The sequence below is a fragment of the Balaenoptera musculus genome, chromosome 7 (assembly GCF_009873245.2).
Source record: "Balaenoptera musculus isolate JJ_BM4_2016_0621 chromosome 7, mBalMus1.pri.v3, whole genome shotgun sequence".
In the NCBI taxonomy this organism is placed as follows: domain Eukaryota; kingdom Metazoa; phylum Chordata; class Mammalia; order Artiodactyla; family Balaenopteridae; genus Balaenoptera; species Balaenoptera musculus.
This window is the reverse complement of record NC_045791.1, coordinates 91,482,603-91,626,781: the sequence shown is the minus strand read 5'-3', so window position 1 is coordinate 91,626,781 and position 144,179 is coordinate 91,482,603.

The following is a 144,179-nucleotide window of genomic DNA, read 5'->3' as shown; positions in this document are numbered from 1 at the left end:
ACTCAACATAGGAGCACCACAATACATAAGGAAAATGGTAACAGCCATAAAAGGGGAAATCGACAGTAACACAATAAGAGAAGGGGACTTTAACACCCTATTTTCACCAATGAACAGATCATCCAAAATGAAAATAAATAAGGTAACACAAGATTTAAATGATACATTAAACAAGGTGGACTTAATTGATATTTATAGGACATTCCATTAATTGATATTTATAGGACATTTCATCCAAAAACAACAGAATACACTTTCTTCTCAAGTGCTCATGGAACATTCTCCAGGAGATCATATCTTGGGTCACAAATCAAGCCTTGGTAAATTTAAGAAAATTGAAATCGTATCAAGCATCTTTTCCTACCACAACACTATGAGACTACATATCAGTTACAGGAAAAAAATCTGTAAAAAATACAAACACATGGATGCTAAAGAGTACACTACTAAATAACCAAGAGATCACTGAAGAAATCAAAGAGGAAATCAAAAAATACCTAGAAAAAAAAATGACAATGAAAACAAAATGAACCAAAACCTATGGGATGCAGCAAAAGCAGTTCTAAGAGGGAAGTTTATAGCAATACAATCCTACCTTAAGAAACAAGAAACATCTCAAAAAAACAACCTAACATTACACCTAAAGCAATTAGAGAAAGAAAAACAAAACAAAAAAACCCCCAAAGTTAACAGAAGAAAAGAAATCATAAATATCAGATCAGAAATAAACGAAAAAGAAATGAAGAAAACTATAGCAAAGATCAATAAAACTAAAAGCTGGTTCTTTGAGAAGATAAACAAAATCAATAAGCCATTAGCCAGACTCATCAAGAAAAAAAGAGAGAAGACTCAAACGAATAGAATTAGAAATGCAAAAGGAAAAGTAACAACTGACACTACAGAAATACAAAGGATCATGAGAGATACTACAAGCAACTATATGCCAATAAAATGGACAACCTGGAAGAATTGGACAAATCCTTAGAAAAACATAATCTTCCGAGACTGAACCAGGAAGAAATAGAAAATATAAACAGGCCAATCACAAGCACTGAAATTGAAACTGTGATTAAAAATTTCCAACAAAAAAAAAGCCCAGGACCAGCTGGCTTCACAGGCAAATTCTATCAAACATTTACAGAAGAGCTAACACCTTTCCTTCTCAAACTCTTCTAAAATATAGCAGAGGGAGAAACAATCCCAAACTCATTCTATGAGGCCACCATCACCCTGATACCCAAACCAGAAAAAGATGTCACAGAAAAAGAAAACTACAGGCCAATGTCACGGATGAACATCGATGCAAAAATCCTCAACAAAATACTAGCAAACAGAATCCAACAACACATTCAAAGGATCATACACCATGATTAAGTGGGGTTTATCCCAGGAATGCAAGGATTGTTCAATATACGCAAAACAATCAATGTGATAAACCATATTAACAAATTGAAGGAGAAAAACCATATGATCATCTCAATAGATGCAGAAAGAGCTTTCGACAACATTCAACACCCATTTATGATAAAAAACCCTCCTGAAAGTAGGCATAGAGGGGACTTACCTCAACATAATAAAGGCCATATATGACAAACCAACAGCCAACGTCATTCTCAGTGGTGAAAAACTGAAACCATTTCCTCTAAGATCAGGAACAAGACAAGGTTGTCCACTCTCACCACTATTATTCAATATAGTTTTGGAAGTTTAGCCACAGCAATCAGAGAAGAAAAAGAAACAAAAGGAAACTAAATTGAAAAAGAAGAAGTAAAGCTGTCACTGTCTGCAGATGATATGATACTATACATAGAGAATCCTAAAGATGCTACCAGAAAACTACAAGAGTTAATCAATGAATTTGGCAAAGTAGCAGGATACAAAATTAATGCACAGAAATCTCTGGCATTCCTATACACTGATGGTGAAAAATCTGAAAGAGATATTAAGGAAACACTCCATTTACCATTACAACAAAAAGAATAAAATACCTAGGAATAAACCTACCTAAGGAGACAAAAGACCTGTATGCAGAAAACAAGAAGACACTGATGAAAGAAATTAAGGATGACACCAACAGATGGAGAGGTATACCATGTTCTTGTATGGGAAGAATCAACATTGTGAAAATGACTATACTACCCAAAGCAATCTACAGATTCAGTGCAATCCCTATCAAACTGCCAATGGTTTTTTTCACAGAACTAGAACAAAAAAATTCACAATTTATATGAAAACACAAAAGACCCCGAGTAGCCAAAGCAATCTTGAGAAAGAAAAACGGAGTTGGAGGAATCAGGATCCCGGACTTCAGACTATTTTGCAAAGCTACAGTAATCAAGACAGTATGGTACTGGCACAAAAACAGAAATATAGATCATGGTTTAGGATAGAATGCCCAGAGATAAACCCACGCACATATGGGCACCTAATTTACGACAAAGGAGCCAATAACATACCATGAAGGAAAGACAGCCTCTCCAATAAGTGGTGCTGGGAAAACTGGACAGGTACACGTAAAAGAATGAAATTAGAACACTCCTTAACACCATACACAATAATAAACTCAAATTGGATTAAAGACCTAAATGTAAGGCCAGACACTACAAAACTCTTAGAGGAAAATATAGGCAGAGCACTCTATGACATAAATCACGGCAAGATCCTTTTTGACCCACCTCCTAGAGAAATGGAAAAAAAACCAAAAATAAACAAATGGGAGCTAATGAAACTTTAAAGCTTTTGCACAGCAAAGGAGACCATAAACAAGATGAAAAGACAACCCTCCAAACGGGAGAAAGTATTTGCAAATGAAGCAACTGACAAAGGATTAATCTCCAAAATATACAAGCAGCTCATGCAGCTCAATATCAAAAAAACAAACAACCCAATCCAAAAATGGTCAGAAGACCTAAATAGATATTTCTCCAAAGAAGATATACAGATTGTCAAGAAACACATGAAAGGATGCTCAACATCACTAATCGTTAGAGAAATGCAAATCAAAACTACAATGAGGTATCACCTCACACCGGTCAGGAAGGCCATCATCAAAAAACCTGCAAGCAATAAATCCTGGAGAGGGTGTGGAGAAAAGGGAACCATCTTGCACTGTTGGTGGGAATGTAAATTGATACAGCCACTATGGAGAACAATATGGAGGTTCTTTTAAAAACTAAAAATAGAACTACCATACGATCCAGCAATCCCACTACTAGGCATATACCCTGAGAAAACCATAATTCAAAAAGAGTCTTGTACCACAATATTCATTTCAGCTCTATTTACAATAGCCAGGACATGGAAGCAACCTAAGTGTCCATTGACAGAAGAATGGATAAAGAAGATGTGGCACATATATACAAGGGAAAGTTACTCAGTCATAAAAGAAACAAAATCGAGTTATTTGCAGTGTGGTGGATGGACCTAGAGTCTGTCGTACAGAGTGAAGTTAGTCAGAAAGAGAAAAACAAATACCGTATGCTAACACATATATATGGAATCTTAAAAAAAAAAAAAAGGTTCTGAAGAACTTAGGGGCAGGATAGGAAAAAATACGCAGACGCAGAAAATGGATTTCAGGACATGGGGAGGGGGAAGGGTAATCTGGGACGAAGTGAGAGACTGGCATGGACATATATAAACTACCAAATATAAAATAGATAGCTAGTGGGAAGCAGCCGCATAGCACAGGGAGATCAGCTAGGTGCTCTGTGACCACCTAGAGGGGTGGGATAGGGAGGGTGGGAGGGAGACACAAGAGGGAGGGGATATGGGGATATATGTATACATATAGCTGATTCACTTTGTTATAAAGCAGAAACTAACACACCATTGTAAAACAATTTTACACCAATAAAGATGTTACAAAAAAAGGAAAGGTTACAAACCAATAATAAAATAATACTGAATTTTATATTTAAAAAAAATAGAAAAAGACCCAGAAAAACAAACCCAAAACAATTAAGAAAATTGTAATAAGATGATACATATCAATATTAACTGTGAATGTAAATGGATTAAATGCCCCAACCAAAAGACACAGACTGGCTGAATGGACACAAAAACAAGACCCATATATATGCTGTCTACAAGAGACCCACTTCAGATCTAGGGACACATACAGACTGAAAGCGAAGGGATAGAAAAAGATATTCCATGCTAATGGAAATCAAAAGAAAGCTGGAGTACCGATATTCTTATCAGATAAAATAGACGTTAAGATAAAGACTGTTACAAGAGATAAGGAGGGACACTACATAATGGTCAAAGGATCAATCCAAGAAGAAGATATAACAATTATAAATGTTTATGCACCCAACATAGGAGCACCTCAATACATAAGGCAAATGCTAACAACCATGAAAGAAGAAATCGACAGTAACACAATAATTGTAAGGGACTTTAACATCCCACTTACAGCTATGGACAGATCAGCCAAACAGAAAATAAATAAGAGAATACAAGCTTTAAATGACACAATAGACCTGATAGATCTAATTGATGTTTATAGAACATTCCACCTAAAAGTGGCAGAATACACTTTCTTCTCAAGTGCACATGGAACATTCTCCAGCATAGATCACATCTTGGATCACAAATGAAGCCTTGGAAAATTTAAGAAAATTGAAATCGTGTCAAGCATCTTTTCTGACCACAGTGCTATGAGATTGGACATCAATTACAGGAAAAAACTGTAAAAAACACAAATACATGGAGGCTAAAGAGTGCTCTACTAAATAACCAACAGATCACTGAAGAAATCAAAGAGGAAATCAAAAAATACCTAGAGACAAATGACAATGAAAACACGATGACCCAAAACCTATGAGACACAGCAAAAGAAGTTCTAAGAGGGAAGTTTATAGCAATACAATCTCACCTCAAGAAACAAGAAAAATCTCAAATAAACAATCTAACCCTAAACTTAAAACAACTAGAGAAAAAACAAAGAAAACCCAAAGTCAGTAGAAGGAAAGAAATCATAAAGATCAGAGCAGAAATAAATGAAATAGAAATGAAGAAAACAATAGCAAAGATCAATAAAAGTAAAAGCTGGTTCTTTGAGAAGATAAACAAAATTGATAAACCACTAGCCAGACTCATCAAGAAAAAAGGGAGAGGACGAAAATGAATAAAATTAGAAATGAAAAAGGAGAAATCTCAACTGACACTGCAGAAATACAAAGGATTATAAGAGACTACTACAAACAACTATATGCCAATAAAATGGACAACAACGAAGAAATGGACAAGTTCTAGGAAAGGTACAATTTTCCAAGACTGAACTAGGAAGAATTAGAAAATACAAACAGACCTATCACAAGTAATGAAATTGCAACCATAATTTAAAATCTTCCAACAAAGAAAAGTCCAGGACCAGATGGCTTCACAGGTGAATTCTATCAAATATTTAGAGAAGAGCTAACACCGATCCTTCTCAAGCTCTTCCAAAAAATTTCAGAGGGAGAAACACTCCCAAATTCATTCTATGAAGCCACCATCACCCTGATACCAAAACCAGAAAGATATATCACAAAGAAAAAGAAAATTATAGACCAATATCACTGATGAAATAGATGCAAAAATCCTCAACAAAATACTAGCAAACAGAATCCAACAGCGTATTAAAAGGACCATACAACATGATCAAGTGGGATTTATCCCAGGGATGCAAGGATTCTTCAATATACGCAAATCAATCAATGTGATACACCACATTAACAAGTTAAGGAAGAAAAACCATATGATCATCTCAATAGATGCAGAAAAAGCTTTTGACAAAATTCAACACCCATTTATGATAAAAACTCTCCAGAGAATGGGCATTGAGGGAACCTACCTCAACATAATAAATGCCATATATGACAAACCCCCAGCAAGCATCATACCCAATGGTGAAAAACTGAAAACATTTCCAATAAGATCAGGAACAAGACAAGGATGTCCACTCTTGCCACTCTTATTCAACATAGTTTTGGAAATCCTAGCCATAGCAATCAGAGACGAAAAAGAAATAAAAGGAATACAAATTGGAAAAGAAGGAGTAAAACTGTCACTGCTTGCTGATGACATGATACTATACATAGAAAATCCTAAGGATGCCACCAGAAAACTACTAGAACTAATCAATGAATTTGGTAAGGTTGCAGGATACAAAACTAATGCACAGAAATCTCTGGCATTCCTATACACCAACAACAAAAGATCAGAAAGAGAAATTAAGGAAACACTCCATTTACCATTGCAACAAAAAGAATAAAATACCTAGGAATAAACCTGCCTCAGGAGGTGAAAGACTTGTACTCAGAAAACTATAAAACACTGATGAAAGAAATCAAAGATGACATAAACAGATGGAGAAATATACCATGTACTTGGATTAGAAGAATCAGCATTGTGAAAATGACTATACTACCCAAAGCAATCTATAGATTCAATGCAATCCCTATCAAACTACCAATGGCATTCTTCACAGAATTAGAACAAAAATTTTACAATTCGTACGGAAACACAGAAGACCCCAAATAGCCAAAGCAATCTTGAGAAAGAAAAACGGAGTTGGAGGAATCAGGCTCCCTGACTTCAAACTATACCACAAAGCTACAGTAATCAAGACAGTATGGTACTGGCACAAAAACAGAAATATAGATCAATGGTACAGGATAGAATGCCCAGAGATATCCCCACGCCCATATGGGCACCTAAATTACGACAAAGGAGGCAATAACATACAACGAAGAAAAGACATCCTCTCCAATAAGTGGTGCTAGGGAAACTGGATAGCTACATGTAAAAGAATGAAATTAGAACACTACCTAACAAACACCATACACAAAAATAAACTCCAAATGGATTAAAGACTTAAATGTAAGACTAGACACTATAAAATTCATAGAGGAAAACATAGGAAAAACACTGTTCGACATAAACTACAGCAAGACCTTTTTTGATCCACATCCTAGAGTAATGGAAATAAAAACAAAAATAAACAAATGGGACTTAATTAAACTTAAAAGCTTTTGCACAGCAAAGGAAACCATAAACTAGACAAAAAGACAACCCGCAGAATGGGAGAAAATATTTGCAAATGAAACAACAGACAAAGGATTAATCTCCAAAATATAAACATCTCATGGAGCTCAATATCAATAAAACAAACAATCCAGTTAAAAAATGGGTGGAAGACCTAAATAGACATTTCACCAAGGAAGACATACAGATGGCCAAGAGACACATGAAAAGATGCTCAACATCAGTAATTATTAGAGAAATGCAAATCAAAACTACAATGAGGTATCACCTCACGCCGGTCAGAATGGCCATTATCAAAAAATCTACAAACAATAAATGCTGGAGAGGGTGTGGTGAAAAGGGAACCCTCCGCACTGTTGGTGGGAATATAAATTGATACAACCACCATGGAAAACAGTATGGAGTTTCCTTAAGAAACTAAAAATAGAACTACCATATGACCCAGCAATCCCACTACTGGGCATATACCCTGAGAAAACCATAATTCCAAAAGAGGCATGTACCACAATGTTCAGTGCAGCTCTATTTACAATAGCCAGGACATGGAAGCAACCTAAGCATCCATCGACAAATGAATGGATAAAGAAGATGTGGCACATATATACAATGGAATATTACTCAGCCATAAAAGGAAACGAAACTGAGTTATTTGTAGTGAGGTGGATGGACCTAGAGTCTGTCATACAGAGTGAAGTAAGTCATAAAGAAAAACGAATACTGTATGATAACACATATATATGGAATCTAAAAAAAAAAAAAAAATGGTACTGATGAACCTAGTTGCAGGGCAGGAATAAAGAGGTAGACATAGAAAACGGACTTGAGGACATGGGGCGGGAGGTTGAAGCTGGGGCGAAGTGAGAGTAGCATCGACATATATACACTCCCAAATGTAAAATAGCTAGTGGGAAGCAGCAGCATAGCACAGGGAGATCTGCTCAGTGCTTTGCAATGACCTAGAGGGGTGAGATAGGGAGGACGGGAGGGAGGCTAAAGAGGGAGGGGATATGGGGACATATGGCTGATTCGCTTTGTTGTGCAACAGAAACTAACACAGTATTGTGAAGCAATTATACTCTAATAAAGATCTATTTAAAAAAAAAAAAAAGCTTTAGGCTCTTAGAGCCTGTGGATTAATGCCGAAGAATGAAACTGAAGCATATTTTATGGGGCTGAGATAGAGGAGATATGGAGAATGTAGAGGTCAAGGATATAGCAGTTGGTGACTTACAACCTAGAGACAAAAGATCTAAGTCTGTTCAAGGGAGATTTTAGAGATATTTAAAGAGAATGGGGAATTCCCCCTGCCCCCCACCGCATTACTGAAGGAATGCATATTTATTGTAGAAAGCCTGGAAACTCTAGAAAGGCAAAAATTAGAATAAAAATTGCTTCTAATCCCACAACTCAAAGACATCCACTATTAATGTGTTGATATTTATCTTATATCTTTTAAAATATGTAAATACCTCATTTTTCCTTCATAAGAATGGTATGGTTTTTATTAAATGTGCTTTTTGAACTTGCTTTTTTTATTTAACAGTATATCCTGAACATCTGGAAAGAGATTTCTGGGAAAGAGGGATTTAAGATCAGCTGAATGGAAGGGACTAGAAAGAAGGAAGCCAGTTAACAAACAGCAAAACAAAGACGTTTTAGAGACCAGTGGGAATATGAATGCCAGGGGTGGATCTTATTTTTTCAAAGCATTTAATGAGTCAAGTTCTAGAGGCCAGTAAAATAATTGAGAAGCAAAAACCTGATTCCCAGCTCCTTCCTTTATAATCTAGGGACCCTTGACAAATTCTTAAACATGTCTGAGCCTTAAATTAAAGAAAATTAAGTGAGCATTTTATTATGAGTCAGAGTCTAGGTGCTTTCACATACACACTCTTATTATCCTAGCCATAACCTTGCTGGGAAGGAATTGTTAACTGCATTTTACAGGTGAATAGTTGGAAGCTCAGTAAGTCTAATTTTCCCAACACATGGCAGAGCTGAGACTGAAACTTGGGTCCAGTTCTATTTCCACCGAATCCCCGTGCTTCTCTCATCCATCATGTATAAAAAGGTGCTAAGACTACATGTCCTTCTTACCTCATTGTGTGTTATGAGGATATATGACCTCCTGCATATGAAACTTTGTAAACTGTTAAACACAGCAGGTAAATTTTGTTTCTTATCATCTCTAACAACTCTAGTTTCAACCCTCCACTTCAATGTGTTCTCTGATCTCTAGTAATCAACCCTTATAACATATCAGCTTGTGTGGTCCCAGAGAAGTATATTCAGGCTACCTGAGCTGGAGCTTTACCTGGCACAGTGGTGTGCAGTGACCCTTTTATTTCTCCTGTTTTCCTCAACAGCTCTATATTGTGACTCAGTAATACTTTGTGTCAGCCTGTATCCTGATGGCAGACCCAAAATTTCAGCAAGTTACAACATCAGAGTCTGCTGCAATGTGGACAAAAATAAACCACATTCCACACCATATCCAGATGCTTTAAAGAAATCTAAAATGACTTTTTAAAGATCGCGTTAGATAAATAAAACTTGAGCTAGCAAAAGAAGCCCTTTCCAGATGTCCAGCCAGGAAACCCCAGGTGCAAGTGAATCAGCAGACGTGTCGTCTCATCTGAGACGGTGCAGGATCTGTGTGTCCACACACAGCCAGACTGTGGCTAAGCTCACAGCCTTGCCTTCCTTCAGATGTGGCCAGGCTCGACCACATGAGACTCAGTGAGAAACACTGCTTCTCATTGAGTCACGAGCCCGTCCTGGAGCTTGGCTGGGCTTTGCTTGGGGAACTTGCCCAGGATCCATGGTCCAGACCTGTAGCTGAGGCCAATGTGGCAGAGCAGGTGGTCTCCTGGAGGTGATGGGGTGGCAGGAAGAAGTAAGTCACTTTTCAAAAGTTCCAGTCAATGCAGGGAGCTTTGAGAGAAGTTTAAAATTCAGCAGACTGACCTAAGAACAGATACAAATGTGAGGGAGATTTATTAAAGGCTCTTCATCTCTCTTCCCACTTGATCCCATTCATCAGGTAGAGGAGTGACTTAGCAGGTGACTAAGCTGGCTGTTCAAGCTGGCTGATTTATATTTTATCCTCATGAAAGTTCTCTTTAAAGTTTGATGTGCACTTGGCACTTGCAATCTGATAAACCTGTCTGTTAACTCAGGTCAGCCTGTCTTTTGGTAAATACTTAGCAAGCTTTCCAGGGTCAGATGCTTTGGGGGGCATTGGGCACAGAGTGAATCAGAGACACTGACTCTGAGATATTGTATTAGTTTTCTGTTGCTACATAACAAATTACCACTAACTTAGTGGCCAAACCAGTACCCATTTGTTATCTCACAATTCTGTAGATCAGAAGTCTAGGTGGGGCTCAGCTGGGTCCTCCACTCAGAGTCTCATGAGGCCACAGTCAAGGCATTGGCAAAGACTGCTGTCTCACTGGAGGCTTTGAATCCTCTCCCAAGTTGGCAGCAATCAATTCCTTGCAGCGTGAAACTCATGTCAGCTTGGTTTTTCAAGGCCAGTAAGTGAGTGTCTCTGACTTCAGGGTCCACATTGGCCTTCTTCTAAAGGGCTAGCCCACCCAGGATACCATTCCTTTGATTAACTTAAAGTCAACTGATTAGGGACCTTAATTATATCTGCAAAATCTCCTCACCTTTGCCATATAATGGTGCATAATCACCGGTGTGCTATACCACCGTATTCACACATCTTACCCACACTCAAGGGAAGGAGATTATACAAGGCTTGTACACCTGGAAGTGGAAATCCTGGGGTCATCTTAGACCTCTGCCTACAACAGATATTAAACAAGTAATTGCAGGAAAAATTAAACAATTAGAAGCCATGCAAAACTCTATGAAAGAGAATTATAGGCTCTCACGAGAGTATATAAGAGGAAGGCTCAGCCTCCTCTAAAAGGTTTGAGGAGACTTCCTGAGACCTGCTAGACAGGCTGGCATCAGCAAAGGTACGATAGAAATGGATTGGGAAGGGAGGGGAGCAGAGCTGGAATGAGAGGACATAAATTAGGTTAATTAATGTGCCCTGAAATGAAGCAAAGTGAAATCACTCACTGGCCCTCCCTATTATTCCCAGAAAGTGAAGTTGAGAATTTTCCATGTGCAAGGAAGCTGGCAACAGATCCAGAGTTCTCCTTTGTCCACTACCTTTACTGGAGAACTCAGGGGTATCTGTCTGTGGCAGGGTCTCGGTTTTTCCTGCAACAGGGATATGAGGAGCAACAAAAAAAATCAAGGTCAATTCTAGGAGTAGGTAGCTTGGGTAAGTCTCATACATATTTTGCAAGCTGGCAAATATATCTGTAAGCCTGAAATTGTGGGTGGTTCCATTACTTACAATACCGAATTTAAAAATGAAAGCATTATCTTTTGTCTGTCTTTGAGCACTAAGATTGCCCTCTCTCTGGTCAGAGTAGATGGAGAAAGAAATTTAAAAATATATATTCAAGCTGGAAATTGGAATGTTCCTGTCAGCACTTAGAGGAAACTAGCAGATGGGAAGCCTCATGCCCACCCCTTAAGAAACATGTGCTGATTTCAGCAAAGAGTTGTGAAATCCCACAGGGTCTCTAATGTACCTTCCCCCCTCTCATCCCATCAGCCAAATTCAACTCGGTTGCCAAAATAGGGGGAAAAAGATGAAATAACTAAAATTGACCCCAAACACATGAGTACCTAAAATATATGCCATATTTAAAAATGGAGAGGGTTTTCATTTGATTAAATTATAGGTCTCTTTCCACCAAATTCCCTTCTGTAAGTTTTAGTAAAATGTCTTCTACTGCAAAGATTCTGGAAAGATGATTCAGAATACAAACGTTTGAAAGCTGAAGTACAAAAATTACATTCATTGACTAATTTTACCAGCAACTTCAACAGAATACAAGCACACCATAGAGACAGTAAACTCCTCTTCCCCTTGAACAGGGACTATAGTTTAAGCTATTTGGAATCTTGATAGCTATGTCACTATCTGGTAGAATGTGTTAAATATGTGCCGGGTGACCTCCATATAAAGTAAGGCTTCTGTGTTGGGAGAATGATAAAATAGTCCTGGACCACATTTCTTCACAAACCCAGATGGTCCCATGTTTTCTCCTTGTGTTTCACAATGTTACTTTTCCCTTTTGCTTAGTGACCCAGAACTTTATTTTTCATCTTATCTTCTTCATTGACCTGTGACACGGTCGATGTAAGCAGAATGGAGAAGGGTCATTGGGAACAGCTGGGAACAGGTCTTCTGAGAGCCAGCAGGCGGCCGCCCCTGCTCCCTACGATTAATTCATCAACACAGTGCTATGAGTCACCCCACATTCCCTGAGACCTTGATGACCATGTTAGGTAGACGGAGAGGAGTGACTCTGAGAGTCAATTCGAATATAGGAGGTGGTTCTGCCGTCTACTAGCCGTTCAACTATTATTTTGTACACAGTTTTCAGCAGGCACTGTCTCCTGTTGATGTTTCAGGCACTATATTGTTCTTTGCCCTGCAAATGGATCCCCTTTACTAAGGTTTTGTTTCCCTGACTCACCTGGTCATAAAAATTCATGGGGGTTGTTCTCAGGATTCCACCCTGGAGATTCTGATTTAGAGATTAGGTCCAGGAATCTGTATTCTTAGCAGACACCCTTGAGAGATTCTTATCATCAGTCAAATATGAGAAATATTCTACTAAGATATGTTCAACTTAGCAAATTTCCATCTTTCACTTCCTCAATCAGATTTTACAGAGGAGCTTTTAAGAGGAAAATATTTCCAAGAAGGGCAATTTATGGCCCAATGGATACATTTAGAAGTTGGAAGTGTCAGCTGCTTGTTTTGTCTGATGGGCATGTCTGAATCACATATCTGTTAACTTCTAATATAATCAGCTTCCAAGTTGTGGGATCAGCTTCTCAATCAATCTCTGTTCATTTGTTCATTCATTTGGCAAGCATTTATTGAGTACCTGCTATGTGCCAGGCATTGATCTTGGCGTTAAGGATACAGTGGTAAAAAGACAGACCTGGTCCCTGTCCATAAGAAGCTCATATTCTGAGTAAGGACTGAATTTTAATTATTTCTCAACTCAAAGTCCCCATATATTACCAATAAAATTATCATAAGTCCTTTTCAGATAACACCCTGCAAAGCGTAATGTAGAATCATAAAAGTATACAAGTCACATTTCCTAGATATTAACTGAATGTCTACCATGTATCAGACTCTGTTGTAGGTGCTTAGGGTACATCAGTGAATACAACAAAGATCCCTGCCCTCCTGGGGCTGACATCCTATGAGGAGGATGAGACACTGGTTAATTTATTCTAGCAAATTATACAATGCATTATAAGGGTATTTTCATGAAATGAAATTTTACCCATATTACTATGAAAGAAAAAAAACAAGCAAGAAAACAGAGATTGGGTATGTGAGAAGGTAGTCACAGTAAGCTTCATTGTTAGGGTAAAGTTTAACAAAGTCTTGAAGAAGGTGAAGAATTCTGCAGAGTCTGGGAGAAGAGCTGTTAGGCAGAGCAAACAGCTAGAACAAAGACCCTATGTGGGGGAGGGGCCTGACAGGGGTGGGAGGACATCAGTTAGGGTCTTATAGGCCATTTGGAGCGTAATGGGGAGACAATGCAGGTTTTGAGTAGAAGGTGACATTATGTGACATGTTTTAATAGAGTCACTCTGGCTACTGTGTTGAGAACAGAATATAAGGCAAATATGGAAAAAACCGAATAACCATTCTGGAGAGCATCTGGCAATATCTAGATCTAGTAACGCTGAAGATGTGCCTTCCCTGGAACCCAGCAATTCTAAGCACTAGGAGAGAAACCCTCTTAATGTACACAAGGAGAGACCTGCAGGCATGTTCACTGTGACATTGTTGGCAGTGACAAAAAATCAAAATAGCCCATCAGCAGAAGAGTGAATGGATAAATTATAGTGTCCTCTTACAACGGAACACTATCCAGCAATTAAAATGAATGAACTAGCATTGTATTATCAAGGTGGATCCATTCCTCAAACATAAAATGGAACAATAAAAATCTAGTTGCAGAAGGATAGTTACAGAATGATGTCGGGTTTTAAAGACCACAATAGTATTTATGGCTATGTACATATTTAGTGAAAAAATTTCAAGTATCAAATGAAGAATATCCATTTCATGAAAATAATTATATTTTTCAGGAAGGGAGGGAAAAGGGTTTGGGGAAGGGTATAGAAAAAATTCCAACTGAAACCACAATTGTGTTAGTGTTTCTCTCTCTTTTATTAAAAAGATTCTAACTTTCCAAAATATTAAATTTCCTATATTTTTCATTAAATGAAATCAATAAAAATAAATAAAATAAATAACAGAGAAGAGAGATTTAATCCATTTGGCAATTGATTTCTATCTCCACCTCCAAAGCAGCATGCATAATATTTATATAGTCCATGTGGTTCTGTTTTGCCAGTATTTCCAATCAAAACTGTAAATTCTTCCTAAGTATTCTTTTAAAAATCTTTCTGCCTGGAAAATTTGTACTATTTTTCTCAGTATTTAACAATCTTTATCATGGTGGCAGTGCATGCCAGCCATCTGAGTTAAAAACAATGCTTGCGGGCTTCCCTGGTGGCACAGTGGTTGAGAATCTGCCTGCCAATGCAGGGGACACGGGTTCGAGCCCTGGTCTGGGAAGATCCCACATGCCGCAGAGCAACTGGGCCCATGAGCCACAACTACTGAGCCTGCGCGTCTGGAGCCTGTTCTCCGCAACAAGAGAGGCCGCGATAGTGAGAGGCCCGCGCACCGCGATGAAGAGTGGCCCCTGCTCGCCGCAACTAGAGAAAGCCCTCACACAGAAACGAAGACCCAACACAGCAAAAATAAATAAATAAATAAATTTATAAAGTTCCTACCAAAATTCTTACCATAGGAACTGTGGACTTCAAATTGCAATCCATTTGCACAGAATGTAACAGCTAAAAAAAAAAAAAATGCTTGATGCTATTCACAATATCCAAGACATGGAAACAACCTAAATGTCCATCAACAGCTGAATGGAAAAGAAGATGTGGTGCATATATACAATGGAATATTACTCAGCCACAAAAAAGAACGAAACAATGCCATTTGCAGCAACATGGATGCAACTAGAGATTATCATACTAAGTGAAGTAAGTTGGAAAAAGAAAGACAAATACCATATGATATCACTTATACGTGAAATCTAAAATATGGCACAAATGAATGTATCTATGAAACAGAAACAGACTCAGGGACATAGAGAACAGACTTGTGGTTACCAAGGGGGAGGGGGTTGGGAGAGGGATGGAACAGGAGGTTGGGATTAGCAGATGTAAACTATTACATATAGAATGGATAAACAACAGGTCCTACTGTATAGCATAGGGGACTATATTCAGTACCCAGTGATAAACCATAGTGGAAAAGAATATGAAAAAGAATGTACATATATATGTGTGTGTGTAACTGAGTCACTTTGCTGTACAGTAGAAATTAACACTGCATTGTAAATCAACTATACTTTCATAAAAATAAAAACAAAAACAAAAAATAAAAAGCAATGCTTGCTGGCGTTGTGACTGCTGCAGAAAGTGCCCCTAGCCAGGCTCCCTGGGTTTATAAACTTGTGTTCACTGGTGGAAATGGACAGTTAGTGGCCCCAGTCCTGCCAGCTCAGGTGGCTTTCTTTCTCTACTGTTTGCAAAAGCAGGATGGGGTGGTTTCGGAAGCTTAAGTATTATTTGGAGATCTGTAATGATATTAGCAGAGGGGCAACCTGAGCCAATTGTATTTTAGCAAGTGACAGGTATGTTTCTATAATATATTGATAATTACTTTTCTTCCTCTCTGTCTCCCTTTTCTACTGCCTTTGTATAAGAGGTTTCTTTTAAAACAAGAGTTTTCAGATTGGAATGTGTTATGGCAAAGAGCCCAGAAGAGGTGGATTTAGTGCACTGAAGCACTGTTTTCAATTATCAAGAATCCACGAAACCACAGTCTTAGGTTTTAGATGGGCCAATTTAAAAGTTTGCCTTCCCAATGTAAATGTATAAAACATAAGCTGTTCAGCAGTATCAGAGTCTTTCTCAGTGACGTGCGTCCCATTTCTCTAGCAGAGTACCTGCTGCACACAGGCTTATCACAAAAACAGATTATAGGGTCTTCATTAATATGTCTGCAAACTGACTAGACACTAGAATATGCAATTCATTTTTCTCTGAGCTACTACCCACCATACATACTCAATTTAATATATTTCATTATGCTAATTTTAAAAAGAAGATGGATTTTTCTCCTTATGAGTTCCATCACATTTTCTAAACACAAAGAAAATCTGTTATTGTTACCAATGCTTTATTAGATTGTTATATAAGAATTACCATTTTAATATAGAAAGTTTCTGACCTGAAGTCACATGACACAGAGAGAAAAAAATGGCACAAACAATGGAAAAGAGAGACAGACAGACAGAGAAAGCAGAAACAACAAAACTTATGGGTTGCAGAGCGCTGACAGAGCAACAATGTGTGTGTCTTATTTTGGGGCCCCACCCATGTTGGAAACTCAAGAAGATGAACTTTGGCATCAATGGAACATGCTTGTGCAAAATTTGACCTAAATCTTTACTTGCAACAATATCCAGTGTTGGCCTGTATAGTTTTATATTCTCTCTATCTCTCTCTCTTTCTCTCCCCTCCCAAGGGGAGGTTTATTTCAGAGAAGCCTACTGGTAAGCTCCATGGAGGTCCCCATATTCTTCCATGGTTTCTCATGCAGTTTGGTGGAAAGAATGAGTAGTTTGAGCTACAGTTCACTGAAATCATGACGTATATCTGAGAGCATCGGTTTCCTCACATGCCATGAGGATGATGATAATAGTTATGCCCTTGACCTCAGAGTGTTACCTGGGGAAGTCAGTGGAAAATACAGTGAAATTTTCTGTAAAAGCTGTTGTGATATTTTCATTCTCAGTTATAGTACTACTATTAATAATAAATTAATGACTTAAACCTAATTTATTTCACTTAGTGTGCTCTGTCCAATATGGTAGCCACCAGCCAACGTAGCTATTAAAATCAGAATAAATTAAAACTAATATAAAACACTCAGTTCCTCAGTCTCACTAGTTTCATTTCCAATGTTAGTAGCTACCATCTTGGACAGCATAGATATTAGAACATTTCCATCATTGCAGAAAGTTCTATGAACAGCGCTGGTGTCAAGTTTTAAGAAATAGACTTTTAATTTGCTTGAACATAGTACTATATACAAATACCTTTCCTTACTAGGAGCCTGACCTATGCATTAAAGGAGATTACAATTCTTTTTACTAAGTTTGAAACCTAGCTGTGTTGCATCTCAGAGTAATTAAGAGCTCAAGAAATTAGTTTTCTTAAGGTGAGTTTTCTATAGCTTATCGCAACAAACTCTAAACTAATAAGAAAATGTTCTGTACACCGCAAAAAATTATTCTCTAGCTTTTTTCAATAGAAACTCATCTAAATGTGATTTGCTGTGACTTGGAATTTAAGACTTGAGATGACTGAGCTACTTTGGGTTGCATCATCTTCATGGATCGTCAAATGAAGCTTACACTGAAATAACTCAGGATAGATCAGTTCAATTCCCTTGTTAAAAAATGAAATGCCTGCTGTTTCCAAGTAACTTACCAGATAACATAACAGATAGATCACATGAGGCATGAATTTGGCATTTCTCACCCACTGCCTAGGCCAGCTTGGATGACTGTTCAGATGGAGAAGTTTAAATAGCAGAGAAGGCGTATCAGAGCATTTAAGGAGAACTGACATGAACCCTGCCCTCGCGTCATGCATATTAGCACAATATGCAGAGTCACTTTCCTCGTCTCATGCTTACATACTGTTTAATACTGCCTTATTATCTTTTTATATTGTAAATACATGAGGCCTCAGTCACTTGTGAATACCATTTCAGGTTATAAATTAGTTTCTTTGGTAACAACATACATCTTTTGCACTTCCTACTTACATGTAAAGAAAATATTCATAAGTACTGACGTAAGATTTCCAATCGTTATGCTTTGGCACTATAACAGAAAACTAAATTCTACTACGAGAGAGACTCAGAGAAAGTCCTTATCCATTTGCTGATCTTCACAAGAGAGGTCCCAGCCCGCTGAGTCTATGATCTGGGAGTGCAAAGTGAGGGCTGGGCAGGGTACTCGGTTCAGAAAAGGAGTTTTTATGTTTCCGAAGTGAAATACAAAAGGGATTTGATGCTGACTTGTGATGGCATGCCCCTTCTAGCAAGTGGCCAGGATGCCCAAGAAATTAATCAGGTTGCTAAAGAGACAGTTGAACCAAAAAGGATATGGCAGAGAAACACTGGTAGGGTGATGATACTATAGAAGACTTGGTCTATGTGACAAGGAAAAGCAAACTCAGGGAATGGTGTGAGGAAATCAATGCAACCCACGATGATCTTCTTACTTGTCACCTTTTGCTAAAGAACAGAGTATGGGAAAGATGACAAAGCAGGGGAAGCTGGTAACATTTAATGAGAACTTGAGATTATGTTTTCCCAACTGGAAAGATGAAGCAGCACTGAGACAGAAATTCAAGGTTGGCAAATCTTGAGACCAAAGAAGAGAAGGAGGAAGAAGTCACTTCTGTAAACAAGCTGGTACCAAGGATGGGTTCCATCTCTGATGGGTTCCTCTCTGATGAGGAAAGGACAGAGGTTTAAATTAGGGATGATTTTAGCTTTCCTTCCCTTTCCTTTCCTTGCCTTGCCTTGCATTGCCTTGCCTTGCCTTTCCAAGCGTTTAGATATCCTGGGTGCCATGAGTCTTGGAGAAGCAATGACGTATAAGTCATTAGAAAGGTTAACAACAAAAACTCCACCATTTGGTTGGTAGAATGGCAGTTTTCACTACTAATCAGTAAGTGCTCATTGAGTCAAAGAGGTAAGGGAAGGCGAGTGTAGTGAGAGACAAAGATTCATATTTCTTGCAGTTCTACTCATCAGCGAAGGCCTAAAAAGATACTCTCAGTTCTGTGTAAATAGTTAATGATTCATTTGGTTTCCAGGTGGACCAGATTTAAAGAAAGTAGAGAAACTGAGGTGTTCAAAGAAATTCATTGCTCACTGTGTGTCCGCAGGTGGACACCAGACCTCCTAAGTGGTCATCTTAGTATTTTTCTTTTGAAGGAATGGTTTAGTAGAGATGACTTTTCCTAGTTAATAAGACATAATGACCCAGAAAGAAAATTATCATGAAGGCAAAATTAAAACCACTATATTCGTCATGAAGAATAAAGCTAAATATTTAATAACATGCTACCTCAACAAATATTCTGATAATCTGAGTATTCACTAAAGCAAACTGGGTACATTCACGTATATTTGTAAAAATCTTAGAGCACTCATGGTGATGGGATCTCAGGTTTGTAAAATATACCTTGGGAGAAGGAGTTTGTAAGCTGTTTCTTTTAGTAACAAAATATGAACTATTTCAAACACTGGGGAAAGTTCAGGGACTAATACAATGAACACCAAAGTACCCATCACTCAGATTATCTTTTTTTAATCAAAATATGGCAGATACAGTTGAAACCCCTTTTATCACCCTTCCTATCCCCATTCTTCTTCCTTCCTCCCAGAGACAGTGCTATTCAGAAGCTGAATATCTTTCCTCTCCTGTGTTTGCACTTTCACTACATATATAGTTATTTGTATCTATAAACAATATAAAGTTTTGTTCTGTGTGCTTTTGAACTTTATACAGAAGATATGGTGCCAGGAGCACTTTTCTATATGCAGCTTTTTATACTCATAATTTTAAAAAGATTTTACTTCCTATCTATCTATCTATCTATCATCTATCTATCTATCTATCATCTATCTATCTATCTATCTATCTATCTATCTAGCCTATCATCTATCTACCTATCTAGTCTATCTATCTATCTATCTATCTATCTATCTATCTATCTATCTATCTATCTATCTATCTACCTATATATCTATCTTTCTATCTATCTAGTCTATCTATCATCTATCTATCTATATCTGTCTATCATCTATCTATCTATCTAGTCTGTCTATCATCTATCTATCTATCTATCTATCACTTTCTCTCTCTCTCTTAACTCTCTATCATATGTCATCTATCCCTTGCTTGTCTCATAATTCTGGAGGTCAGAAATCTGGAATCTAGGTGTCAGCAAGGCCATGCTCTCTCTGAAGACACAAAGGGAGAATACTTCTTTGTTCTTCAAGCATCTAGTGCTTGCTGGCAATCCTGGGCATTCTTTGGTATGTAGATGGAATCACTCTATTCACATGCTTCTTCCTGTATGTCTTCACATCATCTTTCCTCTGTGTGTGTCTGTCTCTGTGTTCAAATATCCTCATTTTAAATAGAGAAATTGAGACACAGATGTAAAGAACAAACGTGTGGACACCAATGGGGGAAAGCGGCGGGGGTGGGGTGGGGGCGGTGGTGGTGGTGGTGGGATGAATTGGGAGATTGGGATTGATATGTATACACTAATATGTATAAAATGGATAACTAATAAGAACCTGCTGTATAAAATAATAAATTAAATAAAATTTTAAAAAAAGGATACTAGTCATAATATTAGGATCCACCCTAATAATCTCATTTTAACTTGATTATCTCTACAAAGACCCTATTTCCAAATAAGGTTACATTCTGAGTACTGGGGGTGAAGCCTTCAACATAATCTTTTTGGGGGGGGAAATAATTCAACCCATAGCAAATAGTTACTGCTTTATTCTTATTTTCTACTCCCTCTTGATTCAATTTAATAATTTATACTCTTCTAGAAATTGGTTCTTTTCACCAAAATTTCATATTATTGGCATAATATTGTAATTTTTTAAATCTCTAATTTAAATATTAGAATTTATATATTCTTTCTTTTGTTTTCCTTGTTTGATCTTGCCAGAAATGTATTTAGTCAATTTGTTTTCTCCAAGAATCACCTTTAGGTATTCTTGATTTCCTTTAGTATTTCTTTCAATTAAGAAAAAAAAACTAAAAGCAGCTTTATTGTGGTATAACTGGCATATGATAAACTGCACACATTTAAAATGCACAGTTTGATAAGTTCTGACCTCTATCATCTATCTATCTATCTATCTATCCATCTATCTATCATCAATCATCTGTCTATCTAATGTGTGCTTTGAAACCATCATCGCAATTGAGATAGCAAATCTATTCCCAAAGTTACCTAATTCTTCTTTGTAATCCTTCCCTCGTGCCCCACCCTAACCCACCATCCCAGGCAGCCACTGATTTGCTTTCATATGCGGATATTCTATAAATGGAATCTTACAATATGTACTCTGTTTTTGCCTAGCATATTTCCATCAGCATAGTTGTTTTGAGGCTCATCATTCTCTTTATGTATCAATAATTCTTTTTATTGTGGAATCGTAGTCCGTTGCCCAGATATACCACAATTTGTTTATTCATTTTGTTGATGGACGTTAGGGTTGTTTCTCATGTTTGTCTGTTACAAATACTTCTGGTAAGAATATTTGTGTATAAGTCTTTTTTTTTAACAGTCTTTATTTTTTAAAGGGGTTTTAGATTCAGAGCAAAATTGAACAACAAGTACAGACAGAGTTGCCATATACTTCTGCAGCTCACAGGCACAGCCTCCCCGGCAGTTAACATCCACCCCAGAGTGGTACATTTGTTACAATTGATGAACCTACATTGACGCATTATCACTCTACATCCACAGCTTATGAGGGTTAACTCTTGGTGCTGTACATTCTATGAGTTTTGACAAATGTATAATAACATATACCCACCATTATAGTATCACACAGAATAGTTTCACTGCCCTAAAAGTCCTCTGTGCCCCACCTATTCATCGCTCCCTCCCCAATGACTGGCAACCACTGATCTTTCTACTATCTCCATAGTTTTGCCTTTTCCAAGATGTCTGTCATATGGCTGGAATCTTACAGTATGTAGCCTATTTAGATTGGCTTCTTTCACTTAGCAATATGCATTTAAGGTTCCTTCATGTCTCTTCATGGCTTGATAGCTCATTTCTTTTTAGTACTGAATAATATTCCATTGTCTGGATATACCAGAGTTTATTTATCCATTTACTTACTGAAGGTCATCTCGGTTGCTTCCAAGTTTTGGCAATTATAAATAAGGCTGCTATAAACATTCTTGTGCAGGTTTCTGTGTAGACATAAGTTTCCAATTCATTTGGGTTTTCATAAATACCAAGGAGCACAATCGCTGGATTGTATAGTGTGGTTAGTTTTGTAAGAAACCACCCAACTCTCTTTCAAGGTGACTGTACATTTTGCCTTCCCATCAGCAATGAATGAGAGTTCCTGTTGTTCCACATCATCAGTGTTTCAGATTTTGGCCTCTCTAATAAGTGTATAGTGATTACAAGTCTTTTGTGGACATATCCTCTTATTTCTCTTAGATAAATACGTAGGATTGGATGCCAGGATCATATGCTAAATGCATTTTTAAATTTTTAAGAAACTGTCGAACTGTTTTCTAAAGTGGTTACATCATTTATACCCCCACCCTTGCTAACACTTGGTATGGCCAGCCTTTTTAATTTTAGCTCTCCTAATGGGCATGTAGCAATACTTCGTCGTGGTTTTAATGTGTATTTCCCTAATGACCCTGATGCTGAACATCTCGTCATGTGGTTATTTGTCATCCGTATATTAAATCTGGTGAAGTATCTGTTAAAATTTGGTGAAATGCTGCCCTGCTGGAATTTTGAATGGAATTGTGTTGAATCTACACATCAATTTGGAGAGAACCGATATCTTAAATAAATGACCCTTTTAACCTATGGTCATGGTCTCCATTCATTTAGGTCTTCTTTAATTTCTCTCAGCAATGTGTTTTAGTTTTCAGTGTATAGTTCTGCACGTCTTTTTTTGGGTTATCCTAAGTATTTAAAAAAAATTTTTGATGCTAATATAAATAAGATTGTTTTAAAATTTCAGTTTCTGATTTGTTCATTGCTGACATACGGAAATGCAATTTATTCTTTTTAATATATATATATTTTGCTTTTCTCTCTCCTGCTGGATTGTCAACAAATTCTTTTCTTAATTTTTCTTTTTTAATCTGCTGGTTTGGAAGCTATGGTGTATATTTCAAGGTTTATATGAGTTGCTACTCTTTTATTTTTAACATCTATAATTTTGGGCTTTATTGTTGCTATCCAGAAGCCTGCTGTCTGCCAGTCAGATTGGTTTTCCTTTGTAGATAATCTCTCTTTTTCTTCCTGACAGTTTTTAAGATTTTTTTATTCTTAATACTTTTTTTTTTGGCTGCGTTGGGTCTTCGTTGCTGCACGCGAGCTTTCTCTTGTTGTGGCGAGCTGGGGCTACTCTTTGTTGCGGTGCGTGGGCTTCTCATTGCAGTGGCTTCTCTTGTTGCGGAGCATAGGCTCTAAGCACGCGGGCTTCAGTAGTTGCCTCACACGGGCTCAGTAGTTGTGGCTCGCGAGCTCTAGAGTGCAGGCTCAGTAGCTGTGGCGCACGGGCTTAGTTGCTCCACGGCATGTGGGATCTTCCCCGACCAGGGCTCGAACCCATGTCCCCTGCATTGGCAGGTGGATTCTTAACCACTGTGCCACCAGGGAAGTCCTCTTAATACCTTTAAGTGTAACTTTTCTGTCTAGATATAGATTCAATATTACTCATCCTGCTTGGTGTATAACACGCATTTTGGATCTGAGGACTTATAATTAAATTTTGGTGTATTCTCATCTCATCTCTTCTAGTAGGGCTCTCTGCTATTTCCTATACTCACTTCCTATAGCGCTTCTGTTAGAAATATGATGGAGCCACTCAATCTATATTCCCTGTCTTTAACTTTTATTTCATAATTCTGATCTGCTTGTTCGTTTATGCTTCATTCCTGGTGAACTCCTCAGGACAGCCTTCCAACCCACAAACTGTGCACTGATGTATAAACCTATTTGTCTTATATATGTAATTGTTTTAAATCTTAATAACTATGTTTTTCATTTTCAAGATTTCTAATTGGTTCTTTTTCTCATCCACCTATTGCAGTCTTATTTCTGCCTGTTTTGCTTCATTATTTCTTATTATTTTTGAATTTTTCCCATATTTTACCACTTTGAAGAATCTAAGCACACTCATTTTCAGATCTTTTTCTCTTTTCTCCACGATTTTAATATTTTAATCTTTTCTGTATTGAACTAATCTGTCAATAGTTGATTTTGTTGGCTGTCTTTCTCAGCATTTTATTTCTTTGTGTATTTGAGCACTTTGGTTTACAAGCTTTTCTCATATTACAAGTTCTTTCTCGCCTCATTCCACCCCTACTATCCTCTTCCTGTTTAGGAGTTTTGTACCTGTTTTCACATGGTCTTCTAGGACCTTTTAGTCCAGAACCAGTTTAGGGGATACTGAAGATTCAGTCACCAACCCAGAGGCATGCCTTGCCTATTTGTTAGGCTATATTAGTGTGTGTGCAAAAGTAAATATCAAAGCATAATCTTAACTTGCCATATTGACTGAAATTGTGTTTTTGTGTGCATAATAAGTGGCCACGTTGAAGAAAATTCTTTTGGAGAGGTCATGGTGTTATTATTTTCAAAATCAAGTCAATATTCGAATTTCTAAAATGGATGCTTTCTAGAATTCTATGAAAGTAATTATATTTGGCTCATGGACTATCTCCAGATATTTCATATTTTCATTTACCACTGCAAGAACAAGATTTTCAATTTCAGTCTTGGTAATTTTGTTTTAAAAACCAGGGACTGGTGACCTTATTTATTTCAAGGCAATACTCAAAGTTATGGTATCCAGTGATGAACAGGGTAGCCTAGTGAGAAGATTAGTTACAAGTACATCAAAAGTCCACCAGAAGTCTATATGTATATGTATATATATATATATGTATGTATATGTATATGTATATGTATATATATATGTATAACTTACCTTAACACACTAACACACTTTGCTATACACCTGAAGCTAACACAACATTGTAAATCAACTATACTCCAATTAAAAAAAAAAAAAAGTCCACCAGAAGTCTATTTTTTGTGAGGATTTTAACTGGAGAATGGGACTGGGCAGGGAAAGAGGTATTGAATATTGATTTTCCCAATTATCCTAGAATTAAAGCCAATATCTGACAGACATACCAACAGAAATCTGAAATGGCAGCTCTATGCAGGGAGAATAACATGTAGTGGTATTTGGACATATGATGGTAGAATTCTCTGCAAGGGAGCTGGGGGTGGGGTGGGGGGCAGGCCTGTTTTCATTCAATTGCTTCCTTAGAAAAGCAGATTGCCTGGAATCCAGTATGTACTGTGTCCCTGATTGGAGAGTCCAGGGCATTTTTCATTGATTCCACAGCTGGAAAACTCCCAAGAATGGGCTTAGGGCCACTGAAATGAACAATTATATTTAAAGTTTGACTGACCTTGCTCAGTGATAATTCCCTCTAGAAAAGAAAAGTAGATACTGCTTGCTAAACCATCCCAAACTAGCTCCAAAAAGATACAGAAATTTGATTTTTGAACATTTTCATCTGTATTTAAGCCTCTTGGGTGATACAATTGGAAAACAACATTTCTTCACAGTGAAAATGTGTTTGGCAGCCCCTCTATATACAAAGTTCAAATTTAGGGCAAAGAAAAAGAAACCCTCATTATGTAATCAGGTCAAATTATTGGTTACTGGGAAGAGTTCCTGGTTTACACTTCATCTATTATATGAAGTAGATATTAGATCTTTTATTCTGCCTGTGCCATTTTAATCACAGCAGTTCTTTATTCTAAATATTTTAACCTTGGAAGACATTTCCCCAGGGCTTCTTATTTATTTAGATATTGTTATGTAAGACACACAATAGCATCGGTGAAGGCTGGATTGATCCCTTCTTATCTTTCACAGGAGGATTGAACAATACATAAAGGAACTGGTGCTATAAATATAAAGAGGTAGTTTTCTAAATTCCTGGGTAAAGAGGGGCAGGGGTGAGAGGTGAAGACCTAGGGCAGAGATCCCTCCAAATTGCAGTTTAAGTGATGGAGAAATGAATGTGGAGATTCTGTTCTTCCTCTCTCTTCTCTTTCTTTCTCCATTTAACTCAACCTTGGTCAATTGCAAAACACACACTTTTAGTCTTTCCACTTAAAGTGAAAGGCAGAGACTGACATCGTGTTTGCTGGGTATGACCTGCATACGGTTTTGAAAACTTTTGAATCATATAATGAAAAAATCAGGAATTTCATCTAAAAATCCTGATTTTCAATTTCTCATGAAAAATTAGAGAATCTGGCTACCCTAGGTCTATAGTTCATCAAGTCAATAACTGGCAAGTTCTAGGCAGTGGCCAAAGTTCTCCACTTAACCACAGTTCCAACCTTGTTTGCCTCCCTCTTCATATTAAAAGTCAGGTTCTTTTAGGCATTTGGGATTGTACTTTATGGTGTAAAGCTATGATTTCTTGCATTCTTATTTGTTCATCTCCAACAAATATTTATTGAGAATCATTGTTCCAAGACTTGAAGTTACTGCACTGAGCAAACAGATTTGGTCCATGCCATCACTGTGCTTATATTCTAGTGAGGAGAGATAGATAATCACAAATAGAATATATGATGTTGGGGAAAAGCGTTATAAAGATAAATAAAGCATGGTGCCTCAGACATTACTATATCCACTTGGACACAGGATGATACTTTTTGCCCACTTGCACTTTAGTTGGTTTGTCCAATGAACTTTGAGTGGAAGTGATCTATGTCACCTCTGGGTGGAAGCATTTATTTACTGGCCTTGACTCTCCTCTTCACTTTCACCTCTCTGTGGCTAGTGTGTTGGTTCAAATTGATAAGGACTTGTGGGGGAGGACTGCCTGGGAAGGTTGCCCAGACTGGCAGTAGGTTTTTCTTAAGTGATAACATTTTCTTTTAAGCCACTGATGTTTGCGGGGTTGGTTGTTATGATGCCATAACATAGATTACCCTGACTGGAATCATAATGAGGAGTCAAGGAGTGATAGGTGCAGAGTGCTGAAATCGCAGATAGTGTGGTCTAGGGGTCCTTTCTGAAGAGGCAACCTTTGATCGAAGTGAGTGGTCTTGCTATTAAATAGGTCAAGGAAGACCCTTCCAGGTGGATGAAGCAGTTTAGAGCTGTGTGTGTGTGTGTGTGTGTGTGTGTGTGTGTGTGTGTGTGTGTGTGTGTTTTAACATCTTTATTGGAGTATAATTGCTTTACAATGGTGTGTTAGTTTCTGCTTTATAACAAAGTGAATCAGTTATACATATACATATGTTCCCATATCTCTTCCCTCTTGCATCTCCCTCCCTCCCACCCTCCCTATCCCACCCCTCTAGGTTGTCACAAAGCACCAAGCTGATCTCCCTGTGCTATGCGGTTGCTTCCCACTAGCTATCTACTTTACGTTTGGTAGTGTATATATGTCCATGCCACTCTCTCACTTTGTCACATCTTACCCTTCCCCCTCCCCATATCCTCAAGTCCGTTCTCTAGTAGGTCTAGAGGAAAACATAGGCAGAACACTCTATGACATAAATCACAGCAAGATCCTTTTTGACCCAGCTCCTAGAGAAATGGAAATAAAAACAAAAATAAACAAATGGGACCTAATGAAACTTAAAAGCTTTTGCACAGCAAAGGAAACCATAAACAAGACCAAAAGACAACCCTCAGAATGGGAGAAAATATTTGCAAATGAAGCAACTGACAAAGGATTAATCTCCAAAATTTACAAGCAGCTCATGTGTGTGTTCTTATAATGTGGACTTGAACACTCAATGGGTTTCACGTTTTACTGCTCTCCTCCAAGGTTCTAATAAAACGAACATATTAAAAGTTAGTGGGATAGTGAATAATTAGTATTTCTGGCATTTTGTTCCCCACCTAGAATTTTGAGATCATGGTTACCTACTTTCCATCTGATTTCAGCCCATGGTCACAGACTGCAGACTCCATCAGCACATTCAGGTTGATTCTCAGCAATAGAGCCAGACTGCTTTCATCAATGTATTCAGAACTGAGCTTATTCCCAAAGGAACAAAAGGCAGAATAACATGCTATATTCTATTTTGTTTCCACTGGCCTGTTATGATTCTGTTTTAGAGAAACATGTAAAGCAAATCAGCTTAAAGATAAAGACAATAGAATGTGTTTTTCAGCCATGTCTTGGCTATATGCAATTACTTTTTCTCTCAATGTGTTGTACCGATGTTTAAATTATACCATGAATAGGTACCCTTTATTTCCTTACCCATCAGTGCCACCCAGTTATTCAGTATATAATAATCTAAATTCTGATTTTTTTCTTATTTTAACACACAAAGGTACATATTTTGGGGGTTCTGCTCTGTACACTTTAACTCACTGTGGTAAACTCAATGTTTTTGCATAGTTTGGCCACAAAATTAAGTATGAACTACAGATAATGATTAAGATGAAGTGGGTAAATCCTCGTTAGCCTTCTCTAAATTTTCCTTTTATTTACTATTCTCTTCATTCCTGAAAACACCCAAATCTAGTCACTTCTTTATTCTACATTTGTTAGTGTCTTATTTGCATTCTTGGAGCCCAGGAACTGTGTCTTCTTCCAACTCTCTCCCCTAGCAATCATGTACCTGAACACAGGAAATGTTTGGCAAACATCAGCTGAATGAATGTAGAATTCCTTCACTGATTAGATTTGGAGTTTGATACTTTAAATGTGTTCATTGATTCTGTCTTGCTTTATACTCCATGGATATTTGGGGATTTTCATTTTAGAAAACCAGGTGGAAAATTGCAGGCAAAGAGACAAATCTCTAAGTTACTCTAAGCATTGGGTCTCTATTAATGTAAAGAATTCAACACTTCAGGTCACTGAGTTTTTACTACACACCTTGAACCACATGATATATCAAGATTTATAGGGCAATGCTCTCACCTCTGAGAATTCCTGGTCTCATTAGGGAAGCAGTATTTACACCAGTGGAGTAAGCTGAGAATGCTGAAATGTAGAGTATTAAGTGTGTGATATTGGCAAGAAGAAGTTCTATGAAAGACGAGGTGAGGATTTTGGTGTTGGCTTCCTGCAAGAGTAAATGAGGATGGAGATAGGCTTTGCAGGATGGAAGGGATTTTGGTAAACAGGGAGGAGGGCAGAGACATTCCACTGGTCAGAAACAATCTACATAGTGAAGAGTTTACTCTCAGGGTAAGGAAATAACCCAGTCATTCCACTCTCAACTTTCATTTAACTCTTGCAGAATTATATAGATTTAAGTCTTAAACTGGACCAGAATAGGGGAGAAAGTGTAGGTCCTTTTGACTTGTAGTTATTTGTTTCCTATGAGTGGTCAAGAGAGTGAAAATAGGATGAAAACATCCCTGAATAAATAGAAAATGGAGTAAGGCAGCCAAGTCATTAAAATAACATGAGTATGTGAAGTAGATGGAGAAAATGTGGATTTCCACACGTTTATCAGTAATGCTGCACCAAAGAGGAGAAAGTAAGGACATCAGAGGATGAGGAAGGGAAGCAGCCCTGTCTAGTAGTTTTTCCATATGTAAAAGGATACCACTATTTCATTGTTTCATATTTGGGTTTTACCCTGGAATGTTAAACATGATTTTATGAAACAGAATATACTCAAATGAATAGTGTAGGTTAGCACTAATTTTTTAAGTATTATTACAGAATAAAATAAAGAGGGAACTTTTTCTCACCCCTTTGTCACATGGTCTAGAGAGTCACTTAAGTATGTAAGAGCTTTTTTAAAAAAGGGGGAAAAAAGCAAGTGCTCTGGATCAGGCTTAGATTCCAGTAACTACACCATTATTTGAATTAGGTCAATCGGCCTGTTTTTCTTCTAACTTCTTACAGAAGTCAGTAATACTAAGGAGTCTGAAGTTTTCAAAAGTGAGAGGATATAAAAGGGGGAGAAAACAATTGAGAGGGGAGGGTGGGCAGGGCATCAGAGCAGGACATTGGGCAGTCAGAGGGCAGTAAGATGGCACTGGTCACCTTTGGTAATATATAGGTACCAAATGTGGGAAAGTATTGCAGAATGGGGCATGGGAGAGACAAATATCTATCTACTTCACAATTTGGTTTAGAGTAGGACTGATTCCAGGACACTTAGAAGGATTAATGAATGAGAACTTGACTATGAGGTAGGCAAAAGGCAGACCATTCCAGTGATATCTGTCACAGCTAAGTGCATAAATGGTCCCTCATTAGGATAACTGCTAGGGGAGGGGTAAAGGGAGAAGGGGATAGGTAACCAAAACAAGGTTGGCTTCTTGGTTTTTGTTATTAATCTTATTTTTCTAGATTCACAGTGCTGGATTAGAGCATCAAAAAATGGAAGTATGTAGAGAAGGAAGGGCAAGTGGAAATGTGGGCAGGAGCTAAAGAGTAGTCAGAAACCTGCATGCCAGTCTACAGAGCAAAGCAAGTATACCTCTGGCCGGAAGCTCAGGGTCTGCTGGCTTTTGGCCTTGGATATTTTCTAAGAGAGGGGAGGTTGGACCAAAAGACCTCTTGACAAATTATCCTACAACTTCCCCACTCTGCCATGGTTTCACATTTGTTTCTCTTGCTCAGAGCTTGGATATATTAAAACGTTTACAATAAATCATGTAGCATATAGTGAAAACAAGTCAATAGAGACCACACATTTTTTAGGACTGGCATTTCGGAAATTTTTATAATAGGAGAATTTTGAATTGCTTGTCAACCGTCTCCACCTGTATGATCTCACCTACACCTCAGACTTGGTGAGGTTATAAGTAATTTTGTTATTTTCTTCCCATGGTAGTTCTTCACACAAGGTTCTTTGCTTCTCTAATGATACCGACAATTTCTTTAACACTGAACTTCCAAAAATAGAAGTGCTATTTAACATCACTATTATCTTCCCTGTACCACTTCCAATCAATTTCCAAGTCCTATTGGTTCTTCCTTGATACATCTATCATGCTGCGCCTTCTCATCCGTGCTGTGTCCTGCTGCTGGATGGATTCTTCTAAAGGCACAGTTTAAATTATGTCAATTCTCTGTCCACTCCCCTGTTCAAAACTTGCAACGCTCACCATTGACTATGAGTCCATTTACACTCCCTCATTACCTTTACACCCTGTTGTTGACATATATTTTACTTCTACAAATATTACAAACCTCAAAATATATTGTCATTTTTCTTTAAACATTTAATTGACTTTTGATGAATTTAATCTTAAAAAGAAAAATATTCTTTCATATATACCTATATGTTTACCTATTTTCTGTGTCTTCATTCCTTTCTGTAGATCCAAGTTTCTACCTAGTATCATCCTCCTTCAATCTGAATATTTTCCTTTAGCATTTCTTATAGTATTGGTTTGCTTGTGAAAAATGGTCTCAGTTTTTGTTCATCTGATAATAAAATGTCTTTATTTAACTTGAATTTCTGAGAGATATTTCACTGATAATAGACTTTAAAAGTAACTTTACACTGTCTTCTGGTCTCTGTTGTTTTCTGATGAAAAGTCAGCTAATATTCTTATCTTTGTCCCGTTGTATGTCATGTCTTCCTCTCTCTCTCTCTCCCTCACTCCTTTTAAGATTTTTTCTTTAACTTTATTGTTCTTAGTTGTATATCCTGCTATAGTGAGCTTCCTGGATCTATGGGTTGCTGTTTTAGATCAAATTTGGAAAAATTTTGTCCCATATTTCTTCATATTGTTTTGCTCTATTTCTGTCTGTCCCCCAACTTTACTTCTTTCTTGTACACCAAATACATAATTATAGACCACTTGATACTAACCCACAGGTTGCTGAAGCTTTGCTCATTATTGCAATTTTTCCTCTCTGTACTTCAGTTTGAATGATTTTATTGACTTGTTTCAATTTCAGTGACTCTGCTTCTGTTGTGTCCACTCTACTGTCAATCACATCTGACACATTTTTTTTTATTCAAGATTTTTTTCAGTTCTAGGCTTTTCATTTTGACCTTTTTGATGGTTTTCACATCTCCAGAAATTCCCATCTTTTCACCCATTATAATCATTTTTTTCATGTAGGTAGGTCCCTTTGTATATTTTTCACAGTTAATTTCAAATCCTTGTCATCTAATTTTTTTTTAAACATTTTTTTTTTAAGGAATTCCTTTTATTTTTATTTTTATTTATTTATTTATTTATGGCTGTGTTGGATCTTAGTTTCTGTGCGAGGGCTTCCTCTAGCTGTGGCAAGTGGGGGCCACTCTTCATCGCAGTGCGCGGGCCTCTCACTATCGCGGCCTCTCTTGTTGCGGAGCACAGGCTCCAGATGCGCAGGCTCAGTAGTTGTGGCTCACGGGCCTAGTTGCTCCGCAGCATGTGGGATCTTCCCAGACCAGGGCTCGAACCCGTGTCCCCTGCATTGGCAGGCAGATTCTCAACCACTACGCCACCAGGGAAGCCCCTTGTCATCTAATTTTAAAATCTGCATCATCTATGAGTCTGTTAATTTTGTAATTTTTCTCTTGACTCTATATCACATTTTCTTGTTTATTTACATGACTAGTAATTTTTTTATTGTATACTGAACAGTATGGTTTAAATATTGTAGAGATACGAATTCTGTCATCTTTTTTCTGGAAAGTGTTGAGTTTTATCCCAGCCAGGAATTAAATTACTGGCATATCATCTTGAACAGGTTTGCTCCTCAGTCCTAGGGTGAATTCCTCCATCCTAGGAACACAGTCTTTACTCCTAAGCCATGGCTCTTTTGGGGTTTATTGAAAGCTTAACATTTTTACTAAGCCCCTCGAATTTCAAACTGCCTCTCTTGCATTGGGTAGCTGCTAAAATATGTTCTTAGCTCTTTTAGCATTCTAGGTGTTTGTTTGTTTGTTTTCCTTTTGAGTTCCTTGGAGTCTCACCTCTCACATGCATAGTTCAGCAGTCAACCAAGGATTAAAAGAAGTTTATATGCAGACTTTGGGGTTCCCTCTCTATGACTCCCTTCTCTGAGATTTCACTCCTCAATTTCCAGCCATTCTGTCAATCCCAGACTCTCTTATCTTCTGACTCCTATAATAAGAGTATGGCTTTACTTCCAGTTCAGTGGGGTAGGGGACTGCCTCCAGTGGGAAAGCCATGGGTGGATCTTACCCAGTGTCAATTCTTTTTTTTTCAAGGATCATATCTCCTCCAGTTTCTGCCTACTTTTGATTACTCTCCAGTGTCTTCAGTTGTTTTTAATTTTTTGGTCACAGTTTATAATTGTTTTCTTTGGGAGTGTCAGTCCAATATAAGATACTCTGCAATTACATGAAGCCAGAATTTCTCTATTGATCATGAAAGAATTCTAAACCCCATATCTGGCTTTTAAGATCCTTTATGAATAGTCTCCAACTGTCTTAGCTAGCTCATGCTGCCATAACAAATATACCATAAACTGTGAGGTTTAAATGACAAATATTTATTTCTCACAGTTCTGGAGCCTAGAAGTCCAAGATCAGTGTGCCAGCATGGTCGGGTTCTGCTGAGACCCTGCTTCCTGATTTGTAGGCAGCTGTTTTCTCACACTGGGGGTGGAGGGGGTGGAGAAGCAAGCTCTCTCCTGTCTCTCATTATAAGGGCACTAATTCCATCATGAGGGCTCTACCCTTATGACCTTATTACCTCCCAAAGACCCCATTGTCAAATACCATCACATTGGAGAGCACAGTTTCAATACGTGCATTTTGGGGAAACACAAACATCCAGTTTATAGCATCAACCTCCCTTTTTACTTCATTTTTCACTTCTCCCCTTTATTCATGCTCAATTCCTGTCAATTTGGTATAATGTTCTTTAAACTTTGTATCTGTACCTCTTGTCCCCTCACTCCTATCTTAACATGTCCAAAGTCTATTATTAGAATTCTTATGAGCTAATAACACCCTTCTTCCTCCTCTGTGATGGACTCAGGAGTCAGGCAGAGATTAAATGGTCACCTTTATTATTGATAAAGTACTGGAAGAAAGAGGCTTTAAGGATCTCTCACTGCATGTCAGAAGATAGACCACAACACAGGGGTCATGCAGACAGGTTCCAACTAAAGAGAAACCAGATGGAGCTAAGCAGAGAATGTTCAGTTTCTGCTCTCAAACTCACTACTTAACCCTCTGTGGGAGGAGTAATGAGTGGGAAGAGAGGCCAAGGATGTTACTGCAGCTGAAGTTCCTCTACATGAGGAAATGTAGAAAGGAGAATAAATATCTTCCTCACCCTTTCACCTTCCAAGTATTAAGCAGGACCAATTCTCAGTCACTTTTTTTGCCCATCCTTCCCTATGCCCTTCTACATAGAAGAAGGCATAGAGGATCTCTCCTTGCTGTGAATGCTACTTTCACCTTATCTGAACTTTTCTTTATAGCATTTATTCTATCCTGTAAGTGTAATAATTGATCTATTTCACTGTGACCTCTCCTCTTTCCTAGAATCTCCTTAAAATTATTATTTATTATTTATTTATTATTATTCATGCTTTCATATTCTTCAATTATTAACACAGTAACTGACAAATGGTAAAGCCCTGAATAAGTATTGATATAATGAAAAAATAAGTCAATGAAATGATCCATGAAAAAAAAAGGTAGGTAGCAAAGAGGGATCTAATAATTTAAAGCAGAATAAGCCAAGCCATCATGGGAATGAAGAATATATTTCTATTTAAAGTAGCTAATTGCTTGTCACTAGAGGAGGAAGTAATGACATCACCAGCGCACTGATATTATCATGACCACCATCTTCTACTCTCCAGTGTGAGAGGCTGTTAGCAGGTGTGCTTGGAATGGAACTCAAGGGACATCTATCAGCATCTTCTGACAGCCTCATACCAGCCTCTCTAGAGGTTTTAAACATCTTAAATTACATAAGAAATTAGAATGAGGGAAATGAATGGATTAAAATGAGGAGCTGGAATTCCCCTTGAAGGTTAATTTAAGACTCTTTCTTGACTATGTTTTATCAAACTCTTAGTTCAGATATAATCATTCCTCTTCACCTTTATCCTTAGGTACTATCAAAGAACATACTGGGAAGAAAGTATTGAATCGAAAAGTAATTTTTACATTTCCTTCCTGACAGAATTGTTCCATACTGTGTGCCTTTTAAGAAATTTAAAATATTAGATATAATTCTTTTTTTTGGTACTTAAGTCAGGGAAATAGTCTGGTCCAAATGAAGGCTTACAATTTTCTTTTTTCTTATTGTATTATAAAATTATATGTACAGATGAGCAAAATAAGAAAATACTACTCTCTAATTTTATCACCAGCAATAACTAATGTTAATGTTTTGATATATATAACCTTTCATCTTTTTTCTATGCATACATATGTCTATATCTATCATCTATCTATCTATCTGTCTGTCTATCATTTATCTGCCTACCTATCTATCTATCATCCATCTATCTACAAATTTAGGAAAATTATACCATACACTCTTTGCTTAATTTATAATAGTTTTATAAATTATAAATAATAGTTGGTAGATGCACAGAAAATTTGTGAAGACAGTGCAGAGTTCCCATATAGCCCACACCCAACTTCCCCTATTGTTAATATCTTACATTAGCATTGTACTAATGTCACATCTATGAACCAATATCAATTCATTGTTATCATCAATGCCAATATTGATACACTATTACTAACTGAAATCTATGCTTTATTCAGATTTCTTTAGTTTTTACCTAATAGTCTTCTTCTGGTGATCCCATCCAGGATATCACATTACATGTAGTTGTCATGTCTCCTTAGACTCCTCAGACTAGAACATTTTTTCAGACTTCCCCTTTTTTGGTGACCTTGACAATTTTGAGGAGTACTGCTCAGGTGTTTTGTAGAGTGTCTTTCACTTGGATTTGTCTGATGATTTTCCTCATGATAATATTAGGGTCATGGATTTGTGGGAAGGGAACCACAGAAGCAAAGTGCCATTCTTATCACATCATATCAAGGATACATACTATCAACATGATTTTGCACTGCTGATGCGGTCATCTAGCTGAGGTCATGTTTTTCAGTTTTCTTCATAGTAAATTTACTCTTTTTCTGTCCTTCTGCCCTTCCTTCCATACTGTACCCTTTGGAAGGAAGTCACTATGTGGAGTCCACACTAAAGGGGTAGGGAGTTATATGTCACTCCTTGGAGGGGGGAGGACCTACCTAAATTATTATTTAAAAAAAAAAAATAAATTATTTATTTATTTATTTTTGGCTGCGTTGGGTCTTTGTTGCTGCACGCGGGCTTTCTCTATTTGTGGCGAGCAGAGGCTACTCTTCGTTGTGGTGCACGGGCTTCTCATTGCAGTGGTTTCTCTTGTTGTGGTGCATGGGTTCTAGGCGTGCGGGCTTCAGTAGTTGTGACTTGTGGGCTCTAGAGCACAGGCTCATTAGTTGTGGCACACGGGCTTAGCTGCTCCGCGGCATGTGGGATCTTCCCAGACCAGGGCTCGAACCCATGTCCCCTGCACTGGCAGGCAGATTCTTAACCACTGTACCACCAGGGAACCCTACATAAATTATTAGAAATTCTTCTGCATGGACAATCTCTTCTCTGTTATTTATTTATTTAATCATTTATTTATATGAGTATGGGCTCATGTATGTTTGTTTTATACTTTGGATTTTAATCCAATATTATGTTATTTACTTTGTTGCTCAAATTGTTCCAGCCTTGACCACTGGAAACTCTTCATATGACCCTTTGACACACCCCCATTATTGTGGGTTTTCTTGAGCACTCCCTTACTTTGTGGCCCTACAAGATGCTCTAGAATCATCTTGTATTTACCCTGCTCTAGACCTGGAATCAGTCATTACTCCAAGGAGCCCTGGTTCCTTTTTACTGGAGAATGGTATTCGAAACAAGATATGGGCACTAAGTGTGCTCACTGCTACTTGGATACTGTTGCTTGTAGGTTTTCTTAACTGACAGAGCAAGGAAATATATATATATATGTATATTAACTGGTATATACACACATATTGTAATTATTTATTCCCATATATTTATCTGCATCTATATTAAATAAAACATGAGTTCATACTGATGTCTTCAGCCCTAATCCCATACCACATGGCTCATTCCAAACTTCTTTTGCTTGCCTGTAAACTCCCTCTCCAAGAGTGAGAATCCTGATTTCTGCCATTTGTTATCCATTTACTTAATTGTTCAATTCTAGTATACATATAGAGTGGTTTCAGAACTGTTAACGCCTGCCCTCATGGGACACAACTTTACCAACTATGATTCAGTGCTTATACACATTTCTTTTTGCCTTTCATTTTAGTTGTCACTCATTTCCAAAGTTATTTAGGTCAGCACTTTTATCCCCATCCCCTTCAGTTAGGTCATTTCACACATTTGTAATATAGATAGATTCCTTTGTCATAGTCTGCAATCCATTCTGGGATTCCCTGATCTTGTAAATAATTTTTTAATTTGCATATGTTGCTTCACTCTTTTCACTGTAAAGTTCTATAGGTTTTGACAAATGCATAGTGATGTATCCCATCGCAGTATCATACAGGATAGTTTCAAAAAAACTCCCTGTGCTTCATTTATTCAATACTCCCCTCGTCCAAACCTCTGGCAACCACTGATCTGTTTGATGTCTCTATAGTTTTGTTTTTTCCATAGCATCGTATAAATAGAGACACACAATATGCAGACTTTTCAGACAGGCTTATTTCACTTATCATGTTTAAGATTTATCCATGTTTTTTCATGGCTTGATAGCTCATTCTTTTTATCACTAAATAGTATTCCATTGTATGGATGTTGCACAGTTTATTTATCCATTCACCTATCGAAAGATATATTGATGACTTCCAGTTTTGGAAAATTACGAATAAAGCTGTAATAAATATTTGCATGTGGGGTTTGTGTGAACACATATTTTCAAGTCAAGGGAGTAAACACCTAGGAACCTGACTGTTGGATCATATGTAAGACTATGTTTGGCTTTGAGAGAAATTGATGCAATGTCTTTCAAAGTGCACCATTTTGTATTCCCACCAGCAACGAATGAGAGTTCCTCCTGCTCAGCATCCTTGCCAGCAATTATTGGTACTGTTAGGTTTTTGGATTTAAGCTATTCTAACAAATATGTAGGGGCATCTTGTTGTTTTAATTTGCATCTCCCTAATGGCAAATAATGTTGAGCATCCTTTCATATGCTTATTTCCATCTGTATCTCTTCTTTTGGGTTGTAACTATTCAGATCTTTGCTCATTTTAAAATTTTTTTTTTATAATTTTACTGTAATAACAGCACAAGATCTACTCTCTCAACAAAATTTTAAGTGCACCATACTGTATGGTTGACTATAGGTACAAAGATATACAGCAGACCCCTAGAACTTACTCATTTGCTTAACTGAAACTTTATGCCCATTGATTAGTAACTCCCCATTTCCCCCTGGAAACTCCCCCACCAGCCCCTGGAAACCACGAATCCACTCTTTGATTTTATGAATTTTACTAGTTTTGATACTTCATATAAGTAGAATCAGGCAGTGTTTGTCTTTCTGTGACTTTCACCTATGTCCTCAAGGTTCATCCATGTTATTGGATATTGCACAGTTTCCTTCTTTTTTAAGCCTGAATAGTATTCCTTTGAATGAATGTATCACATTGTCTTTATCTATTTATTTGTCAATGGACTTTCAGATTGTTTCCACATCTTGGCTACTGTCAATAGTGCTGTAATGAATATGGTAGTGCTAATATCTCTTGGAGCCCCTGACTTCAATTCTTTTGGAAAAATACCCAGAAGTAGGATTGCTGGATCACATGGTAGTTGTATTTTCAGTTTTTCAGGAACCTCCATACCGTTTTCCATAGCAGCTACACCATTTTGCATTCCCGCCAACAGTGTGCAAGGGTTCCAATTTCTCCATTGCCTCACCAATGCTTGTTGTCTTTAATCGGATTGTTTCCTTATTGTTTAGTTTTATGAGTTTTTGGTATGTTTTGCATACAGGTCCTTTATCCAATGTATGATTTGCAAATATTTTGTCCTTTTACCCTCTTAACAGTGTCTTTTGTAGTATATACTCCTTTAATCTGCCTTTTTTTTCATTCAACAATACATCATTAACTTTTTGCTATATTATTCTTTCATAACATCGCTTTTTAAAAGTTACAAATTATTCCATTATAATAAATGTACCATACAATGTATTATTGTTGGACAAATATTTAGATGGCTTCCAGCTTTTCATTCCTATACCACCAAAGAAACACTGATGGATATTCTTGTAACTAAATATTCTCTAAATATTTACCTAGAATAAATTGCTTTAAGTTAAAATTGTATATCTAAAGGTACCAAGACTTTTAAAAAACGTTAAAGACTTTTGCTGTGACAAATCCTCTTTTTTCTTGATCTTCCATGCTTATGCAGCATTTCATTCCCTCTTTAGGTCAGGGTCAGAGGTAGGACACAGTGCATTTTGATGTATCACGTTCGATAATTAGTAAAATACATAGATCTGAAATGTCAGAAGTATTCAGCCTCAGATGAGAGCTTCATCCTAGACTTTACTAGAGTGATACCCTCTCTTTTGTTTCAGTTTGCATTCAAAACCTTAATTAAGGCCTCATGTCCTCTAGGAAACCTGCCTATTTATTCTCCTGTGTCAGTGATGGCTCAAGGTGAAGGTGTTCAGTGACGGTGCATGCAATCTGGATGGTGTATGTTTCTCCAGTTACTTAGATTGTAGAGTGATTCAGGGTCCCTTGGGGGACCAGTCGTGGCCCCTTTGTCTCAACATTGCTTTCCATCCTTTCTCAAGCTGGGTTAATGTCCCTTCACTGTGTTCCCATGACATTCAATCTTAGCATGTAGTTTTTTTTTAATGTTTCTGCCTCTCTCTGAGATTTTGAATGTCTTCAACTGAACTACTTAAAAATCTTATTTTTTGTATTTTAAAGATATAGCCAATAGAAACAGATGTTTTGGGAGATATTATAACATCCCCAAGAGCTGTGACAAAGCAAGCTTGTGCAGCCCTCTCTGGGAGTGAAAGAATCACTGAGGTTTCTTCTTTGTTTGTGCACATCAAATGTTGCCTATAAACTCCTACTCCGCAGCAGCGTGGACCCAGACTTTTGAGTAGCAGGGAGAGGAAGCTGCAGCAGGAACTGGGCTCACTGGCCCAGCTCTTATTTTAGCTTTTTAGGTTTGGTTTTGTGCTGCCAGACGCTGCTGCTAACCTCTGGCCAACAGTAGTTTTGACAAATACGGAGACTGTTAGTCAAAGGAGCTCTGTCTCCCTGAGAATGTGTAGCGACACTCTGAACTCAGAGCCGTGTCAGTTGAAACAGATCTTGTGCTTTAACAAGTACGTTGGATCTTTGGGAGAATAAACTAGTCATGGCTTTACAGGCCTTTTAGGGAAAGCTACTGCTGCGTTGCGTGCTCTTGGCACTTGGGAATGCACAGCGGTGCTGGATGCCAAGAATATCAACAGCCGGAACAATATGTTCAGCGTTTAGGAACTACAGCTGGATCTAGCAAATGTCTGACTCCGTGGCCAAAGATATTTCCTCTGCACATTTTACCCTCTTAAGTAATGCAGAACCGGAGGCCCTAACACATGGCTCCAGCCCCACACAATTTTGGAAATAGGTTAATTGAGAGGCATTTCTATTGTGTTTCTCTTGTGTCTTTCACTAAAGATATTTGAAGGTAGAGGCTCATGTCTAAACTGCTCTGTAGATCCTGACACTCTGCATGTAATGCCATGAACTCAGAGACCTTGCTGGTGAGACAGAGAAAATGCTGTGACCAGACAAGCAGGTGTTATCAACTTGAGGATTAAAACTGACCTAACCTTTGGATTCGGAGAAATCGCTTCCCTTGCTCCTCCCCTACCCACTTGTTTTCTTTAAATATACATGGCCACAGAAACACGTTTCCAAAGTTTGGAATTAGCTGTTTTATCTAGGACTTTTTTGGACATCATTCTAATATTAAGGATAAGAATATACAATGGTTATTTGTAATTTTTAAATGTGGGTGAAAGGGAATTTTCTAGGCCAAGTATTGTTGCAACTCTTAAAAGTTGTCACTTACCATGTTTTCACTTTCTTTTTCCCTCATGCATCCTGTCTGAGGCCTTCAGAACTCCTATATCAAGAGAACATAGAAGAAGTGGGCCAGAACGAGTGAAAATGATGTTCCAACAAAGGCACAGCTCCCATCTTCTCCTCCATCTTTCAGCTCCTGTTACTGGGGGAGAGGAAGGAAGTAACCCAAAGTGGATTTAATTTTCACTGTCTATAAAGCACCTGCTCCTTCCCCGGCACTTTGCATGCATCATCTTACTTAACTCCATGACAATTTAGCAAAGCAGATATTATTGTTCCCATTTTACAGATAGGAAAACAAAAGGGCTAAGAGAGTAAGTAACTTGTTCAAAGTCAGTCACAGAGTTACGGCCAGTATTTGAGCCCAGTGCTGTCTGGTTGTGTAGAGCCCATGAGGTTGTTCCTTACCTATATTGTGCTAAGTCTTTTTGGCTGCAATCAGGTAAGCAGAGAACCTTGGTTATGGCTGCAGGCCATAATCACAGGCACGCATTATGGAGAAAACAACTTTCTGAGAGCTGAATTTGCAAAAACCTTTAAAGACATGGCAACCACAGCCTGGAAGACAAGGCCCAGGTAGGACCCAAGAAATTTCAAAGAAAGCAGTGAAGAATCGGTAGGAGTCCCCTACCTAGCAACTACTGGTGGGGCAGAACTTCCTCACTCCTCCCCCTTCAATAAATAAGCATACTTGAACTTCATACAACCTTTCTCTGTGGCAGCTGCTGCAAACCAATAAGCTTTGAGGATCTGTGCTTCCCACCGGACAGGAAAGAGTCTTTGAGGATGACTAGGAAGGTAAGGAAGAGAGGAAAGGAAGAGGAATCTGTGTGCAAGGACATTCATACCATATTTAAACAAAGGAGAGTTCAAAGGAAACACACCCAACATGGAAAAGGGAGATGAGAAATGACTAATACTTTTTTAAAGTATCAACCTAAAATTTTACATAGACAGGGCTGAATATCTTGTTTTAAAAATTACCATCTCTTTCCTATTAGCAACCCCACAATAATCACTCTCATTGGAAAGAAACTGTATGATTCAAGGGGGTGGCAGAAGGAAGCAGAGAAAATGGTGGAAGCACAGAGGAACAGGGGAACACAAAGTGATGCATCATCCCTTCTCAACTGCAAATATAATTACCTTCAGGATGACAAGATGGCCAGACTGATTCAGTAGACTCTTAGGATTTTGTCTCACCGCTCTCAGTCCTAAGTCTGTTTTCTGGGTTTGTATATATTTGTGGGGAAATGAAGTACCAGTTAAATCTCTGTTACTCTCATCCTGTAGCGAAAACTGTGGGTGTGGCAAAGACTTTTATTTGCCACAAATTTTATTCCTGGTTGGTGTCCTTCCTCCAAGGCCTCTTTTCCACTAAGTACCGCTAATATATGCAGACCACTGCATTGCATCACCCACTAATTCACTAACCACCATTTACGGGACACCTCTAATGCATCAGATGTTGGGGATATAAAAACAAACAACACAGTCCATGGCCTCAAGGAGCTCATGTTTAGTAGAGAAGAGAGACAACTAAACAAATAATCACTGTATGAAAGTTCCATAGTCAAAGGCTGTACAAGGTATGATGAGCACATCTGGCACAAATAAATGTCTCCAAGGGAGAGAACATTTCTTACGTTTTCTGTTAGAAAGGAAATTTCCCGTGTTAAAAAAAAAAATGTTGGTGTCATTCAAATTATTAACCCCAAATTAATCAGTCCCTAGTTGTTGGTGTCCTGTAGCTAGAAAAGCTTTAATTCTCCAGTCAGTACTGATGTTAGGGGGACCACTGACTGAAACCGCCCACCCTGGCCAGGCACAATAGTGACTACTTGCATGAGTTATCTTAAACAGGAGGTCCTGGTAAGGAACGCAGAACTAACAAGCTACCGCCAACCGGAAGAATTCGGGAAAGGTCAAAAGGAGAGAAGACGCCAGTCTATATGTCCTACCAACCTCCCAGAATCCTCCTTGCTGGAATCCATCTTGGCTGAGCGGCTCACCACTAGGAAGGACCCTGAGTCAGAATGATTGGCCAGAGACAACCCGGAAACTAACCCCATCACCATAAAACCAGAGGCTGTGAGCCACGTGGCAGAGCCGTCCTCCTGGGTTCCGTAACCCTGCTGCTCTCTGCCCGGGCACCCTTCCCAATAAGGTCTCTTGCTTTGTCAGCATGTGTGTCTCCTCGGACAGTTCTTTTCTGAGTGTTAGACAAGAGCCCACTCTCGGGCCCTGGAAAGCGTCCTCCTTCCTGCAACACTGAGATCTACTAACACATAGCCAAGCCTGATATAATACAACCCTAGGGGGAAATATCACATTTCTCTGGGTATGCAATTGAGAAAACTCCATACTTAGCATCTATGACATTTTCATTGCATAATAACTTGAGGAAATTACATCAGGCGCATATTTAGAAGGTATCCCATGGTAACCATGAGAAGTTGCTGTGGTCTCACATAGCTAAACATAAACATTAATCCTGGCTTATCAGATGCCTGGAAGAAGCAGGGAAAGCAAAAGTTATCATGTCTCCTTTGCATTATCAAATTAAACACCCCTCTGGGTTTTCATGAGCCGTTGGGGAACAATAAAATTTTTGTCCCACACTCGGTCCCATGGTTGTGATGGATGTTCTCCATGTCTGATTTTTTCTGAGCTTTTACGGAATGTATCTTGCTCATGGTTAGGGGAGTATGGTTCAGTGGAGACCACACTGAACAAGCAATTAAAGAGCTCTCTCTGCTTTTCTACCTCTCTGTCTTTGGCTTTCTGACTCCCTAATAAACACTGTAATCTCTGATTCAGTTTCTTCATTATTCAAGTGGATTCTTCCTGCCCAGGCTTCCTAAAGATTTGGTGACCGTTCATTGAGTAACAGGACATTTGAACTTGCTGAGAGAAAGCTCTGATATGGCTTCGTGCAGCCTCCTCAAGACCACAGCAGTTATCTGTTTCCATCCACTGATGGGCTGGGTTGGGTTTATTTACAAGAGAAGGAGGGAAAGGTTGGCTTGGAGGCACAGTCTCAGAGGAGAGAGGAAGTAGAGGACGGGGAGGAGGGCAGAACAGCTGCTCTCTTCTGGGCATCGTATACTGAGTCGGTACCTTGGCAGTTAAGGTGTCTGGGGACCAAAAGCGGATGAACCTCTTTAATTAGATACTTGGGAATTGTGGTGGGGTGGAAGTTAGAATCACAGGCAGAACTTGGAGCGGCAGAACTTGAGCAATACCTCAGAGAACCTTCCCAGCACCTTGAGGACTGGCTTACTTGGGCGCAGCCTTGGCAGCATTGGTGATTTCCAGGTGGATTCTTGGAGAGGCAGCTGTGAGGAGCCTTTGTGGTCTGTGCACATGTGGGATTGGAACACGGTGGGGACTCGGTGGCCGCAAGTGCAATTGATGTGTCAGTTTGTGAGCGCACATGGGAGCCTTTTGGGGAATTTTGAGGAATAACTAGGGTCCCTTTGAAGAGCTCTTTATTCTATTCCTTCTGCATTGGAAATTATGTCTATTCTCCCAATTTTAAATATTGGGTCAACAAAATTTTAAACATTATATTGGCTGAAGAAAATGTGTCTTCAGGCAAAATTTGGTCTGTAAACCACCAGTTCATTTCCTCTCTATAACTCATTTAAAATTGTCCTAGAATTTCCAATTTTTTTGATAGCCTAAGTATTTACATGAGTCCTGGATGCAAAATTATCTGTCAGATCATGCGGCAGGGACTGCTAGCTGACACCCAATATCTAGTCTTCCTTTCTTCCTTTGTATCAAAACCAGTATTTTATACATGGTGGCAATGACCCAAGCTAAGACTGTTTTCTTATTGCCAAGGGTAGACAAGTGGCAATGAATTGGCCAATGAGATACAAGGAAAGGGTCCTGAGGGACTACTGAGAAGGCATCTTAAGAGGTTGCTGACTTAGCTGGGAGGACTCTCTTATTCCTCTTCTCTTTCAGTTCCTGAGCTTTGACTGCAGACAAGATGACTGAAACTTGGGCAGCCATCTTGCCTCATTAAGTAACCTTCAGGACAGAAGCCATGGAGCAGGATGGTGGAACAGAAAGAGAGAAGGTGTCTATTTTTTATGACTGCAGACTCTCTCCCTATCTTGAAACTTCTATTACTTAAGAGAGAAAGTTATCTTGTTAAACTGTTTTCCTAAGATTTTTGCTGTGTGAAGCCAACCTAATTCCTGCAAACCATACAGCGTGTCTTTTGTATACACAGTCAGATTTAAACTTAGCAGCAGAGAACAGGGACGTCTATGTGGGGAGAATGACATGAGTGAGGGTGTGAACGTGGCCACAGGAGAGGTCAGGCCATGTTTGTGAAACAGTAAGCAAACTTTCTTGACTTGAGGGGAGTTTTTGAGTTGCAAAGGAGTGGGAGGTACAGCCGGCAAAATTCCCAGGCCATCTCTAACAGAAAGACACGATCTTCTCTTATTTGTGCTAGACTGTGTTGTTTTAGGGACATCCAGCATGTCTTTTCTCAGCTTTTGCCTCCTCAGATTGAAAAGCTGTGGTCTTTTCCTGATTTGCTTTCACAAGTCATCTCCCATCCCACCCCCATTCCTGAAGGCGCCCTTGCCCAGAAGGGCACCTGGATCTTGGCACTCGGAGCAACCCACGGTACTCCCAGGGTTGGAATAAGAATAAGTCTGCTTTGACTCACAGACATAGAGAACAAACTAGTGGTTACCAGTGGGGAGGTGCAGAGGGGCAATATAGGGATACGGGAGTGAGAGGTACAAACTATTGGGTGTAAGATAGGCTCAAGGATGTATTACACAACACGAGGAATATAGCCAGTAATTTGGTAATATCTTTAAATGGAAAGTAACCTTTAAAAATTGTATAAAAAAATTTTTTTAATTTTAAAAAAGAGATACATACATACATATTGTGTTGGCCAAAAAGTGCCTTTGGTTTTTAAGTAAAAATAAAGGACACATTTTTCATTTTCGCCAAGAACTTTATTGAACAACGTATTCACCCTTTTGTTCCACTACCTTCTGCCATTTTTCAGACAACTTCATAATTCCATCTTCCCAAAACTTTTTATCTTTTTGAGCAAAGAACTGTTCCAGGTGCCTTTTACAGTCTTCCAGGGAATTGATATTTTTTCCATTAAGAGAATTTTGTAAAGACCGAAATAAATGGAAATCCGAAGGTGCAATGTCTGGTGAATATGGCGGATGAATCAGAATTTCCCAGCCAAGCTGTAACAGTTTTTGCCTGGTCATCAAAGAAACATGCGGTCTTGTGTTATCCTGATGGAAGATTATGTGTTTTCTGTTGACTAATTCTGGACACTTTTCGTTGAGTGCAGCTTTCAGTTGGTCTATTTGGGAGCAGTAGTTGTTGGAATTAATTGTTTGGTTTTCTGGAAGAAGCTCATAATAGAGGACTCCCTTCCAATCCCACCATATACACAACATCACCTCCTTTGGATAAAGACCGGCCTTTGGTGTGGTTGGTGGTGGTTCATTTCCCTTGCCCCACCATCTCCTCCATTCCACATTGTTGTACAGTATCCACTTTTCATCGCCCGTCACAATTTGTTTTAAAAACAGGACAATTTGTTTCAGTAGAGAATCTCATGTGGAAATATGGTCAACAAGGTTTTTTTCTCTTAACTTATGTGGAACCCAAACATCAAAGCAATTCACATAACCAAGCTGGTGCAAATGATTTTCAACGCTTGATTTGGATATTTTGAGTATGTCGGCTATCTCCCGCGTGGTATAACGTTGATGGTTCTCAATCAATATCTCGATTTGATCGCTATCAACTTCAACTGGTCTACCCGACTGTGGAGCCTCAACCAGCGAGAAATCTCCAGCACGGAACTTCGCAAACCACTTTTGACAAGTTCGATCAGTCACAGCACCTTCTCCATACACTGCACAAATCTTTTTTTGCGTTTCAGTTGCATTTTTACCTTTCTTGAAATAATAAAGCATAATATGCCGAAAATGTTGCTTTTTTTCTTCCATCTTCAATATTAAAATGGCTACACAAAAATTCACCAATTTTGATGTCTTTTTTAAATGCACGCCGATATGACAGCTGTCACGTACAATCTAACAAAATTGTTTTGAATGAAGTTAAAGACAACTAAGTGCTACTAGAGCCATCTTATAGAAAAAAACAAATGAAACTTTTGGCCAACCCAATACATACATAAGCCTGCTTCTCTTAGGTTTTCAGTAGCCTTCCTGACAACACCCTGCATTGTTTGAGCTTTTTGGTGACAGCATAAGGTAACTCCTGAGACTCATAACAGAGAAGATCACTATGTCACAGAAGAAATGGAGCTATAGACAATGCACTCAGCTCGTGGCCCCCCGTACAGACTGGGTCATGAGCATCCCTGAAAGTTCTGGACTTCTTTTGACCATGAGCTCTCAGTCCCATTGCACAACATGTTAGGCTCCATCCCCATAAAGGGGTTGCAGGCCCTGAGTGGGTCTGAGGCCTGGCCAGGACAAGTCTGCTTGCACACGACTTGAAATTCCTCAAGGAATCCCCTTCATTGTTGACAGAAAAAACTGGTTCTTTTTCTCCTATTTCTCCCTTTCCGGTGCTGCGTTAGGAACAGGCCAAAATTGAGTGGGGCTTCATTAATATTCACAGCTGCTTTTACAAACCAAGAATTGGAAAATGTGTCCAGGTGAACTACCTTTTATTAGCCGTGTGGAGGTGCAGGCAAAAGTGAGCGCCATGGCTTGTCTTCGCAGCCGGACTCAGCGCATCTTTTCACGGCTCCTGGCGCCAGCCAGCCGCAGAGGGTAGGATGGCAGGGCTTTAATGGGACACGCCTACAGGGCACTTCAGTCTTGCAGCTAACTGAAGTCATTCCAGGCTCCACGTGACAGGTCCTTGAGACTCATTCATCGGAAACCACTAGCAGTTCTCATTCCTCTGCTGATTGCCTCCTCTTTTTTTAACGTGTTGATTGAGTTTCAGGATGCATAACCTAAAAAATCCAAACCCATAAAAATACTGATATTGCAAACAATTACATATAGAACAGATAAACAACAAGGTCCTACTGTATAGCACATGGAACTATATTCAATATCCTGGGATAAACCTTAATGGAAAAGAATATAGAAAAGAATGCATATATGTGTATAACTGAGTCACTTTGCTGTGCAGCAGAAATTAACACAGGATTGTAAATCAACTAAACTTCAATAAAAAAATAAATTATAAAAAATAAATAAATGTCAAATGAGAAAAACAATGCTGATAAAAATGCCCAGTTCCATGGCTTGCACACATTTTAGGCTTTCTGAGCCAACAAGATAATAGGCAGGAAAACAAAAAGAAAGAACAAAATCTCACCATCACCTTTCAGGGCGTGGATATGTGAGGAAAACGTGGACTGCTAAAAGTCAGATCATGGTCTATCGGTTACAGATGTATAAATCACTCCAGGGTGGTACTGAGACAGACCCAGAGTTACCTAGAAAACACACAAAAAAGTTCTGGCCCAAGTCCAAACACTAGAGGGACCAAATAAAAGGGTTCCCAGGGAAGAGGAGGCAGTAATCAAAGCTCTGACAGCACCCAGCCCTGATGACAAATGACTGTAGAGAATTCCCATTAAGGATATCTGAAACCACAGTTCTTATCTTTCCCCGCCTTCCCCTTTTGTCAGCTGGGGACCTGCAGCCTAGCTCTTCCCTCCAATCTGATCCTAGAGGCAAGCTGCCTTCACTTATGTCAGATCTGGTCACAATGCAGGGATTAGGTTCCTGCCCCCAGCTGATGAAAAAAACAGCAGCTTCAAAGGTGCCTGTCTCACTATGTTCTCTCAAAAAGATCCACACCCAGCATAAATAATTTCAAATTCACCCTACTGATGAGAGCACCTGAAAAAACGGAATGATTAAAAAAAAGAGCCCAATATCAAGTTTAAATAAAGGAGACCATTAGTAGCCCAGAAGAATGCCTCACAAGATTTTGAGGAAAGATTGACTTAAAGAAAATAGGTGAATATTTTTTCATTAATTCATAGCCATAATAATCTTATCCTTAGAGAGCTTTTTTTTTCACAGCCATGCAATGACTGATTTTTCAAACACTAATTTCCTGTTACTAGCTCTGTTTCTTGTGAGATTTATTAAAGGGAAGAAGAATATAATCTTCTACTTTTTATATGGTTGCCAGATAAAGTACCTAAACATCAAAATGAAAAATTTGTTTAGATTTATTACATAGACACAGACACCTATGTTTTAAAATGTAATAGTTGAAGAAGGAGACATCTATTCATTATTCATGGCAATATACATTAGACGTTCATCAAAAGGATTTTAAGGGGCTTCCCTGGTGGTGCAGTGGTTGAGAATCTGCCTGCTAATGCAGGGGACACGGGTTCGAGCCCTGGTCTGGGAAGATCCCACATGCCGCGGAGCAACTAGGCCCGTGAGCCACAACTACTGAGACTGCGCGTCTGGGGTTTGTGCTCTGCAACAAGAGAGGCCGCGATAGTGAGAGGCCCGCGCACCGCGATGAAGAGTGGCCCCCGCTTGCCGCAACTAGAGAAAGCCCTCGCACAGAAACGAAGACCCAACACAGCCAAAAATAAATAAATTAATTAATTTTTTTTAAAAAAAGGATTTTAAGAAATAACTATAGGAGTAAAGGAACATACGAGAACACAAGATTTAAAGGTGTTTTTCAAAAGGCATGGCAGAAGTAAAGTGTCTATACTAAATGGAGGCATAATATAATGTTATATATTTTAAAAAGGGAAAGTTATAAAATATCTAAATCCCTGCTCCGAATCACTGAAATGATAACCCACAGCAACGCTTTCCCACTCAATGGGAAATAAAAACAGAGATTCTTTAAAATGCTTTTGAGGATGAATATTGCACCATTCGATGGGTCAGTTTATGATGTAAAAACAAACAACCTCAAAGTCTTAGGTCTTAGTGACTTAAAACAAAGTTCCTTTTTTTTTTTTTTTTTGCTCATTCTATATGTCCATCAAGGATCCACAGGGCTACTTTGTTCATTGGGGGTCTGCTTAGAACCCAGACTGATGCCAATTACGGGCTAGGAGGAGAGAACTGGGGGGTTATGTATTGGGTCATAATCTTCTTAGAAGCCAGAAGTGACACAGACCAGTTCCATTCACATTTCCTTGGCCAGTGCATGTCACCTGCCAAGCCTAACCCCAGAGCAGGTAAGATAGAGCCGTCCAACAAGGGCTGCAGTGGAGAAAGATAAATTTTTCCTGGAATTGACAATATTGATATCTGATTCTAATGATGATCACACATTTGCATTCATCCTTCTTTACCTGTTTTTATTTTCTCCTAAAATACACTTTCAGGTGTTGGCTTGTTTACAGATGCTGACTGGAATGCATCTCTAAACAAGTGTATTTTCTTTCTTCGGAAACTCATGAATCTTCCTCTTGGTGGAAATCTCCTGAACTAATAACACAGGGAATTTACAACAGATTTCAAGGCACAATGCCTAAAGGCAGATGCAAATTTTAAATTCCCAGGTCATTGTTTGTCCTGGGAGTCAAGCCTCTCCAAAAGTTAAATAATCTCTGTCTTTCTCTCCCTTCTTCTCTTTTCAATGGAAAAGAGTTTTTCATATTGTAAGTATTATGGTGAAAAGGGCTTTTGTAGAAAATAAAGTGCCTGACCTTTCTTTCCTTTAATCATATTTATCATATTTATCTCCCAGAGCTTGTTCCATTGCCCACGTTTTACTGACAAAAACAGAATTCTATCCGAACTTTTGGAAGCGTTCTCCAAAATTTTCGGCAAGTCATTTCTGCCATATCTTCAAGATCAGTCATATGCTACTGTAATAGAGCCAGACTTTGGTGCCAACAGGCAGAAGAAAGGGTCTATAAAAATTTCAAACCAGAAAATGATTGGAATTAATATTTTCTTGTCAAAATGAAATAGAAAATGAAGACTACACTCCTCTTTTTATTCAGAAGATGCATGAGGTTTAGAAGGACACATCAAGGAATGGAACTCACAAAATCTGCTAGTTTCTAATCTTCCTAACACAAAATGTGAGAATAAAAGGGAAATTTAGACTTTTTATCAGGACAATTCAGAAATGTAGTTGAGGCATGATATAATGTCACAATATAACATTTATATCAACAAACTTTTAAAAAATAGTTTGTATTGGAAAAGTGATACAAGTTTATTGTGGAAAGCAATTAGGAAAATAATGAGATATAAAGAAGAAAAAAAAAACAGCTGTAATGCTAGACTCGACAAATAATAACTGCAAACAATAATTGCAAAAATAATTGGTGTTAACCTTCTAACATTTTTCCCGTGTCTGCGGTTTTTACACAATTGAAAATATATTATAGAGGGTATAACTATTAGTCCACAAATTCAGACATACTTAAAATACTCACTTTCTTCATTTTTCTAAGGCTCAAATTAACTTCTATATCAAGTCCTGCTCTGCCTGGGAAGCAAAATTTCAGCTTGATCCACTCGAGCACACCTCCTCTTTCTGGGGGTGTATCTAAGTTGACAGGGGTTGAGGGTGACGCTGCATCGGGTATGCGAGAGGGCAAGTGATCATCAAGTAACCATCTACGTATGTCTCTGCTAAGACATTTCTTGTCCCTGTTAGCTTTCTTCCTCTTCAGTTTCTATGCTTCTGCCTAGGAAACACCATCCCAAGACCCACCAAATTCTAGCTCTTATCAACTCCCAATTTCTTCTCTTTTAAGTCCAGTGGTACCTTTTTTTTCAGGTCCAGGAATATGCTGGTCATTTACCTATTGCCTCTCAGCTCCATATTCACCGTGTTTACACCCTGCTCTGAGATGCTGGGACTGGGATTCTGGAAACTGTATTTCCCAGACTCCTTTGGCAGCAGCCCTTCTGCTCATCCTGCCAGTTGGCAGCAGCAGAGGAGAAGGCAGGGGGCAGGAAAGGAGAAGTGGCTTCATCCCTGTGCACGGCCGGTCCTGTCAATGCTGCCCAGGACAGGGGTTGTGTCCCACCAGCGGCAGTTGGCTCAGGCCTCAGCCCCAGCCTCTGTCAGCACTTCCAGAACCTGCCCCTCGGGCCCCTCATGATAGCCAACAGTAGCTGGGCGGTGCCCCATCCTCCCAGGTCTGAGTCCCTCCTCAGGGAGGCCCTCCCCTAAAGCAGCCCAGTGGTCCCCGTTCCATATTGTTATTGCCTCCAGAGCCTTACCTCAGAGGCTCCCTCTTGGCCTCTTAGCCCTTTGGCACTTGGAGAGCCAACTTCCGAAATTAAACCCACTCTGTTGAAATGCCGGTGAGATTTAGGTGTTCCTCACAGGACGCTGACTGATATCTGGGGGAAGGATTCCTTTTTCACATAATCTTGATGTTTTTCCCTCAGAGGGAATCCCTCTTTAAGTGATGTTTGTGTCCCAAACATGTGGCAGGAGCTCCTTAAAGGATTCAACCAGTTGAAAACATAAAAGCTAGAGATTTTTAGACTGTTTCTATTTCCCACCCAGTCTTGCTTTTCCCTGGCCTTATGAATACAGAACTGGGCTATGTGCTTGAATAGTGAAGGGGGGACAGAGCAATGGAAAAAAAAAAAAAAAAAGAGAGAGAAAATCATTACTACAGCAAAAACGTTATTAAATTCTGGAGTAGTTTCTTATGTACCTACATTGTCCAATGCTGATCTTATATTGTGAATGTATGTTATGTTCATATTTCTGTAAATAGAGAGCTTGCAGTAAGTATTCTTTTATGTCCTGGTTTGCAAACGTTAGAATTAAAAATCTTCATTGACATGGCTTCAAATTAGACTTTAGAAACTTCTGAAAAATGTTTAATATATTTAATACACGTAGAGCTGAAAAAGGCTACAGCTAGCTCACTTTTCTGAGGGTATATAACTCTGTTGAAAATATTTTTAAATTCAAGTTACAATATTTTCTTGTCCTAAATTAGTAAGTAGTTGAACATTTTTTCCCCCATTAAAGTTGATTTAAATACACAGGCTTATGTAGGTTGTATGGGATTTAGTTCCATGGCTTCTTGAACCAAAAGAAACTCAAGATGGGTGATCTGTGTTAACTGTATGCAACTATATGTGTATTTATGAGGCTGAAATGCAAGTCTAAAAATTGTATGTGCCCTTTAAAAGATAAAATCTTCAGAGAGAAGTAGGCTCCTGACTCCATAAATAGTGCACCAATAGCTTGTACATCATCTAATAACAATAATAAATATTCCTCAGTCAAAGACAACTACAAGTTTGCACTTGATTCTGACCATTATTCCAGACTGAATAACTGCTGGATGCAACAAAGCCACAAAAACGATGTAGACCAATATGCAAAGGCAATTTGCACTCAATTTGCATAGCCTATTTAACCCTCCAAAAGGCTGAAGACACAGACAGGATTTTAAGCACTGCAAGGCTGAAGTACAGAAAATAAAGATTAGTTTGATGAGGGAGAAAGGTTAGAATATAGTTGATTTAGAAATGTTATAATTGGTCTCAAACATGGCACCAGAATGAATAAAGAGTATATCTGCAAAAATTTTAATGGTTATATGTGGAGCAAATGTAACCATAAATGAAGGTAATTCGAGAATTCTATGAACATGCATACAAATTTAAATCAGTTTAAAAGAGGAAAATTAATTCCATTCCCCTCAAAGTATGGAATAATTTCTTGAATGATGATATGCTGGAATGATGGCTTAATTATGCAAGAATTCTGCTGAGTTCATTGGAAGTCCCCTTGAGGAAGTCAGTTTGAGAACTGGGGAATTCCAAGATTGGTCAGAGGGGATCTTCCATTACTGTTGGAGGTGGCTTCAGTTTGGGGTGACTAATGACAAGAAGGATTTCTGCATTTGCTGAGAACCATTTGAAAAGAAGTTTTGGAAGTGCAATAAGGTTGGTGCTTATGGGGTGAGAACCAGGATAGAGTGGATTTCATGTAATTGGAAGGCCTGGAAGAGAGCTGATTCCCAAATGATGCTTAGACAAGACCAACCCTAGCCCCTTAGCTGGTTTGAAATTGCTCTGGGCTCCAGAGGTAGAAGTAAAAATCTTCATTGGCCCACCCTACCTGTGTTCAGAAGTTTGGGGCAATCTTATCAAACAGTTGCAGTCTTAAACAGAATTACAAGACTACCTTTGGAACCAGAACCCAGACTTTCTTGAGCTAATGTAAGTTAAAATATATCCTTGGCATTAGAGTGAGATAAAAATAGTTTAAAAAATTTTTTTCTTTTTATTAACTTATGCAACGAAGTGTGTAGATCCTAAGTGCATGGCTCAGTGAATTTGTACATATGCAGAAGCCCATGAAACTAATATCGAGATCAAGATAGGGAAAATTTTCTGTTCCTCTGGACTTCCTCTTGTGCCTCTTCCCAGTTAGTGCTCCCAAAGGTAACCACTCTTCTGACCTTCATTACTATCAATAACTTTTACTTGTTTTTGAACAGAAAGAGTATTTAACATAATTGTTAGTAGTTACTCATCTTCCAGAGATATTAGAGACAGTATATTTGTTTTTTCCTTCATTTGTTTATTCATTTGTTCAAAACACTATCTAGTACCAACTTAGTCTACAAGGCATTGAGAATACAATATTGAACAAGAAAAAATCAGTGGCTGTCCTTAGGAAAAATTATAGCGTATGGGTGAATACACACACATTAGCAGGCAATTATGTCACTGCGTGGTAAATGCTACAAAATGAGGACGTGCCAGATGCCAAGAAGAAAGGGAGAGGCATGTGGACTTGGGGATTGGAGCTGTCTCCTGGAACAAGTGACATCTATACTGAGACTGCTGGATGAGTAAGGGCTAACCAGACAGCGATGAGGAAATACAGAAGTAGAGGGAACAGCGGGGACAAATGCTCAGAGTTAAAAAAGAGCTTTAGATATTTGGGGACCTGAAAGAATAAAAACAAAACATTCCTGATGACTAGACAAGTGAACTGGGGTCAGATCCTACGGGACTTTGCAGATTGTGTTTCAGAGTTTGGACTTGGCTCCAAGGGCAATGGGAAGCCATGAAAGCTTTTTCAGCAAAGGACTGACATCATCAGACTGGTATGTGTTTTAAAGTAGTACATAAGAGAAAATAACAGTATGGAAGGAAAAAGTGTTTGAAAAACAACTTTGCTTTGATACTTTTGTATGAGATAAAAAAACCTGAGGTGACACCCCCCTCACCAGGCACAAATTTCATGATATTTTATTATTTGAGCACAAGTGGCAAGAAAGTGTACAACAAAATATACCGGAGGAAATATGTCTATAGAACACAAAGTAGCATTTGGATGAGGCACTACTTGATTCCATCTTAGTAGAAAGCCGTCAGTAATGGAGCAAGTTAAATAATGTGCCCAACGTTCACAGCTGCAGATGCAGGATTCACTGCAATGGCCCTGGTAAGGCTCCTCCACCGTAGCTGGAATTCTCTATTTTACCTTTTGAACTTTATCTAAATCTTTTTTTGATGTTTACATGTCTGTGATGATCATTATCAGCTTGAAAAATCCAGGAGAAAAGTCTCAAAACCACCTTTACTGACCTCTACTTTCTAAGCCCCCTTCTTTGAACACCATTTTTAGATTAATGTTCTGCATAATTCTTTCTGCCTGCCCTGTTCACTTGGAGCTTGAATTATCCAAATGGATGTCCAAGCTGATTAGATTAACCAGATAATCACCAAAGTCCCATTCTGCCCTGTCATGTAGACACAGTTTAAGTGGTTAAATGCTCTGCTCTCTTGGCTGTGATAAAATGAAATGCAATGCCTTCATCAATATCACTTTTATTTCCCTCTGCCTTACTTTAATGGAATCCATTATTGAGCCTTTTGACTTTTTGCCTCGTACTAAAATCACATAATATTTCTCTAGAGTAGTATTGTTATTCACCTTTTTGTCATGGTTGAAATATGTGTACAATACTGACATGTCTATAAACCAACTTTATTTATTACCATGCTGACAAATTGTGAAACAGTTGATAGGTAGATATCAGTAGAAAAATCCTTGCTATGGGAACAAATTCCAGTATGATTTCATCCTAGTAACTAGTAACGTATATGCCTCTCTCCATAACTGGACCATAAACCCTTGGAGGGCAAGTGTTATAGGTTGAATTGCATCACCCAACCCAAATTCATATTCATATTGAAGTCCTAACCCCTCAGAATGTGACCTTATTTGAAAATACAGTCATTGCAGATGTAACTAGTTAAGATGAGGTCATTCTGGGTTAGGGTGGGCCTTTAATCCGATATGACAGGTGTTCTTAAAAAAAAGGGAGAAATTTGAATATAGACATGCATTCAGCAAGGATGCCATGTGTAGACTGGAGTTATGCTACCACAAGCCAATGAACTACCAGAAGCTGGGAGAGAAACCTGGAAGAGATTGTTTCCCTTAGCATCTTCAGAGGGAGCATGGGCCTACAGAAACCTTGCTTTCAGACTTCTGGCCCCCAGAACTGTGAGACAATAAATTCCTGTTGTTCTAAGCTACCATCCAGTTTGTGACACTTTGTTATGGCAGCCCTTAGCAACTAATACAGCGAGGATTATGGTTCCCTCATGTTTGTGTGCCCCACAGGGACTCATGAATGTTGGCTGAGCTAAAGTTGCAATCATAGACCCCAGTGGACCTGAAGCTTGAGCCAGGTAGGGCAATGAGATGCCTGGAAATGGGACCTAGCAAAATTTCTTCCTAGTCTTGAGATATGCCCTTGGGAATGTGCTGGGGTTGACACCAGGTACTTGCACCTGATGAAAAGACAAGCATGTGGTCAGAGCATCTACTGATTCCACAGTCCACCTCCACTCTGAAAGAGGACGACAAAGAAGTGTCTTGATGGACCAGATGGGATGCTTATTTGATGGGGCTGAAGCATCTATACCAGTTTCATAAGGACACTCAAGCTTGGGAAGTTTACCCCCCTCAGTTCTTGTAGACAAGTGTGTGGAATCAGATGTACATTTTACCTTCATTAAAGGAATCTGTAGCCTTTGCCTGAGTGGACCTTTCACTCAATCATATCCCCGGTCCATTGTGACTCATGAGAAAAATTTAATGAAGCCTGTCCCAAATGAGCCTCTACTTAGGAGAAGCCTACTAGCCTGGGATGGAAAGATACTGGTGGGGATGGAGGGGGGGAGTAGATAGGACTAGTTTTCACCTTTTTGTTTTATGAAGTCTTTTTTCCACTAAATATAACACAGTGGGCTTTAACTTGCTTTGTCTCAGCTGCACACCCCAAGGAAGAGGTCATTGCCCTGTCTACTCCTACACAGAGTAAATAAATAATAATCCATCTCATTATTTTAAATTTCTAAATTTAGTAGTTTGTTGGTTGAGATATATACACACATGCACACACACACACACACACACACACACACACATCTATATATACAGTCATGCATGAAGTGCATGAATCTTAAATGTGTAGCTTGATGGATACACTCATGTCCCTGCCCAGATCACCAAGATCCGGAATACTACCAGCACTCCCAGAAAATTCCTTTGTGTTCTTCCCCAGGCCTTTACATGTGCGATTTTTAATTAACCTCTAATTATTTTTTCCTAACCCTGCTGACAAAGAATGCCTTCTGAACATTTAAGAATCTATGGCAGGGACTGCCCTGGCAGTCCAGTGATTAAGACTCCGCGCTTCCACTGCAGCGGGTGCGGATTCAATCCCTGGGCGGGGAACTAAGATCCTACATGTGGTGGGGTGCTGCCAAAAAAAAATAAAAATCTATTGCAGTTCACAGAAATCCCGCCCAGAGCTTGTTGTGTTGCCTCTGTGTTGTCCGCATAGTGCAGTTTGCAAACTGGCTGCCTGTGGCCGAAATCTGCTCTTCAAACTTGGTTTGTGTGGACTGCAAAATGTCTTTTAAGAATTGAACCATATTTAAAATTAAGGTATTTCACATGAAAATCCAAATCTGAACAGGGGGAGAGGAGTGTCTCTTTAAAAAATGAGAAATTGTGTATCCCCTCTTGGAAGAAATCACCTGGAGCTGGGTAGTGGCTGCCCTCTTGACACCAGCAGAGGAAAGGGGAGCCGCCTGTCCCCAGACTTATATAAGCTCAGCGTGTCCCCAGACTTATATAAGCTCAGCGTGTGCGCTCCCGCCAGCTGACCTCACGCATGCGCATCACCTGCATGGTTCTTGGAGCAGCTACAACTAGACAAGATGGTAAATGCAAGTTAGACTTTTAAAAGGGGACCCTTCAACCACCCAGAGGGAAAAATTAGCTTCTGTACTACCAAAATATTTTTAAAGGAAAACGGAATTGGCTTTTAAATTAATACACTGTTTCTTATAACCCCTCACAGTGATTTGATTTCTGAAAATGGCTACTGTTTGTCTTACGCCATTCCAACTCGTTTTACACAGACGTACACAGAGGCTGGTGTCTAACATCTGGATCTGGCTAATGTTTAAGTTTTAATATAAACATTATACGGGAAGGCACTCATTTGTGGCGTGCCCATAGCTTCGATTTTGTTGTTGTATTTTTTCTGCATAACTAGTTCCATTAGATCTCAAACTAAACAGCGAATCGACTCATCTTTGTGATTATGTTCCAAAGGAGAACTCGAATCACCTTGTTAGACTATGCTTGGTGTTAAACACTATCTGCATGTATATCTGAAAATTCTCTGTAAATGGCATTTGAAAGTAGGACATAACTATTGTCTTTCATGAACACCTAGGTATTTATGAAACAAACTTATCATAACAGTTCCTCATTCAAATACAGTATAAAAGGGAAAACTACATGGAGCATAGGTTTTAAATGAAGAGTGTCTTGGCTTTGCTTTTCTTCTGAACCATTTTTTCTCCTTTTACGTTTTGCACCAGCTCATAACAATTCTGTTCCAATCTATAAGATTTGTAATGCCACCACTTCCCATTTGTTCTACAACATAAACAACCACATGTCAATGCTGCTTTCTCATCAAGGGCTGGTGAGCAGAATTTATTTCTGGTATCTCAAATTGTTGTCAAGCAACTTCAGAGTCAACAGATTCAGTTAACCTGTAAAGTCAATTAACAGACATGGAAAACATAGAGACGATGGGGGGAATACAAAGGTTAATCATATTAAATGCCTTTCAGAATTTATTTAACTCTATTTGAAATTGTGCTTTCACACACAGACATGCAGACACATAGGTACACATGTACACATACCACAGTGGTTTTATTTTTAAGTTCATATGAAATGCTCTGTGTTCTTTTTAATATATCCTGAAAAATCTTTGCTAAGTTAGTTTATAAACACAACCACTGTTATTCAAACTCTTGAGTTACTACACCTTAACATGACATTTTTTGGAAAATAAAATCTTTAAGAGTAGTTTTTTGTATTTATTTTTAAAGATCTTTTTGATGTGGACCATTTTTAAAGTCCTTATTGAATTTGTTACAATACTGCTTCTATTTTATGTTTTGGTTTTTTGGCTGCAAGGCATGTGGGATCTTAGCTCCCCAACCAGGGATCGAACCCACACCCCCTGCACTGGAAGGCAAAGTCTTAACTACTGGCCCCCCAGGGAAGTCCCTTTAAGAGTAGTTTTAAATATGATTCTGAACCTATTCATCCTCTAGGTTTAGGGAGAGACAAGGTCATCAGTGGGACTCATGCAAGGCCAATAGCCATAGACCCTAAATGTAGACTCACTCAACTTTGGCACTGCCAAACCAATGGGTCCTTCCTCTGAATGATGCCAGAAGTCTCAAACACATCTATCAGATATCGCCTTTTCATTCCACCCTAGTATGAATTTCACAGTAAGAACATCCTGGTACCTCTCCAGCCTCCTTCTCCCCTGCACCTCTTTAGAGCAACACTTCTCCGATGTTTCCCAAATTAGTTGCTTCCAACTTTTCTCTTCCTCTTGTACCTAATTCTATTAAGCTTCCATCCTGGCCTACTGCAATGAAAGGGTTCTCAAATTCTATGATGCAAAATCTAATAACCAGTGCTTGGTACCATTCCCATGTCCTTGGGTCCATCTCTCTGCTTCTTTGCCTAAGGACTTTCTCCAGCTCCTTGGGCCTCAAAGAGCCAAGGACTCAACACCCTCAGAAGCATTCCTCAACTAATGAAGACAGGAATTGAGAGATAAATATTACAGATTCCCATTTCTTGGTAGGACAATTCTGAAATGTGTCCCTCAGAGGATCCCCTGTGGAATTGAACTCCACCTTATAAACACTCCCTTTGTTCCTTTAATTGGTTTTTCTCCTTTCTTTGTTTCACTTTCCCCACCTCCTTGCCTGTGCTTTCTGGGCTCTGACCTCCCAGGTAAATTGTATTCATTCCAGTCCTTGTCTTAGGGTTGCTTTCAGGAGAACTCAAACTAAAATCTCTTTTTTTTTTTAGTCAATGTTTACTCCTTTGGCTACTGGGGATTCTTAGTCCCAGTTCTATAAATATCAACATACTTTGACAACCCCTGAAAGTATACACCCAGCCAGGTCCTCTCTCATGAATCTGGGACTGCTATTTCCAGCCTCCAATCAGATGTCTTTACTTGGATATCCAGTAAGAAGCTCGAACTTAACCTCAAATATGTTCTTCCTCTCAATATGCTCATCTTTTATCTTTCCAACCTCTGTAAATAGCACCCCCACCTTTCAAGTTGCTCAGGTTAAACTTGGGAGTCATCCTCATTGTTATGCTTTTCTCTCACATCACATATCCAGTCTCACAAGGCACCTCTACCTTCACAGTATATCCAGAAATGAACTGTTTTGTTCAGTTTTGTTTTTACCTATTTCATCACTACTGCCCTGGTCCCACCTCCATCGTTCTTCACCTGCATTATCAGAATAGCCTCGTAGCTGGTCTTCAGCTTCCATACTTGGTCCCTTACAATCTATTCATAACCCAGCAGTCAGGATGATCCTGTTGAAACTAAGTCATACTATGTCCCTCCTCCACCGAAATCCCTCAGAAGCTTCCCATCACACGCTTAGAATGGCCTACCTTCTGTGACCACTGAGCTCATCCTCTACCCCCTTCCTTCACTCTGCTTCAACAACATTGACCCTTTATTACACCTTGAACACGACAAGCACACTCACCTCTCATATACAATGAGGGTATTATTTCATGAAAACTTAGTTTTAGCCATGATGTATGTGCTTGTGTATATTGGGGTCTATATAATATCGATTTCTTACTTTGGGCCATAGTTTCAAAAAAATTTAGAAAAATACTTGCTTAGAATTTCACCTGAATCAGATAGCCCTTCCTGATGAAGGATTGAAAACTCCGTGAATTTATGTTTCAATATTCTCTGCAGTAGTCTATCTAATATTTGTAATCTTGTTGCATACCTAAAACAGAACCCCAAAAACATAATCTAAGTGTTTCAACTCCTGAGACTTGAGGTTCTAATTAACTAGGCTGTTCAGATTACTGGGCACAGCACATTTCCCTTGGGGTCTTTATTCATTGGGTAAAAGGACTTTACACAGGATTTCCCCCAAACCATGTAACAATTTAATTTAACATCTTTCATCACTAAGAAAGTAGGCATATACTAACATCAGGGTATGGACATTTGAAGAACTAGTAGCACATATTAATTGAAGACACATAGGAGGGAATAACTTTCTTAATTAGAGAAAACATACAAAAACTCAAGTACTATTTAAAACTTTCCATTTTGACCAGCATCCTGAAATAAGGAAATTTATTTTATTTTCTCTGTGTAACTTTATTTAATGCCCTCTCAGAAGTTATTTGTGATTTTTATGATGGTATCCTTAGAGATGGCATAATAAATACTGCACAGAAAACTCCCATCAAAAAAAATGGAAAGTAATGTAAGGATGTGAACAATGTTAGAAAGAAGGCCAAGCCTAGATATTAGATGTGGGTTGGGTATCACGAGAAAAAAAAAAAAAAAAAGCTGCAAGAGATCAGATGAGCAGAGGTGGGAAGATGAAGTAGGAAGGAGGTGATTAAATATTCTGAAGGATGATTTTTGTACCATCTTGGAGTTCAGTTGGTATAAATAAATGTGAGAGCCTTCAGTGATTATTATTATCATCATTACTATACTCATCTAGGAAATTATAGCTTATTTGGCACTTTATTCTTCATATTAATGATGTGAAGTTTCATGACAACCCACTAAGAAAATAAAAATGAAAATAATAAATCAGCCTGTGGTACTTAGAAGCTTAATGAAATCCAAACACTTCCCAACAGAAGAGGACTCAGTGACGCAGAATTGGCAGTTGTTTGTTGTTAGATCATTAGTTTTCACGGCCTTTTTTTCCGATTTTAAGAGGGAAACCCTCCTTTCTCCAATAATCAGCTTGGATTCATTTAAAGACACCTGGACTGAAGTCATCAATTGGAAAAATAGAGTAGAAGCATCCTTCAATAGCTTAGCTAACATTTTCCAATGGGTTTTAAATTACAGTCATTTTTTTTACTTTAAAATACAGACAAGGCTCATTGAAATGGATTTCTTTTGCTCTAAGAAGAAAGTGAAAAGAAAAGCCCGCGTATTTCGAACTTGTGTAAGGAATGCATGACCAGATTTGTAATGACAACTTTGCCGTGCTCTAAGTGGGGTGAAGAAAATGTTATCTTTGAGTAAATGCTCAAGTTTTTACTGGTATCTAGGGAATGAAAGCTTTCAAAATTGCTGCTGATGCTTCTAAAGCTAGGAATATCTTTAGTGGGAGACATCATGTCTGTTTAAGGGGGATTTTCCTCTAGAAGTTGGCCCTTCAGGGGGTCAGCAAAGACTTGGACTCCACACAGACAGTGGCCCTGGCATACTTTGCTTTTACAGCCCAAGTAAAGCTACTTTAACATTTGAACTAGATGCATCTTGTGCCAACTGTGCCCCTGAAGATTATTTTTTTTAAAGATTTACTTTATCGAGAAGGTAGACTATGTTATAAATTATTTAATTTGTTCAACAACTCTGCAAATGCTAATTTATTCATGCAACACCTTTTGCTGAACCCTATCAGGCACTTTACTGGACCCTCAGAATATGGTGGTGAGCAAGACAGGTCCCTCAATGAATCTATATTTCAGTAAAGTAGCTGAGCAAGTTACAACTAAACCAAATAAATGAAACACTTGTAAATGATGACAAGTGGTATGAGACAGAAAATCATAGAGAAGGTCAGGGAAGGCCTCTATGAAGAGGTAAAATTGAAGCTGATCCAAAACAAGAAGTCCTTGACTTAATGGGAAGTTTGTGCAAAGGTCCTGAGGTGGAAAATGAGCTCAGTATATTTAAAGAGCTTAAAGAAGACGAGTGGAGTTGAAGTAGAAACAGCAAGGAGAGAAGTGTTCAAAGATAAGTTATTGTTTTTATTTTAGGTAAATGGGCTGGCATTTGTTGATAGATAAGAGAATGGAAATTCAGAGAAAGTAAGCAATACCTTCAATATTGAACAACTAGTAAGACCCCCAGTCTCCCAAACCAGCTCTGTCCAATTCCAACATTCTTTCTACAAAGCTACACCTAGTTACCTGCTGAACGCTCACCAGTTTTTTAGATTGTATGTACTAGTTTGGGATCACTTAAAACTGAAACTCACTCAGATGTGCTCCCTGTCAGCAAAGTGAAAGCTTCCTAATGGCCACTTTGCAGCAGTGCCAATGCATCCTATCGAGGGAGGTGCCTGGAAAGGCTCTCCACCATAAGGAGCAGGATGCAAGTTTTCTGTGCCTCCAGTGAGACTGGAGAGCTTATGCAATGAAATTTTACACTTCACAGTCCCAACTCGTCGAGTTTGTGATGTGATAATTTGGGGAAATTAAAAGACATTCAAGGGAAGGTCTTCAATAATTATTGAGTGCCACTATTTTTCTGCTTATTAAATGAATTATGTGTGTGCGTATGAATATGTGACTATGCCCATAAATACATACACTCACAAAACCACACAATATTATTTTTGCTTTGAATCACAAGTGCATACACTACCTTTAAAATGATAAATTCAATCATAAAAATGTTTAAAAAATAAGAGATTAATTCCAATTTACTTTTTAAAAAATTATCAGACTTATTTCTATGCTGAAGATAGGCAAATACCTACAGAGTCCAATATTATGCTCAACACTTTATACATGTTAATTTTATTGAATCTTTTCAATATTCCGATGCTGTGACATTTAGAATGTCTATTTTACAGGTGAAAATACTAAGATTCTGTGAGGTTAAGTAACCTGTTCTATATCACAGAGCTAGGAATCACCAGTGCTGGGCTGAGAATTCAAGTCTCTTTGCACCTCACCAAGAATTTTCAAAAATTTTTCTTTTTTAAGAGAAACCATTAAACTGATGATGCATATTTACACTCCCATATTTCAAAGCATTATCTCCTTTCTGGTTCATGCCTTAGGGATTACGGAAATACTTATTTCTGTAGAGGTTGCTTTCAGATTGAAAGAGGAAATCATTTGGGCCTTTTATCTAAACTTCTACTTATTTTTGTGATTAATTGCCTAGAACAAGCCAACTTTCCTCCTTTCATCCACTGAAAGATGTAGAAATGTCTCTTACTCAATGCTTTGTTTGTGATAGTAGAAGGAGGGAGACGGGTGACAAATGGCCATTCCCCTTTCAACCAAATCATTTGAAGGGCATGTGCCAATATTGGTTCCTCCAATACAACACAGTTCATTATATTTTCATGATGACAGCACTGGAAAATAGGTAGATTTTCTGCTTTCCCGCTGTTAATCTGTAACTAGTATTTTGTGTAGCATGTTTAAGAGAGAAGGGTTTAGGGTACATGAAAGAAAGGAAAACATTAGAAGAGTTATTTTAAAATTTATTGATACATGCTGCCTGACCTCTCAAATTTTAAAAAATAATAACAAAAAAGCCACACTCTTACTGAATTGCTAGGGTGTGTGTGTGTGTGTGTGTGTGTGTGTGTGTGTGTGTGTGTCTGTAGACTACCATTTGTACTCGATTATTCTAGAATCACAGATTTCATTATTTAAAATGGAAATAAGCCTAGGAACCAGAAAGAATGGATGTATTCTTCTTTATACTCTGTTCACAATCAGGATATACATGAGACAGGTCATATCAGAATATGAATGTTTTGATGTAAGCATTACTACTAGATACGGCATTGTTGGTCTAGATCAATTGAGTCATAATTCAAAAGTAGATGTTCTACCGTGGCATTTTGCTCTCATCCAGTAACACATTTCAAGAAGAAGCAGGTATTTGGCTCACACAATTTCTACCATCAGCCTCTTGGGCCCCATATTCCCAAGTATAGGCTTGATTTGTTCCTTTGAAGGGGGAGCAGAGGTGGAGAACTTAACACCATGACTCAGTGTTTGTAGACTGACCACCGGGCTTCCAAGAAGTGGTCACCAGAAGGCACCTTATAAATGGAAGAAAAAAAAAAGGACAAAGTTTCACTAAATGTGAACCTAATCCAGGCTGCTCAATTTTTTATGAAATGGAATGTGCTTTCTTCAATGAACGTAATGCAAAACTAAGACCAGATGTTCAACTGATTTTAAAAAATGGGTTGGGGGAAGATGAATAAGCTTTGATATCATTGTGGACAGAAGCCATATATGTACGGGCTGTGGCTGAATGAGAAAAGGGATGCCCATCTCTATATCCTAGGGCAGAGCAGAATGTAATGCTATCATTGTGTCCCTTGAGTTATTTCGAAGAAGAAAATCTATGTTTAGAGTCAAGTGCCTACAGCTTTATGGCAATAATGGATGGCGAGAATCATAGACATTACTATTTGAAAGGGATCTTACCTTATCATTTTCCCCCATCTCTTTCAGAGTATCCCCAATAGGTGAACTTCCGATTTTTGCTTTAGAGGACACAGAGATTGTATTCATCCCTCACAAGCAGACCTTTCTTTGGCCATACGGTTGCAGTTGTTAGAAAGTTCTTTGTTAGTCTGAGTAAAAATATAATATAGCCATTGTGCCCAGTACTGATGTCCAGAAACAGAAAGTTTTAAAAATTTCGTATTCCTCTATGAAACATGTAGCTGCTTTAATGTTTGAATATACCTATCATATCTTCTTTAATCTTTTCTTCTCCAGGCTAGACCATTTCATTTTTTTTCAAATGTTCCCCATCTGACATGCTTCCATATCTCTCACAGGCCCTTTTGCTGTTCTGCAAATGCTCTCTAGTTTGTTAGTATTATTCTGATGTTTTCACACTAAGAATTGAGCCTTGAATTCCAGTTAAGTCAAAGTATACAAGGAGCAGGGCTGCTCAGGGTGGCATTTTCCCTTCACGTCCTATTAGGGACATAAAGCTAGATTTAACCACACTAAATCTGGACCCTTTGTCTAAAGTTGTAGGGTCTTCAACTATTCCAAGTTTTAGATCACTGAGGCTACTGGCACGGACACATGACAGAGGGGATGCCCAAGGTCTCATTCCAGGACTCGTAAAGGACCACCAAGCAACTACCCTAGGATTAGGATAATGGTGGTATTAGAAAGAGGTAGAAAGAACACTCTGGTTACTTTCAGAATCTTATTTAGAGTACAAATTTAAGGCTCATAGTAACTTCTAATTACAGCCTTTTATTTTATCTTTTTTTCAACTTTATATGGGTTAAAATATTTGTCCCTAATCTGTACACGTACATATATAGAAAGAGTAAGCAAATGAAATATATAGAGAGGGACTACTATTTGCCAAAACTTTTAGACATGTAATTTTTTTAAATAAATTAATAAATTTATTTATTTATTTTTGGCTGAATTTATTTATTTATTTTGGGTCTTCATTGCTGCATGCAGGCTTTCTCTAGTTGCGGCGAGTGGGAGCTACTCTTCGTTGCGGTGCATGGGCTTCTCACTGCGGTGGCTTCTCTTGTTGCAGACCATGGGCTCCAGGCGCACAGGCTTCAGTAGTTGTGGCACGCGGGCTCAGTAGTTGTGGTTCGTGGGCTCCAGAGCGCAGGCTCAGTAGTTGTGGCGCATGGGCTTAGTTGTTCCGCGGCATGTGGGATCTTCCCGGACCAGGGATCGAACCCATGTCCCCTGCATTGGCAGGCAGATTCTTAACCACTGCACCACCAGGGAAATCCTAGACATATAATTATTGAACAAAAAGAAAACGTTGAACAAAGTGTCTTCAGAAACTGTATAACCCATCTATCCATCTATCTGCATAAGTATATGTGTACATAAATGTGCATATGTGTGTATAGTGTACATGTATGTGTCTGTTTATGTGTGTGTGTATTGTGTGTCTACAGAAATGTGTGTGTGTGTGTATCTTGTTTCTTATTAGGAGCACTTAGACCTTAGTGTACCTTGCCCAGAAATAATAGTCAAAAACCTATGAGCTACATAAGCTTCTTGGCAAGTTATTACACGGTATCAAGTGGATTCCAGGGCCTGCATAAAGGTCTACTTGAACATATGGTGGGACTAATGCAGAGTACGATGGGACTATCAATCCCCAAATCTAGGAACTATAATTCTATTAACTAAAGCCTTCAGGCAAGTCTCTAATACCCAATACTTATGTAATTAGTTTTTGAAACTAAGTGTTCCTATTTATCTCAGGTTGCCTTCTTTTTGTTCATTTTAATCTAGTTTTCTGACCTATGAAGAGTATTTTGAATTTTGATTCTATTACATGTAGTATTAACTAACTCTCTTTTAAGCTTTGAGTTCTCTGAAAGCTTAGTAAACATGTTTCCCCTTCAAATCATCAGTAAAATGTTAAACAGAACAAAGTCAAGAGCAATATCCGGGGCACTTCATTAGAGCTTTGTCTCTCGCTGACCTGGACACACAGCTCCTCACTTGTGGTATGTGGATTCAAATTAACCTAAGGATATTTGGAGAACTGACAATCAAGTTGAATTTCTATTAGTCACCTAAGTGTAGACCTAGAGCTTCTTAAGTCTTCCACCTAGTTAAATCAAGATTGGCTCAATGTTAAATTGATTTCCAGCAAGAGTGCCAAGGTAATTCAATGGGGAAGGAATAGTCTTTTCAACAAATAGTGCTGAGACAACTAGATATTTATACACAAAAGAATGAAGTTGGACCACACTCACACCATATAAAAAAAATTAATACAAAATGAATCAGAGACCTAAATGTAAGAGCTAAATCTATAAAACTGTTAGAAGAAAACATAGGCATAAATCTTCATGACCTTGGATTAGGTAATGGATTCTTAGAAGTGACACAAAAGCATAAGCAAAAAAGAAAATATTTTTTATAAATTGGACTTCATTAAAATTAAAAACATTTGTTCTGCAAAGGACACCATCAAGGAAGAGGTAAAACAAGCTACAGCATGGAAGAAAATTTTTACAAATCATATTGCAAAAAGGAATGAAGTACTGATACATGGTACTACTTAGGTGAACTTTGAAAATGTTATCCTAAGTGAAAGAAGCCAGTCACAAAAGACGATGTATTGTATTATTCCATTTCTATGAAACGTCTAGTATAGCCAAATTACAGAGACAGAAGTAGATTAGTGGTTACCTTGGCCCATGGGGTGGGGAGAATGGGAAATGACTATTAATGAATACAGGGTGTCTTTTCTGTGATAAAAATATTCTAAAATTGATGGTGCTGATGGTTGTACAACTCTGTGAATATATTAAAAAACACTGAATTGCACACTTTAAATAGGTGAATTGTATGGTATGTAAATTGTATCTCAATATATAATATACAATTACTCTCTTAGAGTCTGGGGCAGTGTTTTGTCAATGATGAAAAACAGAGGAAAGATTGAACAACTTAACCGTGTAGCCCCTAACTGTCCCAATTTTCAAAGAAGAAATAAAAAGAGTTTGATTCTAGAAGCCACTGGTCAGCATCCTTTTTATAACTTCCAGAGCAGAGAGTTTACAAACATTTAGGAAAGGACGTGGTGAGCATTAGACCTAATGTAAGTCCATGCTATATCAACGCCATTTCCCTTTTGACAGTTTTGGTAGGTTGGGGGAGTTCTGTAGACCTAACGCACCCTGATTTCAACTAAGAGGATTCTGGTATACTAAAAGTATTTTAAAGATGAAATGTTTCTGCTTGAAGAATATCTCATTCTAGATAATACTTACTTGAATACAGATCCTGCTTCATCAGAAGAAATTTTTTATGGCTTCCCTAGTTAACTGGAATATGTGTGGCCTGCAAAAAGCTGGTGTGAGACTTGGATTGTTGTAGGTGTTAAGACTTGAATCTCTAACAGATGTTACATTTAGCTTCTGGAGCCATTTAGTAGGTGACTTCAGTAGTAATGAACAGCATTAAAACAGAACATAAATTTGCCTATAATGAGGCCATATAATGCTGACTGTTACCAAAACTGAAGTCCCAGGAATCAGCTTGAAGAGGAAGAGTGTCAGAGGAACAGTTTTTGTCTGGACGTGTGTGTTGCTCTCTCTCTCTCTCTCTCTCTCTGTCTCTATAGCTGATACTGCTGTATAATTAAGTATGAACAAAGAGAGCAAAAAACAACCCAGATATAGACAATTACAGCTCCCAGCCACCGGGAATAGTGAGTCTAGAGTGAGCTGCTGGCTGACAAGAGCCATATATGCTCATCTTTTCCCAACTCTGTGCTCAGTGGAGTCATTTGAGTAGCCTGAAATCATTCATGGTGGGGGGGTTTACACCAGGAAAATTGGCAAATGCTACAAACCTGGACTTTACTTCCCCTGGAGAGCCAGTTGTTAAGCATTTACCAGCACACCCCTGGCGAGTCTCTCAGTGCTGGGCAGCTAAAGCAGCACAGTGCAAGAGGACATATCTCTGAATGTCGACAGCAAGCAAGTCTTGACACAAAGACGCCAAGATGGGAGCTGTAATAATACACACTATGTGAAGCAACACCCAGGTCCACAGTGAAGAACAACACTGACTTAGAGTCAAAGTTAAAAGAAAATGTGCTAGTACTTTAAATTGAACAATAACAACATCCAATTTACACACAGGTATATATATATATTTTTTTCTTAATATCTTTATTGGAGTATAATTGCTTTACAATGCTGTATTAGTTTCTGCTGTATAACAATCAGCTATATGTATACATATATCCTCATATCCCCTCCCTCTAGCGTCTCCCTCCCACCCTCCCTATCCCACCCCTCTAGGTGGTCACAAAGCACTGAGCTGATCTCCCTGTGCTATGCGGCTGCTTCCCACTAGCTATCTATTTTACATTTGGTAGTGTATATATGCCAATGCTACTCTCTCACTTCATTCCAGCTTACCCTTCCCCCTCCCCACATCCTCAAGTCCATTCTCTATGCCTGCATCTTTATTCCTGTCCTGCCCCTAGGTTTGTCAGAACCATTTTTTTTTTTTAGATTTCATATATATGTGTTAGCATACAGTATTTGTTTTTCTCTTTCTGACTTACTTCACTCTGTATGACAGACTCTCGGTCCATCCACCTCACTACAAATAACTCAATTTTGTGGGAATGTAAATTGATACAGCCACTATGGAGAACAGTATGGAGGTTCCTTAAAAAACTAAAAATAGAACTACCATACAACCCAGCAATCCCACTACTGGGCATATACCCTGAGAAAACCATAATTCAAGAAGAGTCATGCACCTCAATGTTCACTGCAGCTCTATTTACAATAGTCAGGGCATGGAAGCAACCTAAGTGTCCATCGACAGATTAATGGATAAAGAAGATGTGGCACACATATACAGTGGAATACTACTCAGCCATAAAAAGGTATATATTTTGATAGACTGGTCTGCTTCTTGGTATACAATTACAGTAACCATTCCTTGATCCCTTAGGAACAACTGTACATAGTCATAAAATTCACGAATTCATTTGCCTGTATTTTCCTTTGTCTCTGACTCACAACAGCAGGCATCAAGGATGATATCTAGCGAACAAGAGAACTGTCCTTATAAACCATGAGTGAATAAGTGAAACAACTTCAGATTAATAGGAATGGTTAGAAAAGAAATGTAAAGTAAGTATATTCAAAATAGACTCTTGGGAAGACTGAAAATGGAATTAGGTGGGTATATGCCTATGCCTATGTACACTGTGGCCAAAATTCCAGTGGAAAAACCAACATCAGAAAAATTGGATTTTGTTCCCCCCAAATGCAGTGTCAGAAACAGCATGATCTGCTCTCTGTGGAACAGCATCCAGAGGCCTCTCTCATGGGAAGGCAACATCTGTTTGAAGAAGTCCTTTGAAGAAAAACCATATAAACCTGTGGGAACGGCATGGTACATACACTCCCTTGTTTAAGGAGTCGCCAGGAGAAGTAGGGAATCAAGCCCCCAAGACAGAGGCCATTCAGTTACCTTGGCTGAGGCAGCAGTGCTAATTCCAGCCTCTCTGATGTTTAACACATCAAGAGAATGGAGGGAAACAAGATTATAACTGGCATCGACCTTGCCAGTTTCCTGGCATTCTATCAAAGCTTGCTTGGGTCTACCTTTGCATATAAAAAAGTTAAATTTGGGGGGAAAATCTGGGAGGAAGGATTTGGAAGTTCAGTTGCATCTTCCATGCCAAAACCTGTCCTCATAATTAGTCAACAAGAAAATTTATCAGATCCAATAATCCATCAAATCATCCAGAGCAGGGCTTCTCAATCTAGGCTCCTTGGATAGAATTCAGAGAGTCTGTGAACTTGGACTTTAAAAAAAGACATCTTTATTTTTACTAACCTCAAATTGAAATTTATGATTTCCTTCAATTATGAAGGTAAGCAACAAGCCACAGTGACTGTTACTATGATTCATTAGTAATAGAAATCACAGATACTTTTCTATCACAGTGCAGTAGTTGTAGATATCTTTACAAGCCACTTACTCTCATCACCATTTTGAAATTACGAAAGTTGTTAAACTTGCCACTCCGTCTTGTTATTTAAGAATTAATAAAGAAACACATATATTGCTACATCAAAAATTTGGTGTTTTAGTGGGTTTTTTTCTTTTTTGGTGTTTTAATGTGTTGAAAGCTGTACTTCAGTGTGATTGGTTTCTTTTGTGATTCTGTGTAACTCTAGGTCTTTTATTTTAAGTGTTTCAAAACATTATCCAGAGAAAGAGTCCACAGGCTCCATCAGAAGGTCAAAGGTGTCAGTGGCACAGAAGAGGTTAAGAACCAGTGGAGGCATGGGCTTCCCTGGTGGCAGAGTGGTTAAGAATCCACCTGCCAATGCAGGGGACATGGTTCGAGCCCTGGTCCAGGAAGATCCCACATGCCGCGGAGCAAGTAAGCCCGTGTGCCACAACTACTGAGCCTGTGCTCTAGAGCCTGCGAGCCACAACTACTGAGCCCGTGTGTTGCAACTACTGAAGCCCGCGTGCCTAGAGCCCATGCTCCGCAACAAGAGAAGCCACTGCAATGAGAAGCCCGCGCACCACAACTAAGAGTAGCCCCCGCTCACCGCAACTAGAGAAAGCCCACATGCAGCAACAAAGACCCAAAACAGCCAAAAAATAAATAAATTAAATAAATAAATTTTTAAAAAAAGAACCAATAGAGGCAGAGGTAGAGTCACAGGGGCAATAAGTCTTTCCTGAAGGCCAGCCTTCCTATGTGTCAGAAGGAAAAAAATGGAGGGTCCGACCACCCCCATATTCAGTTATAATCTCATTTAAAGTTTGAAGACAAAGGTGATTTATACAATACTTCCACCCTTAAGGGGAAGAAAACGAGAAATAAGTAAAAACATTAAGAACCTAAATTCCCAAGGAAGTGAGGGGGAGGAAGAATCCGAAGACCACTAAAAGTGTGAAACCTTTCCTTTGAGGTCAGATCGGATAATCCTGGGTCATGGAGTGCATGTCTGAGATGGAAGCAAAGACAAAGAATCCTTTGAGGACCAAAGCGGTGAGTAGGAAGCCGGGACAACCCTGTGGCCTATCGACTCTGCCATTACCGAAACTTCTTGTGTGATCCTGGGCAAGTGACATGACTCTTGGCGATTCAGCTTTTCCTTTTCTTGGCCCCGCTTTCCATTCAGCTGGCTGTGCAGAGGTCCCAAGATAAACACTTTGCTGAGAGACAGCATGGATCATTTTCTTAAAGGAAAGACAATGCCAAGGATCTGCTTCCAAGCCTTCGATGATGGCTCCACTCCTGGCTTTAATCCCCACCCTGTGTCCTACATTTATTCTTGATTTCACTCTTAGCTCAGCTTTCCATTTGCTGCCAGCTCACTGCCTGCAGCTGTTAGAGAACCTAGCTCTCCTTCACAAGGCCAGCCTGCATGCAGCACTAAAGAAGGGACATTTGCTTTATGCTATCTTCTCATCCTTGCACCACTGTTTTTCTCCCTGGGACTTTCCTCTCCCTTCTAACAAAACCTGCCATCAGACCATCCATGAATACTGGCACACAACTCTGTGTTTCTAAACTTGATAAACATAAAAACATAAAACCTCTTTAAAAGAAAACAATTGTCACTTCCAAAGAAATTGGTGCCAGTTACCAGAGCAAAAGAGTTTTGACTTTATAACTAGTAAAACTATTACATGATTTTGGAAGTAAAAATGCAGTATGTGAAGAATATACATGAGAATTCCTATGGGTCAAGGGACCTCTGTTTGAGAAACAGCAGTATATGTGTTTGATGACAGCTTTGTGTTAGTCTTTCAATGGTTATTTGAATGTTGACAAAGATCAAAGTTTTAAGCCAACAGGATGAAGCTTAGATGATGGAATTTCAGGCATCAGGAATTGGGCAGTAAGAAGCAGTGGCAAACTGGAATCCTTTTGGACAATCCTAGAATTATGTGACATTGCTAATTACCAATTGTGTCTATTTCTGAGGTTGGGCTTGATGATTGAAGCAATTCAGGTAACTTTTAAAATAAGGTCACCATACTAAATTGAAAGAGACCAGAGACCACCTTAGCTATGCCAAGGATACAACAATTACAGTATCTGTTCTCTCAGCAAAAGAACAAATTTAGTGTTGGTCATCAAGATGCCTGCTGTGCCAGTCTCACGCTTAAGTGTTTTTAAAGATACTATTCAGTTGATCCACAGAAACTTTGAGAACAACCTCTGACATTATTAACCAGAAATCAATCTCCCCAGTTACTGTCTACTTTTTAAAAATTGGCTTAGAGATTTTTTCCTTGAATAATCCAGCTCTTCAGAGTTTCCACTGTGCGTTGCAGCAGAGCTAAAATGGTTTTTCTATAAGCCTGCATCCTTACGTTTACGTTTCTTTTCCATTGTCAAGCATAAATCCATTTTTCCCCACATCAAACTAATTTTTATTAGTTTGGATTTCCACTTGCATGCCAGGCAGAGGAAAATGTAGGTTTGAGCACAGAAGTAAAGCCTTTCTAACCATAGCAAAGGGAAGAAAGAAAGGCCAGAATCAGGAAAACAGGAGTTTCTTAAGACTCCTGCTTTTACCATACTGACTTCTGAACATGTTACCACCTGGCTATCTGGGACCCATGCTGATCTACGGACCACATGTACGTGATCTCTGTTCTCCTTACACCCGGCTATACTTCTTCTCAAACCCTGCCTGCATCCCCATTTTATGATGAAGGTAAAGTTTTTGCATTCAGGTAACTAAAAATATCTTGGCCAGGACAACACCGATTTATTTATCTACTCCTTAGCAGGTAGACATAAAGCAATAGGTATAAGGAAAGAGACCACGGCTCATGAAGCAGCCCTGCATGGCTTTCAAGATCCTGACTTGTACCTCCTATTCACAAGGCAGAGCAAAAGAGCTGGCTCCCAGGTGTTCTGCTGAATGGACAGGTAGTTGTGGCCTCTGCCCTAATGCCAACCCACCAAGAAGTCAAGACTGCTGGTGGTGTGCCAGCAGTGTCTGACTTGCTCTGAAGGTGGGCAAGTCTTGAATAAGTGTGTTCTTGCACAAATCAGAGATGCAGAGCCCTCCTGGCAAGCCATAGGTAAGCATGCTTTCATCACTGAAAAATCCACTCTCCCCCTTCAGATCAGGATGAAGTTGATATCACTGGGCATCAACAAGCACATGACCACATTCCTTGGAATGTTTACTCTTGCCCACCGGAATCACTTAACTTTTGAAACCCAGTTATTTTGGATCCCAAAGGAACTTATTTATAATCTGCATAAATTTGAGTTTTGGAAATGTTTTGGATTCCATAAACTTCCCCCCTCCCAAAGTAATAGCTTATATTCACACCTTTCTTTTCTCCAAGCACCTGAAAGGTAAAACATTTTTCTAACCACTAATGATTACCTTATGAATATTGCATTTAATGGGCATTTAGATCTACCTATTTTCCATTCATTCAGATTCATTGCACTCAATGCATCAAAACAGAACCTAGTGGTGATCATAACATCAAGGAAATATTTAAACTTGAAAGTTTTTTAGGCTTAAATGAAGTTGTGCCAAAGGTAAGCCAATAGAACCCTTCAAGGTTTACTTCAAAAGGCGTTCTGTTCTATAAGCCTCATACTTTCTCTTCTTGGTTTAGCAAACTTTTAATTTCTTCAGTTAAAGCATATTACCTTCCCATTCTCAACCGCACCACCAAACATATGCATATTAAGAACTGATACCAGAGAAAAGAGAAGTCTTAAAGGACGGTTACAGTGCAATTACACAGGAAATGATTTTCTTTGAACAAGCACATATGATAAAACTACATGAGAAATTACTTTTCTTCCTTGCAAGACAAATCTAATAAAAATTATAGCTACAGAATGTTTAACCACAATGCACAGAATGTCAGGTGGTGTTCTGATGAGCTGAATTTCCTAATTGGTGGAAAGTACAAATTCCCACTTTTAGTTTCAATTCTTCTCCTTTGCTGAAAATCTTTCTGAAATGCATTTTTCTGCTTTCATAAGAAGTGAGGGGACTTTCTTATTCTTCATTTTAAAGGAAAAGAGGTTAGTGACTGTAGATTAGCTCTCTGACTCCAAATCTTTACTATTTATCAGAATAACAGAATTAACTAATTTGAATTTATTCATTATGGGTCTTTTAAAATACACACACATATATAGTATACATTGAAGTGTTTAAATACAAATACATATGTAAACATAAATATTGATATAAGAATAAATACAAGCAATATAAGGAATCTCTTCTCACCCATCACCCAGCGTCAATAATTAAAAATATTCTACCATTTTGTTTCATCTATCCCAGCAACTGCAACTCTTTTTCTCAGTAGTTAAAGCAAATCCCATCAGTATGTACCCAGTACCATTATGAACTTCCTTTTTAAACACATAATCACAATAATATCATGCTCGACAAAAATAACAATAATTCCTTAAAATCATTGAATACTCAGTCCATGTTTAGATTTCCTCTATTGTTTCAAAAATGTGTTTTCAAGGTTGATTTATTTACACCAAGTCCTAAACAAGGACTGTGTTGCATTGGGTTGATTTGACTTTAAGAATCTTATTTATACTAGTTTTTCCTTTCTTTATTTCACATTGTCCATGCCATTAATTTGTTAAAACAAACAAACCAGCCAACCACTGGCCTGTTGGTCCTCCTTTGTATCCTATCGTATTCTGTAAGATTCCATCTGATCATAGACTTATGGTTGTATCTAATATGTTCCCAATGGCTTCTATTTCCTCTAAACTGTTAATTAGACCTAGTGACTTAATAGATGCATATGCAATTTTTAAGGTCAGAACATCTTACAGGTTGTACTGTACACTTCCTACTGCATCACATGAGTAGGGACAGAATGTCTGATTGTCCCACTCTTTATGTTATCCACAATGATCAGTTGGTTCCAGGTGTCTGCCTGATCCATCCTTTATAAAATTTCCATCAACTTTTCAACTAATTGTTTTACGAATTCTGGATAATCATTGCCTCAAACCATTAGTTCCTTAACTGTTACAAAATGATGATTGTCTCATTTTATTATTTCTTTTGCATGTGTTGACTGGAATTCTTCTAAAAAGACATTTTTTTTCCTCATCATCTATTTAGTCATCCTGAAATAAGAGTGAGTACAGGAAAAACAAGATAAATACTAAATTTTTTAAATTTAGCAATTTCCAGAATGAGTTGATGTTCTAGCCACTACCAATGACCAATGTTTTGTTTTGTTCATATCACTAAAAACTCATTGAATTGTAAAATATTTGAAGTATTCCAGTCATTTTCAGTCAATATCTTTATAATGCTCAAATTGTCCCAACTTAGGGCAGTGGGAATCCCTTCGCATTGGGTCCTATATCCTTTTGACAAAACCCTGTAGTTTTCAGTAGCCTTGCTGACTTCTGTCCCATGTACCAGGGTAGAGAATACCTTTCTGCCTCGGACTTGAAATCAACCATTTCTCTAAGGAGCTCTGGTTCCTTTGAATGGATAAGAGTATAGAGAGAGCATAATCTGGGTGCAAGGGATATTCATTGCTACTGGACTGGCCCTCTTTCCAGGACTTTTAAGTGTACAGAGCAAGGAAATGCGTATTTTTATTTAAAAAAAATGATTTAATAGGAATATTTCACAACCAAATTGGACATCACAAGGTTTGCTCTTAAAACTTTTATTTTATATTTATATCTCTTTTCACCTATGCTGAACAACATTTATTTATTTGCTTATTCACTTTATCATACAAGTTTCAAAAAAACATACCAGTGTTATTACTACTAATAGGACTCCTGAATGCAGTTCTTTTTGTCCTTACATATACTCTACCTAGGACGGACAGTCAGAAACCATGTTTTAAACTGATTTGAAATATTCTTTATCTGTATAATTATGCTACCAACTTGACATGAACTCAAGTTTGTTTCTATTTGCTTTCTTATTTTTACAGAAATTACTTTTTTAATTTTACAAAATATTTATATAATTTCAAAGTCAAAATTATGACATTACATCATATTACTATAATAAGACTACACATCCAGAGACATTAAGCCTGCTCATTTTCTTCCTCCCCTATCAGTAACCACTTTTATTCATTTTTGGTTTGTTGTTCAATTGCTTCTTTTTGAAATCTTAAAAATATACACACATGTATATACCCTTTTCTATTACAAAAGGAAGCATACTATTTACACTCTTGTATACCCGGCTTTCTTAACGTAAACATCCTGGAGAATGATCTATAGCAGTATATAGAGATCTTTTTCTTTTTTTTTATATTTACAGAGGACTGTATTGTATGAAAGTACCAGAGTTTATTCAACCAGTACACTGCTGATGGACATTTGGATTGTTGCTAAGCCTTTTTTTCCTCATACAAGCTCTCATGCAATAAAAGACTTGTCCATACTTCATTTCATGTTTTTTCCAGTGTACCTTTGGGATAGTTTCCTAGAAGTAACAATAGTGGGTCAAAGAATATAGAAAATGTAGTGTTTCTAGTTATTATCAAATTTCTATCCATAAAGTTTGCACCATTTTACATTTCCCTTACCAATGCATGGGAGCAACTGTTTTCCTACCACCATCAATAGTGTGTTTTGTCATATTTTTTATGTTTTGCTTAATCTGATAGGTGAGAAATGGTACATCTGTGTATTTTAAATTTTGATTTCTCCCACCAAAAGCATGATTGAGCGTCCTTTATATGTTTATGGGTCATGTGTGTTTCTTTATCAGTGAAAGTTCTGTTTATATCTTTAACTCATTTTCAACCAAGTGGTTGGTCTTCTTTACCTCAGAACTTAAGTGATCTGAATATGTTAGGGGCATTAAATCTTTGTCTGTGATATAAATTACAAATATAATTTTTGCAATTTGTCTCCTTACTTGTGGTATTTTTAGCCAATAATTTTTTAATGCAGTCAAATTTTCCATTAGTTTTTATTGTTTATGTGTTTTTAAATCATAGTAAAAATTTTGATGTGTTTTAAAATCATAGTAAAAATTTTTTAATTTTTAAATCATAGAAAAAATTTTATTATGTGTTTTTAAACCATAATAAAAAAATTTTTTAAATCATACATATCTTTAAGTCTTCCAAAGATATGTATGCTTTCATTTTTTACATTTAGATTACTAAGGAATTTACCCTTATGTTTGGTGTGAGGAATGGATTCAATTTTATCCTTTAGATTTGGCTACCCGGTCATCTACCAAAAAGTTCTTCTTTCTCTCATTTATTTGAAATGTCACTTTTATCATGTAGTCTCATATACTAAATGTCCATATGCAATCAAGAATATTTCTAGATTTCTTATCCTAGTCTATTGGTATAGCTGACTACACTGAACTTGATTTCTCTCTTCCTTAACTTCCTTTTCTGTTACAGAAACTAAAGAGTCACAATTTTTTAAGGCAGGAAGTATAAAAAAATAAAAGCCATTACCATTCACATGTTGCCTCAATACAAATCCCACCATTGAAAGCAATGGTGATTTTTCAGCATGGAATTATTCTTATTCAAATCCTTAGATCTACTGATAATTATTCTATCCCTGAGATTTTCTCGTATATAAATAAAGACCCAAGAAAATCAATTATTAAGATTAAATCAAAATTACAGCAAAACTAAAGTACCCATTTGTTGTCTACTTATTTTTATTGAGTCTGATTTTCTATTAAGGCAAGCTAAGTTCATAAGTAATATCACTAAAGTTATTTTTAAAAATTTGTTTGCCCACTTAAAATTAGGCTAATAGCTTTAACTAGTCTTTCAGGAAAGATCACCTCAACTTGCCTCAAAAACGCTTATACTTTATCTAGAAAAGGAAAGATTTACTCTCTAAATATCAATACATTAAGACAAAACACTCATCTTATTTCATCTTTTTCCAATGAAAGATTTGTTAGTTCTAAGAATTTGAAGTTAATATTTTTTGAAGTTGCTGTGTAATACAATTAGTGTTTTCAGTAACTTAATATTCAGAGAAGTGGAGAGGCAGGATGGAAACTCTAGGTTAATGTATATAAAATTAAGTATAAGTAATCATTTAAAATAGTACAATTAGAGTGCCCACAGCTAGGTTTTTTTTCAATAGAAAAAAACTCATAAGAATGGGCAAGAGGTGGGGGACCTCCAACATGGCGGAGGAGTAAGATGTGGACATCAACTTCCTTCCTACAGATACATCAAAAATACATCTACATGTGGAACAACTCCCACAGAACACCTACTGAACGCTGGCAGAAGACCTCAGACTTCCCCAAAGGCAAGAAACTCCCCACGTACCTAAGTAGGGCAAAAGAAAAAAGGAAAAGCAGAGACAAAAGAATAGGGACAGGACCGGCATCTCTGGGAGGGAGCTGTGGAGGAAAAGTTTCCACACACTAGGAAGCCCTTCACTGGCAGAGACGGGGGGTGGCAGGGGGGAAGCTTCAGAGCCACGGAGGAGAGCACAGCAACAGCGGTGCAGAGAGCAAAATGGAGAAATTCCTTAACAGAGGATCAGTGCCGACCAGCACTCACCAGCCTGAGAGGCTTGCCTGCTCACCCGCCAGGGCAGGTGGGAGCTGGGAGCTGGGGTTCAGGCTCCGGAGCTCAGATCCCAGGGAGAGGACTGGGGTTGGCTGCGTGAACACTGCCTGAAGGGGGCTAGTGCGCCACAGCTAGCCGAGAGGGAGTTGGGGAAAAATTCTGGACTTGCCTAGGAGGCAAGAGACCATTGTTTTGGGGTGTGTGAGGAGAGGGGATTCAGAGCACCACCTAAATGAGCTCCAGAGATGGGCACGAGCCGCGGCTATCAGCGCAGACCCCAGAGATGGGCATGAAACGCTAAGGCAGCTGCTGCAGCCACCAAGAAGCCTGTGTGCAAGCACAGGTCACTATCCACACCTCCCCTCCCAGGAATCTGTGCAGCCCGCCACTGCCAGGGTCCTGTGATCCAGGGACAACTTCTCTGGGAGAACACACAGCACACCTCAGGCTGTTGCAACGTCACGTCAGTCTCTGATGCCACAGGCTCGTCCCACATTCCATAGCCCTCCCTCCCCCAACCTGAATGAGCCAGAGACCCCTAATCAGTTGCTCCTTTAACCCCCTCCTGTCTGGGCAGGGAACAGACACCCTCAGGTGACCTACACGCAGAGGTGGGTACAAATCCAAAGCTGAACCCCAGGAGCTGTGCAAACAAAGAAGAGAAAGAGAAATTTCTCCCAGCAGGCTCAGGAGCAGCGAATTAAATCTCCACAGTCACCTTGATGTACCCTGCATCTGTGGAATACCTGAATAGACAATGAATCATCCCAAAATTGAGGCGGTGGACTTTGGGAGCAACTGTGGACTTATTATCATTAATAGATTTCTTTATTGATTGGGTTGCTCTCTTCCTTTTTTAAAAAAAATATTTTTTTTCTTTTGCTTTTTTTAATGAGTGTGTATGTGTATGCTTCTTTGTGTGATTTTGTCTGTATAACTTTGCTTTTACCATTTGTCTTAGGGTTTTTTCTGTCCTTTTTTTTTTTGTATACTTTTTAGCTCTTCTTGTCATTGGTGGATTTGTTTTTTGGTTTGGTTGTTCTTTCTTTCTTTTTTTAAAATACTTTTTAATTTTTTTATCTTTAATAATTTTTTTTACTTTAATAACTTTATTTTATTTTTTTCTTTTTCTTTTTCTTTTCGTTTCTCCCTTTTCTTCTGAGCTGAGTAGATGACAGGGTCTTGGTGCTCCAGCCAGATGTCAGGCCTGAGCCTCGGAGTGGGAGAGCTGAGTTCAGGACATTGGACCACCAGAGACCTCCTGCCCCATATAATATCAGTTGGCGAGAGAAATCTCCATCTCAATGCTAAGATCCAGCTCCACTCAAATACAGTGCTGGACACCCTGTGCAAACAACTAGCAAGACAGGAACACAACCACACCCATTAGCAGAGAGGCTGCCTAAAATCAAAATAAGGTCACAGACACCCCCAAACACACCACCAGGTGCGGTTCTGCCCACCAGAAAGACAAAATCCAGCCTCATCCACCAGAACACTGGCACCAGTCCCTCCATCAGGAAGCCTACAAAACTCACTGAACCAACTTTAGTCACTGGGGCAAACACCAAAAACAACAGGAACTACGAACTTGCAGCCTGTGAAAAGGAGACCCCAAACACAGTAAGTTAAGCAAAATGAGAAGACAGAGAAATATGCAGCAGATGAATGAGCAAGGTAAAAACCCACTAGACCAAACAAATGAAGAGGAAATAGGCAGTCTACCTTAAAAAGAATTCAGAGTAATAATGGTAAAGATGATCCAGAATCTGGGAAATAGAATGGAGGAAAAACAAGAAACGTTTAACAAGGACCTAGAAGAACTAAAGAGAAAACAAACAATGATGAACAATACAATAAATGAAATTAAAAATTCTCTGGAAGGAATCAATAGCAGAATAACTGAGGCAGAAGTACGGATAAGTGACCTGGAAGATAAAACAGTGGAAATAACTACTGCAGAGCAAAATAAAGAATGAAGAGAATTGAGGACAGTCTCAGAGACCTCTGGGGCAACACTACATGCAACTTCGAATTATAGGAGTCCCAGAAGAAGAAGAGGAAAAGAAAGGGTCTGAGAAAATATTTGAAGAGATTATAGTTGAAAACTTCCCTAAGATGGGAAAGGAAATAGTCAATCAAGTCCAGGAAGCACAGAGAGCACCATACAGGATAAAAACAAGGAGAAACATACCAAGACACATATTAATCAAACTATCAAAAATTAAATAAAAAGGAAAAGTATTAAAAGCAGAAAGCAACAAATAACATACAAGGGAATCCCCATAAGGTTAACAGCTGATCTTTCAGCAGAAACTCTCCAAGCCAGAAGGGAGTGGCAGGACATATTTAAAGTGATGAGAGGGAAAAACCTACAACCAAGATTACTCTACCCAGCAAGGATCTCATTCAGATTCAATAGAAAAATTAAAACCTTTACAGACAAGCAAAAGCTAAGAGAATTCAGCACCACCAAACCGGCTTTAAAACAAATGCTAAAGGAAATTCACTAGGCAGGAAACACAAGACAGAGAAAACACCTACAATAACAAACCCAAAACAATTAAGAAAATGGTAATAGGAGCATACATATCAATAATTACCTTAAATGTAAATGGATTAAATGCTCCAACGAAAAGACATAGACTGGCTGAATGGATACAAAAACAAGACCCGTATATATGCTGTCTACAAGAGACCCACTTCAGACCTAGGAACACATACAGACTGAAAGTGAGGGGATGCAAAAAGATATTCCATGCAAATGGAAATCACAAGAGCTGGAGTAGCAATTCTCATATCAGACAAAATAGACTTTAAAATAAAAACTATTGCAAGAGACAAAGAAGGACACTACATAATTATCAAGGGATCAATCCAAGAAGAAGATCTAACAATTGTAAATATGTATGCACCCAACACAGGAGCACCTCAATACATAAGGCAAGTGCTAACAGCCATAAAAGTGGAAATCGACACTAATACAGTCACAGTAGGGGAGTTTAACACCCCACTTTCACCAATGGACCGATCATCAAAAATGAAAATAAATAAGGAAACACAATCTTTAAATGACACATTAAAGAAGATGGACTTAATTGATATTTATAGGACATTCCATCCAAAAACAACAGAATACACTTTCTTCTCAAGTGCTCATGGAACACTCTCCGAGATAGATCATATCTTGGATCACATATCAAGCCTTGGTAAATTTAAGAAAATTGAAATCATATCAAGTATCTTTTCTGATCACAATGCTATGAGACTAGATATCAATTACAGGAAAAAATCTGTAAAAAATACAAACACATGGAAGCTAAAAATAATACACTACTACATAACCAAGATATCACTGAAGAAATCAAAGAGGAAATCAAAAAATACCTAGAAACAAATGACAATGAAAACAGAATGAACCAAAACCTATGGGATGCAGCAAAAGCGGTTCTAAGAGGGAAGTTTATAGCAATACAATCCTACCTCAAGAAACAAGAAATATCTCAAATAAAAAACCTAACCTTACACCTAAAGCAATTAGAGAAAGAAGAACAAAAAAACCCCCATCCTAGCAGAAGGAAAGAAAGCATAAAGATCAGATCAGAAATAAATAAAAAAGAAATGAAGGAAACGATAGCTAAGATCAATAAAACTAAAAGCTGGTTCTTTGAGAAGATAAACAAAATTGATAAACCATTAGCCAGACTCATCAAGAAAAAAAGGGAGAAGACTCAAATCAATACAATTAGAAATGAAAAAGGAGAACAAACAACTGACACTGCAGAAATACAAAGGATCATGAGAGATTAGTACAAGCAACTATATGCCAATAAAATGGACAATCTGGAAGAAATGGACAAATTCTTAGAAATGCACAAACTTCCAAGACTGCACCAGGAAGAAACAGAAAGTATAAACAGACCAATCATAAGCACTGAAATTGAAACTGTGATTGAAAATCTTCCAACAAACAAAAGCCCAGGACCAGATGTCTTCACAGGCGAATTCTATCAAACATTTAGAGAAGAGCTAACACCTACCCTTCTCAAACTCTTCCAAAATATAGCAGAGGGAGGAACACTCCCAAACTCATTCTACGAGGCCACCATCACCCTGATACCAAAACCAGACAAAGATGTCACAAAGAAAGGAGACTACAGGCCAATATCATGGATGAACACAGATGCAAAAATCCTCAACAAAATACTAGCAAACAGAATCCAACAGTACATTAAAAGGATCATACACCATGATCAAGTGGGGTTTGTCCCAGGGATGCAAGAATCCTTCAATATATGCAAATCAATCAATGTGATACACCATATTAACAAACTGAAGGATTAAAACCGTATGATCATCTCAATAGATGCAGAAAAAGCTTTTGACAAAGTTCAACACTCATTTATGATAAAAATCCTCCAGAAAGTAGGCAGAGAGGAAACTTACCTCAACATAATAAAGGCCATATATGACAAACCCACAGCCAGCATTGTTCTCAATGGTGAAAAACTGAAACCATTTTCACTAAGATCAGGAACAAGACAAGGTTGCCCACTCTCACCACTATTATTCAACATAGTTTTGGAAGTATTAGCCACAGCAATCAGAGAAGAAAAAGAAATAAAAGGAATCCAAATCGGAAAAGAAGTAAAACTGTCACTGTTTCGAGATGACATGATACTATACATAGAGAATCCTAAAGGTGCTACCAGAAAACTACTAGAGCTAATCAATGAATCTGGTAAAGTAGCAGGATACAAAATTAATGCACAGAAATCTCTTGCATTCCTATACACTAATGATGAAAAATCTGAAAGAGAAATTAAGGAAACACTCCCATTTACCATTGCAACAAAAAGAATAAAATACCTAGGAATAAACCTACCTGAGGAGACAAAAGACCCATATGCAGAAAACTACAAGACACTGATGAAAGAAATTAAAGATGATACAAACAGATGGAGAGATATACCATGTTCTTGGATTGGAAGAATCAACATTGTGAAAATGACTCTACTACCAAAAACAATCTAAAGATTCAATGCAATCCCTATCAAAATACCACTGGCATTTTTCACAGAACTAGAACAAAAATTTCACAGATTGTGTGGAAACACAAAAGACCCTGAATAGCCAAAGCAATCTTGAGAAAGAAAAACGGAGCTGGAGGAATCAGGCTCCCAGACTTCAGACTATATTGCAAAGCTACAGTAATCAAGACAGTATGGTACTGGCACAAAAACAGAAATATAGATCAATGGAACAGGATAGAGAGCCCAGAGATAAACCCATACACATATGGTCACCTTATCTTTGATAAAGGAGGCAAGAATATACAATGGAGAAAAGACAGCCTCTTCAATAAGTGGTGCTGGGAAAACTGAACAGCTACATGTAAAAGAATGAAATTAGAACACTCCCTAACACCATACACAAAAATAAGCTCAAATTGGATTAAAGACCTAAATGTAAGGCCGGACACTATAAAACTCTTAGAGGAAAACACAGGCAGAACACTCTATGACATAAATCACAGCAAGATCCTTTTTGACCCACCTCCTAGAGAAATGGAAATAAAAACAAAAATGAAAAAATGGGAAGTAATGAAACTTAAAAGCTTTTGCACAGCAAAGGAAAACATAAACAAGATGAAAAGACAACTCTCTGAATGGGAGAAAATATTTGCAAATGAAGCAACTGACAAAGGATTAATCTCCAAAATATACAAGCAGCTCATGCAGGTCAATATCAAAAAAACACAGAACCCAATCCATAGATAGGCAGAAGACCTAAATAGACATTTCTCCAAAGAAGATATACAGATTGCCAGCAAACACATGAAAGGATGCTCAACATCACTAATCATTAGAGAAATGCAAATCAAAACTACAATGAGGTATCACCTCACACCGGTCAGAATGGCCATCATCAAAAAATCTACAAACAATAAATGCTGGAGAGGGTGTGGAGAAAAGGGAACCCTCTTGCACTGTTGGTGGGAATGTAAATTGATACCGCCACTATGGAGAACAGTATGGAAGTTCCTTAAAAAACTAAAAATAAAACTACCATACGACCCAGCAATCCCACTACTGGGCATATACCCTGAGAAAGTCATAATTCAAAAAGAGTCATGTACCACAATGTTCACTGCAGCTCTATTTACAATAGCCAGGACATGGAAGCAACCTAAGTGTCCATGGACAGATGAATGGATAAAGAAGTTGTGGCACATATATACAATCGAGTATTACTCAGCCATAAAAAGAAATGAAATTGAGTTATTTGTAGTGAGGTGGATGGACCTAGAGTCTGTCATACAGAGTGAAGTAAGCAGAAAGAGAAAAGCAAATACCATATGTTAACACATATATATGGAATTTTTTAAAAAATGGTTCTGAAGAACCTAGGGGCAGAACAGGAATAAAGATTCAGATGTAGAGAATAGACTTGAGGACACAGGGAAAGGGAAGTGTAAGCTGGGATGAAGTGAGAGAGTAGCATTGACATATATAGCATTACCAAATGTAAAATAGATAGCTAGTGGGAAGCAGCTGCATAGCACAGGAAGATCAGCTTGGTGCTTTGTGTCCCCCTAGAGCACTGTGATAGGGAGGGTGGGAGGAAGATGCAAAAGGGAGGGGATATGGGGATATATGTATACATATAGCTGATTCACTTTGTTATACAGCAGAAAGTAACACACCATTGTAAAGCAATTATACTCCAATAAAGATGTTAAAAAATAAATAAATATATAAAATAAAATAAAATAAAATAATGTACATTGTTCACATTAAAAAAATTGACTAGGTTCTTTTTTTTTTTAATAAATTTATTTAATTATTTATTTATTTTTGGCTGCATTGGGTCTTCGTTGTTGTGTGCAGGCTTTCTCTTATTGCGGCAAGCGGCAGCTACTTTTCCTTGTGGTGGTGCGTGGGCTTCTCACTGCTGTGGCTTCTCTTGTTGTGGAGCACGGGCTCTAGGTGCGCAGGCTTCAGTAACTGTGGCACATGGGCTTAGGAGTTGTGGCTCATGGGCTCTACAGCACAGGCTCAGTAGTTGTGGTGCACGGGCTTATTTGCTCCACGGCATGTGGGATCTTCCTGGACCAGGGTTTGAGCCCATGTCCCCTGCATTGGCAGGCGGATTCTTAACCACTGTGCCACCAGGGAAGTCTGACAAGAAGTTCCTGAATGGCCATTTATGGAGGATTTCTTTCAGTAATTTTCACATTTGTTTTTAGAGTAACTGTGCCGTAAACCAGGCAAATTACACACACCAATAATAAGAGATCTTGACAATCTTGTATGTAACTGATAGACAAGAGGGAATACTTTCAGGCAGCAGTCATAATTTTTCCTTGACTGCTAACATCTGCTTGCTAACCCTTGCACTCATCCCCAGGGCGCTGGGGTTTGTAAACATTACTTGATGATTACACACTGAATATTACAAAAACGTGTCTCTCAATCCACACCCAAAACCCTCTAAAGAACATTTCATATTTTCAGACTGTGGTCAGCAGGCTTATGGGGGACTATTTGTAGTTTCTTAACTAAAAGTTAAATAGATCCTTTATTAAAAATGAATTCCTGGATTATCCTTGCTGGAAACAAGATGGCCATAAGCCACAAGGTCAATTTTGAAGTAAAATGGTATAGAAATTGAGGTTGTTTCTCACCTTTCCTGATAGGAAATGCTGCAAATTATAAGAACAGATTATTTACTGAAATGAGCATATAAATAGCCAGACAGCTATTTCTTTGCTTTTACAGACTTCAAGCCTCCAAACCACTTTTAGGAGTCAAAAATAAAACTGTAAAATTTCTGTCAAATCTTGATATTCAAGTAATGCTCACAGCAGCAACATAAAATATAGAGTTTGATAATGAGAAAAAAGATACAATATTTCTAAGAGAGTAAAGTTTAAATGCAGAACAAACACCTGAAATAAAAATTATTATTTTAGACAGATTCAGTACTTTTCTGTTGACAGGAATCAATAGGACTACCACAATTAGCAGACATTTGGTACTGTCCAAAACATTCATAAAACATTTGGTCCATGCCAAAAGGTCCTTGAAATTTGGTTCTTCCCAGAATGTCCATGAACATGTTTGGTCCATGTCAAATTGTTTTGGACAGGAACAAATCCCAAGTTCCTTTTGGCATAAACCAAATGTTTTATGGGCATTTAGGACAGGACCAAATGTTCCTGCAAATATCAAGGACCTTTTGGCATAAACCAAATGTCCTATGAACCAAATGTTTTATGGGCATTTTATACAAGACCAAATATCAAGGACCTTTTGGTGTAGACCAAATGTTTTATGGACATTTTGGACAGGACCAAATGGTCTTTCAAATATCAAGGACCTTTTGGCATAATCCAAATGTCTTATGGACCAAATGTCTTATGGAGATTTTGTACAGAACCAAATATCCTGCAAGAGATTGCCACAAACATAAGATAGGAAAAGAAATACCACTCGACTCCGGAAGAGCCTTTCTGTATTATAAAATATTTATAAAGCCATTGTGATTCATAAGAATTATGCTATGTACATAATGAACATCCTAAATGTAAAATTATGGGTGGACATACTCCCAAATCAAGTTCTAAGTAAAATAGTGAAGTAACGTTCTATGAAAAGGAAGAAATAATGAAGAGAGACAAGAGAAAAGAGAAGAAAAAATTGAAATTACCATAAAAAGAAGTATTATACATTTATCCCTTTGCTGTCTGATTTTTTTTTCCTTGTATATGGTCATTATGGAAGAGGGACATAATGAAAACTTTGGAAGAATTACTCCACACTTAGACATAAAGCGTAGGAAGAAAACTACCAAAGGTTGATAATTTTTTAAAAGTGATTGACGAGGAGACCTTCAAAATGGCAGAGGAGTAAGATGTGGAGATCACCTTCCTTCCCACAAATACATCAAAACTACATCTACATGTAGAACAACTCCCACAGAACACCTACTGAACACTGGCAGAAGAACTCAGACTTCCCAAAAGGCAAGAAACTCCCCACGTACCTGGGTAGAGCAAAAGAAAGAAGAAAAAACAGAAACAAAAGAATAGGGATGGGACCTGCACCTCAGGGAGGGAGCTGTGATGGAGGAAAAGTTTCCACACACTAGGAAGCCCCTTCACTGGTGGAGACGGGGGAGGGTGGGGTGGGCGGGGGGAAGCTTCAGAGCCACGGAGGAGAGCGCAGCAACAGGGGTGCAGAGGGCAAAGCAGAGAGATTCCCGCACAGAGGATTGGTGCCGACCAGCACTCACCAGCCCGAGAGGCTTGTCTGCTCACCCACCAGGGCAGGTGGGGGCTGGGACCTGAGGCTCGGGCTTCGGAGGTAAGATCCCAGGGAGAGGACTGGGGTTGGCTGCGTGAACAGAGGCTGAAGTGGGCTAGTGCACCACAGCTAGCCGGAGGGAGCCCGGGAAAAAGTCTGGACCTGCCTAAGAGGCAAGAGACCATTGTTTCGGGGTGCGTGAGGAGAGGGGATTCAGAGCACCGCCTAAATGAGCTCCAGAGACAGGCGTGAGCAGCGGCTATCAGCGCGGACCCCAGAGACGGGCAGGAAATGCTAAGGTTGCTGTTGAGGCCACCAAGAAGCCTGTGTGCAAGCACAGGTCACTCTCCACACCACCCCTCCCAAGAGCCTCTGCAGCCCGCCACTGCCAGGGTCCCGTGATCCAGGGACAACTTCACTGGGAGAACACATGGCACACCTCAGGCTGTTGCAACAACGTCACGCTGGCCTCTGCCACCGCAGGCTCGCCCTGCACTCCGTACCCCTCCCTCCCCCGGCCTGAGTGAGCCAGAGTCCCCTAATCAGCTTGTCCTTTAACTCCCTCCTGTCTGGGTGGGGAACAGACACCCTCAGGCGACCTACACGCAGAGGCGGGGCCAAATCCAAAGCTGAACCCCAGGAGCTGTGCGAACAAAGAAGAGAAAGGGAAATCTCTCCCAGCAGCCTCAGGAGCAGTGGATTAAATCTCCACCATCAACTTGATGTACCCTGCATCTGTGGAATATCTGAATACACACCGAATCATCCCAAAATTGAGGCAGTGGACATTGGGAGCAACTGTAGACTTGGGGTTTGTTTTCTGCATCTAATCTGTTTCTGGTTTAACGTTTATCTTAGTTTAGTATTTAGAGTTTATTATCATTGGTAGATTTGTTTATTTGTTTGGTTGCTCTCTTCCTTTTTTTTATATATATAGATATATTTTTTTTTTCCTTTTTCTCCTTTTGTCAGTGTGCATGTGTATGCTTCTTTGTGTGATTTTGTCTCCATAACTTTGCTTTTACCATTTGTCCTAGGGTTCTGTCTGTCCGTTTTTTTTGGTTTTTTAGTTTTTTTGTATACTTTTTAGCTCTTGTTATCACTGGTGGATTTGTTTTTTGGCTTGGTTGCTCTCTTATTTATTGCTTTCTTTATTTTATTACTTTTTAACTTTTTTCATGTTATATAATTTTTTTATGTTAATAACTTATTTATTTTATTTTATTTTATTCTTTATTGCTTTCTTTTTTCTCCCTTTTCTTCTGAGCCGTGAGGCTGACAGGGTCTTCATGCTCCGGCCAGGAGTCAGGCCTGTGCCTATGAGGTGGCAGAGCCAAGTTCAAGTCATTGGTACACCAGAGACTTCCTAGCGCCATGTAATATCAAACTGCAAAAGCTCTCCCAGAGATCTCAGTCTAATCGCTAAGACCCAGCTCCACTCAACGACGAGCAAGCTACAGTGCTGGGCACCCTATGCCAACAACTAGCAAGACAGGAACACAACCCCATTCATTAGCAGAGAGGTGGCCTAAAATCAAAATAAGGTCACAGACACCCCCAAACGCACCACCAGATGTGGTCCAGCCAACCAGAAAGACAAGATCCAGACTCATCCACCAGAACACAGGCACCAGTCCCCTCCATCAGGAAACCTACAAAACTCACTGAACCAACTTTAGTCACTGGGGGCAAACACCAAAAACAACAGGAACTAAGAACCTGCAGCCTGTGAAAAGGAGACCCCAAACACAGTAAGTTAAGCAAAAAGAGAAGACAGAGAAAGAAACAGCAGATGAAGGAGCAAGGTAAAAACCCACCAAACCAAACAAATGAAAAGGAAATAGGCAGTCTACCTGAAAAAGAATTCAGAATAATGAGAGTAAAGATGATCCAAAATCTTGGAAATAGAATGGAGAAAATACAAAAAAAAATTTAACAAGGACCTAGAAGAACTAAAGAGCAAACAATGATGAACAACACAATAAATGAAAGTAAAAATTCTCTAGAAGGAAGCAATAGCAGAATAACTGAGGTAGAAGAACGGATAAGTGACCTGGAAGAAAAAATAATGGAAATAATTACTGCAGAGCAGAATTTTAAAAAAGAATGAAAAAAATTGAGGACTGTCTCAGAGACGTCTGAGACAACGTTACATGCACCAGCATTCGAATTATAGAGGTCCCAGAAGAAGAAGAGAAAAAGAAAGGGTCTGAGAAAATATTTGAAGAGATTATAGTTGAAAACTTCCCTAAGATGGGAAAGGAAATAGTCAATCAAGTCCAGGAAGTGAAGAGAGTCCCACACAGGATAAATCCAAGGAGAAACATGCCAAGACACATATTAATCAAACTATCAAAAATTAAATAACAAGGGAAAAACAACAAATAACATACAAGGGAATCGCCATAAGGTGAACAGCTGATCTTTCAGCAGAAATGCTGCAAGCCAGAAGGGAGGGGCAGGACATATTTGAAGTGATGAAAGGGAAAAACCTACAATCTCGATTACTCTACCCAGCAAGGATTTCATTCAGATTTGACAGAGAAATTAAAACCTTTACAGACACACAAAACCTAAGAGAATTAAGCACCAATGCCAAAGGAACTTCTCTAGGCAGGAAACACAAGAGAAGGAAAGGACCTACAATAACAAACCCAAAATAATTAAGAAAATGATAATAGGAACATACATATTGATAACTACCTTATATGTAAATGTATTAAATGCTCCAACAAAAAGACATAGACTGGCTGAATGGATACAGAAACAAGACCCATATCTATGCTGTCTACAAGAGAACCACTTAAGACCAGGGAGACATACAGACTGAACATGAGGGGATGGAAAAAGATATTCCATGCAAATGGAAATCAAAAGAAAGCTGGGGTAGCAATTCTCATATCAGACAAAATAGACTTTAAAATGAAGACTATTACAGGAGAAAAGGAAGGACACTACATAATGATCAAGGGATCAATCCAAGAAGAAGATCTAACAATTGTAAATATGTATGCACCCAACACAGGAGCACCTCAATACATAAGGCAAATGCTAACAGCCATAAAAGGGGAAATTGACAGTAATACACTCATAGTAGGGGAGTTTAACACCCCACTTTCACCAATGGACAGATCATCAAAAATGAAAATAAATAAGGAAACACAACCTTTAAATGACACATTAAACAAGATGGACTTAATTGACATTTATAGGACATTCCATCCAAAAACAACAGAATACACTTTCTTCTCAAGTGCTCATGGAACATTCTCCGAGATAGATCATATCTTGGGTCACAAATCAAGCCTTGGTAAATTTAAGAAAATTGAAATTGTATCAAGTATCTTTTCTGACCACAACGCTATGAGACTACATACCAATTACAGGAAAAAATCTGTAAAAAATACAAACACGTGGAGGCTAAACAATACACTACTAAATAACCAAGATATCACTGAAGAAATCAAAGAGGAAATCAAAAAATACCTAGAAACAAATGACAATGAAAACAGAATGAACCAAAACCTATGGGATGCAGCAAAAGCAGTTCTAAGAGGGAAGTTTATAGCAATACAATCCTACCTCAAGAAACAAGAAATATCTCAAATAAAAAACCTAACCTTACACCTAAAGCAATTAGAGAAAGAAGAACAAAAAACCTCCAATCATAGCAGAAGGAAAGAAAGCATAAAGATCAGATCAGAAATAAATAAAAAAGAAATGAAGGAAACGATAGCTAAGATCAATAAAACTAAAAGCTGGTTCTTTGAGAAGATAAACAAAATTGATAAACCATTAGCCAGACTCATCAAGAAAAAAAGGGAGAAGACTCAAATCAATACAATTAGAAATGAAAAAGGAGAACAAACAACTGACACTGCAGAAATACAAAGGATCATGAGAGATTAGTACAAGCAACATATATGCCAAAAGAATGGACAACCTGGAAGAAATGGACAAATTCTTAGAAATGCACAACCTTCCAAGACTGAACCAGGAAGCAATAGAAAATATGAGCAGACCAATCACAAGCACTGAAATTGAAAATGTGATTAAAAATCTTCCAACAAACAAAAGCCCAGGACCAGATGTCTTCACAGGCGAATTCTATCAAACATTTAGAGAAGAGCTAACACCTACCCTTCTCAAACTCTTCCAAAATATAGCAGAGGGAGGAATACTCCCAAACTCTTTCTAGGAGGCCACCATCACCCTGATACCAAAACCAGACAAAGATGTCACGAAGAAAGGAAACTACAGGCCAATATCACGGATGAACACAGATGCAAAAATCCTCAACAAAATACTAGCAAACAGAATCCAACAGTACATTAAAAGGATCATACACCATGATCAAGTGGGGTTTGTCCCAGGAATGCAAGGATTCTTCAATATATGCAAATCAATCAATGTGATACACCATATTAACAAACTGAAGGATTAAAACCGTATGATCATCTCAATAGATGGAGAGAAAGCTTTTGATAAAATTCAACACCCATTTATGATAAAAACCCTCCAGAAAGTAGGCAGAGAGGAAACTTACCTCAACATTATAAAGGCCATATATGACAAACCCACAGCCAACATCGTCCTCAATGGTGAAAAACTGAAACCATTTCCACTAAGATCAGGAACAAGACAAGGTTGCCCACTCTCACCACTATTATTCAACATAGTTTTGAAGTGTTAGCCACAGCAATCAGAGAAGAAAAAGAAATAAAAGGAATCCAAATCGGAAAAGAAGTAAAACTGTCACTGTTTCGAGATGACATGATACTATACATAGAGAATCCTAAAGGTGTTACCAGAAAACTACTAGAGCTAATCAATGAATCTGGTAAAGTAGCAGGATACAAAATTAATGCACAGAAATCTCTTGCATTCCTACACACTAATGATGAAAAATCTGAAAGAGAAATTAAAAAAGCACTCCCATTTACCATTGCAACAAAAAGAATAAAATACCTAGGAATAAACATACCTAAGGAGACAAAAAACCCGTATGCAGAAAACTATAAGACACTGATGAAAGAAATTAAAGATGATACAAACAGATGGAGAGATATACCATGTTCTTGGATTGGAAGAATCAACATTGTGAAAGTGACTATAATACCCAAAGCAATCTACAGATTCAATGCAATCCCTATCAAACTACCACTGGCGTTTTTCACAGAACTAGAACAAGAAATTTTCACAATTTTTATGGAAACACAAAAGACCCCGAATACCCAAAGCAATCTTGAGAAAGAAAAACGGAGCTGGAAGAATCAGGCTCCCTGACTTCAGACTATGCTACAAAGCTACACTAATCAAGACAGTATGATACTGGCACAAAAACAGAAATATAGATCAATGGAAGAGGATGGAGAGCCCAGAGATAAACCCATACACATATGGTCACCTTACCTTTGATAAAGGAGGCAAGAATATACAATGGAGAAAAGACAGCCTCTTCAATAAGTGGTGCTGTGAAAACTGGACAGCTACATGTAAAAGAATGAAATTAGAACACTCCCTAACACCATACACAAAAATAAACTCAAATTGGATTAAAGACCTAAATGTAAGGCCAGACACTATAAAACTCTTAGAGGAAAACACAGGCAGAACACTCTATGACATACATCACAGCAAGATCCTTTTTGACCCACCTCCTAGAGAAATGGAAATAAAAACAAAAATTAAAAAATGGGACCTAATGAAACTTAAAAACTTTTGCACAGCAAAGGAAAACTTACACAGGATGAAAAGACAACCCTCAGAATGGGAGAAAATATTTGCAAATGAAGCAACTGACAAGGATTAATCTCCAAAATATACAAGCAGCTCTTGCAGTCAATATCAAAAAAACAAAGAACCCAATCCAAAAATGGGCAGAAGACCTAAATAGACATTTCTCCAAAGAAGATATACAGATTGCGAACAAACACATGAAAGGATGCTCAACATCACTAATCATTAGAGAAATGCAAATCAAACTACAATGAGGTATCACCTCACACCGGTCAGAATGGCCATCATCAGAAAATCTACAAACAATAAATGCTGGAGAGGGTGTGGAGAAAAGGGAACCCTCTTGCGCTGTTGGTGGGAATGTAAATTGATACCGCCACTATGGAGAACAGTATGGAGGTTCTTTAAAAAACTAAAAATAGAACTACCATACGACCCAGCAATCCCACTACTGGGCATATACCCTGAGAAAACCATAATTCAAAAAGAGTCATGTACCACAATGTTCACTGCAGCTCTATTTACAATAGCCAGGACATGGAAGCAACCTAAGTGCCCATGGACAGATGAATGGATAAAGAAAATGTGGCACATATGTACAATTGAATATTACTCAGCCATAAAAAGAAACGAAATTGAGTTACTTGTAGTGAGGTGGATGGAACTAGAGTTTGTCATACAGAGTGAAGTAAGCAGAAAGAGAAAAGCAAATACCATATGCTAACACATATATATGGAATCTAAAAAAAAAAAATGGTTCTGAAGAACCTAGGGGCAGGACAGGAATAAAGACGCAGACATAGAGAATGAACTTGAGGACACGGGGAGGGGGAAGGGTAAGCTGGGACGAAGTGAGAGAGTGTCATGGACATATATACACTACCAAATGTAAAATAGATAGCTAGTGGGAAGCAGCCTCATAGCACAGAGAGATCACCTCAGTGCTTTGTGACCACCTAGAGGGGTGGGATAGGGAGGGTGGGAGGGAGACACAAGAGGGAGGAGATATGGGGATATATGTATATGTATAGCTGATTCACTTTGTTATAAAGCAGAAACTAACACACCGTTGTAAAGCAATTATACTCCAAGAAAGATGTTAAAAAATGCAAAAAAAAAAAAAAGTGATTGACACATTTAAATGGAAATGATAATGAATTTTTCTTGTCCTCATGCATTTTCTGATCAACAACTTCCTGCTTTTTTTATAAATAAACTCATTAAGTGATATAAAGTAATTAAAGAATATTTTGCTAAGTCATATTACTGTAAATCATCACAGTTTTTTTCCTTCAAAAAACTTTTTTTATTTTTGCCCAACCAAATTGAAGCTCATTGAAACAAAAAACACAGTTATTTCAAGAAAAAAATTCTTCAGTTGCAGATACATTAAAAAAAAATTGTGGAGGTCTTTGCTGAAGTATGAAACATATTCATTAGAATATATGTTCCATAAAAGCAAAGCCATTACTTTGTTCACGGCTGTATCGCCAACATCTAAAACAGTTTTCAACAAATATAAAGCATTTATGGTAGTCCTCCCTTGAACAGAAGTAATAAAGAGCTCATTTTTTTCCCAAATATAATTTAGTTAATCTTTATAATCAGGAAAAAATAGTGTTTATTGGCTGGAAGAAATTGGAATGAGGTTTAAGGAATTCAGGAAGTGATGTTGATTAAGTACTACTGTGTAGCTTAATTAAACTACTGAATATGCTTTCGCAGATAGTGTGTGAAACAGTGAGGCTGGGTCCTCTCCTACTGCTGTTTGACTGTAGATCAGAGCCAGCTTCCTGGCATGCAACCTATGCAGTTGTGCAGGGCCCCATGCTTAGAAGGACCCCCATGCTTGGTTTAATGCTCTGTTGCTTTTTGAAATGTCTATCTTATGAACAATGGGACCTACACTTTTGTACTATACAGGGTCCTGAAATTATGCAGCCAGTCCTGCTGCAGAGAGTTTCTACAAAGATTGAGTCAGCAAGAGAAAGATGCTGTATGGATGACCAACAATCCAACACATTGAAGACAGATTAGGAGGGACTAAATGAGAACCTATACACTCCAAAGGTCTTTAATAAGAGAAAGCTCCAAATAATATCAACTTGTCCTTTTTCTTTAGGTTTCCATTGTGCCTAAAAAAAATCTATATAAGGACTTGAGTTATCACCGTGCATTTATCAGCTTTGACTTTTTAGCTGACAAAATCATAATTAAGTTCCAAAGTCCCAGTAACTCTCTGAAGCAGGTAAGTTTTACTTTTGCAGCTCTCAAAAACCATGCGCCCACCCCACTAAACATTTTAAAAGATTCTAATTTTGCTTGGTAGGTCACTCTTTGTAATTCAGAAATCATAGTACTCAAGAGAACTGTAAAGTCAGCTTCTTTAAAAAAATGAAAGTCACATACTAGGGCTTTACAAGTCTCTAAAATCTGAAGGCTGTAATGGGACTCTAATGTAATGTCGACATTCCAGACACATCACCAGCACTTGTATTATACTTCCTGTATACTACATGGTCCACAGAAAATGTCCTTCAATCCATTGAGACAGACCATTTGCCATGACTTGAGCTCTTTATACTTAAGATTATATTGCTAAAGGAATATTACCACTTCTTACATTTAAATCTTAAAGACATTTACAATGTAGTAGTTTGGAGTTAAATATCCATCTTTACTCTTCTGTCACAAGATGTAAGGTTGGACTAATAATCTATTTTGGTTTGTAGTGAAAGGGCACATGACATAGTTAAACTCACTCATTGGGTCATGGATCTATTTCAAGCAAATGATAAATCATGTTCAATATCATCATTTACATGGTATGTTTGCAAACCTAAAACTATCACAGAAAGAAAAAAGCCCATAAGACTATCCCTAAAAGTGTTTTAGTTTAATTAAAACTAGAACCAGATATACTTGAAAAAGTAGATTTCAGAACCATTTTCATCAATCCGTAAACATGCCTTGGGTTTGAGATTGTAGGTATTTGCCTTGGGGCAGACATTTCCCACCTGCTCCAGTTGGAAAACCCTGCTTTCACTGTTACCTTGATCACAAACTTACAATAAATCTCTATTGCTAGTTACAACTCCTGCAAACTGAGGGACCTTTATGAGCCCAACACTGTGCCAGGGATTTTATATACACCATTTTATTTAATTCTTATACTATTCTGTAGAATTCTGAGCAGTTCAAGCCCCTGTCCCACGCCTCTGCCTGGCTTCTCTAATTGGACTTCATCCATACCACTTTCCTATTTTTACTTTCACATCTCTCTACTTTGCATTCCCCAGTCGCCTTAGCAAATTTCAAGGAGTGATGCCTTCAGGAAATACACTGAAAATATTCTGCCTTGTCACGTGTCACTCTGTCTGGACCTTCCTTCCTCCCTCTTACTTATCCAATGTCTTCTCCTTCAACATCTGGTTTAAGTCTTTCTTCTTCCATGAATACTATTCTACTTGTCTTTTTGCTATGAATTCCTGGTGTAGAACTTCCGTGAGAGAGAACTAAAAGCATGAAGGGCAGGATACACAGCATGAATCAAGGAAAAGAGGCAGGAGCATGTGGAAGGTAAGGGGGAGAATGAATGGGGTTGTGTGGCTGGATTATAAAGTGGAAGTTGAGAAGTGAAGGAGGAGTAGGCCAAAAAAAGAGTCAGGATCAGATTGTTAAGGACGTAAACGTCTTAAGTTCTCTTATAGGCAGTGGTAGCCACTGAAAGACTGTATAGCAGAGGAGGGGCCCAATCAGAATTCTGCCTTAGACAGGTCATGCTGGTGGCAATAGGTAGAGGATGGATTGAAGAGTGAAAGGGCAATGAAAAAAATGGGGAAAAAAATCACAAAAGGACATCAGCTAAGTCAAAAGTTTAGCTAGAAGACAGCAGAGAGAGGCTATGTGAGGTAGGGGATATGGAGAAAGCACATTCTTGGCTGAAGGAACAGCACGTACAAATGCTTCAGGGCAGGAACGTGCTTGATCTATTGGAGGAATGCCAAGGAATCCAGTGTGACTGGGCCATCGAGAATGAAAGGGAGAGAGGCAAGAGATGAGGTCAAGGGCCAAAGTACGCAGGACCATAGAAGGTTCCATAAGAATATTGAATTGTACACATTTGTGTTTGCGGAAGCCATTGGAGAGTTTTGGACAATGAATTGAGATGATCATATTAAGTTTTTGGAAGCATCACTGCCTCTACTCTGTAGAGAATTAACAACAGGCAGGGTGAGTAGGGACACCAGGTAGGGCTATTATAGTATTCCCCATGGAACATGATGGTTGGTGGCTTGGACCAGGGGGTACTGGTGGAGGTTGCAGAAAGGCCTGATTGACAGGACTGGGTGTTGTGTTAGTTACAGAGTGTGGGAGAAAAAGGAAGCAAGGATGACCTCCAGAGTGAGCGCTTATCATTGACGGTGGATAAAAACATAAAAAGCAGTGTGAAGGCAAGACATGAGATGCTACATGCACCTTAATTGTAAGGATATGTCTTACACTATTGAATGAAAGAATCTTTTCTTTAATAAGTGCCCATAACATCTTCTTTTCCCTGCTTCAATTTTCCTGAGCATCAGATATCCTTGAAATAGCAACCCAAAGCCCCTTTCCAGTGCCTTGTGTGGGATGATTTACTCCAAATTTGCCATATCTAGGATTTGACTTTGAAATATGGTTTCCTTCTGAAGAACCCTTCAGATAGCCCCATCTTATTCTAACCAGAATAAGCTGTGTTGTCAAGCTGTTTTTTAACCTTAACTTTCTTAAAATAAATGGGTACAAATTATTAAAAGAAGGGTTGGACATGTTTTAGCTTTATACTAAGTCACACACATGGATTTTGGTGGAAAATGGTTTCCTCAAAGTCATAGAAAGGGCCTTTTGTTTTAAATTTAAATTGGAAATTTTTTTTTCACTAACAGATGAGAGCTCTGTGCTGCAGCCAGTATCCAGCTTTGCAAGTTCTCTACAGCTGGAATCATAACAAGCTTCTTTCTATGAAAATGAGCTCATTACTATTTGGTTCACACTGATGCTCAATAAATTCACAAAGTGCTTCTCTAGATCTGAGGAGAATTTTGTGAAACTGTACAAGGAATTTTTAAAATATAGTTTTAGGTCTGGCAATATTAAAATTAGAATATCTTTTTGCTTCCCCTTTATTGTGAAGACAGGTCTCAAAGATGAGCAAATTATACATATTAATATGTATATATTCTAAAAGACATAATCAGTTAAATTTAGTATATTAAATATGTTACATTAAAATTAATGGTTAAACCAATATTATGTTATAATCTAATATTATAAAAGAAATCACAAAGCGTAATAATAATAATCACAGTAATTATATTTTTATCACAGTAGTTATATTTTTAAGTTTGCCAGGCCCTATGCTATACACTACCTCATTCTGTAAAACATGTATCTTAAATCATGTAGAAAAGTGAAAAAGTAATACAATTAGTTTTAGTTGTTTTTTTGCTTTCACTCTGATGTTAATATTTCTATGATGAGATCAAATCCCATCCTCAGGGTTGATTTCATTATGTCTTTAAAGTAAGTTTTCTTAGCACTAACATTATAATAAAGTAACTTAAAGATGTAAAGCTACTGGGAGAAAAAAAACAAGCCCTGGTATTAAAATGTCTTAGAAGCAGGAACAAAGAGTAAAAAATCAATTTTTGGTCTGAATTTAAGTATGTCTCAAAATTTTTAGTTGAACATTTGAGTCATTTAGGAAATAAAAGGGAATAAAATAATACAGTAAACTTACTAGGTCTTACAATTTAAAATTATCCACTTCTCAGTCAAAATATTTCCAATGTGCCATTTTTATATCCCTTTGATGTGAATTCCAAAAAGACTTAATGGAGAGACAGTGGATAGTGGACCCATAATTAAAACAATAATGGCTGTGAAATTCAACCTCTAAAGTAATTTTAGTGTGAACTTCCCTCTGTGAAAACCATAAAAAATCATACATAACACAGTTCAATTTTGATCAGCTGGGAGTGTTCTAATCAGCTCAAATTCCATTATCTTTGAGCAAAGTCCAAAGCTTCCATTCACTATGAAATGAAGTGAAGGCCTCTTTAGCAGACCTATTCACTTGAGGATGTAACCTTTAAATGAATGCCACTTTTGTAAATGCCACTTAAGAGGATCCTTCTAAAAGCCACAGTGAGATGCCACACTGGCCTTCTTGTTGGATTTTCCCCAGGCTGATTTCCTTATAGGAAAGGGGAGAGTGATGTCTGGCACCAAAACCAGAGATTCCTGGGGTTTTATTCCCAAACTCTACGTCTGACCACATTCAACCTGTAAATTTCCCCTGTGCAAGATTTCACAACTCAGAATAGTGTTTTACTTATGTGTGCCTTGCAGAGTATAATGTCCCTCTGTGACAGGACTGCACCTTAGGATATGTGAAGGAAAGGGATTCTTAAACAATTTTGAGCACCATGACTGATTGGCTAGCCCCATCCCCGAGGAAAGATATTAACAATATTATGTTTTAGATCCAGTTTACATGTTATAGGCATGACTCCTATTCTGGAATATTTTGTTCTGATTTCAGTACCTGCATGTTATGGGATTCAAAGAAGGAACCTTATTATTATCTTATTTTACTCCTGATTTATTAAAACCTCTGACATGCTTTTTGTGAGGTGAAATAAAATTTAGGCCTCCTTCGAGAAAGCAGAACATAAGAATGCTGAGTTAGGTCCTTCCCTGGTGGTGCAGTGGTTAAGAATCCACCTGCCAATGCAGGGGACACGGGTTCGAGCCCTGGTCTGGGAAGATGTCACATGCCACAGAGCAACTAAGCCCGTGCACCACAACTACTGAGCCTGTGCACCGCAACTACTGAAACCCATGCGCCTAGAGCCAGAGCTCCACAACGAAGAGCAGCCCCCGCTCACTGCAACTAGAGAAAGCCCTCACACAGCAACGAAGACCCAATGCAACCAAAAATTAATTAATTAATTTTTTAAAAAAAGAATGCTGAGTTATTAGGGCAATATTAACTGTTGTTATGTTGCCTGTGCTGGTAACTTCCAGACCCTTTAGGGCAGGTGGGGAAAATTGTCAGACACAGAGCCTTTATAGCATACCTGCACTAGTTAGATTATGAGGACATGGCAGAAATTTCTGGCTAACCACCCCCTGCTGAGATGACTGGCTTGCTAATGAAACAGTATCTTCCATTTGGCCTGTATGCAGCCATTTTAAGAAAAAAAAAATTACAGAAGACTCCATTAATGTCTAGTTTAAAGGAAATTTTTCTATTTGGAATGTGAAACATTTATTTTTCAAAATACTGTACATTATTTGTACAATTTTCTCTGACAGTGTGCAATCCTAACGCAGCTCAGAAAGATGCTCAGAGACATAGAATTCTCAGCTCGTGGTTTGAGGTTCCATCTTTATTCCCTGAACTTGTTTTATAACCTGGTAGGAGACCTCCTAGTGTGTGAAATATACAAGATATGGGGAAGAGGCCCACAAACCCTATTCCTAAAACAAAATCTAATTTTTCATTAGGTAGTAATTATTAATTAAGTATATTTTAATTGGAAATTTACCATGCACCATCAGCTCTACTAGGCATTCAAATATAGATTTGAATCAAACAAATACAATCACAGCTGTCATGGAGCACAGGTTTTAATGGGAGATAACATACAATAACTGATTAACTCTTGGTGCCATATCTGGAATGATGGAGACATACAGGGGTGATGGGAAAGTGCAATGGGTCAGGAGACCTAAACCAGCAAAAGGTTGGGGAAAGTAGGTGTCCCCAAGGACTCCCCTGAGGAAAGAACTCTAAGTGAGAGCTGAGGTTTGAATCAATCAGTGAAAAGGGTTGAGAGAGAGCTGGAGAGGGGGCAGGATGATGCTGGAAGCACAGGAGGGGGCTGTTGGAAACCGTAAAGGGGATTTAAGGGGGCAGTGGGTATGATATGATTATAAGTATATTTAAAGCTGAGGAAAATACAGAAAGGGATTGAAGTTCATTAGATATGGAAAAATCAGTGAGAAGGCTTTTGTAAGAGTCTCAATGAGAGATGCTCATGGCTTAGTCTAGATGCATAAAATTCCATCCAGAGACATTTAGAAAGGCTTGAATTTTCTCTGAGCTAAATTAGAGCTTGGGGAGATTGAGCAGAGGTGAAAGAGTAAGGAAACAGAAATACCAACCCACAGGCAAAGTCATAACATTTGGAAGTTGGGGTGTTTGGAAAAACATTGCCTATTTTTCAGTTTTGGCTGAAGTTGGCACTGTCACTATCACCCTACTGAAAAAAAAGAGGAACGTGCAACTTGACAAAAATTGCAACCAACATTTTTGGTTAAAGAAAGCTGCATTTATTTTGAACAACTTTTCGTTTTATTTCAGTCTTGTGTTTGATCTGACTCCTGTCAGAACCTTTCTTTCACGAGAGGATTTGAATATTACAGGAGGCAACATCTGTAATTTAAAACAAAGTGGTCCAGTTCGGCCTAGTAATTATTTCAGAGTGGGTTTCCAAAAGAGGGATACATCTATGGTAAATGTGCTGTACTGTCCTGCCTTTCTTCCCTGCTCAGCTGGCATCGAGCTAGCAACCATCCAATATCGCCTCATGCCTTTCCTAACCTAAGTTTAAATCCAAGCCATAGGTGATCAAAATTGTTCACAGATATTAAACAAATCTACTAGTATGCAAGCTCAGTAAGGGATTTTTATCTGTTTTTCTTTCACTGTGTGCTCCAGAACCTAGACACTCAATAAATAGTCATTGAAACAATGAACAAACAAATGCTGACCAAAAAATGTTGACATAATTCAAAACATCTCATCTTTTATTCAATATCCAGGGCTTACTGAACTTAGAAAGTACATTCTCATTCCCCTGGTATTTAGAAACTCCCCAGTACAATCCCATTACATATTTCTTTTAATTTAACAAACCTATATTATTCCTGTCTCCCCACAAAATAATTTTGGTTTTCTGTTTGTATCCCTCTTCTTATTTTGTTCCCTTAGCATGGAATTGTGCTTTTCCTCTCCCATCCCTCACCCCCTAGGTCTACTGTCAATTTTTTCTCCATCCTTTCAGGACCATCTCAAAGGCCAGCTCTTTCAGGAAGTCTTTCCTAGGAGCTTCTCACCATGTCTAGACATACTCACTCCTCCTCTGAAAAACTCAACACAATTTTTCTTTCATTGCATCGCATTTAGCCTGCCTTTTATTAAAATTATTTATGTACTTTTTCTATACTGTTGTATAGTTAGTATTCACTAAGGAAAACTGAACCACTCTAGGTATTTCAAATAGAGAGAATTGAGGGAATTATGTAGGTGATGAGAGATTTAACAAAAACAAATAGTTTTAATGAGACAAACCAGAAATTAACAATAGCAGAAAGCCCTTCCCTCACGTGGGGCTTGTGAGACAATGAGAGAAAGTGGTGGAGGCAGTATTGCCAGAATCCAGAACCCAGAATCATAGGGCCAGAAGCATGGTCGGAGCTAACCAACAGGATCTGGGATCATGGGGAAAATAGTTGTCTCCCAGGAGTTGTAGTAATTGAAGAGACTCAGGTGCAGCCAGAATTGCCACACAATTACACAATTCTTCTCCCCTCAAATGTCTCCAATGCCTTGATTAGCCAAATCTACTTGGAAATCAGTTGAAAAGGGAGCCTAAAAAGGGAGATACAGCTCCTTACGATACAGAGAAGAACAGGAGAACAAACAGGCAAATAAACTGTCACTATAATTTCAGGAGGAAAAAAAGCAATGTGACTTTTCAACACCTAGTGACATGTCTTACACAAAATATTGATTAGATTTTCTTATATCCCACTTCTAAAAAGGGGAGTGTCATTCTGTACAAAGATGAAAATAAGAATTTATACATCAGGTGTTATTTAACCAGTAATTCTTTCTGCATGTCCACTAACCATCAACATAATTTTTAAAACATATGAAGCTTATTTTTTTATAAGCAAAATGTCATTATGAATTTGGCACTCCATCTCCAGTAAGTCCTGCCTTTCCCTTTTTTTCTGAGACTCTCTTAGCTTGTTTGAGTCACCAGAGCACAAGTTCTAGATCTTGTTTGGGTCTTGAAACCCTGTGAAAAACTGATGAAACTGTCAATTTTCTGCTGGGGGTGAGGTGGGATAGAAGATGATATTTGCATATATACTCAATGTTGCATACAATTTCTGAGAGTTTGCATAGCCCAAAGCCTGCCCGTTAGTGTTCTGTATTACAGAAGAGTGGAAGTCTTGACAGTCACCTATTAATCAAATGAAATTTGAAAATAGCACACAGCTTATACCTGATGATCTACCTTGGTTTCCTCAGTGTGGTCAACTCTAAGCAACCCAAACAGATGACTGGAGTCTGAAAAAGCATAGTCTAGAGCCTCAACAGGTTCTCAAGTGGGGGAGAACTTGCCCCTCAAAAGACATTAGGCAATGTCTGGAGACATTTTTTTTATTTTCATGACTCGGGCACGGGTGTGCTGCTGGCATCTAATGGGTAAACACCATCAGGTTGCTAAATATTCTACAATGCACAGGAAAGCCCCCCTGACAGAGAGTTATCTAGTCCAAAAGATCAATAGTTCTGAGACTGAGAAACCCTATTCTTGAGCAAGAGCAATTATATGCTTCTACTGGGCTCAAAAAAGATCACATTAATTTACAATGCAAGATACACTTTCCATTCCTCTATGCTCCCCCCAAAAAGACACTTACAAGTTGCTGACATATTTAATCAGATTTTACTATGTCTCTCGAGTTCTAAGTTTCTTAATCTTTTATGTCAACTCTGTCATGGTATCTTTGAATCTAGTCTATAGCCTGTTAGATGGTAAACAATGAATTTCTATTATACTTAAAGAAAAACCACTCTCTAGCCCAGGAAACCTGGTTTTCAGAAAAAAATATACCAAATAATATACCAGAAAAGATATACCCCAAATCTTAACTCTACAAAGATTGAGAATATGAACTCAAAGTACACCCAAGATTTCCAGGCACAAGTCTACTCTGTCCTTTTTCCCAGACAGGTATGTGTCCAAAGCCCCAGACTAAATACGCCCAGACCTCAGGCCACACTCCTGAAATTCCACATTGCTTTGAGTGAATTTCCAAAGCTGTGTCAAGGTAGGGTCCTTTAGTAAGCTGACTCAAGAGACATATTCTGGCCTTCTATTTTGGAATTAGGCTTATACTTCAGGACTAGGCTGATCCTGGGTGAGTAGTTGTCCTGCTGGTGGTACATCTGACCTCACTGCACACCCACTGATTCAGAATCTCCAAGAGCAGGGCCTGCACATCAGGTGGAAAAGCACAGTTCTAGAGAGTATAACCTCCCATGAGGGATCTTGCCCTGAAAAGACCCTGGACTGTAATAGAGCTTTTCTTCTAGGGAAGGCCAAGAGGCGAGATTCCATCAATATTCTACAGGACACTTGCACTTTGTTTATTCCTTACAGACCTCAGGAATTCTAGAGCTGCCAGGATGGCTCCCACATCCCCAGGCCCTGGGCCCACCCCAGCACCAGGCTAGCCATGGACCTAGACTCCAGACTGGCTCTGTGGACTGAGGTTACAGTCTGATTCTCGAAGCCCCAGGCTCACCCTAGCACCAGGCTAGTGTCCAGGCTGGCTTCCACAAAACCAGGCTCCCAGCCAGTTCCAGTACCACACTGGACTCTGAGGATGCATTCACTGGGCCCACTCCAGTGGTCCCCAGCACTTGGTTGGCCCAGTGAACCCAGGCTCCAGTCCTACCCCAGTGCCCACCCACTACCCCCTTCCCCAAGGGGTTCCCCAATGGATTGTAGAATGAAGCCCCTCCTTTAGCCTAGCGCTATCTGAAACACTGATATCTGGTCTTGACATCTTTTCTAATTTTTCCTCACTATTTCTCTTCCAATACCATGTGCTTCTATATCTTATAAGTTTCTAGTTCTGTGTGTTTTTTTACTAATATTTCCTCCATCTGAGTGTCCAACTCCAAATATCTCTTATTTTTGAAATATCCCCTCTTTCATGAAGCCTGACCTCACCCCCGCAGTCAAAAATACCAACACCCCTTTTGGAATACCTACTAAAGTTATGGTGTCTCATTAGAGTACTTTTAACATTTTCCTCTCTTTCATAATAACCGATACATCTCCTTTATGGCTTTCTTATCTTGGTATCCCGCATAAAGCCTACTAGCATGGTGCTTTTGGCAAAGTAGATGCTCCTCATATTTTGATGGAATGAAGGCTGCAAGTAAAATATTACTGCAAGATTCAGGTGCTCTGCATCTACAATATTTTTATATTTATCTACTGAGGTCATTCCTTTTTGGTAGTTGAGATTTGGAAGAATAAAGTGTTATAACTGGAAATCAAACTGAAAATTACAATGAAGAATGTAGTATGTTGTGTGGGCAGTAAGGAAGTTCTTTTACATAACCCATTGTTAGTTTTCTGTATCAGCTTGGCTAGACTATTATCCAATCAATTGTTCAAACGCTAATCTTGGTGTAACTATATTTAATAGATGTGGTTACTGTCTCTAACCAGTTGATTTTAAGTAAAGGTGATTACTTACCTTCCATAATATAGGTGGGCCTGATACAATCAGTTGAAAGATCTTAAGAGCAGAAATGAGGTTCCTCCGAAGAAGAAACTCCACCTGTGGAGAGAGAGAACAGTTTCAGCTCATGCCTCTGAGTTCCTTCCTGTCTTTTCTGACAGATGCCCTATGGATATGGGATTTGCCTGGTCAGCTCCCACAACTGTAAAAACCAGTTCTTTGCAATAAATAAATAAGCAAGCAAATACCAGTCATCCTTTAGTATTCATGGGGGATTGGTTCCAGGAGCCCTCACAAATATTAAAATCCATGGATGCTCAAGTCCCTTATATAAAATGATGTATAAGATTGTTGAATTCACAATTGTGAAACCCACGGATATGGAGGGCCAGCTGTAAATAAATAAATTCTTCCTACTGGCTCTGTTTCTGTGATGGAACTCAGACTGATATACTTATTATGAAAATTTTCACCTGAAATTTTTAAAAGTTCGTGATTTTATATGTATGTATGTATGTGCATATATGTGTTTCATAGATATATGTGTACACATATACATACATACATAAATACCCACACATAGTACAGATTAAAACAATAAAAGATACCTTTTTTGCCTAACAAATAAGCAAGGTTAAAAATTATGATAATGCTCAAAGTTATTGAGAGTTCTATGAGATGAACCCTATATGACTGTGAATAAGAATGCCTTTCTCAGAAATTTAAAAAACATCCAATATTGCTATTTTAGTCAGAAAAATAGAGAATTTTTAAAAGTCATGAAATTAAATAATACTCAAGAACATAAGATTAATAAAGAATAAGTTGCCACTTATTTGGTTGATACCTCTTATTATAAAAGCTGCTATCAGCTAAATCAAGCATTAGATTAAAAAGTGTCATTCATCATCACATGAACAATGAATCTCGACACTTGGTAAGCCTCACCTGACTCAGGATAAGCCAAACAGCAGACTTCCAGTTGGCTCTTCCAAAAGGGACACAGGAGGGGCTAGAACTTAGCTTGTTTCCCCTGGAAGGAGTCACCACTCACAAGGTTGTTCTCTTACTGACTCAGGGGGTGTGACACATCCAGGTGATTTGGTCTTCAGTTGCTTGACTATTGATAGCTTGACAAATTTTAGTTTAGTACATTGATATTACCCTGTGTGTTGTGAGTGTAATGAATAAGAGGAAAACAGATTTTCATAATGTTAGCAAAATATTTTTCTCATAATATAATTCACTCTCACACAAGCCAACTTCAATTCTTCAGTGACTTTAGATTATAAAAAGTCACAGCTAGAAGAGATTTTAGACCAACTCTCTCTTTTCACAGGTGAGGAAGCTGAGGGTATGAGAAGTGAGGTGATTTGCTCAAGGTCACCCCAATGGGTGGGGACAAAGGCAAGACTGTCATCCAGACCCTCTGTGTGATCTTACTATGTCACCATGTCACCCTCCCTTCTTACTTATGACTTGTTTGGGTCAGAAAAATCATTAGCCATCATTAAAGCATAATAGAGACAAGAAAAAATGAGGTGAACCTAACAATTTTCCTTAATTATAGTTATTTCTTTAAATGTATTCATGTAATTGCATTCAAAGCTATGCTGTCAAAATCTGTAGCCACCTGCTACATATGGCTAATATGCACTTGAAATGTGTCTAGTATTACTGAGGAACTAAATTTTTAAGATTTAATTTTAATTAATTTAAATTTTAAATTTAAAATGTGCTTGATTAAATTATTAAGAACTTTTAAGTTAGGTTTAGAACAATATGGATATGCGAATCTACTTTTCTAACTGTAAATTTTATGAAACCTAAATGAAGAGCAAGTATTATTTTCAATGAAAATTCAGACATACTCTGTAAAAAAATATATACAGGATTTCAAAGACTTAGTACACAAAAAAGAACATAAAATACTTCATGAATAACTTCAGTATTGATTATATGTTGAAAAGGTAAGATTTTGGGAGAATTAGGTTAAATTAAATGTTATTGCAATTAATTTCACTGTTTCTTTTTACTTTTTCAATGTGGCTACTAGAAAATTTTAAGTTACATGTACGGCCCACATTATATTTCTGTTGGATGGGGCTGATAGAGAACCTCAAGTTTTTTTCAAATTTGTGATGAAGTGTATCTAAACAGCTCTTGTAGGGGCACATATGAACAAACTTCTGCTGCTACTCACTTTGGATCCTTCTATGCCAATTTCTGAAACATATCAATTAGAAATGAACACCTGCAATTTGGGATGTTGGCTTTGTGATTTATTCCTGGTGAAATAGACACCTGTAGAAAATCTTGGGGATTTGAGAGTGAAAAAGTAGTTGAAGGAAATCATTGATATACAGGGGATCTATGTTGCTTCCCTCTTATCACATCACATTGAAATCATAAATCCTGAAGGTATTATATTTTTAATAGTGTCTGAGCCCTGGATGTTTCATTGATGAATATTGTGGACACTCTGAGGCTCCAATAGGACCTTTCTCTTGAATAATATATCCCTTAATGCTACCTCCCACTTTCAGTCTGAGTAGTTGTAACAAACTTCAGACATGGAACTGATATCAGGTTTCTTAGCATAATTTCATTTGGGGCTCGTAACTGAAACCACTGTGTTTGCTGCCCATGACATCTTAGACATATGGTATGTCCCTCCTAATTGGCGGTCAAATGTTTCTCCTAGGCTTTGGTTCCCCTTTCTGGGAAAGAGTAGGCTCCCTTTGACATGCCATGCCATGCCATGGGTATATCATGAACCTCCATTTCAGATGCTCTGAACAGTGTCTCGACTGCCTTCCATTTTTAGCACTCAGATGTCCTTTGAATATCTATTATGGTCTGAATTGTGTCCCCCCAGAATCCATTTGTTGAAGTCTTAACACCTGGTAGCTCAGAATGTGACTGTATTTGAAGACAGGGTCTTTTTTTTTTTTTTTTTTTAAAGCAGAGATTCTTTTTTTTTTTTTTTTTTAATTTATTTATTTATTTATTTATTTTTGGCTGTGTTGGGTCTTAGCTTCTGTGAGAGGGCTTTCTCTAATTGTGGCGAGCGGGGGCCACTCTTCATCGCGGTGCACGGGCCTCTCACTATCGCGGCCTCTCTTGTTGCGGAGCACAGGCTCCAGACGCGCAGGCTCAGTAGTTGTGGCTCACGGGCCCAGCTGCTCCGCAGCATGTGGGATCTTCCCAGACCAGGGCTCGAACCCGTGTGCCCTGCATTAGCAGGCAGATTCTCAACCACTGTGCCACCAGGGAAGCCTGAAAACAGGGTCTTTATTAAAGATGTAGTTAAGGTAAAATCGGGTCATGCAAGTGAGGCCTGATCCAATATGACTGGTGTCCTAATAAGAAGAGGAGGTTAGGACACTTACATGTGCACACACAGAGAGAAGACCTTACGAAGACACAGTGAGAAGGTGGCCATCCGCAAGTCAAAGAAAGAGATCTCAGAAGAAACCCAACTCACCGACACCTTGATCTTGGACTTCCAGCCTCCAGGACTGAGAAAATAAATTTCTGTTGTTTAACCCCCCTAGTGTGTGGTCTTTTGTTATGGCAGCCTGAGCAGATTAACACAGCATCTTTCTCAGTTGCCCTTGGTTAAGCGTCCCTTCTCTAGACAACCATCAAATGCCTTTTTGTTGGATGTCACTTTTATTTGTCCTTGAAGGAAGATGTTTCTCCATTTGCCCTAAGACACTAGCCCTGTGGTGCTCCTCAGTTTCCTCCAAAGTGAAGCTTATATGTGCCAGATTGTCTACTTTTTAAAGTCAGACCATCCCATACATTGCCTCCATATTTGATGAAAATTCCCCTAGCCAGTTTTTCATGATGTGTTAATTAAAATAGAGAAGCCATTTAATTTTTATAGATCATGCTTAGATTCTAATAACAGTCAGCCTTAGAGAATTTAAAAAGCAGTGAACGGGGTAGAAGGAGCAAGGCCTGTGCAGGATTATGGACCCAGGTTGAAATTTGACTGTGTACTTATTCCCTCGGTGGCCTCAGGGAAGTTTTTAATCCTCCTGAGTCTCTGTTTCCTCAGCTTTACATTAGGGTTACTAGTCCCTACCTCAAAGGGTTACTTGGAGAGTTAAATGAGACAACATATGCCAGGTTCATGGCAAGTAGTACCACATAATAAATATTAATCTTCTTGCCCCAAAGGGAATGAAAGTCTCTTTGAAATATGACTACAGATCCTTTTTAAAAAACAACAGCTAAAGTGTTTTATAGTTAAAGAAGGGGAAGGAAGAACATCTGTTTATGGTATCCTTTGGTGAAACAACATTCATTTATATTCTAGGGCAATGATGTAGCCCTAATTCTCTAGACCCTGGAAAGCAGTTAGTTGGAAATGCACCATTGTTTAGTGTCTCTGGAAGGAAGGGGTCGTTGGTGAGCTCCTATATTAAGAGCCTCAGAGCAAACACTTTACCACGTGACTCAGCTCTGAAGACTTGTTTCCATCTTTCCTTTTTTTCTGATCAAAATAATAATGGTAATGCTTAGTTCACTAAGAAGAAAATGTATGCCTAACAAATTATTTATGGGAAGTTTTAAAATAATACACCTAGAATACTCATATTTATGCATTTACACACATACTTACTCACATCTACCTATCAGTAAGAAGTACCATGGCAATGGGAAGATTTCCCCGTTCATATTTGATTGAATTCCACAGACACGTGGGTACTAACTGTCGGCAAATTTCTCTCATGCTTCTGAGTGGAGAAGAGATAAATAAATTGAACGCAGTCGTGCCCTCAAGTCCTGGCCATAACTCTGCTATTAAAAATGGAATTTGAACTCAACATCACATGATTTTAAAGCTCTTAGAAAGGTGCTGGGTGAACATTAAATGGACTAGAACAGCTGCTGGTCCCTCACATCTCTTTTCCAGTTAATTGCTACTGACAAAACTGGTTAGTCCCCTCAGTCTGACTGCTCTTGGGAACATGTCCAGGCCAGGAAGATGGTCCCTTCATTAGACTGCATTCTTCTCACTCAGCACTCTGCTCCCTGCTGGTGGGACAAAGCCTGAGTATTAGTTCCTCCTTGCTGTGCTGCTAAATTGAGGGGGTCTGTAATTAATCCACACACTCTTCAGAAAAGAAAAGAAATCAATCTATCCAGATATTTTAAATAATAACACATCAGCAAGGTGATATTCCACCAACACAAATGACAAGAGCGTCCAGTTCATTTATGTCTTTTTCCCATCAGCTTTTCCAAGATTCAAAGGAAATGTGACTCCTAAAAGTACAATGCAATTAAAATACAATCCTGTTAAATGGCAATATTTTACATTTCCTCCCTAAAGGCATTAGATTAGAAATAAAATATTTTTATAAGAAACATTTATTAAAGGTATAACTAGGTAGTAGAGGTGATATAGAGATACATAAAAAGATGACTATTCTTGAATTGGTGAGAATTACTTTGGATACTGTATTTGAATTTGGATACTTTGGATACTGTCTGCTGGGGTTGCCGTAACAAAATACCACAGACTAGGTGGCTTAGACAACCGAAATTTATTTTCTCACATTTCTGGAGGCCAAAAGTCCAAGATCAAGGTGTGGGCTGGTTGGGTTTCCTCTGAGGCCTCTCTCCTTGGCTTGCAGATGGTGCCTTCTCTCTGTGTCCTCATGTGCTCTGTGTGTGTGTTCTAACTTCTGCTTCATATAAGGGCACCAGTTATATTGGGTGAGGGCCCACACATATGACTTCATTTAACCTTAAGTACATCTTTAAAGGTCCTATCTCCAAATACAGTCACATCCTGTAACCCTTCCTTAGGCAAAGTAGATGTTTCAGAAGGCAACTGGAGGTTCTCTATTAAGAAGGAACGGTGAAGCTAGAAGAACAAGGTTTTTGTTTGGATAATATGTATCAATGGCAGCTGCATTCAGTAAAATAAAGACCAAAGAAGAAAATGTGAAACCTCCCCATGTGCACTCTTAATTTATTTATTTTTATTTATTTATTTATGGCTGTGTTGGGTCTTCGTTTCTGTGCAAGGGCTTTCTCTAGTTGCGGCAAGCGGGGGCCACTCTTCATCGCGGTGCGCGGGCCTCTCACTATTGCGGCCTCTCTTGTTGCGGAGCACAGGCTCCAGAAGCGCAGGCTCACTACTTGTGGCTCACGGGCCTAGTTGCTCCTCGGCATGTGGGATCTTCCCAGACCAGGGCTCGAACCCATGTTCCCTGACTTAGCAGGCAGATTCTCAACCACTGCGCCACCAGGGAAGTCCCCCATGTGCACTCTTGATCATTCAACAATTTAAGAGAATTTGGAAACACTGGATTGAAATGTAGTTATTTTGTATACAGTAGTTCCCCTTACCTGGGGTTTGGTTTCGGTTTCACTCTCTGAGGTTTCAGTTACCCATGATCAATGGTAGTCTGAAAGTATTAAATGGAAAATTCCAGAAATAAACGATTCATAATTTTTTTTTTGTTTTTTAAAAAAATTTTTATTGGAGTATAGTTGATTTACAATGTTGTGTTACTTTCTGCTGTACAGCACAGTGAATCCGTTATACAGATACATACATACACTCATTTTTAGATTCTTTTCCCTTACAGGTCACTACAGAGTATTGAGTAGAGTTCCCTGTGCTATACAGTAGGTCCTTATTAGTTATCTATTTTATATATAGTAGTGTGCATATGTCAATCCCAATCTCCCAATTTATCCCCCCCCTTCCCCCTGGTAACCATAAGACTGTTTTCTATAATACATCTGTAACTCTATTTCTGTTTTGTAAATAAGTTCATTTGTACCATTTTTAAAAAATTGTGTGCTGGTCTGAGCATGATGAAATCCCGAGTCGTCTTGCTCCATCCCGCCTGGGATCCCCAACCATCGGCATCCTCTGCTCCTGACACCCAACCATCACCTCCACTGTGGCTCAATGACCCAGGATCAACTGAAGCACACATACAGTCAGAAGGGCAATAGTAGCCTAATGCTATGTCGCAATGCCTGTGCCATTTATCTCACTTCATCTCATCAGGTAGGCATTTTATCATCATACATCACAAGAATAAGGGTGAGAACAGTACAATAAGATCTTTTGAGAGAGAAAAAAAGACCACATTCACATAACTTTTAATACAGTGTATTGTTATAATCATTCCACTTTATTATTAGTTATTGCTGTTAATCTCTTACTGTACCTAACTTAGAAATTAAACTTTATCATAGGCATGTATAGGAAAAAACATGTATGTATAGGAAAAAACATAGTATATATAGGGTTTAATACTATCTGCAGTTTCAGGCATCCACTGGGGTCTTGGACTATATCTCCCTTGGAGAAGGGGGGACGATTATATATACAAAGTGGAGGTCACATGGTCGGAAAATTGAGCACCAGGCAGGGACAGGGCTTCTTTACTTCTCATACCCATCCAAGTACCCTGAGACCCATTCTTCCTTGGAACCAGAAAGGACCTGAGAGCCCATCAGTCCAGTCTGATTAATCCTACAGGTGAGGAAGCTGAGACCCTTGGAGGAAAAGTTTGCCCAAGATCAAAAGGATGTAACACAGTCAAGGCTACAATTTGGACTCACAGCTTCATGACAGTGTCTTTTCCACCACATCATATTTCCTCTTGCACTGAAATTCTTTGATGGCTGTTTCTGGAGGTGTTTTTGTTGTCCAACCACCAGTATATTGCCCTCCTTACAACGTATATATTTATATATATTTTAATACTGTATAACCCAATTATATATACTATAGACAATAATATATACACTGCCCTCTTTATATTTTATGTATATTAACATATAAGTATAGTATACTATATAACATATATTACGTAACACACTAATACAATTGTTTTATATTGTGAATATATTTTGTGTTGTACGTATAATGCCACTAGTTCATCAGGCTCTGACTCTCTCAGGGCAGCTGCTCAGCAGTGTCCCCTCTGGCTCCTCATTAACTCTCCGTCATCACCCCCACCAACCTCTTTTGCTGGACAATCCCACAGTGTTCCCCCTGTAGCTCTAAGAAAACCAGGCTTGACTCCCTTGTCAAGGTCTTTTCTCAACCATAATGCTTTGCATGTGTTCTCCTCTGCTTTCTCTGTTTCTCAGATTCTACAGATGATCTGGTTCCTAATTGTTTGCCTGTACTTGAATCCCCTACTTCCCCAAACTCAGGTGTGTCCTCCTGGTGTTTTTATATTTCCCTGGGCTTCTGACCTGGTTTTTACCTGGGGCCCTGTCTTCCTACGTGCATTATCCTATAATCTTGCTGTGATACAAAAATCTGATCTGAGGCAACTTTATAATAAATCACTATAGCACACAGGAGGAAGTCAAGGAATTCTGGCTAAAGACACTTCTCCTTTATGTTCTTTAATCCTGAGTAACATTTTCCAAGCCAAAAAAAAAAAAAAAAAAAAAACCGATAACAATATGTCTTAGTTTTAGTTTTCCATTCTTGCTATTTTTATTTTTTCCTTTTTCATTTAAATCACTATCCCAGTTCCTCCCAACCCAATGAACCCAACCCAACAATTATCCTCTGGGTCCTCTCTCCTTTGGTTTCATCGAACAACCAAGTATTCAACACAAGCTGAGAACTGTGAACATAAAGTCATTGGATAACTGTAACACACAATCCCTGCCAAGTATAAATGCCTTAATTAATTCATAGTTCATCTGTTTGAAAAGTCAGCTAGTTCAGTTTTGTGTTTTACACAGACATTATATTATTTTCATCATGCTGAAAGCCAAATTTGGTTTTAGTGCAAGCTACGCTATACTGAAACATTAGAATCATGAAACCAACCTCCAGAAGATCTAAACATGGGTTTAGATCTAAACATCTAGATTTGAGGCTGGCTTACTTCAATTAGCCCCGAAGTGGTAATCTAACTAAATTTCTCTTAAAAGCCAGGCAGACATTTGTTTTGGTTATTTTTCAAGGACTGAGTTTTTGGCATAAAAAAGACATTGTGAGAATAAGAAATTCAAGTGACTAATAGTAACACATATCACTGCAAACTCTCTTGTACCGTTTTTTGACTTTCCCACTGATTATGAGAAACAGCAATGTCCCAGCTCAGGCTCAGAGTCAGTGGCAGAGCAGAGGAAGCTTCACTGGATGGGAGGTACTCTGTCCAGGCAACTTTGCTTTGCTGTGCTTTTTCCATCTGTAAAAGGTTGTGAATTATACTCTACTGGCTAGGAGTTAAGTCTAAAGAATGTGTCTATACTGAAAAGTGTAAGCGTAATACAAGGGGAAAGGTTTACTACAATGAAAACATAAAGCAAGATGAGCCTGATTCACCTCCTGATTCACCTACTAACGTTCTTTCTTTTGAAATATTTTTTAAACATTATACAGCCCAGTTACCCTTTTCTACAATTTACAAAATAACCATAAAGGTGACATCTTGTAGGAAAGAAGAGTGTGGTCTCTGTATGCAGACCACCTAGGGATATGCCCTGCCACTTATTTGCTGATCTAACTTCTCTGTGTCTCAATTTTTTCATTTGTAAAATGGAGATAATCCTATCACCCTCTTTTTTGTTGGTGCGAGGACTAACTGAATTAATACATGGATAGCGCTTAGAACAGTTTCTAACACATGGTAAGCACTACATATACACAAAGTTAATTGATATAAGTAATTTAATGGTCAGTCTTACATTTGAGGTTTAATGAAGAATCTTACTATCTTGTTATTTTTCTTATTGCACTAATGTGAAATTATTTATATACTGATTACAAATTATCCTCCAGAGACTATGGATTGAAATAGTATATAACGGTCTAATATTCTACATCTGGCCTTCCTGATGATATTTATTTTGCAAAAATTATGCAGGGTAGCATTATTGGGGTTTTAACACAGGGAGAGCTGGGTAGAGAAAGAGTGAAGGTAATAAAAGCAATTAAGGATAGTGTTTATCAGTAGCCAACAGTCTCCAGGGGACCATTTACATAATAACCTCAAACACCTCCACAGATGCTGGGGCACAGTAGCTTCTCAAAGCTGAATTTCATGAAACCAGCCACTGCAAAGGAACTTCCATGGAAAGACTGTTTGGGGCTGAGGCTATTGACTAAAACACCAACTTTGGGGAAATACACTTGGGAAAACCCTGATTCATAAAATTAGAGAAACCACACTCTGCATATTTATTATTTTAAAGTCCATCCAAGAGGGGAATCAAATCAAAGAGGACTTATTTTTATTAAATAAGATTCTAGAATTTGTTGCTAATCAGGGGCCTTTAAAAACAGTTATAGGATGAAAGGTTCAACTTGAACAACTTCTTTCTTTCCTTTTTTCTTTTTTCATCTGCTTTACCAAGCATATACGTTTTGAACCACTCAAGCAGATCACATCAAAAAGATATTGAAGAAATTTGTTCTCTTTTATCACAAATAGTTTTTACAGAAAGGACAGTTTTAATTACTTTTTCAAAGTGGATTTGGTACTGAATATACTGAGAGTATAAGGACTATACTGCTGAAATTTTTACAAACAGAATGTTAAGTACATGCTGTGTAGTAATCAATTTAAAAACTTATTTTTCAGGTAGTAAGAAGGTAATTGGTCTCCTCAAAATATTAAATCATTTTAATAACTGTTTAAGTTAAAGATCTGGTCTGTGGCTTCAGAAAGCCAAATAGCTGCCTGATTAACATCATGTAGAATAAACACCTGAAAATTAATACAAATTTCATTTTTCATTCAAAAGTATACCATTCATTATTCATGGCCCTTCTCAGATACCAAAACAGTGCTTTATTCCTCCTCCTGGAGCTAGTTAACCACTAGATTTTAAACATTTGAATATTTCTGTGCTACAATCTTTTTGCCCATAAAACAATTATTTCTGAATCTATTTTATATCACAAACAATAAAGGTTACAAATTTCTTTGAACTGTTCACATGGAACAATTTCCTAAATACATTATCATACAACCTCAGAACAAGGAGAGACAATTGAAGTCCTGATAGTTTCTGGACCATTTTTCCACCATCTGTGGGCTCTGGTATTTTGTGTACATTATTTCTAATTATTCTGGGACAGGAAAAATTGTTATTTATATCCACATGCATATTTATCTCTCTTTTCTTCTAAGGATGGTGGAATATGGTGATGGAAGGATGTGGGTAGGCAAGCTTGGAGGGACTCAGGCCAAGTTAAATAAATCTGCATTAAAAAGAGGGAGATTGAGAGCTATGGTAAAGAGCTGGGAAGATTTACAAACCATACTTGGCAAGAAACAAGAGAGGAGAAAAATGATTTTGGAAAATATGGGAATAAAATACAGTGGAGGGTGCGATGTAAGCCCCTCCTCCCATTTCCCATACAAATTTTGAGTAAAACCACTCTATTAAAATGTTATGGTCAGAGTGGAGTCTTCACCGTGAATGTGAAGAGGGGTTGAATTGGCACTCTGAGCACAAACAGATGATGTACAGGACTGCTGCTTCTGGACTACACTACCACACCTCTGAAGCCAAGTATTGACCCCATATCGTAGAAGACGATCTGGGGCTCTGAAAAACTCCATGGGATTCTCAGGGTCACCTTCTGGTCAAGCAGCAGAGTTGAGATTTGAATCAAGTTCCCTCCAGCTTCTCTCCATGTTCTTTCTGCTGATTATTTCCTATCCACTGAGAGACATTGTCCCCTAGACTGAGCTCTTAAGATTAATTCATCTGCTTCCCAAAGCCTAACAGCGCCTGGAACATCATAAATGTTCAGTAAAGCATTTGCCACTGATGACAGGTGTAGATGTTTCATGGTGGCCCTAGACTGTGAGCTTCCTGAGGGCAGGGTTGTCCTGCTTTTCTGCCTTCCACTGCATTCTTAGCGCTTAGCCCAGGACCTGACACAGAAGAGGTGCCAAGCAAACGTTGGAAGAATGAGTTCTCAGATCACCAGTATCTAGTCTGCAGGTTCTTTCAATTCTTAATCATTTTTTGTCGTCCATTTTCAAGATGATAACTTTCTAGTGGAATAGTCTAGCATGGCAACTTTTCAGATTTTTAATAATGTTACAACTATGCTTAAATTGAAAACATCTTCATCTGCAATCTACCTTTCTATTTCCAGAATTTGCATCCCATGATAGATGTAATGAATATCCATGGTTGAATTTTACAGCCATGCTTCCTCATCAGCATACCCAACAACTTTGGGCATTCCGAGACAGAAGGAGTTAGCAATAGATTTCGAAGTCTTCACAATTCAGTTCTTTTAAAGTGTATCATTTTTTCATGAAGATTATACTTCTAGGTCAAAATGGACGAGTCTTTGCTGGATGCCTCACGGATTCTAACACTGGGCTTTTTCATTTGACTGCATGATTCATTTCAAAGGAAAGATTTCTGATTTCAGCCTGTGGCTTAGAGCCCTAGATATTATCTCAGCATGGGCATGTAGAACATAAATGCCATTTCCAGCACTGTGCAACACAGCAGGGCATGAGTAGCTTGCTGACAAATAAGCTTTCCTAGGAGCAAGATATGAAATAAAACCTTGCAGAATTTAAGCTTAAGAGCTAGTTTTGTTTACCCTTGCAGAGTTAATCAGATGCAACCTATCACATTGATTCTTCTACTCTCATAACACCCTGTATCACTTCTGATAGAACTTACCAAAGGTGTAGTTTCACAATTATTTGTATGATGCTGTGATGAATGGCTACCTCCCCTTACAAGACTATCAGATGTCTGACTCTAAGCTGTTATTATTGGTTGATTGTTTGGTTCACTATTACATCCCCATAGCCTAGCACAGGGCTTAAGTATTCAATAAATGTTTCTCAGTGGATAAAATGAATGATTCTACATTTATAACTGGACAGGGTCTGTTTCCTAGAAGAAGGATGAACAGCGGTAGTTCATAACTTGGCTCCAAACATAGCCCTAAACCAACAGAATCAGAATCACTGGAGATGGTTAATAAAAAGCAGAGTCTTGGGCTTTGAATCAGAATCTCTAGGGATACTGGCATGGCAATCTACCCTTTAATTACAGACTCCAGATAATCTCAGACATACTAAAACTTGAAAACCCACTGCTACTCAGTTCTTTTATTTGATAGTATCATGCACTTCAAAGGGAAGATTTCCATTTTCAGTCTGAGATTTAGAGCCCCAATGTTATCCGGCACCCATATATCGAAGGCAAATGCCACCAGAGAAAGTCAAGAGTTCACTCAACACTGATCGCACTGTAGACTTGCCTTCGCCATGTGTGTTACTTCTACTCATCTGCTTTACTTTAAGATAGCATGAGTTCTAACAAAAAGCTGTGCTTGAGATGCTGGAATTCTCAGTCTCTGGGGACAGACATGCAATTCTTCTCATCAGTCAAGAAGCACTGGGGACAAACATTTCCAAGCCAAATGTGTACGTTTGATGTGAAAAGCACACCTCTAATTAATCGTCTTGTTCCCGGCTGGAACACTTTCCCCAGAATTACTGCAAGAATGATTGAAGGACCATTCTCACCTGTTTTCCAGGCACAAAGGATTCATACTAATTTTGTCTTTGACCTTCTTTCCCTAATTTGGTGTATTTGTTTATTTTTGTCAGATTGTAAGCTAGACACTTCTCAATCAGGTAGCTGTAATGGGCAAAATGTTGACTCATTTTGTAAGACATCTGGAGAGGGGGAAAGTGTTTTGTTTCCTGAATTTGAATTATGAAAGGTGGGAGCATTTCAAAAAAGAAAAATAACTATATTGCTTATAATTTGTGCTCCCGAAATGCTGGTTAATAGCCAGACCAAGTCAAATAACACTTTGTTCCCACTTGCTAGCAGTGAATTTCCAGCAGGGCTGGGTTCACAGAGTAAACCTAACGCTGTCTTCCATTCTCCTTTACCTGTTTTGCTATACTTCAAGAGCATGTCTGCTTTTTTTTGGAAAAGGTTGTTTCCATCCATCATGTTCTCCCTTATGTAAAAACTAAAACAATTTTTGTATTTTCTTCTCAGATCTTAAACGAAGCAATCGATTATGATTGCATGGGCGAACTCTTTACATTTTAATGAATTCTTTATCTTAGAGGAACATGTTGTGTCTTATGTTTCAAAAGGGGTGGCAAAAAATGAACCTCAAAGTCAAATTCATCCAAATGTCTGTTGTAATTAGGGTGGGTTTAAACATTGCCATTCATCAGCACTAAAAAAGCAGTGTAACCTTTTGTAAAATTTATAGTTCTGAACTATCTCACCATTACCCGTCAAGCATATTTGAATTTTCTAAGAGTCTCCCTTCCGGTAACTCTTCTGAACCCTCTAGCAAGAGCTTTTGTTTTGTTGGAAATACAGCCCCCATGGGACTGCCTAGTTTCCCAGCCCCATGAATACTTGGAATGAGAAATCTCCTTTTTTTCTGGAAGTATTGTGCATAGAATAGGTGCCAGCCATAGATAGCACCTTCTTGAAAGTGTGGACAGAGCCTTAGTTATATTAATACATCTCTGCCTCCCAATCAGGTGTCAAACCTGGCAAAGGGAACTTGATTAGAATGAAGACATTTTCCAGGTTGAATAGGGGTAAACGAAGCCAGCTGTCACAGCAAAATTACCCAGTACCAGATGGTAGTCACTGTTGAAAACCAAGGACATGTCTGTAGATGGATCGTTAATCCACCTTAGAGAGGATGAAATGGTTAGGTCAAGTGTCCACTTCTTTTCTAATAGAAAATGGGAAAAAGTACTTAGAATTTGTGCTACAACATGAAATAAGAAAAACTCATGTAAACATCTGAATGATTTAGCACTTCTTTTCCTCATGACTTTAAATTCAAAAATAAGGACACAACTTTAAAATGTTGAGATGGTAACAGACCCAAATTAGCACTTCACAGCTGGACACAAACGCAAAGTGAACCAACAGTTTTCATTGTCTTGTCACCTGCAGCTAATATAAAGCATATATTCTCCCTTTCCCTCCCCAAAACCCTTTCCCAGTTTCCCGCCCAGACCTTCATCCTTGGTGACGGCTTGCTACACCAGAGGTTGTTAAAATGTGAGCCCTATGCCAGTGGCATCAGTAGTAGCTCCTGAGAAGTTATGAGAAATATAAAATTTCAAGTCCCACCCTAGACCCACTGAACCAGAAACTCCAGGATAAAAGCTTGGCAACCTGTGTTTAAAAGAGTCCTCGAGGTGATTTTGATGTTCACTAAAATTTAAGAACTACAGGCCCAAGCCATGTGTCACACTGACCTTAATTACAATTTGTTTTATTTGCATTTAAGATTTTCTCATTTTATAAGTAGCATAAGGGGAACAGGGGTCTAGGTGAATGAGAGAAGGGGCCTACAATCCAACCACTTTGGGATGCTAAGGGTTGCAAAATGTAAACGTTCTGCTGTTTCTCTACCCTTATTTTCTTGATTTCTCCACACGATTTCGATGGCATGTAGGCGCTTTCCTGAATTCTTAGGCTCCACACGTTCTATATTTTATAAGAAGGTCTGATAATTTCCCCTTCTCCAATTCCATAAGATTTTGTCTACTTCTTTCCAGTAGTTTCCAATTAACAAGTTCTTAGAATTTCTATTACCATCTCTAAAGTTTTCTCCCACTACATTAAATACTTATTTTATTAAATACTTATTTACAGCAATAGTTCTCAATTTTGACGTCATATTAGAATCACATAGGGAAGCTTTTCAAAAAAAATCCCAATGCTGGAATGTACTCCAAACTAATTAAATTGAAATATCTGGGAGTAGGATCTAGACATCAGTACGGTTTTTTTTTTCAAGCTCTTAATTGTGTAGCCTGAATTCAGAACCACTATGTTATAGAATATATATGCAACCTATTTTAACATGTTTCTTTATTAATCTTGGAAATTTAATTCAGGATCTGGTTATACGAACACCCATGTATCAAATACCCTTTTTAATCCATTAATCACATAAAAAAACTCCATATACTTATGCAGGCAAAGAAAATGACTAAACAGAATACGTTCTTCTTGGAATTCAGTATCAACAAAAGTTGACAATGCCTTACTTAGGGCAGTGATAGTAGTCTACTGAAAATATGATATTTGTAGTAAAGGCCAGTATTAAAAGAGGAGAAATAAAAACTCATTAATAGAAACAAAATTTTGGACTCTTTTCTTATATTTACAACTTGTTTCTGATGCAGATTAGCTTCAAAAGAAGGTCTCGAAAGCTGAGTGCTACCATGTGAGTACATCCCTCCCTAAGAATGTAAGAGAAAATGGGGAGCCATAAGCTATGTGAGAATACAATCTCAGACTTGAAGTAGGAAACAGCAGCTGCTTATCTGAGAGTTAACAGATATCTACTTTCTGACATTTCTACTAAGGCTTCAGTCACTCTTAAGATGCAATTTTTAAAAATATAATGGAAAAGAGCTTTCATTCTTACCAATGTATTTACATTGCATAAAATCCTGGGTAATCATGTCCAGAGGAACTCAAATACATAAAATGCAGAAACTTCAACCTTGATCATACGATGCAGGGAAGCACAAGCCAGCAGAAACAAAGCCATGTTTTCCATAGAAGAGCAAGTCTGACTCCAGTGGATTTATATTAGGAAACTGAGTGACACATTTAAAAGAAATGAAGGGGGCTTCCCTGGTGGCGCAGTGGTTGGGAATCTGCCTGCCAATGCAGGGGACACGGGTTCGAGCCCTGGTCTGGGAGGATCCCACATGCCGCGGAGCGGCTGGGCCCGTGAGCCACAAGTACTGAGCCTGCGCGTCTGGAGCCTGTGCTCCGCGACAAGAGAGGCCGCGATGGTGAGAGGCCCGCGCACCGCGATGAAGAGTGGTCCCCACTTGCCGCAACTGGGGAAAGCCCTCACACAGAAGCGAAGACTCAACACAGTCATAAATAAATAAATAAAAGAACGTGAATTTCTAAAAAAAAAAAAAAAGAAATGAAGGAACACAAAGCATTGCTATGGAAGTTCAAGATTTATGCTTATTGAGCATACAGGATACTCATGATTATATAGCCGGTTTGTGGTACAAAGGAGAAATATAAAGAATCCCAGAGTTATTCGCCATAGCCCTTAATTTCACTGCCTAGTCAGGGGTCGGCAAGCATTTTCTGTAAAGAGGCACATAGCAACTGCCACTGTGGAACAGAAGCAACCACAGACAATATCAGTGAGGTTGGGTTCCAGTAAAACACATTTTACAAAAACAAGCAGTTGGCCAGCCCTGGCTCATAGGGCAGGCATGGCTGCACGCTGGTCTAGTGCATCATTTCTTTTTTTCTTTAAATTAATTAATTAATTTATTTATTTATTTATTTTTATTTTTGGCTGCATTGGGTCTTCGTTGCTGTGCGCGGGCTTTCTCTAGTTGAGGCGAGCGGGGGCTACTCTTCGTTGCAGTGCGCGGGTTTCTCATTGCAGTGGCTTCTCTTTGTTGTGGAGCACAGGCTCTAGGTCTGTGGGCTCCCAGTAGTTGTGGCTTGCAGGCTCTAGAGCACAGGCTCAGTAGATGTGGCTTGCGGGCTCTGGAGCACAGGCTCAGTAGTTGTGGCGCACGGGCTTTGTTGGTCCGCGGCATGTGGGATCTTCCCGGACCAGGGCTCAAACCCGTGTCCCCTGCATTGGCAGGCGGATTCTTAACCACTGTGCCACCTAGGAAGCACCATAGTGCATCATTTCTATGTGTGACCACACAACTCATCTGCCTTGAAAGTCCCTGCCTCCACCCACCCTCCTATGCTGGTGAGGCCTTGAGATCTGTCAACAGATCTGAGTCTTCTTACCACTCCTCCAAGGTAATTGGATCCATTTCACCTTTTAGGCTGAGGACTCTAAAATCAGGATCTCTAACATAAAGCAGGCTCTTATAGCCTGAAGGCTTTTCTTATCATGCCAATTGCCTCCTCTGTATTTCCACTTAGATATTCCGTGGGCAACTCAAACTCAACTCAAAAGCCATTGTTTTCCTCAGAAGACCTACCCCTCATTGTGGACTTTCTGTATAAAGAATGGCCCTCCCATCTACACAGCTATACAAGCTGAAGACCTGAGAATTAGAGGCAACCTACACGGCCATGGCAATGGCTAGGTAAGATGTGGCAGATGCATACTATAGACTACTTTTCCATGCTAGGCAGCATCAAAAGCCATGAATTTCAGATCCATACGGCAGCATGAGTGAATCTCAAACACCCAGTGCTGGAAGTGCCAGAGGTAAGAAACCAAACATGCTCTGTGATGTAATACCATTTGTGTAATTTAAAACTCATTCAATAATAAAAACAACAGTGTTTTTCAAAGATATAAAAATTCTGGTTCATAAACCGAACACACTGAAGTGGGGGCCTTTGGAGTGGAGGTTGGGAAAAAAAAGAAAAAGAATATCAACAAGATAAGAGCAGAAACTTACCAGATCAATGATGACAGTAAGCCATCATGATTAACTCAATTCTCTGTACTTAAAAATGCTTTTTTGAAGTAGAAAAGACATAATACAAGGCTGCAAATCATATGTGCCGCTAAAATGGGTGAAGCAAATAACTATTTGCCAATCATGATGTTTAAAAATTTAACAAGACCCAAGAAGGAAGAGATATGAGAACATATGTATATGTATAACTGATTCACTCTGTTATAAAGCAGAAACTAACACACCATTGTAAAGCAATTATACTCCAATAACGATGTTAAAAATAAATAAATAAATAAATAAATAAAAAGCAAAAAAAAAAATTTAACAAAATTGAGGTTACATAACAATGGAAATTTGAACTATTTAGATCTTTTTCAGTTATATAGCATAAACTTTTGTTCATCTCATTATTAAATTATTCTACTACAAATGAAATTTTCTAGAGTTTACTAAAGAAGCCTGACATTAGCCCATTTCGTGATGCAAATGTCTTTAAATCTGCTGCTGTAATGAGCTGTCCAGATGTGGTGCAGGGTATCAAAACACACACCACATGCAACAAAGCATGATTCGACCAGACACACACCATGACATCATCGCATAAGGCTTCTTCAGATAACATAGATCACATAAAAGTTTATAAGCAGAAACTCGAGAGGCTAAGTTGTCAGTTTCAATTTGGAAAATTATTGCTTGATCAAAATATAGATATATTATTTTTTATTCTCTGCAAGAATAATTCAAAGTGAAAACACCACCAGTTGCTGCTAAAGGGAGCATAAGCCAACTGAAGGATGATTAAACTGGCCAGTCTCTAATGTGTGCCTTAGTGAAATTTTTAAACTTTGTGGTCAACGATACAAACTCTTGAAAAAATTATTTAGGAACTAAGGCTTTTTGATTAAAGCTGAATATATTAGATGTGAGAACAAGCCACAACTTTTATCAATGCAAGCATGAAAAACAGCAACATGGTATTTTACTTTATTTAATCTTACTTTATATTTTAGAAATATGGTATAGATCTTTTAATTTGTTACTAAATTTTCACTTTTCCATTGGTTTCAGTGGCATCATATAGAAAGACAGGACTAAATATAGATTATCCCCCTGGCTCTTCAAAATCACTTTAATTCTATTTCTCTCAAACCAGTAAGCATATGCAAACCCAACATCACAACCATTCTTAGAACAGAAACAAACTCACAGACATAGAAAACAAAGTTAACGGTTACCAAAGGGGAAAGAGCAGGGAGGGAGGGATAAATTAGGAGTTGGGGATTAGCAGATACAAACTAGCATATATATATATAAAATAGATAAACAATAAGGACCTACTGTTTAGCACAGGGAACTATATTCAAAATCCTATAATAGACCATAAAGGAAAAGAATATGAAAAAAAATATGTATATATATGTATAACTGAATCACTTTGCTATACACCAGAAACTAACAAAACACTGTAAATCAACTATACTTCAGTTAAAAAAAAAAATTCTTAGGAAAAACTGCAGTGTGGACAAAGGCCATTTCAAGGCCTCTGTATGTTCCCTTTCCTTTTCCCTTCCTCATTACTTGTCCCCGCCTGACCGCCACACAAGGTCCTTGTACCACTGTTCCCCACTTCTGCCAACTTATTTCAGGCATGTCTCCTTCCTTTCCTTCATTCAGAATATCCTGTGCTCTGTCGCAAGAGACACTGTGCATAAGTGCTTTACAAACTGCAAGTCACTTTACAAGGCCTTTTTCATTACCTACAGTGATCAATATTAAGTAGGCTAAAATAAATATTCATTATTTTTAAATAATAGAAAATTTAATTGGAGTAGGTAGGAAGGAATTATTGAGAATGAGTCTTCTGCTCTTTTATTTCCAGGTATGTTGGCAGCGATTGCTAATAAGCTGATGTGTTACTGCCTTTCCTAGCCATGTCTGGATTTTCACAGAAGGCAAGATATTCTAATCCTAAGGAATTTAAAGATACGGATATCTAATGGTAAAATTCCAGACCCTGGACTTTCGGCTAGGAGGGAAGGGCTGGAGCGGAGAGCATCCTGGAAACACCTTCTGAGGCAGCCACACACCACACAGTATTGGCTGCCACTCAGCTCAGTCCAGGTTCTATAAATATTGGCCTGGCATTGGAGAAAAAAATCCAAAAATAAACGGTGATTATATAAATTCTAATTTTAAGTGTGGCGACAAGTTTCTGTGACTCTATATCCTATTTCTTTTCAATAATTTTTTTATTTTTTGTTTATTTATTTTTGGCTGCATTGGGTCTTCATTGCTGCGCACGGGCTTTCTCTAGTCGCGGCGAGAGGGGGCTTCTCATTGCGGTGGCTTCTCTTGTTGCAGAGCACGGAATCTAGGTGCACGGGCTTCAGTAGTTGTGGCACGTGGGCTCAGTAGTTGTGGCGCACGGGCTTAGTTGCTCTGCAGCATGTGGGATCTTCCCGGACCAGGGATTGAACCCGTGTCCCCTGCATTGGCAGGCGGATTCTTAACCACTGTGCCACCAGGGAAGTCCTTTGTATCCTGTTTTGAACAGTCAACACTTTGTCTTAAATTCCTGTCTTGTCAGATTTTACAATATGGGGACTTTGTTATTAAAACTAATCTGGGTGGACATAGACGATATTACATTTTAAGCAATCTGAATGTATATTTTATATCTTTAACTGGAATTTGTTACTGCTGTTTTAGATTTTTTTTTTTTACTGTTGTTATTTAATGATGAGGCTAAAATTATTCATGTTTTGAAATCTCATTGGAAATGGCAAGCTATGAACAACTGTCTTTCATCCAAACCATTAGAACAATGACACATGTTGACTCACTGGGGTCTTGTTACATCCAGTCTGGATTTGAGACAAGGACTATAAATTCAAGCCAGTTTCCTCAACCTAAAGTGCTATATCACCATATTTGGGCAAGGACTGTAGTGGTTCTATTATAAGCTTCTAGACTGGGTCTAGACGTTGAAAATTTGAAGCAAATTTTTTTTCTATATACAAAGTTAAATCACCATATATTTGATACCCATTAAGTAAACAAGTTCATTTTAATGTAACCATATATTAGAGTTTAAAACATATGGGGACCTTCTAAAAAATAATGATGTTAAAATGCTTTTCCCCACCCTCATCCCTTAATTGATGCTTAAGGTAGAAGCAACCCAATATCTCTGCTGGACCTTAGATGTAGATGGGTAGGTCTTTGCTTATCCTAAGTTAATGGTGGAAACAATTTTATCTCTATGTTGGGTACCCTTTCAATATCTGAGTCCTACCATTTAGGGCAGATTTACAGGCTCAAAATAAAGTTGGCTTTCCTCGGAGACAGAAGGAAGTACTATTTTATGTCCTTAACTTAGGGATACACTCTCATGAACCCTTTCTGATATGATTCCCGTATAAGAATTTTCTCAGTCATTTTATTTAGCAAATAGTTATTGAGTCCCTTCTATGTGTCAGGCACTGAACTGAGTACTGGAGGTACTGGCAGAAACAAGACAAAAATCATCCCTTCCCTCATGGAGTTTATAGTCTAATGTCAGAGACTAACGTTAAACAAATAATTATATAAATATCCATTTAAATGACAATAAGGGTCATAAAAGTGGGAGAAAAATAAAGTACTATTATAGTGCATAATAGGGGCATATACTCTGATTTGGGGAACTGGTGAAAAAATGAACTTAAGCTGAAGCTTGGTGATAGCCAAAGAGGGAGGGGAAGAGTGTATCAGGCAGAGCACGTGCAAAGGTCTGAGTTTGAAATGAACTTGAGGGAATTCCCCAGTGGTCCAGTGGTTAGGACTCTGTGATTTCATTGCCTAGGGCATGGGTTCATCCCTGGTAGGGGAACTAAGATCCCCCAAACCTTGTGGCATGGCTTAAACAAACAAATTAATAAATAAGAAATGATCTTGAGCTTTCTGGGGACTGAAAGAAGGCCACAGGGTGAAGCATAGTGAGTGATGGGGAGAATGAGGCTGGTCTTTGTGTCATGACACAAAACTTCTATATCACTTAAAATCATTGAAAAAAAACTAAATTACAGAAAAACATACATTTTAAATCCCATATTTGTAAAAAAAAAAAAAAAACTGTATATTTTTTTCGTAGGTCAAACAAAACATCTAGAAATGTATTTGCCAAATTCTGAAAGTGATTTCCTTTGGGAAATGAAGTTGATCAAAGGAAAATGGGGATTTGCACTTTCGACTTTACAGATTTCAAATGTGTTTGAACTGATGAACATCTGTTCTCTTCATATTTTTAACAAAGCAGTCTGTTAGTGTCCCCTTTTTCTTCTCAACAAAAGCATGTGACATCAGGATTGGCAATGCTTTCATGTGTGTCATCTAAAATGAGTGATTTTTGGGACTTCCCTGGTGGCACAGTGGTTGAGAATCCGCCTGCCAATGCAGGGGACACGGGTTCAAGCCCTTGTCCAGGAGGATCCCACATGCCACGGAGCAACTAAGCCCAGGCGCCGCAATTGCTAAGCCTGCGCTCTAGAGCCCGCGAGCCACAACTACTGAGCTCGTGCGCCACAACTACCGAAGCCCATGCGCCTAGAGCCTGTGCTCCGCAACAAGAGAAGCCACTGCAATGAGAAGCCCATGCACCGCAACGAAGAGTAGTCCCCGCTCGCCGCAACTAGAGAAAGTCCGTGCACAGCAATGAAGACCCAACGCAGCCAAAAATAAAATAATTAATTAATTAATAAAACGAGTGACTTTTTCCTTTTTCAGCTATACCCCTGACGATTCTTCAAATTGTTCTACAGTACATGAGGCACCCACACATCTCGCTGCTATGTGGATATAAGTGTAGACATGTAGGGATCATCAGCCAAGGGGTGTGGGTCAACACCCATAGGGACATTCTATGAGTCTCACGTGCAAATTTTCAGAGAAGAGGCAGAGGTATTCCTAGTGCAATGCCAAAAATGAAATCATCGTGAACTGTAGCAATTGGCTTTAAGCTCTCAAGTACCCCTATAGTTTTCTCTGTACTAATTTTGGTTTCACTTAGCCAAAGTAGGAAAATACAATGGTAATTAGTGATAGCTCAGTAATCCACCCCTGGAATTTTTTGGCAATGTGTTTAGAAAATTAAGCATTTTGAAAAATAATTTCCCAAAATGCAAAATAATTTTACTACCTAAAACAAATGAATCCTTTATTCCTGATATTGAGTACACATAAATAATCCCAAGTGGAGATCTTTTTGGCATAAAGCTTGATTTCTTTTTTTAATAGAAAAGAAGACCCAGGTACTGTTTATCAGCTATATAAGCCAAACAAACAAAAAAATCAGTCTTTCAAAGCCAACAATACTTACAATCTTGAATATATTTAGATTTCTGGGATGGCTGAATTATAATCAACATGGAAAAGAAAACATCACTAAAACATTCTCTTGACCAAAATACACACTCCACCCTTCAGCCACTTCCTCAGGCAAGCGTGTGGACATAAAACTATTTACCCTCCCTCATCTGCTTCTTAACTAGTCACCATTGTTAATTAGAGGAATCCAGGTCAGTTTGCCCAAACAAGTCAATAAAATGTATTGTTAACAGATGCTATGGGCACCTATGATAATTTTATTATCATCCTATCATCTGGAAGCATCATGGGAAATCAAATAGTTTCTACAGAGATTTGTTGCTGAAATGCTACAAAATGCAAAACAACTATGAAACACATCTACTGAATAGATCAGACCAAATGAAAATAAAAACTATCCTCCACATTACGAACTGGGGAGAAATGGAATAAAGATGGTGCTTAAAGAGAGAATAAAATTCCCCCAGTATTATGCTAGTTCATGGTGGCAATAAAAGCATTAATTCTTGGAGAAAGAGTGAGAGTGATTTCACCAGTTCAGCGACTACTAAAAATCTCTGTTCTTACCTTAAAGTCAAATAGATTTTAAACACAAATATCTCTTGAGGCTTGACATTAGTTAAAAAGTGATTGTTCACTGGAGGGTAGGGGAAAGGGGGGTGTGGATGGGAAAAGGTGAGTGGGCACAGGGCATATTTATAATGAATTTTTTTTTTTTTCAAAATAAATTTATTTATTTATTTTTGGCTGTGTTGGGTCTTCGTTTCTGTGCGAGGGCTTTCTCTAGATGCAGCGAGCGGGGGCCACTCTTCATCGCGGTGCGCGGGCCTCTCGCTATCGCGGCCTCTTTTGTTGCAGAGCACAGGCTTCAGACGCGCAGGCTCAGTAGTTGTGGCTCACGGGCCCAGTTGCTCCGCGGCATGTGGGATCTTCCCAGACCAGGGCTCGAACCCGTGTCCCCTGCATTGGCAGGCAGATTCTCAACCACTGCGCCACCAGGGAAGCCCATGAATATATTTTTAAAGAAAACATTTCATATCATTAGGAAGTCTATTAAGTTCTCACGCTGATGACTTTAATATTCTCAATGGATTCAAAAGATGTTATTATGATATTCTGTACTTATGCTCCCCAGTGAAATGGCATATTATCTAATCACTTAATTATTTTTTTATATTTCAAGATAGGCATTTTTCTTCCTGAATCGTTATATTAAATCAGTTCTCTTAATAAAATTGTTTGTCAGAGTCTCTCTTTATAAAACCAGACTGATGGGATTTACCAATATCAACTAACCAAGAAAATAAACAGCAGTCCTTTTCTTGAAAATGAAGTAGTGGGATTTATACAACCACTTGAGAGAGGCTTAGTCAATCCCTGAGAAGCATAAAGAATTATTCTGGAATAGGTTAAGTGCCTCTACAAGGCGTTATTCCAGCAAAGAAAGAGATAAGGGTCATCTATTTGAGTGACAGGGAAGTTTGTCTAATAGTATGACTTGCTAAGGAATAATTCTCACTCCAAAGACTTTTTACACAAAATGGTGACTCACAGATCTGGGGATAAGGGAAAGGAAAATTCTGAGAAGGTAAACACACTTCACCTTTTACATATTACCAGTTCATACCTGAGCTGAACTGGTAAGTGTGACACATTTTCCTAGCTGGGTACATACATGATTCCATGAAGATACATTTGTTTCATGAGCATAAAAAATGAGTGAGAGCGAGAGACAAAATGGATACCTTATATCTAATGAATAGATAATTACTATATCTAAAAATATAGATCACCTTTAGAAACGATCACTATGATTCTAAGAAGAAGTAACATGCTTATTTAGAATTGTAATCATTTTTCTAACAATTATCAATGAAGGGTCATAAGTATACAAGTCATTTCTCTTTCCAATTGCTAAGGCTAAAAAGGGTTTCTTGAAACTCTGCTTCATTTCCAGTGAACTACAGTACAAGATTGTAGTCTTTAGTTGATACTGAAAACACAATTATTCCAAGTGGTATATAGATCTTTCTGTAGGTAAGTGATGGTTCGTAAGGCTCTAAAAAATTATTTATCCCAATAAATTTAAGGTAGAGATGCATTTCTCACAGTGCGTCACTCTCCTTGCTTTTTTTCCCCAATACTCAGAGGCATAGTAGACATTACGTCTTCCCCCACACCCCCAAGTTCACAGTTGCACACTCAGGCTATTTCAACTCACTTGTACACACGTCTGAGTTATCAATCAGATGGCCATCCAGAAAAGAAACATCTTAATTTTTAAAAAGAAGTTTGTGGGACCTAAATGATAAATGAAAAGGATTTGTTTTAAAATTCTGGTACACTCAGCAATGGAATACCTTTCATTTTTTAAAAAATAATATTTAGTACACTATTTAATGACATGGAAATAGGTTCATGATTTAGTGTTAGGTGGGGAAAAAAAAGTTACCAAATACTATGCTTAAAAAGTATTTATACAGTTATAAGTAGAAATACACATACAGAGATATGGAGATCTGGAAAGTTAGAGCAAAATGATGGTGATTATCTCTTAGTGGTGAAATTAATAATAATTTTTATCACTTTTGGAGAGAGTTTATGTAACTTACAGAAGTACAGTTATTTATTTCAGCCCAACTTTTACTCATTTTTCCATGTAGAAATTGAGTTTGGCAACAAGATTTCACATGGCTGCTTTGATGATAGGATATTAATAGTTGTTTTATCATCCTGGTGGTAAAGCCTTATCTTCCACTTCCTAGTATGATAGCTCTTCTTTCAGAAAGGCCATTCCATAGGCATTTATTCATCATGTGGTGAGTGTAAGTGAAGGGTCAAAATATAAATATTTTAATCACAGCTTCTTTCTTCCAATTAGACTCCCCACTTTTCATCTCTCCATGGCAAATATACTGTCAATATATGACTTTGATAATCAGAAAGAATTAGAACTACAGGAGTCCCTAAGAGAATCTCCAACGAGGACTAACATATATTGACATGTATAACATGTATACTAACATGTATATGGTAATATATACCAAGTGTTTCATATGCATGATCTGTGGATTAGAGATCTTAAGTAATGTGCCTAAGGTTGCCTAGCTAAATGGCAGAGCTTAGACTGAAACCTAAGTCTAATTGACTGAAACCCCATACCTTTCCTCCAATAGGTAGCAACCTCCCTAAAATATTTCTTGACCATCTACTTTATGTCTGACACTTTACATACATTCATTTGACCCTCAGGATAACCTCAATGGGTAGTTATTGTTGTCCCCAATTTACAAATGTGGGAACTGGTGTTAAGAGAGTTTGAACAATTTCCCCAAGGTTACACTAGTGCTACAAGACATACTCAGATTTTAGCTCTTCAAAGCTGAGATTTTCCTACTACTGTATAAGTTTGCTAGGGCTGTCATAACCAAATTCTACAGCCTGGGTGGCTTAAACAACAGAAGTTAAGCTTCTCACAATTCTGGAAGCTGGAGGTCCAGGATCAAGGTGCTGGCAGGTTTGGTTTCCTCTGAGGCCTCTCTCCTTGGCTTACAAATGGCCATCTTCACACTGTTTCCACCTGGTCTCTCCTCTGTGGGCACGTCTCTGGTGTCTTTCTGTGTGTTCAAATTTCCTCTTCTTATAAGGACATCATTCAGATTGTATTAGTGTCCACCCATAGGACCTTAATGGCCTCTTTAAAGGCCCTATTTCCAAATACAGTCACATTCTGAGGTACTGGGTGTTAGGACATGAACATATTAATTGGCAGGGCGGCGAGGGTGGGGTAGGGTGGACACAGTTTAGCCCATAACAGGCACACAGTAAGATCATAAAACAGATCTTTTACATACTTTCTTCAGCTCAGGTTTTTACCTGTTCCAAGGACTGAAAACTTCTTAATCTGTGAGTGTGCATAATTCTAATATATAAAAGTTTAGAAATACACTCATTGTAGAAAGAGTGATTAAATGGACCAAACTACAAGCAGGAGGATAGACTACTTAGCAGCAAACTATATAACTATGTAGAAAAGGAAGAGATTACGCCCATTCTTGCAATGGTTTATTGTTTCAGCTTCTCCAGGGAATAGCAGAAATACAAGGGCTGATCCTTAGACTGTTTTGCAAAAACTCAATCTCTGCCCTAGGGTTAGGTGGGGTGATGCCTTAGGGATGTCCATGGCCCTCAGACATACCACTTCCTCACATCCTGTGGGGGGAAAACACGGCTGAATGAGTCAGTGGCTAAGTTGGGAATTAACCCAGAGCTTCTGGAATAGTAGGTTCAACATGTAAAAATGAGAATAATCCCCACAATCATTTTCACCCTGAACCAGCTGATTCTAAACATATGATTCATTCAAGATAAAGCCAAATATTCCACCTACATACTTTTTGAGTCATTAGGAAAAGAGGTTTTTTTGTATATAAAAATATATATACTTTTAGGGCATTTCCCTTCTTATACTTTTGGCAGAAACAGAAAGATCACAGGAATTCAACTCAGGAAAGAGAGGGAGGGAGGGGGAGAGAGAGAGATACAGAGAAAAAGAGAGATACAGAGATACACACACACACACACACACACACACACAAACACATATACACATCACAAAACAAGGTATAAAACTAGTCAATGAGCAACGTGTTCAGATAGTACAGACACAGAATGAATTCAGAAACCTGTTTTGAAATCTAAACTATCAACACCACTTCACTTCATAAGACATGTTCCCATTCTTTTTCCATTTGCTCAGTGTGGACTTCATTTAAGACATAAATTATTAACAGTCTTCTGAAACCAATCGTAATGTCCACAAAATTATGTAGATAACAAAAAAGTCAGCATGTTTTCTATTTGTTTCTATTTGTCCTAATAGCCCAATGTAATTGTTTTACTAAACTGGCTTACTGTTAGAATATTTGTTAATATAATACAAATTAATTCAAAAGGATTTGGAAAAGATTTCGGGAAAAAAAAGCTCAACTTGAAGCAACGTAGCTAGATAATCCAAATAGTTGATGTCACTCTCCACTTTTTACTCAAGACAAGCTTTCTTTTGTTAAGTACATGATCTTATGCCAACAAATCATTGTTCTCAGTCCTGCACTGATCTAGTTTTTAAGGTAGACATGGCAGCCACTTCCCTTCTATGAAGCTAGGGACATAATAAGAGAATTCATGGTTTGGGTCATTCACTCAGGTTATCACATTTTAGCCTCGGATCCTAGGGTCTCCTCATCCTCTTGTATGCATATTTTTGATTCCTCTTTTAGGGAAAAAGACTGAGGAAGAATCCAGTGGGAGGCTTAATACCTCCAGCATCGTAACAGCTGATGAGGTGGAGCCAAAACCCAGTGACAAAGCCCTCAAACAGGACACCCTAACCAGCCAGGACATAGATGTCTGTTGTTGGTCATAATGGTGGCCACATAAGCTTGGAGAGAAGAAGCCTCGGCCAGTCCATTAGTATCAACAAGTTATGTAATTAGCACGGCTGCCTGAATGATAAACTTTTAACTGTAATGCTAAATTATATTTTTTTCCCTGAGTCACGTATTTAGTCCCATAGTTTCTCTAGGTCTCCTTGACCTCAGAGGATTTAAGGGATAGATTATATGGGGGAGAAGCAAAGAAGTGGGAAGCATTACCCCCAATTTGGAAATAGCTACACATCTCTTTGGAACTAGAACAAAGGTAGTGCACAAAACAATGGTAAAAGTGGGATGAAAAAGCTTAAAATTTTGATTGGGCCTAGTTGGCATGAACTATATCTGCTACATTAGAATTTCTAGCATGTTTAATATTAAATAAGTGAACCCTCTTCTTCCTAAAACCTACTTCTTCACAACTCCTACTGTTCTAGCTTTGTCCAGCCTGCTTGGTCTGATTCTCTGGTCCCTCCCCCTTCTTTCAGCCTAAAAATATTGACATTTATTAGGACCCCTTTCTGTTCCCTCTTTCCCCTTTGCTGTATTTTCAACCCTAGCTCATCTCTTCTACTCACATAAATTTAAGTATTATATATATACTGACAACTCCTACATTTATATCTCTAGTCCAGACTTTGATTCTCAGCCTCAAACTTGAATAGCCAATTGTCTACTGTTATCTGCAGTTGGCTAACTCATCCAAAATGGAATTCTAGATACTTCCCTGTATCTCCACTCCCATCTGCCTTACCTTCACCCAGTAGTCCCAACCTTGGGACCTGGCACGATCATTTTCTCTCCCGTCACTAAAGTCAGAAATCTGGGGGTCATGCTGAGCAAATACTGATTGTTCTACCTACAAAATATATCTTGGTTCAACATTTCCCACCTGAATTACTGAAATATTCACCTAATCTGTATCATTACTTTTTCAAATAAGGTACCCCTCAAATCTGTTTTCTGCATAGCTGCCAGACAATCCCTGTTAAGCAGAGGTTATCTCCTGTTACTCTCTTGATTAAAAACCTTTCAGCGGCCTCCTATTGTTTTGGAGCAAAATTTAAACTCTTTTCCATATCTTACAAAGCTCCCCATGGCCCTGCTCCTCCTACCTCTCTCCTTCACCTAAGTCTAGTCACACCAGCCATTGTCATTCTGTGCCACAACTACTGAAGCCCGCACACCTAGAGCCCATGCTCCACAACAGGAGAAGCCACTGCAATGAGAAGCCCGCGCACCCAACAAAGAGTAGCCCCCGCCTCGCTGCAACTAGAGGAAGCTTGCGTGCAGCAACAAAGACCCCATGCAGCCAAAATAAATAATTAATTAATTAATTAAAGAATTTTAAAAATGGTATAATATAAGCACGATTTTTTAAATATTTTATTTATTTATTTATTCATTTATTTATTCATTCATTTATTTTTATTTTTGGCTGCGTCGGGTCTTCATTGCAGCATGCAGGATCTTTTTGTTGCAGCACGTGGACTTCTCTCTAGTTGTGGCGCTCACGGGCTCCAGAGCGCATGGGTTCTGTAGTTGCAGCACATGGGCTCTCTAGTTGAGGTGCACGGGTTCAGTAGTTGTGGCGAGTGGGCTTAGTTGCCCCGCAGCATGTAGGATCTTAGTTGCCCAAACAGGGATCGAACCCGCTTCCCCTGCATTGGAAGGCAGATTCTTTACCAATGGACCATCAGGGAAGTCCCAAGCACAATTTTAAGACGTAAAATTATGAAGCTGGTTCTGAACTTTGTCATTTGCATCTTCAGCCTCCCTTTTCTGCTTCTCCTTTCTCTTCTACGATTCTTTTGGTTCCCAGGGAATTACTGTTTTATAACTCTTTCCCATGATTTTTGGAGTTCAATGCCTGTCCTTTCTCACTGAGGTATTGATGAAACCCTTGGCAGTGTGTGGTCAAGGCAGTGTGGGACCATGCTGGCTCCTATTCAGGTCACCTTCTTCCAAGGTCGCTCCAGTTGTGGGTCATCTGTCGGTTTTTTGCATTTCTTATGCTAATCCATTGAAAAATGATCACTCCCCTGCCCAACAGTGGACATGTTACAGATGTGAATTCTCAGTCTGTAACCAGTTGTTCAAAATTCAGACATAAACATACAGAGTTTTCATCAGCTGTGTTTCTATAAGTGCTAGTCCTTCTCCCCACCCATTTGCTGCTTCACATATCCTTGCAAAAGCTGAAGATTTACATTCCTCTAATTTGTGAAAATGCCTTCTTTATCTTTTCTGCTGCACTGGGTGGAGTTTTACAGACTCCTCTAATCCATGCTGGGGAGAAAACAATGTCCAAGCTAAAATACTCCCTGAAATGGTCTTTCCCACTGTTCTCTGCAAATATTTGTGTTTGCCGTTTTTCTAGGGAAGTTGCTGTTAAACTGATTCTTGATCACAGTATATTATGCTCTCTTCTTACGATTTAGATTTAGTTGACCCAAAAAGATAAAATCTGCTTTAAACACTTGGAGGGAATTCAGCCAGCCTCTTTCCTTAACTCATGCCTTTTCCCTCTCATCCCTCTGTCTTAACATGCCTGAGATATGAAGCCTATTGGAATTGTGGGTCCTTGTTCACCTTTGGTGCCATCAATCTTGACATGGTCCTCATCTTGTGAGGTCTCCTCAGCCAGCAAAAATGGCCATGCCATTTTCTTCCCCAAGCAATCTACCATCATAGGGCTTAGAGTTCTCGAAACTTGGGGGTATGATTGAAACAACGAATAGATTGGCTGGGTGGAACATATGAGTACAGCAAAGAATTTGAATTTTGGAGAAGGTATGTGAAAAAGAGGCAAAAGAATCTGAATTATGGCAGGGTCCAGAATCTGTGTGAATTATGTATGAATATGGGTAAGTGTGACAACACAGGTAATTTATTAGTCTATGTAAACAGGGAAAGCTATTAAGATGAATATTGATCATAAATAATGGATAAGTGGGACAAAAAAACTTAAAATTTTGATTGGGCCTAGTTGGCATGAACTATATCTGCTACATTAGAATTTCTAGCATGTTTAATATTAAATAAGTGAACCCTCTTCTTCCTAAAACCTACTTCTTCACAACTCCTACTGTTCTAGCTTTGTCCAGCCTGCTTGGTCTGATTCTCTGGTCCCTCCCCCTTCTTTCAGCCTAAAAATATTGACATTTATTAGGACCCCTTTCTGTTCCCTCTTTCCCCTTTGCTGTATTTTCAACCCTAGCTCATCTCTTCTACTCACATAAATTTAAGTATTATATATATACTGACAACTCCTACATTTATACCTCTAGTCCGGACTTTGATTCTCAGCCTCAAACTTGAATAGCCAATTGTCTACTGTTATCTGCAGTTGGCTAACTCATCCAAAATGGAATTCTAGATACTTTCCTGTATCTCCACTCCCATCTGCCTTACCTTTACCCAGCAGTCCCAACCTTGGGACCTGGCACGATCATTTTCTCTCCCGTCACTAAAGTCAGAAATCTGGGGGTCATGCTGAGCAAATACTGATCTTCCTACCTACAAAATATATCTTGGTTCAACATTTCCCACCCGAATTATTGAAATATTCACCTAATCTGTATCATTACTTTTTCAAATAAGGTACCCCTCAAATCTGTTTTCTGCATAGCTGCCAGACAATCCCTGTTAAGCAGAGGTTATCTCCTGTTACTCTCTTGATTAAAAACCTTTCAGCGGCCTCCTATTGTTTTGGAGCAAAATTTAAACTCTTTTCCATATCTTACAAAGCTCCCCATGGCCCTGCTCCTCCTACCTCTCTCCTTCACCTAAGTCTAGTCACACCAGCCATTGTCATTTCTGGTTGCCTGAAAGGTTCTTTCCTTAATTCATCACAGGGCTGACTCCTTTTCATCCTCTGAGTCTCTGTTTAAAATTCAGTAGTTTTAGTTAATTGTGTGTTCGTCTTACTGTTTGTCTCCCCCACTGAAATGCAAAGGTCAGGGATCTTGACTGCGCTATTACTTGTATTCTCATTGCCTAGAATGGTGCATGACACATGGAAGTATTTGGTAAATACTATTGAGTGGATAAATTAAAGAATGAGTGCCAAAATTATACAATAGATTTATGTAGAACAGTAGTAAAAACTAAAAGTGGTAATTAAAGTTGAAAGGTAACTGTTTATGTCCAGCTATCATTTAACCCAATTATAATTAAGCTTAATTTTCAACATGCTAACTAAACTTTGTTAATTTTACTTAATTCCAACGGAACACTATACACATATGACATACATATGCTTAGTATTCATATCTGTATAGTCTAACCCTCACAGTTAATCATGTCTGAAGATTGTTGGCTCCCAATTCTTAAAAAGGGAAGGAACATTGATTTTATTTGGGAGAGCTTTAGAAAATTTTGGCAAATTTGTACATTTGCAACTTTGGCAAAAAAAAGCATACTTTTATTGACCTTATATGGGTACAGATTTAATGCTTTAGCAGAAGTATTTGTTAGCATATGCAGATTACAGCTGGTTCACCTGGGGATGGTTATAAGAGATCACTCCATTTAATTCTTGATACCAATTCTTTCTCAGAGTGCTACTTTCTCATTCTTTGTTTTCCATAAAGTATTAGTCTTAGGCTGAAAGCAACCATGCTGAATTTTATCCTTTTTTTTTTTTTGCATACTGAGGGAACTCAGCATGAAGCAAAGAATGTACTGTTTATAAATCTTTATTGGCTGGACGCTAAAATAACAGCTGTAAGTAGTTAAGCATTAGTGGACTCTTCCCTGCCCCCTCCCTTTGGCCATTTAAATTCTCTTCTGATGAACCTACAAACAACCCAGTTGATAGAGATTTGGAACATTCTCCAAGTCTTATTTTGACTAATCTAATTTTCTACAACACTTGCTTAGTTTTGCTTGATTAGTATATTTTGGATTTTCTTTATAAAGAATTTTTTTAATTTGATGGATGTATGGACTGGATAAATGATGGATGATAATAAAAGGCAACACTTTTTACTGTTCTCCTTCTGGGAGAGATACTTTTTAAAAAGTCAGCCAATAATGCTTCTAATTTAAGGTTTTAGAGATATGAGAATCTTTATACATGCATATTGCTCAAGACAATAAAAATGGACTTAACTCTTTCAAAATGGAATTTCGTACTAAAGAACATTCCATCACAACCTCTAAAATTATTAATTAGCAGGCTTAGTCACTCATGGCATTACCTTTTCCACTGGAAGAGAATTTCTAGCCAGTTTTCCATGAGTTAATGCAATGTTTCCAAGGGATGGACATGGGAAAATACTGCGGAGTAAAACTGGTCAAATTGAATTGAACTGAATCAAATGAGGCACCATAAATAGGTTAGATTCAGCACATCATAAAGGCTTCTTAGGAACTATTAGGGTAACCATATCCTTCACCCCTAATCCTAATTTGAATTCTAAATGAAGATGTTTCATGAACAAAGATCTTTACAAAAACATATCCAAGGAAATAATTATGAATATTGTAGGAGAGGAAAAAGTTTTTCTTGACCCTCTTAGAGTTGCTGGCTGGGCCTGAAAATTAAACTGACAAAGATAGATGAATAAGAGAAAAGCATACAGGTTTATTTAATATAAGTTTTATGTTGCCTGGGAGCCTTCAAAAGGAACTGAAGATCCAGAGAAAGTTAAACCTGTGTATTTTATGTTGGGTTTGATAAAAAGTGGACAGTCACAGAGGAGTAAGATAGATTAAGAAGTATGAGGAGGATGTAGTGAACTGAGGGAAACTGAGCGAGGTCTCAGTTAGAGGGAGGTTGTTAGAATTTTTCATGGTGTTCCCTTGTCTTCAGAGATAAGGATGCTCCTTTCCTCTGGGTATCAGGAGATCACCATTCACGTGAGAGTTTTACAAACTGTTTCAGGGAAGAAGGGAAGGGAAGTCAGAGTGACCTTCTTGCTTCTGTCATTTTCTCATATGCCTTCAGCTTAAAATATTCAATATGCCAAGGGTGCCCATATTTGGGGGGTAGTGTGTCCTGAACCCCATCACTGTCAAGAAGAAAACCACATGCAGTAATATCCAAAGGGTCCCAGGTGATTACCAATAAAGATACACACATACTTACAATAATGAGACATGTAAACCCTTCTTCAGTTTCTTTTTTCCTCTTTGGAATAAAGAAGGATGATTTGGCAGCAGTGCTTAATTTCTTTTCATAAACTATAGAATGCTAGAGCTGGACAGAATGGTCCTCAACATTCACAAATCCAGACAACATTTTCCTGTGAAGAAACAGAAGCCAAGGAAATGGAAGTGAATTATCATGTGAGGTACATCTACCCACCAGACGTGTTGGGTTTAAAATTCTTCTCAACTATACCATGCTTTCTCCTGGCAAATTTTCTGACTGAAGGAAGATATTCAAAGAGGAGCTTGGGAAAAAGAGAATAAAGTGAACTGCCAGATGGGTTAATAAGAATGGTTTTCCATCTGTCTTCTAGGCTTGCTCCAAGGAGTTCTGTGAGAGAATTGAGCAGTAATGCCAAAGGCTTCCATTGTATGTAATGGATTCTCTCCTCCGCCCGCCTATGCATCTCCCCAGGCGCCAGTTAAGGACCATCCTTAGGATAATTGAGAGAATAGCCACTTAA